The 144,179-nt window shown below is 36.1% G+C and overlaps 1 protein-coding gene and 1 long non-coding RNA gene across 4 annotated transcripts; both read left to right on the plus strand.

Annotated features, from left to right (window-relative positions):
* The first annotated feature begins 46,880 nt into the window (after positions 1 to 46,880).
* SYT10 (synaptotagmin 10) lies at positions 46,881 to 117,770 on the plus strand. 3 transcript variants are annotated; one of them, XR_009265788.1, is made up of 8 exons: positions 46,881 to 47,032; positions 65,447 to 65,804; positions 79,856 to 80,423; positions 101,634 to 101,754; positions 105,067 to 105,238; positions 107,986 to 108,115; positions 110,009 to 110,762; positions 111,132 to 111,241. XR_009265788.1 is itself a non-coding variant. In XM_058743125.1 (7 exons), exons 1-7 carry the CDS (start codon positions 46,882 to 46,884, stop codon positions 111,201 to 111,203), a joined length of 1,572 nt encoding a protein of 523 aa, XP_058599108.1. In that variant the 5' UTR covers position 46,881; the 3' UTR covers positions 111,204 to 117,770. The 3 variants fall into 3 exon arrangements, 2 of the variants coding, with proteins under 2 accessions (XP_058599108.1, XP_058599109.1); XM_058743125.1 differs by lacking the exon at positions 110,009 to 110,762 and having other exon boundaries at positions 111,132 to 117,770; XM_058743126.1 differs by lacking the exons at positions 107,986 to 108,115; positions 110,009 to 110,762 and having other exon boundaries at positions 111,132 to 117,770.
* On the plus strand, positions 47,439 to 48,567 carry LOC131519775 (uncharacterized). Its single transcript, XR_009265790.1, has 2 exons — positions 47,439 to 47,839; positions 48,382 to 48,567. It is a non-coding gene; the product is annotated as an uncharacterized LOC131519775 (long non-coding RNA).
* Positions 117,771 to 144,179: the final 26,409 nt, after the last annotated feature.

Here is a 144,179-nt window from a genome sequence, read left to right on the forward strand (position 1 = left end):
CAGTGCACAAATGTTCCCTATTGACTACATCATCGCCAACACTTATCTGTTATCTTTTTGATAATAGCCATTCTAACAGGTGTGAGGTCATATCTCATTGTGCTTTTCACTTGCTTTTCCCTGATAATTGAATGAAGTTGAGCACCTTTTCATGTACCTGTTGCTTATTTGTATGTCTTCTTTGGGAAACTGTCTATTCAGGTCCTCTGCCATTTTCTATTCAGATTGCTTTTTGCTGTTGAGTGTATGAGTTCTTTATATATTTTAGATACTAGTTACTTACCAAATATATGATTTGAAAATATTTCCTCCCTCAGGTAGGTTGCCTTGTCACTTTGTTGATGGTCTTTGCTGTGCAGGAACTTTTTAGTATAATGTAGTCATACCATTTATTTTTGTTTTCGTTGCTTTTGCTTTGGGCATCAAATCCAAAAAATTCATTAACAAAACTTATGTCAAGGAGTTTACTCTCTCTGTTTTCTTCTGGGGTTTTTATGGTTTCAGATGTTATGTTAAAGTCTTTAGTCCATTTCGAGTTGATTTTTGCTAGTGGCTTAAGATAAAGATCCAACTTCATTCTTTTGCACATGGCTGATCAGTTTTCCCAACACTATTTATTGAAGAGACTATCCTTTCCTCATTGTGTATTCTTGGCTCATTTGTTGTAAATTAGTTGACATAAATGCATGGTCTTATTTCTGGGCTCTTTATTTTGTCCCATTAATGTATGTATCTCTTTTTATGTCAATATTATACAGTTTGGTTACTAAGAACTGTAAAAAGCTTTGTAATATAGTTTGAAATCAGAAAGTGTAATACTTCCAGCTTTGCTCTCCTTTCTCAAGGTTACTTTGGTTATTTGGGGACTTTTCTGGTTCCACACAAATATTAGGATTGTTTTTTTTTTTCTATTTCTGTGAAAAATGCCATTGAAATTTTAATAGGCATTGTATTGACTCTCTAGATTGTTTTGGGTGGTATGGACATTTTAACATTATTAATTCTTCCAATCATAAACATGGAATATTTTTCCATTTATGATTATCTTCTTTATTTCATCAGCGTCATAGTTTTCAGAGTACAGGTCCATCACCTACATGACTAAATCCATTCCTAGGTATTTTATTCTTTTCAATGTGATTGTGAATAGGATTGTTTTATTAATTTCTCTTTCTTATACTCCATTGTTACTGTATAGAAATATAAAAAGAAAGAAAGAAATGCAGTTGATATTTGTACATTAATTTTGTATTCTGCAATTTTACTGAATTCATTTTTTAGTTCCAGTTTTTTTTTTTCATTTGTGGAGCCTTTAGGGTCATATCATCTGCAAATAGAGATAGTTTTCTTATTCCTTTCTGATTTTGATGGCTTTTCCTTCTTTTTCTTGCCAATTGCTGTGGCTAGGATTTCCACTATTATGTTGAATAAAAGTAGTAAGAATGGGCATCCTTGCCTTGTTCCTAATCTTAGAGGAAAAGCTTTCATCATTTTACTTTTGAGAATGATGTTAGTTGTGGATTTATTATAAATGGCTTTTATTATGTTGAGGTACTTTTTCTCCATACTCAGTTTTGTGAGAGTTTTTATTGTGCATGGATGTTGAATTTTATCAAATGCTTTTTCTGCACCTTAAAATGAATATGTGATTTTTATCCTTCATTTTGTTGATGTGGTGTATCACACTGATTGATTTGTAAGTGATGAATTATTCTTGCATACCTGGAATAAATCTCACAGCATATAATCCTTTTAATGCATTGTTGAATTTGGCTTCCTAATATCTTTTTGAAGATTTTTGCATCTATGCTTATCAGGGATATTGGTCTGCAGATTTTTTTTGTTTTGTTTTTTTATTTTTTTCTTACAATGTCTTTGTCTGGTTTTAGTACCAGTGTAACAGTGGTCTAGTAAAATGAATTTGGAAAAAATCAAAAGACAAATCAAAAATATCTTGAGATGAATGAAAATGAAAATACAAACACCAAAACTTACAAAATGCAGCAAAAGCAGTTCTAACAGGGAAGTTCATAGTGATAAACACTTATATTAAGAAAAAAAAAGTTCAAATTAAAAAAACTAACTTCACACATCAAGGAGTTAGAAGAAGAAGAACAAATGAAGATCAAAGTTAATAGAAAGGGGGAAATAATAAAAATCATAGTGAAAATAAATGAAATAGAGACTAAAAAGACAACAGAAAAAAAACAATGAAACTAAGAGCTAATTTTTTAAAAAGATAAACAAAATTGACAAACCTTTAAAAGCTAGACTTACCAAGAAAAAAAATAGAGGACTCAAACACATAAATTAGAAATGACAGAGGAGACATTACAACTGAAAACACACAAATAAAAGAAATCATGAGACTACTATGAACAAGTACAGTACCAACAAATTGGACAACCTATAAGAAATAAAAAATTCCTAAAAACATACCACCTATCAAGACTAAATCATGAAGAAATAGAAAATCTGATCAGATCAATTACCAGTAAGGAGATTGAATTAGTAATCAAAAACCTCATAACAAAGAATGTCCAGGAACAGATGGCTTTACTGGTAAATTCTACCACATCTAGGAAATAATTAACACCAATTAATCTGCAACTCTGAGTAAGATTATCTGATAAGGCAAGATCAGGAATAGATTCTTCAACCTCAAGAAAAGGTGGGCTTTAGTATTGGTGACCTCATGGAACAAAAGACGTAATTCAAAGCCCTTGCCTATGCCAGAAAAGGTGCTATTGCTTCCCAATTGGTTGAGCTTTTACACTCCATATTACAAAGCCAGAGTCCCTCACTGAATAGCCTAGCATACTGTGCAACTTTATCAGTTTGCACTGCTCCTGAGTGCAAGAGACAGAAAAAAAATCTGCATATTTGCTACCATTCTATTCTCTCTGAGCTTCTGCAAGTGAACACTGTTCTAGGCCTAATACGTGTGCTGCATTGATACTTGTCATATTTAATAAACATGTGACTCTGCTCAAAATTATGCAGTCCTCTCCCAAATTCTCCTGGGGTTGAAGAGAAGAATGTAAATTCTGATTTCAATTCTTATTATAGAGCTACAAATCAAGGTAAAGGGATAGATCAACAAAACACAATTGATATACAACAAAGTTTGAGTACATACAAAACGAAAGATGATATATGTATAGAAAACAAACACATGTAATAATGCTAAATATTATTAGACATTAGGGAAAGACAAATTAAAATCACAATGAGATACCACTACAAATCTATTAGAATAGTTAAAATGATACAGATGGTGAAAACCTGGAACTTTCATAAATTGTGATGATAATGCAAAATGGTATAGTCAAATGGAAGCATTTGGCAATATCCTATATAGTTAAGCATATCATTACAATATGATCTTACAATACCATACTTAGGTATTTATACAAGTATAATGAAATTTATGTACATGTTAAGAACCGTATATGAATGTTTATAGCTCTTATATTCATAATTGCCAAAAATTATGAACACCTCAAATGTACTTTGACTAGTGAATGGTTAAACAAACTGTGTACCTCATTCAATGTAATACTAATCAGCAATAAAAATGAATAAACCATATACAACATCATGGATGGGTCACAAATGCATTAAGATAGGCAAAACAGGACAAACTCAAAAGACCTACATACTATCATTCCAGAAAAGACAAAACTATAGGAACAGAAAACAGATTAGTGTTTTCCAGAGCCTGGAACTGAGAAAGGAACTGACTTAAAGTGACAAGAGGGAATTCTTGGGGGTGTTGGCAATGTTTCATATCTTAATATTGGTGGTGGTAACATGGCAGTATATGTGTATGAAAGGTCATAGAATTCTACACAAAAAAGGATGAATTTTACAATATAGTGATTATACCTCAAGAAAAATAAAGCCATAAGAGTTTGCCAACATAACCAATTTTCCACCGAAGGACTGACCAAAAGAAATTCTTAAAGGTTTACTTTAGGCAGAAACAAAGGGCTGATAGAAGAATCTGAGCTGCAAAAAAAAATAACTGATGTAGAAAGTTATATAACTACAATTAAATGAACAATGACTGTATAACACAATATATTTTGTGGGATTAAAGATATCTAATGAAGATGTATCCCAACAATAATAAAACATTTGAGAGGAGTTAGTGGAATAGTCAACATGATCTTCTAAGGGGAGGGTAAGGGAGAAAGTTTAGATTTTAACAAGTATTATGTTTTAATTTCTATTATACTTAAGAATAACAAGAAAACATGTAACTTCAAAACTTATTAAAGAATTAAAATGACAAGAAAAAAATTATACAATCTGTTCAAAAGGGGAAAAAAATAAAAAACAATCCATAGAAGTAGAGGTTTTACTTTTAGCAAAATATACGATAACACAAACCATTGTTCCTACTGTAGCAAAAAAACTAAAGAAATGGCGGGGCGTGGGGGGGGGGGGCAGGTAAGAAAAAAACAAAACTTAATGACTAGAATTTAGTAGCTATACCCTTCACTGTAGAGCAGAGAACTAATGTTCCTGCAAGCTGAATTACTCCACTGAATCAAGGAATTACTAGCCAGAGTTTTTAATGACAGTGTGAGTTGATAGGATGAACTGGAACTTGTAGAAACTGAAAATACACAGCCAATTCCACCATCCCACTGATTCTCCCCAATAGTACTTTTACTAAGAGTGTGGGAAAAGTTGAATGGAAACAAAGCATTAAATGGTTATAACAAATAAATATTAATTTCCTGATTTTATATGGATGCATTGTGTTTATAGGGGAATATCCTTTTATAGAAAATACATACTAAAGTATTGGGGCATGATAGGGCATCATGTGGGCAACATATTCTATAATGTCTTTCTGAAGTTCATTATTTTGTTCTTACCATTTTTTGTAAGCTTTGTATTGTATCAAAATAAAATTTAATATTTTTAATTCATTGGATGAGTTAAGAGCTGAATGACGACCAGAAAGCTCTAAGGTAGCTCAATAGAAATTATGCAAAAGGAAATACAAAGAGGAAAAAAGAACGAAAACTCAGAACACCAGAGATCAATAGAACAATATAGAATAGTGTGATAGAGAGACCCAGAAGGAAAAAAAAATGACAGAGAATAAAATAGAAGAAATATCAGAAGAAATAATGACTGAATATTTTCCAAAATTAATGAAAGATATCAAGCTCCAAACCTTCAAGAAATTCAGCAAATCTGCTACGGGATTAAAAAACACACATGTAGTCATCATCATAAAACTGCTGCTAAGCCAAAGATAAAGTGAAACAAGAAAAGACATTACATTAAGAAAAGCAAAATTAAGATTAACAGTAAAAATAGTGGAAGGCAAAAGACAAGATAACAGCATCATGAAAGTACTTGGGGGGGGGGGGGGGTGCGGGGAATGCCCAAGCCTAAATTCAATATCCAATAAAAAATATAATTTAGAGGGGCGCCTGGGTGGCGCAGTCGGTTAAGCGTCCGACTTCAGCCAGGTCACGATCTCAGGGTCCGTGAGTTCGAGCCCCGCGTCAGGCTCTGGGCTGATGGCTCGGAGCCTGGAGCCTGTTTCCGATTCTGTGTCTCCCTCTCTCTCTGCCCCTCCCCCGTTCATGCTCTGTCTCTCTCTGTCCCAAAAATAAATAAAAAACGTTGAAAAAAATTAAAAAAATATATATATAATTTAGAAATAAAGTGAAAAAACATAATGATGGTGATATGTCAAAGGGACATAGGAACCAAATGAAATAGTACCCTTTGGCTAAAGCTAGAATAATTTTAGCAAAAAAAATAATGTTTGGGTTATAACCAGAGTATAAAAAAGTCCCCATGATCCAGACTGATATAAATAAAAGATTAAATAGGTAAACAGAAGAGAAAAGACAAATCTTCCATATGGAAGTATTCTCCCATAAAGAAGATTCCAAATAATTCGGAAAATAGAAAATACTGTGACTTTGGTGAGGTAAGATAAAACTCCCTAATCCTTCATGTTCCTATGCAGCTTTCACCCTAATAGAAAACTTAGAAGAGGGAGGTTTTAAGAATGAACTTTGATTATTGGAGTTACTTCTGGAGATACAGTTCACACACACCCTCTCCTCCACTGCCATTCTAAATCTTCCTCCCCTTAATTATTACGTTAGCAGTTTCAGTTGACTTATCCAGAGGTATAAAGCAAGCCTTCATTCCTGCAGGGTCTGAACCCTTGTAATCACATGCTTCTCTGGTCTAGTTACATGTGTTTGGTCACAATGACAGTGGGCCAAGATAGTACCAAAAGGCACTCAAGTAGATCATGCAAGTAAATGCACATGGATTCCTCCCTGCCCACATTGTATAAAAACAATCCTACCAACCTCTGTTGATCAATTACTCAAATCAGAATGGTGCCTCTTCTTGTCTGCTGTTCAATAGATATTAAAAGTACAAAGTTCCCTGGGAAGCCATATCTTGTGGCTAAATGGTTACTTGCTCTTTCTGGGCAGTGTCCTCTTTAGGAACCAGTACGTTCAACCCTCAAGAGCCCAGAGTTGCAAGGATGAAAAACAAAAGGGGCCTGACCACTCTTATCTTTGAGAGTGTTGTTAAGTAGGGCCAGTCTTCCACCCCTTGTTTTGTAGCCCTATTTATTGAGACCATAGGATCATATTAGAAGCCTCTGATTCAATTCATGTACCACCTTCTAAAGGATAGCATCCCATTCTCTAAGAGTGTAGCCTTCAGGTGGTCCTTTAGGTGTGCCTTTAAAAGGCTTTTCCAGAATTCTATGAGGTCAGCTACTTCTGAATAGTATGGTATGCGATAATGACCAATGGAGCCCGTGGTCATGGATCCACTCTTACACCTCCTTCAGTATGAAGTGGGTCCCTGGTTGAGTGGTGTACTCTATGGGATTACATACTCATAGATTAAGCATTCCATACACCCTGGCTAACAATGTTGGCTAAGGCTTTGTGTAAGAAGAGCAAAAGTCATACCTGGCCTATGCATCTATCCCTGAAATGACAAACTGCTCACCTTTCTAAGATAGAAGGGTCCCATATAGCCAATTTGCTCCGAGTGCTTGGTTCAACTTCTCAAGGTATAGTGCTCTATCAAAGACAGCCCTCAGGTTGAACATTTAGAGGTTGAGTGGCCTTGGCAAATGAGAACCTATGCTGTTGAATTCATACATAATCTCTACCTTTTCCACTGTGGCCCCTATGTTCATGTGCCCATAATGCCAGATACAGGGTAACTTGCAATAAATACTGGCTAAACTCAACAAACTCCATCATTCTGTCTACTGGTTCATTAAGTATCTCTCCTAGAAGATGTATACCTTATTAGAACGATATTCAGAGAAATTAATTTATAAGTTAGATTTAGCTTATAAAAGAAATATCATAATTTTTGAATAGAGAAGTTACTTAAGTGTACATTAAATTTAATAACCTTACAGACAGAATTTTATATTATTTTTATTTTTTATAGTATCATAATCTTGTAAAAACAGGTAATACATGTATGATTCACAGGTTCATTATAGCTACATTCTGGAAAAAAGCATATTCTCTAAACTTACCTAAGATTTGCAAAATGTTTTGGGTTATTCAGTTAGTCTTATGCAGGGTATTAAAAGCAAAGATGAATGTGATAGTTATAGGCAGTATTCAATACTGATGAGATGTAGACACATGCCTCATCTTAGCTAGCTTTGCTACTTATCCTGTGGTCACTCACTTTAATACCAGTATTGTTCTATTTAACAAGCGATTTTGGGATCTGCTAAGATTAAAGCAATAGTGGCTAAGGATATGGTCTTATATCCAAATATTTATTTTGTTTATTAAAAAATTATACCTATCTGGCCAATTAATACACACAGATACATAAATCAAAGTGTGGCCATATGCTTTTGGGAATGCTACCATTCAGAATTTTTTCATTAAGAAACAGTATCTATAAAAGGTGATCACCTTGTTTTTGTTTGAATTGTGATTAAAACATATTGTATACAAACACACGCGCACACACACACACACACACACATATAACTTGAAATTTATCATTTTAACCATTTTAAGTGGGTAACTTTATTTTTCATTAACACTCTGTGTGATTTTTAAAATATGCAAAGAAATATAAGAAATAATGTAATAAATTACATGAACTCATTACATTATCTTAAAATAAAAAGGATTACAAATAAATTGAACCCTTGTATATTCTACTCTGATCTCATATTTTCTCAATATATATGGAACTTAATTTTTCTCATAACCTTGTATTACTTTATGATTTTACTACAATGCAAATATACTTAAGAATTTATTGTAATGTTTGACTGAATGTTACTATTACATAAATTATATCATTGTATGTAATCTTCAACTTGCTTTTTTTTTTTACTCTCTATATATTAGTGATACGGTTCATTCCTCTGCAATGTATTTTAATATTCAGTTAACCATATTGCAACATATTTGTTTTGCTCATCTGGTAGGCATTTATTTTATTTCCATTTGTTGAGATTACAAACACTGATACTTTAAACATTCTTAAAAATATCGATTTGAATAGTACTAGAGTCTGTGGTATATGTCAAAGACAGTTCTTCCCATGTCAAAGGGTATGTGAGCCTTCAAATTTATTAGTCTTTTCCAAATTTAGAGTTCAAATTTATACCAGGAGTGTATAAAAATTTTTTGTTGCTCCACGTTTTCACCACCACTTATATTGACAGATTTTTTAAACTATAGCTAACCTAATGAGTCTGAAATGTGAATTATTGTGGTTTAAATTTGCACTTCTCTGATTAGGATGGTGTAGGTCATTTTTTCATATTTTATGGCAATTTATGTATTTTCTTTAGTGACATCTGTTTAATAGTTATATTTTAATATTTTAATATTCTAATATTATATAAAATGTATAAAAATATTTGTCATATTTTTGTGTTGAAAACAATTTGCTTTCCAGTATAGTTATTTGTCTACTTCTTAACAATGTCTTTGATGAATGTGGGGGTTTTTAATTTTTATTTTAGAGAGACCGAGAGAGCATAAGTGGGTGAGGGGGGCAGAGAGAGAGAGAGAGAAAGAGAGAATCTTAAGCAGGCTCCATACTCAGCACAGAGACCAACACGGGGTTCAGTCCCATGACCCTGAAATCATGACCTGAGCCAAAATCAAGAGTATGACACCCAGATGACTGAGCCATCCAGGTACCCCAATGAATCTGTTTTTTAATCTAATAAGAGTTATCAAATATTTATTTAAGGTATTGTGCCTTTGTGTGATGTCCTTTCCCCATTCCAAGGCCAGGAAGATAATTTCTTATATTTTCTTACACAAGTCAAAAAGCTCTGTCACATTTAAACTTTAATCCATTAAGCACTGACTTATTTAATGTTTATTTCTTTTTGAGAGAGAGAGAAAGAATGGGAATGGGGAGGGGGGTACAGAGGATCTGCAGTGGGCTCTGTTCTGACAGCAGAGAGCCCAATGCAGGGCTCAGACTCACAATGAGATCATGACCTGAGATGAAGTCAGATGCTTAACCAACTGAGCCACCCAGGCATCCCAAGCACTGATTTTTTTTCACAAATAGTATCCCAGTGCTATTTATAGTAATATTCAACTTTTTTGTACCATGTGCAATGCTACCTCTGTTACATATTACATTTCCACATCTTCATAGGTCTTTTTCCAAGCTATCCTGTGTTATTGGATCATCTGTAACTGTATGAATAACACTCCTATATGTTTAAAACAAGTCTGAAATCTTTGGAACAAATCCCATTTTCTCTGACTCTCTATCTTGTTCTCTATTCTTCTACTAGAATCAGCATTAGAATAACCCATTAGAAATTTGACCACATGCACACACACACGCACGCACGCGCACACACACACACACACACACACACACACACTTGAATCAATTTTATATGAAATTGGTTAAATTTTTAGTTCCTTTCGGGCAAATTTGATATTTTAATGGGCTCCAAGTCCACAAACATGGTATGTTCTTACATTTAATTAAGTCTCCTTGATTATCTTCATTTTAAGATTAACTCATTAAATGTTTTACAAATTTTGGGGGCGCCTGGGTGGCTCAGTCGGTTAAGCGTCTGACTTCGGCTCAGGTCATGATCTCATGGTCTGTGAGTTCAAGCCCTGCGTTGGGCTCTGTGCTGACAGCTCAGAGCCTGGAGCCTGCTTCGGATTCTGTGTCTCCCTCTCTCTCTCTGCCCCTCCCCTGCTCATGGTCTGTCTCTCTCTGTCTCAAAAATAAATAAAAACATTAAAAAAAAATGTTTTACAAATTTTGTTAGGATTATTCCTAAATATATTTTCCATTCTTATTATTAATGGTATACTTAAAATTATACATTTTTGGTTCTTTACTTGTTTTATGTAGCAATGCCATGAATCTTTTACACTGTTTCTATAATAATAAAAACAGCTAACATTTATATAAAACCAACCACATGAAGGCACAATTTTAGATTCTTTACTCAAATTAAATCATTTAAGTCTTAGTAACATTTATATAATTATTATCTACCTTTTTTAAAAAGTAAGCTCTATGCCCAACATGAAGCTTGAACTCATGACCCCAAAATCAAGAATTGCATGCACTACTGACTGAGCCAGCCAGGTGCCCTTATCTACTTTTTTTTTTTTATTACAAAACTAACACGGAGAATTTAAATAATCTTCCCAAAGCCACGATTACACTTGTGTTGTCTTTCAGAATAAGTAATTTCAGTGAACTCCTTATTGACTCTAATAATTTGTTAGTCTCTTCTGGGTTTTCTTTCAGACAATTATATTATATATTCATAACATATTTTTCTTTTGCTCTTCATACCTTCTGTTTGTATTTTCTTGTCTTATGATATTGCCTAGCACCTCTACTACAAGGTTAAATAAAAGTGGGGAGTGCAGACTCCTTTGTCTCATTTTAAATGTAAGTTTAATTTTTCCATGAAAATTCATTTCTATTCCTAGTTTGCTAAAATTCTGTTTTTAATCATTAGGTTTTATTGATTTTTTTGTTTATTCAAAACGTATTTTTAGAGACAAATTAAAATGGAAATATGTTTCAAACTACATAGAATGCAGCAAAAGTGATTTTAAGAAGGAAGTTCATAACATTACAGGTGTACCTCAAGAAACAAGAAAAATATCAAATAAACTATTCAACTACACACCTAAATGAAGTAGGAAAAACAACAACAATAAACAAAGCCCAGAGTTAGCAGAAAGAATAAGATCAGAACAGAACTAAACAAAATAGAGATGAAAAATAGAAAGGATCAATGAAACTAAGAGTGGGTTCTTTGAAAAAATAAACAAAATTGACAAATTTTTAGCTAGACTCACCAAGAAAAGGAAGGGGAAGGGCTGAAATAAATAAAATTAAAAATGAAGGAGATGTTACAACTGATATCACAGATATACAAAGGATCATAAGAGACTACTAGGAACAATTACACACCAACAAACTGGACAAGCAAGAAATGGACAAATTCCCAGAAAAAGACACCTTCTAAGATTAAATCCTGAAAAAATAAGAAATTTGAATAGATCGATCAATTAATAGTAAGGAGGCTAATCCTCCAAAATCTTCCAACAAAGAAATTTCAGGATCAAATGGCTTCACTGGTGAATTCTACATATATAGAAATTCACATATATAGAACTCAAACATATAAAGAAAAATTAATTCCTATCCTTCTCAAACTCTTCTAAAAAACTGAAGAGAAGGAAATGCTTCCAAATTCATTTTACGAGGCCAGCATTACCCTGATACCAAAACCAGGCAAGAAATACCTAGAAATAAATTTTACCAAGGAGGTGAAAGACCTGTACACCGAAAACCGTAAGACACTGACAAAAGAAACTGAAGACACAAATAAATCGAACAATATTCCATGCTTATGAAGTGGAGGAGTTAATAATTCTGTAATTTCCATATTTCTCAAAACAATATACAGATTTAATGCAATCCCTATCAAAATGTCAATGGCATTTTTCACAGAAAAAGATTGAACAATCCTAAAATTTGTATGAAATCACAAAAGACCCTGAATAGCCAAAGCAATCTTAAGAAAGAAAAAAATCCTAAGACACCATGATCCCTTATTTCAAACTATATTACAAAGCTCTAGTAATCAAAATAGTATACTACTGGGACAGAAACAGCCACATAGATCAATAGAACAGAGAGCCCATAAAGAAACCCATACATATATATTCAATTAATTTGTGACAAAGGAGGCAAGAGTATACACTGAGGAAAGGTTATTCTCTTCCTTGGGAAAAATTGGCAGTATTTGGAAAACTGGAAAGCCACATGCTATATCACTATCTTACACCATAAACAAAAACTAACTCAAAATGAATTAGATTGAATCTAAGACCATAAAATTCCTAGAATAAAACAGGGGGTCAGGTCCTTGACATCAGCCTCGGCAATGATTTTTTTTTTATTCCAAAAGCAAAAGCAACTAATATAAAAACAAACAAGTAGGAACACATCTAATTAAAAAACTTCTATACAGAAAAGGAAACCATCAACAAAATGAAAAAGTCACCTACTGAATGAGAAGAAAATATTGCAAATCACATATAAGTGGCTAATGTCCAAAATATATTTTAAAAACTCACACAACTCAATAGCAAAAGAAAAAATCTGATTAAAAACTGAAAAGAAGCTGAATAAACATTTTTGCAAAGAAAATATACAGAAAGTCAATAAGGCACATGAAAAATGGCTCAACATCACTTATCATGAGATGATGCCTTTCTCTCCTGTCCTGCAACTCTCATTGTACACATGTTGGCATGTTAATGGTATCCCCCAGTCTCTTATGCTCTATTCAATTTTCTTTTCTTTTTCTACAAGCAGATTGGATAATTTCATTTGACCTATCTTCAAATTCACTTCTTCTACCTTTCTTCTATCTGTTCTTATCTGTTATTGACCCCGCTAGTGAATTTTTATTTCAGCTATTGTATTTTTTCAACTCCAGAATTTCTGATTCTTTTTTTAATATAATTTTTATGTCTTTATTGATATTCTTTATTGGTGAGACATCATTATCCTGATTTCATTTAGTTATTTTCCCATGGTTTTTTAGCTTTCTTAGCAAATTTAAGACAGTTGGTTTAAAGTATTTGTCTAATAAATGCAATGTCCATGCTTCCTCTGGGACGATTTCTGTTACTTTTTTCTGATGATGTGCCATATGTTATTTTTTCTTTGCAAACTTAAAAAAAAGCACGTTTGGTTGAAAAAAATGGGCATTTAAATATTATCATGTACAAAGAACGAATTTAATTAAAAAAGATAATCCATAGGTCATTGCAGATTGGCTCTGGGTTGGGGGCACTCTTTTAACACTTGGCCAAGCATTTGCAACTCTGTCTTAGGCTTCACTTCCCACATGTGCTGAAACTAAAAAGAAGCCAGCAGTCAGTCTGTGGTCTTTTTAAAGCATGCATCCTACCCTGGACATATGTATGGCTTTCTAATTTCCCTGGTATATTGAGAAAACCCTTAGTCCTTAAAGATTCTCACTCCCCCAATTGTTCTATAGCTTTCCGTGTTCCTTATTTTTTGCCCACATGACAGCAGCTTATTCATTTGACTTCCAACGTTTCCAGGGAACATCTGTGTAGTCATTCTATCTATTTGCCCCTGAAAAAGTTCCAAGTTAGTAAAAAACAAAGGAAGGTTATGCAGGTCCTTCAGGGAACCCACAGACAGGACAAAACAGACAAACATAATCCTTTGGGTATAATGTTTGCTCTGCTTCTTCAAGGATGAAATACCTACACTGAGAATGTGAACTGCCATTTTTTCCAATGTTTATTTATTTTGAAAGAGAGAAAGAGATCACGCAAGTAGAGGAGGGACAGAGAGAGAATCCCACATAGGCTCTGCTTTGTCAGCACAGAGCCCACTGCTGGGCTCAAACTCAAAAACTGCAAGTTCATGACTGAGCCAAAATCAAGAGTCAGATGTTTAACCAACTGAGCCACCCAGGCATCCTGCTGCCATTTTCAAGACGGCCACTGCTGTAGGGAAGAAAGTAAGTTAAAATACAAAAATTTATCCCACCTTAAGTGTCCCTTCTGGTTAAGCATTAACTGGATTGCTATAAATTTTTGTCTTCCAGAATTCTGATAGGGTTAAATCTCTACCAAAGTTTTTCAAATAGCATTTCTTCCTTTACTAGTAAAAATTACACTGCTTTTTTTCTTTAATCTATTAATGTGGGAATTACATTGCTATATTGTTTTTCCTAACGTTAAACCATTCTTGAATTACTAAGATAAATTCAATTTGGACCTGTCGAGTTTCCATTTTTACTTACTGCTGATTTGCTTATATATTCTTTTGCATAATGGGACCTATGTGAATGATTAATTGTGGACTACAATTCTTAATTCTCATGCTCTTTGTATATAGTTTGTGTAGCAAGGTAATACTGGGCTTGTAAAATAAATATGAGAGAGCTTCTACTTTTTAAATTCCGTGGAATTTATAGAAATTTTTGGATTACATGGCGTATTTTGAGTTTCTGGATTTTTAGATCTTCCTTTAACAATATTAAACTTTCTTAATCAGGCAGTTAACGAAAAGGCAATCTACTAAAAAGGAGAAGGTGTTTTAAGTTAAGTGTGATCCTTTCAAGATTATTTTTTTAGCATTGCTAGGAAGGGCGAAAATAGCTGCCTTTAGTTTTGGGCCAGTTTATCACTACTATAAATATTTGACCCTATGAAGGCCAAGGTTCAAAATGCACCTTCAGACAGAAACATAGGGTATTTTGCAGGGCTCATCTCTTGTTTCCCTTCTTTCAGGAAGAATGGTCTTTTGATGCCTATTGCCCAATATCTGAAAACAGTTATTTCATATATTTTGTGTGATTTTCTAGTTTTTCCTTTTTTTCCAATAGGAAGACAAATCTAGTAGCATTTACTCCAACATGCCAGAAGTAGAAATTCTCTGTTTCACTGCATTTTTATTCTTCTATTTTCTTCTTTCTTCTATTCACTGTATTTGTTGTGTTTTCTTTTTTTCTTTTGGTAGATACCCATCTTATAGGTTTTGAGTAATTTTTCCTATTTTTCATATGCATTTGAGATTAAGTATTTCCTTTGTTGTACTATTTTGGCTACATACAAGCATTTCAATAAGTGGTATTTTCAATATACTTTTTGTTTTGCCAATACATAACAGAAACTATTTTTTAAGTATTTTTTTAATTTCCAGTTAGTTAGCATACAGTATAATATTAGCTTCAGGTGTACAATATTAAGGGGTTTGACACTTCCATACAATACCTGGTGCTCATCACAAGTGCACTCCTTAATCCCCTTCACCTATTTAACCCATCCCCCAACCACCACCCCTCTGGTAACCATAAGTTTGTTCCCTATAGTTAAGAGCCTGTTTCTTGGCTTGCCTCTCTCTTCTCCCCACCCCATGTTCTCTTGTTGTTTTTTAAATTCCACATATGAGTGAAATCATATGATATTTGTCTTTCTCTGACTTATTTCACTTATTTAGCATTGTTGCAAATGGCAAGATTTCATTCTTTTTGAGGCTGAGTAATATTCCATTGTATATGTACACCACATCTTTATCCATTCATCAACCAATGGACAAATCCAATAATACATTTAAAAAATCATTCACCATGATGAAGTGGGATTTATTCCTGGGTTTCAGGTGTGGTTCAATATCTGCAAATCAATCAATGTGATACACCACATTAATAAAAGAAAGGGAAAGAACCATATGATCATTTCAATATTCTTCTGAATATGTTATCATGTGCATTAGAAATTCTTTGCAATGTAAGGCATTTGGATATATATTATCTTTAACATCGGAAGTTTCAATTAACTGAATTATAGTTGAATTACATCTGTATGGTTACCAGTTTTTGAAAATTTGAGGCTTCATTTATGGCATATTAATCATTCAATTTGGTAAATATTTCATGAATACTTAAGAAGGATATGAGCTGTTCAAATTTTAATTACATTATATCTACTTTATCAAGCTTATTAATTTTGTTCCATATCCTTATTAATGTGTGCTTCACATTAATACATAATGTGTGCATCAATTAGATAGGTATGTTGAAATCTCACATGATGATGGTTAATTAGCACACCAATGTTCATAGTTATTTGAATTTTTTCTCATATAACCTGAGATTATGCTATTATAATCTTAATGTTCAGAAGTAAATTATGTTCAGGGAGGCCTGAACCTGTTGAAATTATAGTTTGACCTTTCCTTAACAGTCTTTGCTATAAAACATATTTTATATTGACATAGCGATACAAATATAATTTTAGTGTTTAAAAACACCAAATATTAAGTAGTACTAATTTATTCTCACCTATTCACCAGGTCAAGCCTTGTGTAAAGCCTGATTAGGGGAGACTATGACTATGTTTTATTTAAGAGTAGAAAAGAGATTATTTTCCCACTATAAATATTATATCCTCAAATGTCAGACTCTTGTATCCTCCATCTTGGTATTGAACCAAAGAATATTTATCAGGCACTGACACAAATGCATACACATAGAGTAAGACACGCATAAAAACACCATTAAAAATATCTCAAAAAAGCAAAAGAGGATCTATTTGTATTTCAGTTAAATATCAGAAAATATGTCACATTTGTGGTCAAATATTCAGATTTGTATGTATTTGGTTATATTCAATAGTACCCATGATCTGTTGATTATCTGCCATACATCAGACATTAAACTATGCATTATACACGGATGACCTCAGTAAGTGTGTACACTTCGGTAGGTTATTTGGTTTTATCTCTGCCCCAATTTCCTCATCTTTAAAAGAACACAGTAATATCAATTTGTTTTCTGAGTTGCTTTTTGGTATTATAAATTTATTAGTAATACCCTTTTCAGTGAGTTTCCCTGAGGAGAAGAGAAGCCTGTGTAAGTTAAAACAAACAAACCCTAAGTCCTGTAATACTATACTAAAGGCATGTGAATCGATAAGGGGAAAAAGCAAGCATTCAATAGGTAGCTTTTCTTCTTTAAAAAAAAAAAAAACAGTGCACACACGGACACAAACATACACAAACACACAGAACTAACAATTTTATCTTTAAAAGTGTTTCCAAGTAATGAGCATACTGATAAAAGGGCAATTTAATAACAACAGTAACTGATGGGCTTCTAGCCAGAATTTTATTGATCTACTTGCCTACAAAAGTAAATCTCCCTTCACACTACTCATCTGTTTGTTTTATTACAGTACTTATAAAATTTTTCTCTTTTCTAAATGTTTTTATATATCAATAATTAAATGTTCTCCTTTACTTGGTCTTCAGATTTAAAATATCCATGCAACTCATAAGAGCACTTTATATTAGAAATAGAACATAGCCCCTATTAAATAAAAAATTAATTATTACGCTTACTGTTTTTCATTTTCTGTATCTTATGATTGTGCAAAGTATAGCCTTTGTCTGAGTTTCACTTTTAATTAAGCTTTGTATATTTTTCAGACTCATCAACAAAGAAAGAAAGAGCAATCATACCACTGGTAAGAGCCAGCATATATAGCACACCAGGCTTGAAATTAGTGGTGACAAAGATAATTAACAGATAATGTCAATGCAATGAAGTGTTGTCACAAGATAATGGCCTCCTGCTGCTATATAAATGTTGAAGTGGAGCCAATTTTTCAAAAACAAATGTCAAAGTTGAGACAGGAATTTTTATCTCATAAAATAATAACCTTTAAGCAATGTTGTATTGCAATAATTTATTTTGGATACATTATACCTTGCTCTAAAAATGCTAGAAAAAGTAATTATTTTATAATAGGGATGCTATAATTGTGTCCTGACAGTTATTTGTTATTATATTCAATGTTATGGTTATTCAAAATCTGGCATTTTGATTTTTAACAATTTAGAAGTGTTTATTTCAGTGTATTTCCCAGCACAACTACTTTACTTCTTACACAGTTAGCCTGTATAAGCTTTACTTGAAAAAAATGATTTACACCTGAGGGTCTAAGTAAAAAATAATGTACTAATTTATTATCAATAAGCATGCTGTACTGATAATGTTTTTAAATTCACTGTTACATTTTTATTTAATACCTTCAGTTGAATATTATAGTTTAATATGCCTATTTTTTAACTAACCTACATTTTTTTCTAAGGAATATATCTTTCCAGTTCTCATATGATTGGAAGTAATATCACAACCTCAAATGACAACTAAGTAATCATGTATGAATTATTATATGACTCATGAATTAATATCGGAAGCTATTGCCAAACTTAGAGAACTCTGTGTAAATTATTTGATCTAAACTTACTTTGTTAAAATAATTTTGTGCCAATTAACAATTTATTTTTTCTCAGCTGAAAACCCTTTTTAATAACTTCCTCTCATGCAATAGTGAAAACAATAATGTAACCTTGTAAACACTTTCCTTTGCCAGTTGGCACATATTAGGCTTTGTTAGTGCAGAGTGCTGCAGGGACCCAGCAGGAGTAAGGGTCTTTTCTTGGTTTCAGAATGCTCCTCTTGGTAAACTCCTGCAGTGCACAACAGCCAACAGCACTTCTTGGGCAGTGTCCCCCAGCAGGCAGTTTTCCAATTCACATCCTTGCAGGAGGATTACCAGTAAGTTCCATGGCCCAGGACCCTCAGAGAACATTTTCACCATTGTATGAGCTACTGCTACACCCTCTCCAACAAAGTAAAGGGCTCAGCCTTGGGAAGAAGGTTCTTCTATATTTGTTCCTTCTTTCAGGGCTGTCTCAGCCAAAAAGGTAGGGGCTCCTCCTTATGACTGCTCTTCTATTCTTCAGAGTTCACCTTTCCTATTAGTAGGTAGTCCACTATAATTCTTTACATTAAACCTTCCTTGCTAAAATTACTATATAGTTTCTATCTTTTTGACTGGACCCTAACTAGCACAACTTTCAGTTTTATCCCATCATTTAAAAAAAAAGAATGTACCAGAATATAGTGGATTTTTTATTTTCTTATTGAGGTACAATTTAATATGAAATTAACCATTTAAAAATATGTCATTCAGTGCATTTAATACATTCTCAATGTTGCTCAAACACCACATACCTCTATCTAGTTCCAAGATATTTTTATCACCCCAAAAGAAAACCTTTTCTCATTAAGTGGTCACTCTCCATTTTCCCTTTGCCTCCTTCCTAGAAATCACCAATCTGCTTTCTGTTGTTATATAGGTTTACCTATGTTGATTATTTCATATAAATGGAATATACATGACCTTTTGTGTCTAGCTTCATTCACATAATGTTTTCAAGCTTCAGCCACATAGAGACATGTATCAGTATTTCATTCCTTTTCAAGGTAACATTTCATTCTATGTGTACACATTTGCTTATCCATACATCTATTGAAAGACATTTGAGTTAGTTGTACCTTTTAGTTATTGTAAATAGTGCTGCTATGAATTTTAATATGCAAGAATTGGTATGAGTCTCTGTTTTTAATTCTTTGGGATATATACCTACAAGTATAAATATTAACCATACAGTAATCCTCTATTTAAACTTTTTGATGAATCACCAAACTGTTTTCCATTGTGGCTGCACCATTTTATATTCCCACCAGCAATGTACAATGGTTTCAGTTTCTCCACATTTTTGCCATTTGCTATTTTTCATTTATTTTTAAATTTTTTCACGTTTATTTATTTTTGAGAGAGAGACAGAAAGAGACAGAGACAGAGCATGAGTGGGGGAGGGGTAGAGAGCGAAGGAGACAAAGAATCCAAAGTAGGCTCCAGGCTCTGAGTTATCAGCACAGAGTCCAACACAGGACTCAGACTCAGGAACCTTGACATAATGACCTGAGCTGAAGTCAGACCCAGGCACCAATTTTTTTATTTTTATTTTTTTTTATTTATAGCCATCTTAGTGGGTGTAAAAGAGTATCTCATGGCTCCAATTTGGATTTCTCTAATGATGTTGATCATCTTTTGTGTTTCTTGGCCATTATATATCTGCTCTGGAGAAATCTCTATTCAAGTCTTTTGCTCATTTTTAAGTTGGTTGGAAGATTTCTTTTTATATTCTGGATAATAGACTTTTATAAGATAAATGATTTACAATATTTTCTCCTATTATGTAGGTTTTCTTCTTACTTTCTTGATAATGTCCTTTGATGCACACAAGTTTTAAATTCTTATGTAGTCCAGTTTATCTAGTTTTTCTTGTGTTGCTCATGCTTCAGTGTCATATTGAAGAATACATTGCCATATCCAATGTCATGATTTTTCCTTATGTTTTCTTGTAAGAGTCTTATAGCATTAGCTTTTATATTTACATAACTGACCCAGTTTGAGTTAACTTTTTGTGCACTGTGTGAAGTCAGCATTAACTTCATTCTTTTGTATGTGGATAACCAGTTGTGCCAGCACCATTTGTTGAAAAGACTACTTCCTCATTGAATGGATTTGCCATCCTTGTCAAAAATCAGTTGCACACAGGGGAGCCTGGTTAGCTCAGTTGGTACAGTCTGCAACTGTTGATATCAGGCACATGAGTTCAAGCCTCACGTTGGGCATAGAGCTTACTTTAAAAAATCAATTGCACACAAATGTATGGGTTTAATTCAGGACTTTCAATTGTATTCCATCTATCTGTCTATTCTAATACTGGTACCACACTGTTTTGATTAACTGCAGCTGTATACTAAGTTTTGAAATCAGAAAGTGTGAGCTCCAATTTTTTTTCCTTTTTCATTATTGTTTGGGCTAGTCAGAACTCTGCAATTCCAGATGAATTTGAGAACTGGCATTTCTAAATTCTGCAAAAAAAGATGTCAGAGTTTTTCTAGGGATTGCCTTCAATCTGTAGATCACTTTGAGTAATACTTCATAATACTTCATAATAACGTCCTCCAACCCATGAACCCAGAGTGCCTTTCCTTTTATTTAGGTGTTCCATAATTTCTTTCAGCAACATTTTATAATTGCTGTTATATAAGTCTCTTACCTCATTGGTTAGCTTTTTGTGTAGATATTTTATTCATTGGGTAATATTAAAAATAGGATCATTTTCATAAATTTCTTTTCAGATTGTTAATTGCTCTTGTATGGAAACACAACTGATTTTGTGTGTTGGTATGTTCCCCTGCAATTTTGCTAGATTCATTTGCCAATTCTATTAGTTATGGGGGATTTTCTATATATAGGATTATGTCATCTATAAATAGAGATAGTTTTACCTCTTTTCTAATTTGGATTCCTTTTATTTATTTTTGTCTATTTGTCCTGACATGAACATCCGGTACAATGTTGAGTTGCAGTATTGAAAGCAGACATACTGGTCTTATTTCTGATCTTAGGGGGAAAGCTTTCAGACTATCACCACTGAGTATGATGTCAGTTATAGGCTTTTCACAAATGCCTTTTATTATGTTGAGGAAGTTACCTTCTAATCTTAGTTTACTGAGTGTTTTTACTATAGAAGGGTGTTGAATTTTGTCATATGCTTTCTCTGAGCCAACTGAGATAATCATGTTTCTTTTTTCTTTTTGTTCTATTAATGTGGTTTTTCATTTTGATTTTCTCATGTTGAACCACCCTTGCATTCCTGGGATTAACTCCACTTGGTCATAGTGTATTGTCCTTTTTCACGTGCTTTTGGATTTGCTTTACTAGTATTCTGTTGGTGTTTTTGTATATTTATTCATAAGGGATATTAATCTGTGGTTTTCTCTTCTTGTGGTGTCTTTGGCTTTGATAATAAGGTAATGCTGGCCACATAGGTTATGAAATATTCCTCTCTCTTGTAGTTTTTGGAAGCAGTTGAGAAGGGTTGGTATTAACTCCTCTTTAAACGTTTAGCAGAATTCACCAGTAAAGGCATCTGGTCCTGGCAATTTTTTTTTTTTTTTTTTTTTGCAGGGAGGTTTTGACTACTGATTGAATCACTTGATATTTGTCCTGGATCTGTTCAGATTTGTTACTGCTTTCTCAGTCAGCTTTGATAATTTGTATGTTTCTGGGAATTTGTCAATTTCATCTTGTCTAATTTGTTGATGTACAGTTGTTTATAGTATTCTTATAATCCTTTTAATTTCTGTAAGGTCAGTAGTAATGTCCACTCTTTCATTTCTGATTTTAGTTACTTGCAGGTTCTCTGTTGTTTTTTTCCCCCTGTAATCAATCTAGCTAAAGTTTTGTCAGTCTTGTGAATCTTTCTCAAAGAACTTATTTTGTGTTTCATTGATTCTATTTTTTTTTTCTGTTTTGTTGACTTCAACTTTAATTTTTGTCCTTTCCATTTAATTTGCTCTTCTTTTTCTAATGCCTTATGGTGTAAAATTGGGTTAAAGATTTGAGATTTTTATTCTTTTTCAATGTACTCATTTAAATGTATAAATTTTCTACAGAACACAGCTTTCACTGAATGCTATAAGCTTTTGTATACTGTGTTTTTGCTTTCATTCACCTTTAATTATTTTCTAGTTTTTCTCATGATTTCTTCTTTGACTAATTAGTGAAGAGTGTGTTTCCAGATATTCACAAATTTTCTAGTTTTTCTTCTATTATTGGTTTCTAGTTTCATTCCATATGGTCAGAGAAGATACTTTACATGATTTCAATCTTTTAAATGTATTAAAACTTGTTTGGTAGCCTTTTATATCATGTTTCCTAGACAATGTTCTTCTACATTTGAGAAGAATGTGTATTCTGATGTTTTTAGATAAAGTGTTCTATATATGTCTGTTAAGGCTAGTTGTTTTATAGTGCTGTTTAAGTCCTCAACTTTCTTATTATTCTTCCATCCAAATGTTCTATCCATTACTAAAACAGGGGTTTTGAAATTTCCAATAATTATTGTACCACTCTCTATTTTTCCCTTCAATTCTGCCAGTGTTTGCTGCATATATTTTAAGGCTCTGTTGTTTGGATATGTTTATAAATTTTATATCGTCATTATTGATGTTGATGTAAACTTTCCTTTTCATAATAGCTACCTTGGCTCTCTTGTTCCCATTTGCATCCTTTTTTCCCATCCCTTCACTGTGAACTTATTTGTATCTTTGAAGCTAAAGTGAGTTTCCTGAATTGTGTGTTCATATTTATTTATTTAGAGATTGTTTTCATTTATTTTTTTAATTTTTTAAAAATTTATATCCAAATTAGTTAGCATATGGTGCAACAATGATTTCAGGAATAGATTCCTTAATGACCCTTACCCATTTAGCCCATCCGCCCTCCCACAACCCCTCTAGTAACCCTCTGTTTGTTCTCCATATTTATGAGTCTCTTATGCTTTGTCCCCCTCCCTATTTTTTTTTTTTTTTTAATTTTTTTTTCAACGTTTTTTTTTATTTATTTTTGGATAGAGAGAGACAGAGCATGAACGGGGGAGGGGCCGAGAGAGAGGGAGACACAGAATCGGAAACAGGCTCCAGGCTCCGAGCCATCAGCCCAGAGCCTGACGCGGGGCTCGAACTCACGGACCGCGAGATCGTGACCTGGCTGAAGTCGGACGCTTAACCGACTGCGCCACCCAGGCGCCCCTCCCCCTCCCTATTTTTATATTATTTTTGTTTCCCTTATCTTATGTTCATCTGTTTTGTCTCTTAAAGTCCTCATATGAGTGAAGTCATATGATATTTGTCTTTCTCTGACTGATTTCACTTAGCATAACACCCTCCAGTTCCATCCGTGTAGTTGCAAATGGCAAGATTTCATTCTTTTTGATTGCTGAGTAATACTCCGGTATATATATATATATATATATATATATATATATATATATATATATATACCACATCTTCTTTATCCATTCATCCATCAATGGACATTTGGGCTCTTTCCATACTTTGGCTATTGTTGATAGTACTGCCATAAACATTGGGGTGCATGTGTCCCTTCAAAACAGTACACCTGTATCCCTTGGATAAGTACCTAGTAGTGCAATTTCTGGGTCATAGGGTAGTTCTATTTTTAGTGTATTGAGGAACCTCCATATTGTTTTCCAGAATGGCTGCACCAGCTTGCATTCCCACCAGCAATGCAAAAGAGATCCTCTTTCTCCGCATCCTCGCCAACATCTGTTTTTGCCTGAGTTGTTAAGGTTAGCCATTCTGACAGGGGTGAGGTGGTATCTCATTGTGGTTTTGATTTGCGTTTCCCTGATGACAAGTGATGTTGAGCATTTTTTCATGTGTCAGTTGGCCATCTGGATGTCTTCTTTGGAGAAATGTCTATTCATGTCTTCTGCCCATTTCTTCACTGGATTATTTGTTTTTTGGGTGTTGAGTTTTATAAGTTCTTTATAGATTTTGGATACTAACCCTTTATCTGATATGTCGTTTGCAAATATCTTCTCCCATTCTGTCGGTTGCCTTTTAGTTTTTTTAATCTATTCTGTCAATGTCTATCTTGAATTGGTGAGTTTAATCCATTTAAAGTGATTACTGATTAGAACTTCTCTATTTTGAAATATGTTTTCTGTATGTCTTAACTTTTATTGTTTTACAATTTATCTAATACTGTTTTTTTCTGTTTGATGATTTCTGGTGTATCATTTTGATTTCGTCCTCATTTTCTTTTCTGTATACTTTTAGTAATTTTCTTAATGTTTTCCTTGGGAATTACTATTAGCAACATAAATTAGAAGAGTCTACTCTGAATTGATACTAACTTAGCTTCAATAGCATTCACAAACTCTGTTTCTTAGCTCCATGCCCCCTTTATGTTATTACTGTCAAAAGTTACATCTTTGTACATTGTGTGTCTCTGCTAATGATTATAATGATTGTTTTATGCATTCACCTTTCAAATCATATATGAAAAGAAAGAGGTGTTACAAACTAAGAATACCATAATACCTACTTTATATTAACCTGTGTAGTTACTTTTACTGGAGCACTTTATTTCTGTGTATGCCTTTAAGTTATTTTCTACTATCTTTTCATTTCACCATAAAGGACTCCCTTTGACATTACTTGTAGGGCAAGTCTACAGCTTTTGTTCCTCTATTAATACTTTTTTTCTCTGTAAGATAGTTTGCCCAGATATGAACTTCTTGGTTGACAGGGTTGGTTTTTTTTCCTTTTAGTAACTTAGATATGTCATCCACTATCTGCTGGTCTGTATGATTTCTAATGGTAATTCAGTTATTAATCATAGTCAGGATCACTTGTAGATGATGAGTCATGTCTCTCTTGCTGCTTACAAGATTCTTTGTTTTTGATTTTTTATAGTTTTATTATAATGTGTCTCACTGTTAACCTCTGAGTTCATTCTATTGAAGTTTGATGAACTTGTTGGATTTGTAGATTCACTTTTTTCATCAAATTTGTGAGGTTATCAGCCATTGTTTCTTTATACATTCTCTCTAACTCTCTCTTTTCCTGGGGGTCCCATAATGCTGTGCCAGTACACTTGATAGTGCCCAAAAGATTCCTTAGGCCCTGTTCATTTTACTTTTTTTTTTTCTCTTTTATTCCTCAGAGTGGATAATTTCAATTGTCCTATATTTGAGTTTAATGATTTTTTCTTCTGCCTACCCAAATATATTATTTTTTCCCTTTAGTGGATCTTTTATTTCAGATATTGTAATTTCTTCAGCTCCAAAATTTCTATCTGATCTCTTTCTTATAATTTGTATGTCCTTATTGATATTATCTATATCATGAGACATCAGCCTCCGGGGTTCATTTAATTCTTTAATGGCTTCTTTTAACTCTTTGAGAAAATTAAGACAGTTGACTTAAAGTACTGTCTTATAAGTCCAATGTTAAGGCTTGTTCAGTTATGGTTTTTGTCCCCCCCACTCCCCTTTATTCCAGGAAGGCCATACTCTCCTATTTCTTTGTTTGCTTTTAATTTTGTTTGCTGAAAAGTTGACATTTTGCATATTCTAATGTGTGAACTCCAGAAATCAGATTTTTCTCCTTTCTGCCTCCCCCCGCCCCGAAGGTTTGCTGTTGTTGCTTGTTGGGGGCTACACCTATCCATTCACTTAATGACTTTTCCAAACTATTTTAACAAAAATTGTTTTCTTTGTTGTATGTAGCCACTCATTCTCTGTTCCATTATCTCAAGACTTAGCCAGTGACCTGACAGAGATTTCTTTAAATGCTTAAATTTAGCATCATTTTTCTTCATCAAGCACTTCCCTGGTTGCTGTAAATTTTTCATAAGTTTCTAGGTTTCTAAAAAGTTTATTCTGTTTTTGCCAACTTAATGAGTTTCAGTGGAGTGAGCTCCCTACTCTTTTCCATACTGTCACTTTTATTAAAGCATATTTTTAAATGTTTTACCCAAAAAATGACAAACTATTAAGATAGAATTCATGAATTACAAATAGAAATGACTATCATACTTGAATTTATAACTTATTTATGAACATATTCCTAGATAATTGACAAGCTTTGTTAAATCTTTGAATCCTATAATGTGAATCAAGTTATTTTTCTATGCTTACCCTATTAACAGTAGCCATTATGTTTCTGAAGATCTTTTTAGTAGAATTTAAAAGTAGTAACATTTCTTGAGCAGGTGTATTTTAAAGAGATCTTATTCCAAGTATTGTTGTACATATTATCAGAATTCAAGGATACAGTATTACATAACATTTAAAAAATTATAATTATATAAAAATTGCAAGAATATTTTAAAGGAGGTTACCATTTTCTATGCTTTTAATATAATGATGAATATAAAATTTTACCTGGTATGACCAAGACCAAATATCTTAAAATTGGGGGCTGTAAGTGATTGTAAACACCTAAATTCTCCCCTAAAGAATCATACTGCATCCCAGATAGGAGAAATCCACCTAAGGAATAATAATGTCACACTGCTAAGACTAATATACCAGATTTTTTTTCCCTCTACACTTCATTTGACTTCAAATGAGAAATAAGCTCAAAAAGAGAATTCATTTTATAATAAATTTTTAACATCTTAATTCCATTTTAGTTTATACCGCTATTCAATTATTAATTAGAAAATTGCACATATATAGTAAACACAATTTTGTCCATTTACCAACATTCACATTACAAATTTAAAAAAAGAGAGACATGTTTGAATGTATTATACACAAAAAAATAAAAAGGCAATGCAAAAATAATTATATACATGTATAAAATGAGAATATTAGAATGGGTGTATTCTTGAATTTTATTCTGCACAGCTGATTTGTCAATGCTCTTCCAAAATTCAGCTAATGAAAAATAAGCCATTTGTATTTGTTCTCAAAACACTGTTTGCTTGTTTTTTTCCCCTCCAAGAAAGCAAGCAAATTAACTCAAGGAAAAAAAATCTAGATACTAACACATTTGAGTGTGTGTGTGTGTGTGTGTGTGTGTGTGTGTGTAGAATGAAAAGTCAATTTAAAAAATAAAAATATATCACCAAACCAGAACTGATATATGCCAGGGCTTTACAAAGTCCTGAAGCAAAGCAATCCTTTAAGAATCAAAGAAAATATTCCTGTCATCCTGGAAGAGATGAGTTATATAGAAAGTCCAAAACTAAATTGTTGGCAAAGTGAACCTAATAAAACTGAATAGGAATGTTATGTGTAGGGACACTTGAGGGTGGCTTAACTGGTTAAGCCTCCAACTTCAGTTTAGGTCATAATCTCACAGTTTGTGGGTTTGAGTCATGCATCAGGCTCTCTGCTGTCAGCACGGGAGTCCACTTCAGATCCTCTGTCCCCCTTTCTCTTTGCCCCTCACTGCTCCCATGTGCTCGCACTCACTCTCTCTCTCTCTTAAAAATAAATAAACATTAAGAAAAAAGGAATGTGTGTGTAGAATGAGAAGTTGGGCACGTAAAGTGGGAGCAGGGTAGAAAATCAGTTGACTTAGTTAAAAGATGCAAATTTTAAAGCTTCTCTTTTGTGACTTCTATATTTTTCAACACTGGCCATGGATCAAAGCTACCTGTAGCACTTTGTAAAAATTCAGGTTTCTGGAATCCCCCTCTGAGAATTTTATTCATGAGTCTGTGGTATAATCCAGGCATAAGTATTTTAGGAAGCCTTGCAGGGAACTCTGATGAATACCCAGAGGTGCATATTGCTAATTCATCCTCTATATGTTTAATGAAAAAAATATATATTTAATAGCTTTACTTTTATATATCTGTGCCCATTTTATTAGGCAAAATTCTAGTCTTTACTCTTTGAGACTCCATAATGGTAATATATGCATGTTAAGTAAATTTATTTTGTGGGCTACTTAAATTTTATTCAATGATCAAATAAAAACTAGGAACCGGTAGATATTTTATAGCCTTACAGAAGAGTAATTGCATCTCTTCAAGCCCTAAAATTCAGTAACTACTCAATGTAAACTACCAAGTTTGCCCTAACCTCAGAGTCTTTGCCTAGAAAGTCAAATAAAACCTAATGTATATTTAATTCGTTTCCTATTGTGTCTGACATGTAAGCAGAAATGTCTGTGTCCTGGGGTGCCCAGGTGGCTCAGTTGGTTGGGTGTCCGACTTTAGCTTAGCTCATGATCTCGTGGTTCTTGAGTTTGAGCCCTGCCTCAGGCCCAGTGCTGAGGGCTCAGAGCCTGAAGCCTGCTTTGGATTCTGTATTTGTCTCTCTCTGTCTCTGTGTCTGTCTGTCTCTCTCTGTCTCAAAAATAAATAAACATTAAAAAAAAACAAAAAACGAAATGTCTATGTCCCCTCTCATGGCCTGTTATGGCCACTTAGTACAATGTCATCACAAGCACCAGGATTTTTGCTTCTTCTTATAACAAATAAGATGATAAATGTGATGAAAAAATTGAGTTTTGACTCTGTTAACAGCTTGAGTGTAGCCACTGTGGATATAATAGGGCGACCTTAATTCTAGGTCTGAAAGGATAGTAGGGTGATAGTGAAGCCAGTCTCTCTTAGTACATTGTGACCGTAAGTCTTAGGCTTTCCCACCCAAGAACAGATTTCCAAGGAGATGTTACAAGTATCTATCGCTCTTAGAAGACTGAACTTTTGTTCATGGAGTGGAAACTTCACAGATTTTAGCATCTGAATAAACTACATTTAAATTCTAGCCCCACTAGGTCCTAGCTGGGTAAGCATTTGGAGTATCCAATGGCAATATTTTGCATTTCTATAGCCACTGAGTGCCAAGGGCTATCACGGTTCTCTTTACTTCTCAAGACACAGTCATTAATGCCTTCAAATCTAATGAGATTACAGAGTCAATTCCAGAACACTCAGAACCAATTTTAAAAATTCACCCTAAAATTCTCTTTTTCTAGAACCACTCTTGGTACCAAAATCTGTATTAATCAGGATTCCAACAAATAGTACTTGTAATATAGATAGATAGGTAGGTAGATAGATGATGATAGATAGATAGATATAGATAAATTAAGAAGGGAGAAGACAAAAAGATTTGTTTCAAAGAATTAGCTTACATAATTGTGGGGACTAGCAAGTCTAAATTAATTAATTAAATTAAATACAAAATAATTAATTTAATTTAAACCTGAGTACTACAGCCTAGTCATGTTGACATGTAAAACTAACCATAACAGAATCCTCTCCTTGGAAATGACAATAGCAACTTCTGGGTAAACCATAAATCAACCAGAATGTCTTCATGAAGCTCATATCTTCCTTACAATGTAATATTATGTAATTTGTTGCACATAATTATCATTCTGTTGAAATCATCTTTTATGTTACATCTATGTGTAATTAATATTTGTATCTTTGTTTCCACAGTTATATTTTATAAAATAAAAAAAAAAAACCTAGGGAAAATGTCATCAGCAGGTATATCGATATTTCAATAAGGATAGGCACAGAGTGATAGTAATTTTTGTCACTTTCCAAAATACTCTTCAATGAAATTCTGATGTAAAATTATAGGAGAATATGCTTCTACAAGTTCTTACATTATGTTAAGATTCATCCTAAATGTAAGAAGTATATTCCATCTCTGTAGTGACACCTTGTGCCATGCTACAATTCTTCACATAATATTATAGGAAGAAGAATCCTACTTCTACATAATAATATACTAACTATAACATCCAGTAGTAATTTCATTTAAACATTTTCAAACATAGAGCATTATCTTCCAATTTCAATAAGCATGTATTAAAAAAGTGGTTAACTCTGTGAATGCAGATTTATTCTTTTTGATACCTACAGTATCACCATATCCTCAGATATTACCTGGCATAAAGAAGATGCACAATTAATTTTTCATTTTTTAAATATAACAGCTTTATGAGAAATAATTCACACACCATAATATTCACCCTTTTAAAGGTGATAATTCAGTGTTTTTGAGTATAATCACATAGTTGTGCAAATGTCACCATTAAATAATTTTAGAACATTTTTAATCACACCAAAAAGAAACTCCATATCCATTAACAATCCTTTCCCATTCCCTCATTTTTGTCTCTTACAAGACTCTGAGAGTCAGTAATCTACTTTCTGTCTCTATGGGTTTGTGTACTCTGAACCTTTCATATAAATGGAATCATACAATATGTGGCTTTTTGTGACTAGCTTCTTTCACTTAGCGTAATATTACAAAGTTCATCCATATTGTGTTATGTTCCAATAATTCATTCATTTTTATTGCCCAATATATTCCAGTACAAGGATATACCACGTGAGTTTATCCATTCATGAGTTGATAGATGTTACCAGTTTTTGGCTATTAGAAATAATGATGCTATGAATATTAATGTACAAATTTTTGTGGGTGAACATGTTTTCAGTTGTTTTGGATTGATTCCTAGGAGTGGAATTTCTGGTCATATTGGTAAACCCTATGTTGAACATTTTGAGAAACTTCCAAACTGTTTTCCAAAATGGCTGTACCATTTACATTCCTTACTTATTTTGTTCATTGCTGTATCTCCAGCACTTAAGATTGCCTAGCAGGTCTCATACCTATATATATTGAATGAATGAATGAATGAATGAATGAACATAGTTTTCCTACTTATTCACAAGTTCTCACTATAACAAATTAGTGCCAATCACTTATTTAAAAGAAGTTGTAAACAGGCATTCCTAATCTCATTGTTATTAGTTAAGGCAGAAGGGAATCTCAGATAGTTACCTACAACTCAGGAGCACATTGTCTCAAGGATTAATCCTCCTGAACATTATTTTTCTCAAGAATATAGGAATTACACATTCAAAGTAATTTATAGATATATAACATGATTTATTCATAATTAAAACAGCAAATCAGCTCAGTTGGTTGGTATATATGCCAATAAAACCAAGTTGATAAGTTTGAACCCCATAAACGGTGGTTTTCTATTTGTTTAGGTCCTGGCCACATATCGCATTCCTTTCCCTTGGCAGCTTAACATTGCCAAAGAATATGTTGAATGCAACTACATCAGCAGAAAACATTAGCTTTATTAAAAAGGTGCTTTCAGTTTGTTGACAGTTTTAAGAGACCTAGCTGTAATCACACAAGATTCAGGTGTAAGTATTCAATATTCAAGGGTAATATATACCCTGTGTACTGTGGATACTTAAGTTAAAACAAATCAGATGTATGTTCTTATTTTAAATTCCTAGTAAGTTCATTGTGTGCCCTCATTTTGCTATTAACTGTACAAGGAGTTATGCATGTAGATCCACGAAGCATAGACTCCTTAATTATTAGACATTGATGTGTTGCTGTATTTTGAACACCAGGCTGGCACTTGTTTCAATTTGAAACAATCAGCATACTTAAATATTAAAATCACTTAAATATAAAGTACAATTTATTTTCTTAAGTAATGTCAAGTAACGTATAATCTCACATGGAGAAACAAGTTTCATTTAAGATTTTCATGATGTTACTTTCATCTAATTTAAATATGATTAGGACATTTATCTAAATTTATCTTGAGGTAGTATAATGAATATAGTGAAATGCAGTTCAAAGCAAAGCATTTAAGGAAGATATGCATGGATGTTCTTATGATCAAGATGGAAAATGTGAACTCTATGAAAGTTTACAGGAGACTACAGGCTACCATTTATCGAATTCCTATAAAATATTCAGCATTGGGATCTCAGCTTTACATACATTATCTTATTTAATCTTTACACCATAAATAAAGTGTTCTAATCCTCAGTTTATAGAGAATAATTCTGAGGTCTTAGAAGTGTTATTGCTTAAGAATGCTAAAGGAAGAAGCTGGGATTTAAGCCTATGATGTCTCCAGAGCCCAAACTTTTAACTACTAAACTATATACTTTCTTCCAAAAACTGTAATCTTAAGCCCCTTTGTACAAAACTTCAGATTTATCCTAAATAATAATATTGTTATATAAATCTTTTTTACATTACAATAGTAATATATAGTTGTTAAAAAGTTGCATAATACATATAAGCTAAAGAATGAAAATAAGGGGCACTCAGTTGGTTGAGCATTCAACTATTGATTTCACCTCAGTCACAATCTTGTGGTCATGAGATCGAGCCCCATGTCGGGCTCCATGCTAAGTGAGGAGCCTACTTAAGATTCATTTTCTCTCTCTCTCTCTCTCTCTCTCTCTCTGTCTCTCTCTCTCTCTCTCTCTCTCTCTCCTTCCCCCAGAGCCCCCTCTCTTTCAAAAAAAAAAATGCATGAAAATAATCCAATTGTATCTGTGTTCAAAGTCCAACTATAGAGAACAGAATCCTTTGTGCCAGTGTAAACCGAAAGAAATTTTACTCTTAAATGGATTACAGAATTATTGTAAAGTGGGCAGAAACAAATTCTAGGTTGTGCTTTCAGAAATGAATCCTACTGCCATACCATAGGTAACTATGGTCACTACTAATGCTTCAAGATTAGTAGTCATTATGCAAAATCATGATGTCCCTGCCAGGACTAGGTACTGCTCCACAATCTTGGTACCTGCTATACTACACAACAGCAAAATAGATGTCCCAAGAAAAGCTTCTTAGCAATCACATTACAAGTAGCCCAACAGTGGGACCCTTGATGATGCTGCAGCAAAAAAATCAAATGCTTCTCTGACTCTACTTAGAAAATGCCAAGAGTAGTAGAACTATAACTTCTGCCTCACCTATAACTTTGAGATATTCTGCAATGACATGGTCTTCATGGACATTAATAAGATACAGAACCCAAGCTACATTGGAGTTTAAGAAATGGAATTTCTAACTTTCTTGTCTTTACAAAGAAAGCCTCTGAGGCTTGGAAGGTTGGAAGAGATGTTGGGTGCCAGCCATCATAACCACTAAGCCTAACACTGGATGTAACCACTGTGAGCATTTTGTTACTTTTTCTTACTATTTATAAATCAATAAATTTGTACCTACTTCTCTATAATCTGATTTTTTTTAATTGAATACCTGGTGTTCAATTTTATGGATATACACAATCTAATAAAAGCTCCATTTTGAAAATGTAGATTGTTATAACAATGTAATGTGTTTTAATATTACAATGTTACAGTGTTTCAGTAAGTATTTTTGTGGCTACCAGCACCTGAGTGGCTTAGTTGGTTAAGAATCTGACTCTTGATTTCGCCTCAGGTCATGATCTCATGGTTGGTGAGATTGAGCCCCGCATCAGGCTCTGAACTGATGGCACGGAGCCTGTTTGGGATTCTCTTTCTCTCTCCTCTCTCTCTGCTTCTTCCCTCCACTTGTGCTTTCTCTCTCTGTCTCAAAATAAATAAATATTCAGAAATATTTTTGTGGCTGACTCAATTAACACATTTATGATATCTTCCTTAAGATACACTGTTAGAAGGGAATTTCTAAATAAAGTATACAAAACATTGTAATGCTGTTAAATAATTTAGAGAAATATGGTATCAATTTGTTTTCTTACCAGCAATGTACACAATTACCCAGTTTCCTCCAAAATCTTGCCTACACTGGACCTTATAATTTTTTATAAAGATTGTCATATTGTTAAGCTTTGCAGTTATTTGACTATTAATAAAGTTATTTTACATGTTAATTTGTCATATGTGTAGTTTTTTAAATTCGTATTTCCTACTTCATTAAAATTAAACTTTTGTTTTAACTGATTTATAAGAGATCTTTTTCTATTGAGATGTCATTATTACGGTTATTAGCCTTTTTCTTGCATATATACCACACACAATTTCCTCAGTTCAATTTTTATGGTGTTTTCTCAGTATACTTTTGCCCTGTATGTATGGTCTCAATTTTTATAGTTCAATTTTGAATTATAAAATTCTGTAACAGAAATTTTCATTTTTTATTATTTTTGAATTTTAAATATTTAAAATCAAATTAGGTCCATTGTGACAAATCAGCATTTTTACAAAATATAACAGCTTTGGTGAGATCTAATTCCCATACCAGAATAGTCATACTTTAAAGAATAGAATTCGGTGGGTTTTAGTATATTCATAGAACCATGCAAACACTACCACTATATAATTTTAAAACATTTTCAAGTGAAAATGGAGAAATCCCATCTCTGTTAGCAGCCACTCTCCATTCTCTAGTTGTCTCCACCCACCCACACCCTAGAAACCACTAATGTACTTTTTATTCTATGTATCTATATTCTAGACTTTCATGTGAGTGGTTATCATATATGTTCTCTTTCATGACAGGGTTCTTTAACACAATCTTTTTAGGGTTCATACATGCTATAGAACGTATCAATAATGCATTCCTTTCTACTGCCAAATAATATTCCACTGTATAAATATACCACCTTTATCAATTAATGGACATTACCATTTTCTGGCTACTAGAAATAATGCTGCTTAAACAGCAGAGTACAAGTTTTTGTGTGAACATTTGTTTTTAATTCTCTTGAGTAGATACTGAGTAGTGAATTAGTAGATACCTAATAGGAAGTTCCAAACTGTTTTCCCAAGTGACTGCACAAATTATATTCCTACCAGAAATGTATGAGAGTTCTTATTACTCCATTCTCTCCAATGCACGTTTGTCTTTTTGGTAATAATTATCTCACTTAATTTGAAGTGGTATATTATTGTGCTTTTAATTTTCATTTCCCTAATGGCTAATGATGTTATGCATCTTTTCATAGGCTTATTGACAATTTGTATATCTTCTCTGGAGAAATATCTATTCAAATCCTTTGCTTATTTTTTAATTGGGTTATCTTTTTATTGTTGACTTGTAAGAGTTCTTTATATTCTCTGGATAAAAATCCCTTTATATACATTGTACAATAATTTCAAACATGTCGGCTGCCTTTCACTCTCTTGATAATTTCCTTTGAAGCACAAGTTTTAATTTTCATTAAGTTCACTTTACCTATTTTTTTTCAGTTGTTGATTGCGCTTTTGGTGTCATTTAAAAAAAATCATTGTCAGGGTGCCTGGGTGGCTCAGTTGGTTAAGCGCCCAACTTCAGCTCAGGTCATGATCTCACAGTTTGTGATTTCAAGCCTCACGTTGGGCTCTGTGCTGACAGCTCAGAGCCCGGAGCCTGTTTCAGATTCTGTGTCTGCCTCTCTCTCTGCCTCTACCCGGCTCACACTCAGTCTCTCTTTCTCTCTCTCTCTCTCTCAAAAAAAAAAAAAAAAAAAAAAATCATTGTCTAACCTAAGGACACAAAAATTTACTCCTACATTTTCTTCTAAAAAGAAGAATATATATTTAGGCCTATGATCCACTATGAGTTAATTATTGTGTATGATGTGTGAAAGGGGTCCAACTTCATTCTTTCATATGTGGATACCAGTTATCCCAGCCCATTTATGGAAAAGACTATTCTTTCCTTTTTGGGGCTTTCAGTTCTATTCCATTAATCTATACAAGCATCTCATTGTCTGAATTGCTATAGAGCTTTTAGTTAATTTTGAAAATTGGAAGTGTGGGTCCCCTAATTTTCTTCTTTTTCAAGATTCTTGTGGTTATTCTGAGTATATTACATTTCCATATAAATTTTAAGATCATTCTATCAATTTTGCAAAAAAAGCAGCTGCGATTTTTATATGGATAACATTAAATCTGTAGGTCAAATCTTTTGACTCATAAACACAGGATATTTTTCATTTATTAAAGTCTTTAAATTCTTGAATAGCAATGTTTTGTAATTTTCAGGAGTCAAGTCTTATACTTCTCTTGTTAACTTTATTCTTAAATATTTTATTTTTTTGATGCTATTATAAATGAAACTGTTTATTTAGAGTGTTCATTGCTAGTGGATAGCAACACAATCTTTTAAATTATTGGTCTTGTATCCTGCAACTGTGAAGAATTCATTTATTAGCTGTGATAGTTTTGATATGGGTTCCTTAGGATTTTCTATATTTAAGATCATGTCCTCTGCAAATAGATATAGTTTTATTTCTCCCTTTTCAATCTGGATGCCTTTTACTTCATTTTCTTGCCTAATTTCCCTGGCTAGAACCTCTAGTACAATATTGAATAACATATGTCAAGAGTGGATATCCTTATCATTTGCTGATCTCAGGAGGAAAGCATTCAGACTTTCACCCTTAGCTGGGGTTTTTCATAGAGCTTTTTATCACCTTTTGGCAGTCCTCTTCTATCCCTAGTTTGTTGAATGTTTTTATCATAGAAGAATCTTGGATCTAATGTTTTTAAGTCGACATTAAACAGCCAGCATTCAACATTGATAAATAAAACATTTAATCAAATTACACAACTACAATTTAGGTTTAAAAAATGGCATTATCCTAAAGTTTTCTGGTTTTCTTGGTAGCATGTGAATTGATTTTGAAGTCAGTTCAAGAAAAGAAGTAATCCCAAAATATTGTGAGTAAATGTAACATTATGAAAATTAGTAATAATCCTATAAAAACAACTATTCAGAAAAACAGTATACTCCTTATTTTATAAGCAGATTCTATGTTCTAGGACTTACTCTTTAATGTTTACAGCCAAGAATGGTACAAATGCTTCTGCAGAAAACTTATTCCACAAGTTAAAATTGAAATATTATGAGAATAATCATCATCAGAAAGTTGTTTCTAATATTCAGCCAAAGTTGTGTTCCTGGAATTTACCCCATTTACCCTAGTTCTGCTTCCAAGAGTAGACCTACAATAACTTTATCATTTCTTCAGCTGGGAAAAGTGTACTTAACATTAGGACAATTGGTTCTAGTGTACCAGATTAGAATTGCTTTTTTTCTGGGTAAGCTTTCTTCCAAGAATATGTCTTGGAATAAAAAAAAAAAAAAAATTGCTAAAAAGTTACAAACCGTTAATTTTATCATTTATAAATTGCATGAGTATTTGTTCAATGAATGAATAAATTGTAATCATGGTGATTTACAAAACATTGAATCACTATATCCTCCCTCTGGAATTTCCCCAAATAACAAATAATGTTTCAACTTTCTGAAGCTTAGGAATTGGCATAGCACATTCTAAGTGACTATTTTAAACTCGTCAGTCACATAAACCTACTTATAGGCTTTTGTACAGTTTCATTCAGTCCCTAAAAACTAAATTATTTCATTGATACTCTGCCTATCATTGTGCTCAGTTCTGGGGATGTAGTGGGTGAAAAAGTCAGAGAGATCTAGTTCTCACGGAGTGTGTACTCTACTGAGTGGAAGATAGATTATAAACAAATAAGCAAGATAATTTCAGAGAGGGGCTATTGCTACAGAGATAATAGAATAATATGATTTGTAACAACTGGAACCTCCTCAATGCATAGAAATTGGAGGAGAATATTGTCTAAGGAGGACTTTTAGGGAGGTTAATGATGTGCTTGTGAGGTAAAACATCACTTATCTCTTAAGAAAGGTGCACTTTTTAAGGCTTTTGTGGGTCTCCTTGTTTTACTTATGAATGAGATGTCACATTAAGAAAAGCCTTGACAAGGCTTGTTTACATATCAAATAATCCGAATCCAAAGGATGACGATGATAACCTGTATTTGCACAGTGTTTGATAGCTTTTTTCATATTTTCACATTCCTTGCCTCTAATGTGTCTCAGGACAATCCTTTGATGAAAGTAAAACACAGTATTATTCTAAGGTTTAAAAAGAGAAACTAAGTTCAAAGAGATTGAGTAAACTATATATCACACAGCTGGCAAATGATGGAATTTAGACTAGAACTAAGGTTTTCTACCTAATGGAATACTCTGAATTTTTGTTATTTTAGATTGGTTATTTTGAATTGATCAGGTATGATTATTGGGGAAATTACTTTTGGTGTAAATTTTTAGGAATACTTCTTGATTTCAAACAGGCCACCAGAACAATGATTCCCAGTATGTGATCCCGGGGACAAGCAGCATTGTTGCATGGGAACTTATGGAAATGCAAATTCTCAGACTCCCCTCTCAAACCTCAAATTGGAAACTCTGAGAGTGGGGCCCAACTATTTGTGGTTTAGCAAACCTTCCAGATGATTCCGATACATGCTATGGTTTGAGATTACTAAATTAAAAGGTAAGAAATGGTTATCCCCAAGGCACCTGGGTAGGCTCAGTTGGTTTAGTGTCCGACTTCCACTCAGGTCATGATCTCACAGCTGGTGGGTCAAGCCAGGCAGTTGGGCTCTGTGCTGACAGCTCAGAGTCTGGAGCCTGTTTCACATTCTGTGTCTCCCTCTATCTCTGCCCTTCCCCCACTTGTGTTCTGTCTCAAAAATAATTTAACAAACAAAAAACCGTCTATCCCCATATTCTTGTGGTTTTTGTTTTTTTTTAATTGACAATACAGTAAAACTTTGGTTGCAGGCATTATTCATTCTGGAAACATGCTTGTGATCCAAAGCACTTCCATATCAAAGCAAATTTCCCCATAAGAAACAATGGAACCTCAGATAATTTGTTCCACAACCCAAAAATATTCATACAAAATGATTATAATACTGTAATATAATACAAAATAAAGAAAACACAAAATATAAAGAAATGTAAACAAATTAACTTGCACTTATCTTCGAAAACTTTCATGGCTGGTCAGGAGACAAGAGAAAGGAGGGTTATTGTGTAGGATGACTTTCACTATCACTAACAGAATCACTGCTATCTATTGGCTTAATGAAATCTCTTTCTTTTCATGAAATTTTATCAAGGAACCTATCCAATAACTTAGAATGAAGCAAAGCATTCTTTTTTTTTTTTTTTTTAATTTTTTTTTTTTCAACATTTTTTATTTATTTTTGGGACAGAGAGAGACAGAGCATGAACGGGGGAGGGGCAGAGAGAGAGGGAGACACAGAATCAGAAACAGGCTCCAGGCTCCGAGCCATCGGCCCAGAGCCCGACGCGGGGCTCGAACTCACGGACCGCGAGATCGTGACCTGGCTGAAGTCGGACGCTTAACCGACTGCGCCACCCAGGCGCCCCTGAAGCAAAGCATTCTTAAGCGTACTCTTGAATGGAAAAGCAAACGACTGTCCATAGGAGCTTTGAAGTGACAAAAAATACACTAGTGCTAGTGTGGGTACCTTCCAAAGTTCTGAAAAATCACTGATTTCTGCCAAACACCACAGCCGAGACAGAGCATCCAAGCATGGGAGACAATCACCCACAATCCCACAGCAAGAGAGACAGAGAGAAAGACAGAGAGAGAGAAGAACCATAGGCTCAGTTGTGATCATGTGATGTTTGGCATCACGTACTACTCGTATTGTAAGGCATCACTCATTTATCAAGTTAAAATTTATTACAAATGTTTGCTTGTCTTGTGGAACATTCATAGAACAAATTACTCGCAATCCAAGGTTTTACTGTAAATATGTTTAAACTTTAATTTTAACTTCATTTATATACATAGATAAAATTATTGTATTGATAAAAATATGACGGTTTAATTTCATGATTTTTAGTGAAATCTGAAAAATTTCACACAAAATAGCAAGAATTTGTAACATCTATCTTTGTAAGCAAGAGATCAAAAAATTATATTGTATATATTTCTGGTAGGAATGTGATTTCATACATCAGAATTCTCTTCCTTGGGAATCTAGATCAAATAAATAAAATCCTCGGTATGTAAGTAAATATTACAAGGAGGTTTACTGCAACATGTAGTATATACTACTCTGTACAGAGTACAGATCTCTGTACAGAGATCCACTGTAGTAAATAACTAGAAGCAAAGTGAATTCCTATCAGTTGGGAAATAGTTGAATAAATTATGGTATATATTGAATAATTTATAGCCATTTAAAATAATTAGTTAAGGCTACCCAAGTGAACTAGAGAGACTGTCATTACAGTTGGGTAAAAACTGCACCTTTTTGGAAAATAGACAATGACAGAACAGCACGTATGTATACACATGTCCATTCATGTGCTTATTTAATTATATGAGAGAGATGAAGAATATGACAAAATGCATTGTAAGTTCTTAAATGGCATAACTATTGGCACAGGGACTGATTGCTAATGTGAAGTAGATAAAGGTCATAATTTTATAATTATATGCTTTTATCAGTTAGAGAGCTGTCTGGACGAATAGCCCTTTAATCACATTCTGCCTACCCTACAACCATGTCATGATGATAGATAAGAAGCAGCATACTACAATAGTGAAGAAGCTAAATTCTGCAACCTTAAGGCCTTTAGTCCAAATCGGGCTTTACTACCAACAGCTATATAGCCTAAGAAAGGCTACTTAACCTCTCTGTGGCTCTTTTTTTCTTTCAAGTTTATTTATTTATCTTAGAAAGAGAGAGAGCGCAAGTAGGGGAAGGGCAATGAGAGAGGGAGAGAGAGAATCTCAAGCAGGCTCTGTACTGTGAGCACAGAGCCCAATGCAAGGCTCAAGCCCACAAACCTCTAGATCATGACCTAAGCCGAAATCAAGAGTCGGACACTTAACCAACTGAGACACCCAGGCACCCCTATGGCTCAGTTTTCTTACCTATTAAATGAGAACATAATTGTACCTATCTCATAAGTTTGTTGTAGGATTTAATAAGTTAATGTATCTACAAAGCTTAGTACGATACCTATCACTGTTCTAAATGAATTAACCTAAGAGTTACTATAACAATCAGCTTACAAAGTATTTAGTTTTATACAAGTTACACATCAAACAAAAACTATCACTGTAATTATTAAACCATATATATAATACATATAACAGACCTGTACAAAGTAGGTATTCAAGAGTTACTGTTTGTCCCTAAGGTACAAATGACCATCTTCTTCCTTCTCAAAGGACTACTACCACTCTTCCTTCTCTTCCCTCTTCTCCCAACTTCCTTGGAAATGGAAATTTATCAGTTTCTACTATACCCTGGTATTTCTTCAACAAGTAAATAAAGGCTTTTATTTCTGATAACTAGAGGGAAGAGGGTTAACAAAAGGCATACATTAATTTATTCAGCAAATGTTACTGAGTGACTATTACTGCTGACAGAGTGAAGGCTCTTGGAAAGGGCAGTGATGAGGGAGGACAGGTTCTCTACCTACCAATTTATATCAAATTAATTATTTAAATTATGTTATGTGACACAAAGGAGAAATAAAGAATGAAAAGAAAGCACAAGTCAATGAATTCAGAAATGAACAAAAAAACTAGGCAGAGGCCAGGACACATAGAGCTCTATAGGCTACATTCAAGGTATTCGATGTATCTAAAGCACAAGGGGAAGGGACACTGGAAGGGACACAAATGAGAATTGCCTTTTTAAACAGTTATACATGATGGAGACGCCTGGGTGGCTCAGTCAGTTAAGTGTCAGACTCTTGATTGCAGCTCAGGTAATAATCTCATAGTTTGTGGGATTGAATCCCGTGCTGGGCTCTGTGCTGATGGCATGGAACCTGCTTGGGATTCTCTCTGTCCCTCTCTCTCTGCCCTTCCTCTCTCTCTCTTTCTCTCTCTCAACATAAAAACAAAAAAGATTGAAGACAACCTTCAAACAGTTACACATGATGGATTGAAAATGTACATGTTTCCTGCCACTCCTGAAAAGACACTGAAATGATAATAGAGCAATAAAAAGGTAGAAGTGTAAAAGGACAGACAGAATAGGAAAGGACACAGGAGATGACGCAAGGACAGAAGATGTCAAACGGTTCACCAGATGGAAGCAGTGAAGGAGTAGTAACTGCCTTACTGAGCAGAGGGAGCTGAAACCTCCAGAGGCAGATAGCAATGAGAACCTGGCTTCTCACCTCACAGAGTCTCAGAAAAACTCAGAAACGGAGTTATCTTGTACTGATTCCACAGAAGATGGCATTAGGGAGAAAGGCTAAAAAAGGAGAACTGTCACTCTTTTTTTTTTTTAATGTTTATTTATTTTTGATGGAGAGAGACACACACACACACAGAGAGAGAGGCAGAGACAGAGAGAGAAAGAGAGAGAACAAGCAGGGGAGGGTCAGAGAGAGAGAGGGAGACACAGAATCCGAAGCAGGCTCCAGGCTCTGAGCTGTCAGCACAGAGTCCGATGTGGGGCTCAAACCCATGAACCATGAGATCATGACCTGAGCCGAAGTCAGATGCTTAATGAACTGAGCAACCCAGGTACCCTAAGAGTGTCACTCTTAAGATGTCTCAAGGCTCAAGTCTCCATCCACACAACTCTTGTGGTCTGGTGATTACCCTTACCCAAACTTGCAAATAGTTTTCCCCTGGAGATAGCAAAGGAAAATCTCCAGACCTAAGGCACCAGAAGTATAAGGCGGCAGAACCATGAGAGGCCCCAGATTGGAAAATAAAAGCAGGTTGGGGCACCTGGGTGGCTCAGTTAGCTAAGGGTCCAACTTTGGCTCAGGTCATGATCTCACAGTCTGTGAGTTTGAGCCCCACATCAGGCTCTGTGCTGACAGCTGCAGAGCCTGGAGCCTGCTTCGGATTCTGTGTCTCCCTCTCTCTCTACCCTTCCCACATTCACACTCTGTTTCTCTCTCAAAAATAAATAAACATTAAAAATTTAAAAAAAAAAAGAAAAGAAAAGTAGGTAGCCTTTAAATATTGCCCCACATCCCTAGTAAAAGATTAGATAGCCCTCTCTGATATTTGGGGGGGTGCTCCAATTCAAAATAACTTGAATCACCCTGCAGTGAACACCCTGTTTTTAAGCCTTACTAATATACCTAGAGCTTCAACTCCATATCTTACTGGTATTTATATTTGATTATTTGGATGAGCAAACATCTGAGAAATCTTACAACATGAAAAATGACAACAACAAAACAAGTTATTCAGAGAAAAAAGATACAAGACAGAAGCACAGATGGGGGAGTTAAAAAATATATAATACGGTCAGAAAGATAAGAAGAGATTATAGTATGCATGAAATAAGAAACAAGAACAACTACTAAGCAAAAAACTATGCATATCTTAAAACTACAACAGTTGAAATTGTGATTTGATAGAAGGCTCAGAAGAGAAAGCCTAGGAAATCTCCCAAAAATTAGAGCACAAGGAGTAGGAGGTGGTAGAGATGCAAAACTGAAGAGAAATGAAAATTAGAGATTCAATCTTAGCGGCCAAAAATTCAACATAAAAGAGTTCCAGAGAGGGACTACACAGAAAAACAGAAGGAAGAAAAGAAATAAATCAATACAATTTCTCAAGATTGCAGGATTCAAAAGTGAGTCTGTTTGAAGTGCTGAGTATCCATCAGGACGAATGAACAAAAGTGAGCACAGCCGATAGAGAAGACACCAAACCTTCCAGAGAGAGATGAATCAGGCTAATCAAAGGATCTGGAGTCAGAACAGAAATAGACTTCTCAGTAGCAATATGCATCCATGCAAATGAGAAGTTTGGGGTCATCTTTCCAGTTGAGAGTGAGTGGTGATGCCACTCTTCAACTTAAGGAATACAGGAGCAGGCCCAAGGTTGTACAGGCGATGAGAATTGGGCTCATAGGAATCTGAGCTGTAGAACACAGAAAAGTAAGGTAGGGGAGCTTTAAGTAAGTTACTCGTCTCTCACCTTCATTCAGACTGAGCTCAGCTGTTCTGAGATTTCCTCATTTACCCACCTTCTTAGTGCCTGTCACGGAGATCAAGTAGTATTTGAAATTCTAGTCACAGGAATGATTCCCAGATTCCCCTTACTTTAGGGAGATCTCTACCTGAGAAGATAACTCCCTCCCCTCCATATTTTGAAAGAGCCATAGGGAGGGGGAGAAGAAAGAAATGGAAAAGGATTGAATAAGCAGGGAATCACAGTATTGATCCTTCAGAATTACCCCTGAAAGAGGATGGCTTAGCTTATACGGATGGGAGCGCTGGGGGCCTGTTCACCTCTACACCAATTCCTCCTTGTCTTAATGCAGGGATCTTTCAGAAGGAAGCTGTGTCAGAGACCTGTCTGTATTTTTGGACTATTAATGCCTCATATATCACTTAGTATAGCAACTGGTGCTTAGTAAAATCAATCTCACCTGCTCTCCCCTCCTTTACTGTTCAGCAACTCCTTCAGAGTGTGGGTGGGGAAGTAAATGCAAATCTGTATTGCTTGGTTTACTTGATGGGTAGGCTCTTGTTAGTTCAAATAGTTGGCAAAAAATTTTTAAAGATTGTGAATTGAAATTCTTGTCATCTCATCCTTCAGCATTGAAAATAATGACCTTGAATGCAGTTTCTACATTCCCCACACTTCTTACCGGAGCTGTTAATAAGTGACAAGAAAAACTGGTTTGATTCATCTGCTAATGAGCTGTAGAGATGGTCTAAAGATCAAAGAAAAAAAGCAAAACCTTAGGAGATTTAGATGAAAGCAAAAATATTTCAGACAAATAAATTCAGAAAAATGAACATACAGGTGAACTGCTTATTGTGGAAACACGGGGAAGAGTAAGCAAGAGGCGAGGAACAGGATAAACAAATACGGGGAAAGTTATTTTCAGAATCTGTTTACCTAATAATATTGAGCACTGAAATCAAACAGTAGAGGGTCATGAGAGAGATCTGCATTACTCCACTTAAGCAATTAGAATCTAGGTAGAATAGAGCTAAATTACTCATTTGGACTCCCACGTAACAGTTTGCTCATACAGTAAATATGAAAGCACAGCATTGCATTGCAGGTGGTTCTACAGGAGGGTGTCCAGACTGTGGAGGACTGGGAGGCAAGGACAGCTGGAAACGGCCTTATTAAAGTGTGTTTACATTGCTACAAACATACAGTAGATATTCAATATTTTTTGACAGTGAAATTATTTTGAAATAGTCAATTTTATCTAAAAACCATCCAAAGCAATGTGCATAAAAACAAAAAGCAAATGAAACCTTCAGATTTTAGTTTGTCTTGATTCACAATAAAAGTACTCCTAGTTATACCAATTGTCCTATGAATCAGGTCAAAATGATTCAACTAGTGAATGCTTATCTACTGTGATTCTATGCCTAGTATTTACAGTAAGTTTACCACAGTGTCCTTACACAGGAAATGATTTATCATAAACTGTCTATATAAATATGCCCACAAGGTCAGGATATTCCACTTCGAAAATAAAGAATCCTCACCTAATAAAGGTTAAATCAATCTTCAGGTTATAAGCGAGTATCAAACTCTGCCCCAAAACAATTTAAAAACAATGAAACCCATTTATAGTAAATGTGAACCCATTTAATATACCGTGTGGCCCATACTTATTAACACTATTTTGTAGTTGTAGCTCCATGAGTAAGCCCGTTCGCCTTAGAGAAGTGTTGCAACAGAAGAGTCCCAAGGCTTCATTTTACAGATTGAAAGAAGGATGTAAAAGCAATTTCTTCAAGGTTAAGCACAGGTGTGTGTGACAGATATGAACTTAACCCTTCTCCCCTTTGAACCCAGGTCTTGTTGTTGTTGTTTTCAGTATTCCAGTGCAGAAGTGATAGGACAAGTTGTGCATTCTTAACTGCCAATTACGGATTAATCGACAGTGAATATTAATACAAATAAGATTTCGTTTTGTGAAATACGTAAGAGAATCAGAAAACAAAGTCAAAGGCAATAAATTAAAATCTGCCTATTCATAGTATTTATGCATCAAGAAAAACTGAATTGGATAGATAGGAAATGTATCTTACGGTGAATTTCAGTAATAGCAATAAAAAGAACTCTGGAATTAAATTTTGTCTCTAAACCATCATCGTTAGAAATCATTTTAAACGTGCTTTCCAGGCACACTTCTCTTTCTCTGTAGACGTCTGACTTGATTATTCGCCTATTCATTTTTAAAATTTAACTTTTTCAGTTTGTCTTCAGTTGTAACTTTTCAGAAAAGTAACACTAGACAGACCACGGAGAGCCACACACATGCAGTAAAGTTGGAGAGATAGGAAGCTGAGGGGCAGACGGAGGCTGGGAAAAAAGTACGGAGAAAACGAAGATTTTTCTATCCCCCTCCCCGCTGCATCGTGCACCTGCAGCCCAAGCTGGGGTCCCGGCAGGGACGAGGAGTCGCGCCTCTTGCAAGGCCACCTCGGGCCCCTGACTGAGCGCGGAGGGGGCGCTGCGGGTGCCTCAACCGGTCGGCCGGCCCGCGCCGGGCTGCGATTGGACGCGCCGCCGCCAGCCACCAGCCCAAACACTAAAGCGCTGGGAGGAGGCGGGGGGAGTTCTAGCGAGTCGAGGGCTTTGGCTTTTTCACGTCTCCCCCACCCCCTACCCTTCCTCTCCGCACTCCATGCCGGGTCTCTCTCTCCAGCTCGCCGCGTCTGGCTGGCTCCCGCCGCAGGAGACTTGGCGCAAACCTAACCGCCGCCGCCTCGCGCGCTTCCAGCCCCAGCCTCTCCGCCTTCCCCTGCGCCCCCAGCTCGCGCCATGGGGCCAACCTGCGGCTCCTAAGAGTTGCCGCTGGGAGCAGCGCGCTCTCCCGCCCATTTCCCCACGAGCGGGCGATGGCTTAGGGCGCCAGAGGGGCCAGCCCAGAGGTACCGGGAAGGGGAAATTCGGCCGGCCGACTGGGGAAAAAGAGGCCAACCATGAGTTTCCACAAGGAGGACGGAGTGAGCAGCCTGTGCCAGAAGGCGCTGCACATCGTCACCGAGCTGTGCTTCGCGGGCCAGGTGGAGTGGGAGAAGTGCTCGGGCATCTTCCCCCGGGACAGGGGCAGCCAGGGCGGAAGCAGCACAGGTAACCGGGGAGGGCTCCCCTGTGTCCGCGCGCTCCGCCGGGAACCCGCGCGGCGCCAGGGTGCCTGTGGGACGCCGCGCCTTCCTACCTCGCTCCTCTTTCCGCTCAGCTCCCGGACACCTGGAGCGTGGGTTCTTCGGCTTTTGTCGGCTCGACTCCGCCTGCCCGGCTTCTTCCACCTCCCCGGCGTGCTCCGAGCCCGCCGCGCCGTCCCTCGCTCGCCGCCGCTCTCCTACGCCTGCGGGCTCCCTTCCGGGGTGGCGAGGCGAGGCGAGGCGAGGCGAGCGAGGGCGGCGGCGCACAGCCTGTTACCCAGCGCTGCCTGCGAGAGCCGCTCGCCGGCGGGACTCCAGCTGCCCTCTCTCGTGTCGCGGGTCGCGAGCTTGGGGAAGGGGCCGGGCCGGAGAATCCCTGCTTGGACGCGAAAAACCGCCTTGCAAATAGGGTTGCCTTGGCCTCCGGGAGCGGAAAGGCTCCGGGGGCGGGGGAGGGGGGTGTGTGTGTAACTCGCGGCTACAACCTGTCGAGCTTTTGACAGTGTCCGAACCCCTTATTAAATGTGATCTTGGAGGGTTTCGTGACAGCGTTGGCAAAACAGGGATTCTTTTTTGAGGCGACAACAAAGGCTCGGGTCACATATAAAGTGGAGGAAAGAGAAAAGATTAGAAATTCTTTCTACACACATGCTGTCATGCACACCCCAACGCACGGGCATCCTCCCTCTCCCTTCACGAAACTTGGAAGAAATGGGGTGAGATGGAGAAGGACACCGACCGTCGGAAATCTGGAAGTGGAAAGAAGCCTCAGGTGACAGGTTTTTCTCGGAGGGTTGAGGGGAACCGTATCAGAACTAGTGTTTGGTCACTCCTGGGGAAAGGGTTTTAACCACCTGCGCAGTGCTTGGTTAGTGTAGCCTGTTGTCCGTTCACACGAGCGAGAGGGACTCCAGAGTTGCGGGCCGCGTGATTTCGAGAGTCCCTTGTGACGGTCGCTTGTGGCTTTGGGCGACCAACAAGCACTGCTTTCGGGATTTTCGGCAACGGGCTGGAAGATCGCCATCTCTTCTGTAGGTCTTGTTTCTTCCCCTTTGCTTTCTGTCATTTTTGTCCTCGTGGCGGGGCTTCGTGGCTTGAGGGCAGCCAGGGCAACAGGTGAGAGCTGGACCGCTCAACTCAAGCGGAGCGCGACTGCCCACAGCTCTGCGGACTGGGGAAGGGGGCCAGGAGGGCGCACTGAGTGAATCTCTCCCAGCCACCACCACCACCACCAAAGAAAAGGGAGAGGAAGGGGAGGTGGGAATAGATGTGGTTTAGCTTTTCCCTACCAGTATTTAAATGGACTGTCTGCAGGGTTTTCAAATTCTCTGATCGTGGCAACCGGAACCAAGAGAGGCTTCTTTTCTGTCTGCGGTTGGCAGAACCTGAGAGATGCTGCTACTTGAACCCTGGAGCGGAAGGGTACATGATTGGTGCTGTCCCCATGCTGGACACTTAGACGTTTTGTGCATATACAAATAAAACAGTCTTTTTTCACTTGTTCAGTAGGTGTTGAATTCCAACGAGTGTATCAAACAACTATTAGTGGAAGGAACTGGGTGAACACAGTGTATATGTGTGTCACGTGCATGGTTGCTAAGCATGAGATAAATACCCAAAATAGTGTGACCTTAAAAGTCCTCTGTGTTGATATTGGATAAACTCTTCTGAAACATCTTTAGCGATCGACATTCTAAAGATAAGACTCCGAGAAGGGGGTATAGTGGAAGAAATTAAAGCATTTAAATTTAAATACCTGTAATTTGGTCATTTAACGGTTGATGCTGTGATCATCTGTTTGTGATCATACAGCAAGAAGTAGTCTCCTGGTTCTCAGATTGGCTGCTAATGAGGAAAACTGTGCAGTCGGAAACCAATTACTAGCTTATAAATCTTTCTAAATATACAACCATATAAACTTAAGGTAAAACACAGTATATGAATTGCAGAAAGGGTGTTGAGCGTGTCCTAAGCCCACAAGAGGTAGTCGTAGTTCCCATTCCTTTTGGCCTTTCCCTTGGAAAGAAAAATTGGGGAAAAATGAGTCTAAAACAATTTCATGGATATTTTTCTTCTGTAAAGAGAAAATATATGCTATTCAGATGGAGTATTTGATTTAATATATGAATATATTTTTAGTGGCTACCACTAAAGAAGACATTCTGTAAGGTTGTATGAGATCTAAAGATGCACAAGATTACTTTACATTTTCCATTTGTAAATCTGTACAATTAGAAATAAAATACTTTAATCCATAAATAAACTCCCAATACCAATAGATATCTGCAAAATGGATTCACATATTACCTACTGAACCTTTATATTAGCCACTCAGCTTCACATTATTCTTTGTAGTCGATTTTCTTGTAACTTAGCACTTGTGCCCTTTATTCTAGGTCTCTAAATATATGTGCTGCCGAAGCGAGCACTAGGTCTCTAAATAAAAACACTTCCAGTAGGTGACCCTTCTACTCACTGTTTGTTGAATAGGAAACACATTATTGGTAGGAGGGCATCTACATTGAATGGCACAGTGGTTATTTACTTTGAATGTTAATCAGCACTGCCCATATGGTGTCAGTTATTCAAAGGGTGAAGTGACAATTACAGGCTTCCAGATTGTGTCTATTTTTAGATTCCTTCCCATAGGAGTAGAGGGGGAGAAATTCTGGTAATCCCAATTAAAGTCATTCTACATTAAAGAACTTATGAATCACACATATAAATAATATATTCTCCTACCAGTGTTTTAAGTGCCAATAAAGAGCGGGCTCCACCATCCTCTTTACTATAACAGCAGTAGCAGAAGCATCAGCAGTGTTATTGGCACTAAGGATCTACCAATCAAGTTGACTAATCCCATATTTTCATAAGATTTGTGACGAATTAGACTGCATCTGCCAACACCAATTAATTTACTTTTTTGGAATAGTTTATTGGAGACATTATTGATGTCAGCATTACTAGCACACTGGAAAGTTCATCATGTGTAATTTTTAGAAAATAAATTTTTGCCCTCTCTTTACCTCTGACCCCCACCCCCACCCCCAATAGACATGTCACCAACTAAATTCATCTTTGTGCACAATATGATTTAATACTTAGGGAACATACAAAACAATATATCAGCCAAAAATGTTATTTTTCAGATATACCATGACTAATACACATAATAGTTTTGGAACTGCATTTGGGTTCATTTCCGGTCAGTCTTTAATTGCTGCCCCATATCCAAATGCTTATGAGGTTTTAGGAAAGTATGTTGCTTAAAAGGCAGGCCTCATAAACCATAGCTAATCAAACCCCCTGAAGCACATAGTCACATCACAATTGTATAGACCTAACCTTAATTTAAATATTTTCAATAAACATTTAATTCATCATTGTTTTGATTTTGCATTTTAATACTTTTAATTTGGGACTAAAAATTCTAAAATAAAAGTTTAAACAATTTCTTTCTCAATTTCTATGTGTATTCCTGAATTTTGTAGATGTAGGGATCAGTAGGTATATGGCAAAGAATTTCTTTGAAGTTACTTGACTAATAAAGGAGATTGCTAAGTAAGATTTTTAAAATTACGCTGTGATTCTCTGAGATTGAGGCATTTTAAGTCTATGATAAGGGCTTAAAATGAGTAAGGGTGTTTCGTAGGTTTTTCTCTACAGACACAAAGCAAATGATTACTTAATCTATAATTCTGGTACAACTACACACTGAGTTTTACACATTCTAATGATTGTATAAAGAGTTACAATTTAGAAATATAGTGGAAATTTTTCCTCAAAACTTGTAAATATGAGACAGAGTAATTGAACCATAATAAATTCAGATACACCCATATATGAAGAAGGATGTAAGAAAGGATTTTTTTCCTTCTCCCACATTGTCACTCCAATGAAGAATGCCACTCCAATCAAGAAAGTCTCATTTTTACATGATCATCAATACATACTATGCTTGGTATCATTTGTTCCCAAGGGAAATGAACAACTGCTTTCAAAGGCCAAGCCAGTGTCCGCAAACACCTACTTTTCTTAATTCTGAGATATCAGTATTTTGACAATATTGACAGGATTTGTTTTGCTTTAATCTTTTTTCTTCTTGAGACAAATTAAGATCTATATTTCTTCTTTTTAAAAAAAAATTTTAAGTTTATTTATTTTGAGAGAGAGAGAGGCAGGGAGGGGCAGAGAGGGAGAGAAAATCCCAAGCAGGTTCAGCGCTACCAGCACAGAGCCCAATGTAGGGCTCAAACTCACCAACCAGGAGATCATGACCTGAGCTAAAATCAAGAGTCAGATGCTTAACCACCTGAGCCACCTAGGCACCCTTATATTTCCTCTTTATATGAGCTGTGAATCTCTGAAATCAGATCCTTACAAGAATGATTTTATATATAAGATCTATAGCTGTCCATTTCATTCAAATCCCATTGTCTTTAAAACTTAATCATTTTGTTTTATGGAAAAAATTAGTTATTATTTGGATACATCTACATTCATTTACAAGATTTTTTTACAAGATTCTGGCAGAAGATAAACATTATCACAAATGTTTATTGGAATCTCTATTGCCAATTAAAATTATCTATATTTTGAAAATACAATTGTGTTCTTCCTGATGTATACATTAAGTCAGTAGAACATAAGCTCTTTGAGAGCAGTGGTTTGTCTACTGTCTTATTCTCAGTGCCTAGAAAAATCTATGGCTCTTAGTCTCAATAAATATTTGTTGGATTAATGAAAGAATGAATGAATTAATAAATTCATCCTCAAGAAGCCACAGAACAAAAGGCTTGAAATATCAATGAACTAAATTATGAGTTTTGATTAATTACAAGAAATCGTATTTTGTTTATGATAATAGCAGAAATTAGAGCATTTTAGGTATTTAAAACCTAGAATACGAGCAAAATACTCACAAAAAAGCAACTGAACATCATATGGGTATCTGTTGACTTCCCACAGAGTGTGTTCAGGTAGAGCTATGATCCAGTGGCTAAATTTGTAAGTGTTGTGTAATAAATGTATTAAGTTTATGCAAGTTCTAGAAAAGTGGGAATATCTACTTAAAATATCAATTTATAATAGTAAAAGAAAGCCTGTTTGCTTAAGTAGAAACTAGCATGGGGAAGATAATCATCTTTTTTCAAATGCCTATTAGTCATTCCAGTTACAACTAGAAGTCATTATTTTGCAATGTTGAAAACGAAGGCAGGGAAAGTTAGCAACTTCCCCTCAAATCAAGCTAGTTAATGAAGCAGCAAGGATAAAAACCCAGGGTTCCTTAGGTTCCACAAAAAGTAAGCATAGGAAGATTTCCTAGGGGCATCCTTGGTGCCACAGGGCACTGGAACAAATGTTTGTAAAAAATAGGCTCTTACCTATCATTATACCGTTGGCTATAATTAGTGATGTATTGGAAGGTATTAAGATTTCTCAGTGTGTAATTATGACCCAAATTCCAAAATTTCCTTTTGTTAGATATACTGTCATACAAGCGTAAGACACAACATTCTTTATTTTTCTTACTTGAGTACAAGCATGCATATAATTAAGTGTACATGAGTGTTAATTCATGAATGCTTAGCTAAATATAATTGATTCATTTGAACAGTAAAATCATGTAAAAGATTTTAGTGTGTTTGAAATGCACAGCTTTGAATGCATATAATTATAAATATAGCTCCTTCTGTATGTCCATAAATAAGCCTATAATGAAAACAGATAATAAATTTCTGGTTAAATTATTTTTGTTACTTTGTCATTAGAAAAATAATACATTAAAATCAATTTTTGCTTTATTTTCCTACCATTTTTTGGGTATGTAAGTTTAGTAGTCAACCATCTATATATGTCATTAAAATTCAGTGCTATGATATCAAAGAAAACTAGGCCTCCTAATAGGAAGTGTTATTATTAAAGTTCAATAAATTATGTTGTTTGTTTCTAATTTGTACAATACTGATTTTCTCTGTTGGTGGAATATCCAGCACTGGCAAAGTTTAGAAACAGTCCCTGACTGAAGTGATGGCTTCTTGTTATTATATAATAGTTTTCTTTTTCCTTATTTTATTTTATTTTATTTTATTTTTATTTTTTAATGTTTATTTTTGAGAGAGAGAGAGAGAGAGAGAGAGACAGAGTGCGAATGGGGGAGGGGCAGAGAGGGAGAGGGAAACCCGGTATCTGAAACAGGCCCCAGCCTCTGAGCTGTCAGCACAGAGCCCACCATGGAGCTCCAACTCGGGACTGGTGAGATCATGACCTAGGCTGAAGTCGGACACTCAACTGACTGAGCCACCCATGTGCCTCTTTCTTTATCATTTTAAATATCCTAAACGACTACTGAAACTGTAAAAGCTGACATCAACATGACTTAGGTAGACTGTCTGAAAATAAAGCTGTATATCTATATCTATATCTATATCTATCTATAGATATAGATATATATACACACACACACAAATACTGTATATGTATACGTAAAATCATAAAACTGTTCTGTGATGCCTCAAAGCTAGAAGGGTAGAATGATGAAGGTGGGAGGGACTGATACTACCTTTTTTTCATCCGGGTGGATCCTGAAGTGTGTTAGGATCTGCTATTTAACATTCTGTTATGGAATAGAGAACATTACAGTCAATTTAAAAAACCTTGTAAATTTCAATGTGTTCATACTGCAGAATTATTTTAATCAAACAATGAGGACTATAGTTTACAGTCTTTATTATTCCCTTAATTCTGTTTCAATAGTCATAGATTTATAGGAATAATGGATAAAACAATATTAAGCTTATAATCATTTCTAATATGTTACAATATGAATTGTTACTATATCTGAGAAGTGGTTTTAGCATTATGCTTTTATTCAACAAATATTTATTGAACACTTAGGTAAAAGCCACTGTGCCAGACATAAAATGTACTTGTACTAGGCAGCCTGGGTGGCTCAGTCAGTAAAGTATCTCATCCTTGATTTCAGCTCAGGTCATGATCTCACAAACCATGATTCCTCCATCAGGGTTTGCACTGGTAGGGCAGAGCCTGTTTGGGTTCCTCTCTCTCTGCCTCTCCCCCGCTGGGTGCATGTGCACACGTGTGCCCTCTCTCTCTCAAAATAAATAAATAAACTTAAAAAAAATAAAATGTACTTGTACCATTAATTAAATGCTGTACATAGTTCAAGTTATTGTAAATGTAGAATTAATAGATAATCACAGATTATAAATTTTTTACTCAATTATGAACATGTGTAAAGATTTTTTTATAAGTTAGGATACTTTTATATCATATTGAATACCATATTTGATTGAATCTAAGATGCTATTGATTATAAGATGCACCATTATTTTATATGGTACCAAAAAGAAAAAGAAATGTCACTAAATAAATTATAACTTGATACTTTGTTATCACATAGTGTTTTTATTTCACAGTTATGTAGAGACTTCTTTTAAAACAGACATAAATTGTTGAAATCATATATCACTCTTGTACAAACATAAAAAGTAAAATAAAAGACATAAATGGGTTAAAATAAGTTTAAAGTTGACCATGATTCTTCTGAATGGCTTTTTGATTTCAGAATTGGTGACACCATTGTTTTTCCACTCATTATTAGGCTCTGTGCCATCAAGAGTGCTGTCAAGAGTGGTAATGGTGCATTTTTTCCCTTAAAAGAATTCATAAAAGATATAAAGGCCATTTGGTGTTGTGCTCTAAGCTACCTGTACAATTATGTGCAATGTTAGCAATGTTGGCAAACTCACTGACTCACTGCCTTCTCCACCTATCCCCCAAAAGTTTGTCTTGTAAGGTTTAGTGCTAGGCTTTACTGTTTTCTCCACTGTTGGCAAACTCACTGACTCACTGCCTTCTCCACCTATCCCCCAAAAGTTTGTCTTGTAAGGTTTAGTGCTAGGCTTTACTGTTTTCTCCACTGTTTTGGTTTTTTTTTTTGGTTGTTGTTTTTTTTTTAAGCCACTTGGACTCAATCTATGGCTTTTTATATTGATGCCTTTGTTTTGCACATACACAGAGAAAATTATGACATACTTACTTCCTGGCTATTAGTGATTGTAATAAGCCATTGATACTAAAATATATTCAGATTTCAGAAAATGTAAATGTTTTAAAATATGCATATTATAATCAACTCAATATAGTATTAATACAAAGTTTTTATCATTTATTGAAACTCAATAAAAAGGCAAATCAGTACTGTTAAAATGGAAATTATAAGAGGCATTGTTGCAAGGATAATATGTTGATTGATTATGTATTGGATATATAGATGAAAAAGAGACTGCTAGTTATTTCCAAGTATTCATTTCCCCCCTTTTATTTCACAGTATCAGAATCCTTTATTTTTATTTAGATACATAGCAGCATTAAAATAACTTATTTTTTTTTAATTTATAAATGACAACTTTTCTCAGCTTTCTTTCTGGTTTGCTGCAGCCACATGACTAAATCTGACCATCAGCATGTTAGTGGCAGTGATGTGTACTACTTCCAGGCTGTGCCCTTAGAATTAAAGGACAGACTCTCACCTTCCCTTTCCCCATGGTATTCTACCACCTAACTGCCTGGAACATGGGCATGGTACCTTGCCATCTTGGACATTAAGGAGAAGGCAAAAACCTTTGAATAGCAAAGCACAAATATAAAAAAAAAAAATTAGGACTCTAGACACCTTGAACCTGATGTGTATGCCCTGGCCTGCTTATGCTGGAATAGTTAATTACATGAGAGAGAAATAAACTTCTTCTACCTTGTTTAAGTCACTGTTAGTTTAGCCTCTTGTTATAGAAATCAGAATTATGCCCTATTATAATAGTAGAGTTGACCCTTGAACGACACAGGATCCAACTGTGTGGATCTACTTATATGCAGATTTTTTCCAGTACAGTACTCTAAATGTATTTTCTCTGTTTTATAATTTACTTAATAACATTTTATTTTTTCTGACTTTATTGTAAGAATACAGTATATAACATAACATATAAAATATATGTTAATCAAGTGTTTATGTTATTGGCAAGGCTTCTGGTCAACAGTAGGCTATCAATAGTTTTAGGGGAGTCAAAACTTATATGGCAGTTTTCAACTGGGTGGGACTTGGTGCCTCTAACCCCCTCATTGTTTAAGGGTCAACCACAACATCATCTGAATAGGATAAATAGGTTAACTTCAAAGATCATTCCAAATTTTTCTCTTAGAAACAGTTTCCCTCAGCTTTCTTTGAGTAAGAGTTGTTGATTTGGGGCACATGGGTGGCTCAGTCAGTTAAGCATCCGACTTCAGCTCAGGTCATGGTCTCATGGTTCATGGGTTCGAGCCCTGGATTGGGCTCTGTGCTGTGTGGAGCCTGCTTGGGATTCATTCTCTCTCTCTCTCTCTCTCTCTCTCCTCCCACCCCTACTCTGTTCCTCCTCTACTCATGCTTTCTCTCTCTCTCAAAATAAATTAAAACAAAAAAAGAGTTGGTGATTTGGGTTTTATTCCCCTTCTTTCTCTATGGAATGATGCCGTAAATATGGTCTATGTTCAGGCAATAATGGGAAGAGACCAAAGAACAAAAGGCTTGAAATATCAATGAACTAAATTATAAGTTTTGATCAATTATAAGAAATAATATTTTTGTACATTTTGAAAATTAAAGAACTAGAACTTTAAAATTTTTAAAAAAATGATATAGAAACCACAGATAAGAATATCAATTAACGCAGTGGTGATGGGAATGGAGAGCACACCAATTGGTCTGTGCTTTTCTGTGTGATCATATCCATCTGTGTAGGTAGTAGACAATTAGATCTAACACTTTTTACAAGCCTCAGTGAATAGGACCATGCAAATGTTATGGTCTGGTTACATAGACTTTAGCAAAGTTCTGCTTTACACAAGTTTCTGAGGAATTAGCATTTTTTGGCTTACTCTTCTCTCTCTTTTTTTTTTTTTCCTTTAACATTTATTTATAAGAGACAGAGCATGAGCAGGGGAGGGGCAGAGAGAGAGGGAGACACAGAATTCAAAGCAGGCTCCAGCCTCCAAACTATCAGCACAGAGCCCGACACAGGGCTCAAACTCACAAACTGTGAGATCATGACCTGAGCCGAAGTCGGACGCTTAACCGACTGAGCCACCCAGGTGCCCCATGGCTTAATCTTCTCTTACTGAGAGTTTTTCAGAACTGGGTCACTTTATTTTGAATTATTAAGACACAATGAAAGAATAAAATCTTTATACCAAAAGTGAGTCAGAGACATCTCGACAGACAGATAAGTAGACAGTGGTAAAGCAATGGTTATGCATATTTATGTAATCAAGCCAGGGTTTGAGCAATTTTAAACCTGATTATCTGGGCACCTAATCTAATATCTGTAAATTTAATTAACTCTTAATCTTCCCAAAATATAATAAGATGAATGTCATACAATGGATTCTTTTTAACTATTCAGAGACATTGAAAATTTGAGATAGGGTCTACTCATCAAGTTTGCCTATTGCAAGGGTAACTTCAAAGGCCCTGCAGAGAAGGCAAGCAAAGCCATTTATATTCATCACCCTGGCCTCCCCATGGTTGACCTTTTTCCTCCAGTGTTCTTTTCTCTACCTAACCTCCGCAGTCCCCAACCACAAGTTCCTATGCCTTCAATCTTTCTCACTTGGAAACTCCAGTCCTTTCACTTTTCTACTTCTCTGTGGATTCTCTGTCAATAGATATGGCACCATACTTAATGATGCATCATTTCATCATTGCAATCGCTTTCTCCTTTGAAATATATTACATCTTCCAGTGCTGTGAGGAAGGGAGACCTCATTCATGAATAAATTCATCTGCTTCTCTATCCCTACACCAGAGCAATCAACTATTTAGGAGGTTTTAAAACCAGGCAAGCTAGTATCCAATGTCAAAAGAACCCTCAATTCTGAACGGAAATCCTGTGTTTTCCTATTCAATTTTCTCCTGTTCTCTACAATTCCTATTTTCAAACTTCCCCCCACTATATCTACATAATCCAAGCTATTCCCAAATATCCCAAAGTAACTGGCAGTTGACCCCAACTCCTACTTTGGAGAGAAAATACTACTTATAAATAAGAATTCACTTGATTTTCTTTTTTTTTTTTTTTTTAATTTTTTTAATGTTCATTTATTTTTGAGACAGAGAGAGACAGAGCATGAATGGGGGAGGGGCAGAGAGAGAGGGAGACACAGAATCGGAAGCAGGCTCCAGGCTCTGAGCCATCAGCCCAGAGCCTGACGCGGGGCTCGAACTCACGGACCGTGAGATCGTGACCTGAGCTGAAGTCGGATGCTCAACCGACTGAGCCACCCAGGCGCCCCTCACTTGATTTTCTACCCAAGACCTAAAAACTTCCCTGATTGCAGAACCATCCTCTTTTACTTGTAAAGGAAAAAGTGAGGCAATCCTTTCACCTTTGCTTCGGACCCCATCCATCCATTTTCACCATTTATGGGACTTCATTTAATTATTCATTTGCTTAACTTTCTATGTCTTCTTGTCTGCTGATTCCTTCCCTTAAGTTTTAAAACATGCTTGAGTATTGCACATCCTAATAAAACGCCTCCATCACCTCCACGTGCTACTCTTTCCTCCTTTCTCTTTCCTCCTTTCCAACATCCAGTTTCCTGAAGGAATGGTCTACTCTCAGAGAATCCACTTCCTCACTCCTATTCATTTATTTAACCACATTAATGTACTTAATATAGCCTCTCCTTCACTAACCTCATTGAATTCACTAAAACCTACTTGTTAGTGTTAATAGTTACTTATTCTAATTGAACTTACTTTAACGTTTTTATGTTGATTACTTCTTAGGATATTCTCCTCCAGGGATGTCTTGGTAGCTGAGTCAGTTAAGTGTCTGACTCTTGATTTTGGCTCAAGTCAAGATCTGACAGTTGTAAGATGGTGCCCCCAGCCAGGCTCCTTGCTGAGCGTAGAGCCTGCTTAAGATTCTCTGTCCCTTTGTCCCTCCCCGCTTCTTAGGCTTTCTCTTGCTCGCTCCTTCTCTCTCAAATATATATATGAAAACACATTGACCTGAGTTTGTTTTTTCATACTTTCTCAGGTTTCTATGCACACAGGCTCTTTGTTCCTTTAAGTTCTTTTTCTTTAAATATTGATGTACTCAGGTTTCTATCAAATTTTGTCTTCTCTTTCCTGGATTCAGATTCCACTATTAAAGGAAGTCCTTCAATTTCATCTTTAGTTGCAGTCATGCATTACCAATAACTTCCTCAAAATTTCTACTTGCATGAGCACAAGTACTTCAGACTTAGTATGACCAAAGCTGAAGGCATGGTCTTCCTTACTTCATCATCCTGTTTGTCTCCCACTAACTCACATTCTTATCCTTCAGTCTTCACACTCCTTAACTGCAACTTTAACTTCCAGTTATCTCCTGAATCTGCTTTTCTCCTCATTTCAGCAGCCCTCATTCAGAACCACTATAATCCTTCAATGAATGACTATTATCATATGTTAACTAGTTTCTCTTCTTCTAGTCTGACCTCCACTCTTATCTTCTCCTTAGCCAGAGTGTTATTTCTGAAATGCATTTCTGACCATTTCAATATCTTTATTTAAAAATGTTTCTGAGGTTACTTATTTTTCTTCGAACTAAGTCCAGACTCATAACATTTTTCATACCATGGTTAAATGTGAGTCACAATCATAAAAAAAAATCATTTAAAACATTTTGATGACTTTATAAATTCTCCCAGATTCTTCGTTATTCTTTTGATAGTCAGATACTTTTATTTTGCTAAACAAATTTTGTTGAAAAAATTTATGTCATAAAGACCTAAGTATTAAACAGTTCATTTTGTTTTTAATACCTTTACTGGTTAGCCATAATTACAATAGCAAGCAATACAAAATATATAAAATACAATAAGCTTATTTTTATAAATTTAGTTTTATTGTTTCAGGATAAAATTCTAATTATCCCAACTTCTTTCACTTTTTGCTGTTGAGAAGAAGGAAATCTCTTTTTCCCTTTGCTGTATGCTTTTGAATGAAAGGAGCTGCAAGATAGGAATCTTGGCCCACCCTCATCTCTGAGAAATGACTTATCAGTTTCCCCCTTCTTTGATGTATGAGCTTCATATCCTCAGGAAACAAATATTCTCTACTCCTCCATGTAGTAAATTTTATGGGGTCCAGTCCTCTTGGGGAATACCAGTGGTGGTGCAGCCAGGCTTGTGACTGTATGGTCAAGTCTAATTCAATTCAAGGTGGCATATTAGCAAGTCCACTTTCTGATAGACCTAAGCTGATGGCTGCCTGTATTTTAATTGCTGCCTGTTTGAACATGTGTTTGCCTCTCAGTTGTTTTGAGCACATATGGACAGGAAAATGGAATGTTACTTGTTAGCTTCCTGAAACATTAATATTTACTTAGAAATGCTGGTGTTCATTTTAAACAAATTCACTCCTTTCAGTACCAGTTGTCATCAGATGAGTCTCTCCTCTTGTTACTAATCTGTGAATCACCATTCAGTCCATACTCAATCCATAACTATGCCTCTTTTCTCCTCAGTACTCTTGTTTAAAGAAAAATAAAGAGTTGATAATGACAGCAAATCATCACTGCACTTACTATCCAAATTAACTTTATATACCTTTATATACTTTATATACCTTTATTTAAACCTCACAACATCCTATGAAATAAATATAAATACTTCTATTTTTACGAGACTCTTAAAACCTAAACAACTTGCCCAAAGTCCCTGTGGTGGAGCTGACATTTGAACCCAGATCTAAACTGTGCCAGGGTACTAGCTATATTATATTATCTTCCTGGTAGAAGGATTTCTGCATATTCCTTCTAAATCACTCAGTTTTTAGTCATCTAGCCACCTCAAAATCTATAGCCTTTTAAGTTCTTTTTCAGGTAATTCCCAAAATGTGGATTCAATAGCTCCATAAACATTTTTTTTGACCATTTGATAAATACCAGACATTACAATAGGTGAATAAATTTGGTTTCTGCTCTGAAGGATCAAGGAATGAGTTTATGTGTAGGATGGGAGCATTTGGAGAAGCAAAATAAGTACAGATGTGCAATCTCTTATCCACAATCACAAAACCTCAAAATCCCGAAAACTGACAATTATTTTGTAAATTGTAGCATTTTGGTATCAACACCCTATCTGAAGTGGCATTAAGCTACTTATAATCTTCAGTGATCCCACTCAGTGTGACTAATTCATACATTTCATTTTAGATGTATCGATGTGTTTGGTTACTCAGTGTTATCCCAGATAATGTGTACTATATTGCCTTTCTAATATTCAAAAGAAAATAATAATTTTTGAAACACATTGTGTCCCAGGAGTTTTGGGTAAGAGAGTGTCAAAAAAGAAGTACTATTTGGATCTGATTGTTGAATACAAATTTGCCAGGAAGCCAAATGGAGGAAGGTAAATGCAGTGGAACTACACGCAACAGCCTGAACAAAATCACGAGAGAGTAATGAGTGGTCAGGGGAAGGTGTACAGGTAGGAAAGTGACAGAAGAATAAAGCTGACCAGTTCCCAGGGGTAAAATCACAAAGGTGCTGTGGAATGCCTTACAAAGTTTGGATTTGTCCCAGATGGCTAAGAGGTGATATAGAAGAATGTTAGTCTAAGAGAGGTAAGGTGACCATACATCTCAGTTGCCAGGACATGACTCGGTTTCTTCCTGCTACCCAAACATTGATAACACAATTTTTCACTTTCACAAGTAATTTAGTTTGGGTGAAATAGTTTATGGGCCCCTAAATGGTAGAACCAGATACTGATTTTAGAAGGAAAATTGTCAGTAGGGTCAGAGATCTCCACAGGACTTTTTCCTAAAATGAGAATAACCTTATGAATGCCAAAACCTAGCATGTAGGAAAAATGGCATAAAAGAATGTCATCACATTTTTGTGGGTGAGTAAAAGTTTTCTAATGCCTATAAGTAAGAAGGGAGGCATTTTCAGTTGTGGACTGAAAACAAACTCCATCCTTTCTTCTACCTCACATTGTCCTGCGGTTTCCTTATATCTTGGCTTTTGGCTCCAGCTGAGTTGAAGAAGTTAACTGAGTTAAAATACCCAGAAAAATATAACATAAATGGAGCTGAAAATACATAAATATTATGAATCCATAATTGTAGTATCTATGGCTCCATTTAAAATAATTAGGAAGCAAGGGGCACCTGGGTGGCTCAGTCGGTTAAGCGTCTGACTGGCTCAGGTCATGATCAGTTCATGGGTTTGGGCTCCACGTCATCAGGCTCTGTGCTGACAGCTCAGAGCCCGGACCCTGCTTTGGATTCTGTGTCTCCCTCTCTCTTTCTGCCCTTCCGCCACTTGTGCACATGCACATGTTTTCTCTCTCTCTCTCTCTCTCTCTCTCAAAATAAACATTAAAAAAAGTAGGAAGTATATTGATGTGTTTTTCTTTTTTTCAAGTTACGGGGCTAATGAACAAATTAATAAGTAAAAGTAAATTACAAAATATAAAATATGATCACACATTCTTCACCAATTGAATATAAATGGGAAATATATTTAATGGTTGCTTTAATAAGCAAGTAGAAAATGAAGGAAAATATTAATATCTATGTATCACAGTATGTCAAATTAATTTTTATCTTATAATTAGGTAGCATTAAAAATTTGGAATTATTTCAATTTCTGAATAGATTTCCATTAGGTACAAATTGGGAGTTTCAACAGAACCATTTTATCTTACTAATCAGGAAAATGTAAATTAAAACAAGGTATCATTTTCCCATCATATCAGTGAAAATTAAAGTATAACAGCTTTTCTCTGAGATTACAGGAACTAGTATACTCTTAGGATGTTTTTGTTATAGACACTCTGGGATTCTTTTGGAAATAGCTAATAAAATTAAATATGTGCATAACCTATGACCTTGCAATTCTATTTCTAGACATTTACCTTAGAGAAACACTCACAAATATGTACAAGAAGAAGGGGCAAAGGTGCTCATTATAGCTATGTGGTAATAGCAAAACACTGGGTATAATCTATCCCATAATATCCATCATGGGGAAGTATTATGGAATGCTATGTGAGATGAAGTTAGACCCCAAGGGTCATTGAATTAAAAAGTAAAGCAAATTGAAGAAATAAATATGCAGTAAGCCATTTAAGGTTTTTTTAAAAAGTTTTGTATGGGTTTTTAAGAAGTATCTTTATTAGTGCTTGGGCTGGACAGATACACCCCAAACTGGGATCAGTGGTTGCTTCTAGGGAGGGGTAGGAAATCTTGAATTTCCAGTAGTGGTTAAAGGAAATTAGATTTATTCTTTATTAGTTTTTAGGCCTTTCATAGCAAAGTACCACAGACTGGTAGCTTAAACAATAGAAACTTATTTCCTCACAGTTGTGAAAACTTGATGTCTGAGATCAAGGTATCAGGAGGGTTGATTTTTTTTCCGAGGCCTCTCCCCTTGCTTATAGGTGGCCACCTTCTCCCTTTGTTTTCACATGGTCTTTCCTCTGTGAGCACCTTTGTCCTAATCTCCTCTTCTTACAAGGACACCAGTCATACTGGAATAGTGCCTATTCATAATGACCTCATTTTGCCTTTATGACTAATTTAAAGGCCCTATCTCCAAATACAGTCACATTCTGAGGCACTAGGGGGTGAGGATTTCAACATAAGAAAATGGAAAGGATTAAGGGACAGACAGAATTCAGCCTATAACATATTCCTAACATTTTTATTTTAAACAAAAGAAATTGGATTCATATTTATATTGAGGCTAAGCAAAGTTGTAAAAGAAAATGACAAGATTATTTACATCTAGACAAATTTCCCTTTACAGGAAATCTTTTTAGTTTTTAAGGGTGCTGTAACACCAGATTGCCAACATTGGTTATCCTAGGAAGGTGAAAATGGAAGTAGGTAGGGGGATATCCTTAACTTTTTAAAAAACAGACTTGACTGTTTAGAGCAGCTTTAGATTTACATAAAAATTGGGAAGATAGTACAGAGTTCCCATATACCCCACACCCAGTTTCTCCTGTTATTAATATTTTACATTAATATGGGTTATTTGTTGTAATTAATGAAGCAGTATTGATGCACTGTTACTTAAAGTCCATACTTTATTCACATTTCCTTAGTTTTTACCTAATATCCTTTTCCTATCTCAGGACTCCATCTAGGATACCACATTACATTTGGTTGTCATTGTCTCCATAATCTCCTCTTGGCTATGATAGTTTTTCAGACTTTTTATTTGACAACCTTGGCAGTGTTGAAGAGTGCTGGTAAGATATTTTGTAGAATGCCCTCCTACTGGAATTTGTCTTATAGATTTCTAATGATTAGTCTTGGGTTATGGGTTTGGGAAAGAAGACCACAAAGGTAGAGTGCCATTTTCATCACATCATATTAAGGGTGTGTACTATCAACATGATTCATTATTGCCAACAGTCACCTTGATCACCTGGTGAGGTCTCTCCAACTATAGTCACCCTTTTTTACCCCTTTCCATACTGTCTTCTCTGGAAGGAAGTCACTATGTGCAGTATGTGCACTATGTCCACACTTGAGGAGTGGGAGCTGTGGTCCACCTTCTTTAGAACAGAGTATCTACGTATATTGCTTGGAATTCTTCTGCACAGAAGATTTGTTTCTTTTCTCTCATTCATTTATTTACTCAATCTTACTAACTTTTTTTTTTACTATATTTCTTTGGATCATTTTACGTAATGAGCATATATTAATTTTGTGGTTATTTTGAAATAAGGATATTTTAGAGATACTTACATCATTAATTTGGGACGTTAGAAAGTAGGAACATGCAAGGTTATCAGAAAGGACCTAGGGAGGTTAAAAATATAACTACCAGTGTACCTCTTCTCTGTTAGTAACGTATTATTCTTATTTAGACTACAGAAAGTGATTTATACAAATATTTGATACAATTCCCTGCTTAGAAAGTGAGAAGTTTACATCTTTAGATAAAAGATGAAACAAACAGAAGCCTTCTTATTGTGTGCATTTTCTGAGTTTCTTAAGTTTCATAACTTCATGGCAGGTTATAAGTTGCCACCTTTCATTTTGCAAACTCTTGGACCCCTTGTACTGTTCTTTGAAATAATGTGCATATATCATGCCTTTTCTATACACAATTGGGATTTTTCATATATCTCCTTTGAGAAATTCCAGGCTTAATTATTAATCTTTCCTCCCTAACTTAAAAGTAAATTTTGAAACTCTAAAAAAGAAATCTGTTGATAATAACCATAATGTAAATTATCTCACTGTTTCTGCTCTTTTATGTACACTATCAGTGGATTAATATTTCTTTACATTGTGATTTTTTTCCAGATATTTCGGTCAGCTTGTTAGCGGTGGTTGTCAGCTTCTGTGGCCTGGCCTTGTTGGTTGTCTCACTTTTTGTCTTCTGGAAGTTGTGCTGGCCTTGTTGGAAAAGCAAACCTGTGACTTCCAACGTCAGTACCCTTCCACAGAGCATTTCAAGTGCTCCTACTGAAGTCTTTGAGACCGAAGAGAAAAAAGAAGTTAAAGAAAATGAAAAGCCAGCTCTAAAAGCTGTTGAGCCTGCTATAAAAATCAGCCACACTTCCCCTGATATCCCAGCAGAAGTCCAAAATGCTTTAAAAGAACATTTAATTAAACATGCACGTGTGCAAAGACAAATTACTGAACCTACATCCTCATCCCGGTAAGAAAAGATCAAATATATAAAACTGTGCGTGCGTGCGTGTGTGTGTGTGTGTGTGTGTGTGTGTGTGTTTGTGTGTGTGTGTGTGTGTGACTTTGTAAGGGGAGAAAAATGGAGATGAGAAAGGAGAAAAGAAAAACAGGAGAAATGAGAATGACATAAGAAACAGATCACTGAATAAAGAGGAAAAGGGCAGGACAGTTAAGCATCCAACTCTTGATTTCAACTCAGGTCATAATCTTGTGGTTCATGAGTTCGAGGCCTACATCAGGCTCTGAGCTGACAACATGGAGCTTGCTTGGGATTCTCTGTCTCTCTCTCTCTCTCTCTCTCTGCCCCTCCTCTTCTCATGCTAGCTCTCTGGGTGTCTCTGGCTCTCAAAAATAAATAAATAGGGGCACCTGGGTGGTTCAGTCGGGTAAGGTCCAACTTGGTTTCTGCTCAGGTAATGATCCCACAGTTCTTGAGATCAAGCCCTGAGTCGGGCTTCATGCTGACAGCACAGAGTCTGCTTGAGATTCTCTCCCTTCCTCTCTGCCTCTCCCCCATTCACTCATGCACACATGTTGTCTCTTTCAAAATGAAGAAGCATTACAAAATTAAATAAATAAACTTTAAAAAAAAAGAGGAAAAGGGTAGGACAGAGGAAGTAAGGATGAGGGAAACCGAGGACAAAGGAGCCAGACAGGGAGCAGTACCATGAAGGGGTTTTAGTAGAATTTAAGGTCTCAGTAAGATAACATAACTACTGACTATTATTTGTTAACTCTTTCCCTTGAAACATCATTGCTTGATAGTTGCTACTTGCAGTCTCAGTGTAGTTTAAGTCAACCAATAAATATCAAGAAAACAGCTACTTGCAATGTCTGTCATGAAATCATCTGGAAGTTCACAATCAAAATTGAGTAACAGAGATTAATATTGAGTCTCCAGTTGTTTAGTAACTGCATTGTCCACATGGAACCACTGGAAAATGCTATTTGAACACATATAGGCCAAGCCATATTGGGCAGAGTGTGGTAAATGCCACAGGAGTTTTGGTGAATATCCTGAGCACACTAAAGAGTGTATACAAAAGGAGGGAAATGAGAGCCTCTTCATGGAGATATATTTTAACTCTGCTTGGAAAAATCAGTAAAAGATTGCTTGAATGAAAATAATTTGCTATAATGTATTTCAAATTGTGTTAACTGTAAAGGAAACATAGATTCTTTTTTTTTTAATTTTTTAATGTTTATTTAAAGAGACAGAGCATGAACAGGGAGGGGCAGAGAGAGAAGGAGACACAGAATCCCAAACGGGCTCCAGGCTCTGAGCTGTCAGCACAGAGCCCGACGCGGGGCTCGAACCCGGGAACTGCGAGATCGTGACCTGAGCCAAAGTCAGATGCCCAACCAACTGAGCCACCCAGGCGTCCCAAGGAAAAACACATTCTTGTGAAGAGTCATTTTTTTTCTATTAAGGATGGTCTTCAGTCCTTAAAATGAATGACAAAGTAGTGGTACTGGTTTTTCTCTGCTTCTCAGAAGTAACAACTAGTTTTACCCGAGGGCAGAGGAAAATCAGTGGTTTGGAAAGGCAAGTATGGTTTCCTGCTAAGTAACTGACTTCCTAATCCTCCCTTTCTACCTCTCTAAATCTAAGTAACATCTACGCTTTCTGACATGACATACTTTTGTAGGTTTAAAAATCTGTGAAATTGAAACACTGTGCATGGATCATGTTTGCCACTAGGATTGAAAGAATATTCAGTATATCTTTTGTGAAATAGAAAAGAATTGTATCAGAGGGGCCTGGGTGGCTCCGTCGATTAAGTGTCTGACTTTGGCTCAGGTCATGACCTCACACTCCGTGGGTCTGAGCCCTGCATCAGGCTCTATGCTTACAGCTCAGACCCTGGAGCCTGCTTCGGATTCTGTGTCTCCCTCGCTCTCTGCCCTTCCCCTGCTCGTGCTCTGTCTCTCTCTGTCTCAAAAATAAAAACATTAAAAAAAATTTTTTTTAAAGAAAAGAAGAGAATTGTATCAATAAATAAATCCACCTCTTTCTGAAATACATTCCAGACAAACAAGTAAGAAAAACTGTTACTTTGGGGATGAGGAACTTTGGAATAAGGAGGATGGATGGAGGTGTCTTTTCCACGTTATGCTTTTCTGTGCTCTTTAAAATTTATAACCAATGTATGTCTCATAGTTAGTTTTTCTGAGCAGTGGCATTTAGGGTCATTTTTAATTTTTATGATTTCTATGTAATATGAATATATGTTAACTTAAACTTATCTATTATGGTTATTTAACTGAAATAATTATCCCCTATGCCACTTTTAAAAACATTTATAAGAGGGGCACCTGGGTGGCTCAGTGAGTTAAGCATCCTACTTTGGCTCAGGTCATGATCTCATGGTTTGTGAATTCAAGCCCCACATCAGGCTCTGTGCTGACAGCTCGGAGCCTGGTACCTGCTTCAGATTCTATGTCTCCCCCTCTCTCTGCCCCTCCCATGCTCATGCTCTGTCTGTATCTCTCAATAATAAATAAATGTTAAGAAAAATTAAAAATAAAAAAATATTTTTAAGAAAAACTGCTTTAAAACTATCTGATTACTTGATTATCACTACTCTCATCACTGGCAACAGTGGCCAAATACAGTATTTAGTAAAGCCTTAAAGACACTCAGAAGTTTTAGAGTAAAAATGTTCAATTAATTTACAAAACATTTTTATTTATTTTTTATAAAACATATTTTAAATATTGACAGCAGTATGTACATCAATCAGCTTAGCACTCAGAATCATTAAGCTCTTTTAGTTGATAAGTGCACTTTGTCCCCCAATCTTAAAAAAACATAAAGATTAATTTTTTTTTTTTTAATTTTTTTTTAACGTTTATTTATTTTTGGGACAGAGAGAGACAGAGCATGAACGGGGGAGGGGCAGAGAGAGAGGGAGACACAGAATCGGAAGCAAGCTCCAGGCTCCGAGCCATCAGCCCAGAGCCCGACGCGGGGCTCGAACTCACGGACCGCGAGATCGTGACCGGAGCTGAAGTCGGACGCTTAACCGACGGAGCCACCAGGCGCCCCAAAAAACATAAAGATTAAATTACACATATATTGTATTTTCTAAGAGAAAAAGTAGAATACAAATTCATAGTTTTGCTAGAACTTTGATATTTCATCTACCTCTTTGAATTTCCTTGTTTATATGAGTGGCTGGGGAAGGAAGAAAGATTTATTTTTGAGCACTTGCAATTTGGTCACTATGCCAGGCACCCTTCCTGCTAATCCTGCTGACCTGCATGAAGTAAGTGTTATTAATTATTCCCATTACTTGTGAGTTAACTCAAGGCCCAGGGAAATTTATAATTTTGCCTAAAGTCATGCAGCTGGTGAAAGTTAGAATTCAAATTTATCCAGATTGATGGTTTCACATTTTAAGCATTAAAGCCAAGGGAATGTATAGTTTTTTACAATCAAAGATGTTGGTTACAGTCTGCTGAGGACAGAGAGTTTGGGGGTTGAAGAATGAGGGCATCTTCCTTCTCATTCTACTCAGAAATCTAAGATTGTACGTGGTTATTGTGAATGACTAGAGTCACGATTTTAATCTCTTTGGCCTTGAGATGAATTCCTTGCATAACACTTGATTATACTTAGTTCTCAAAACCCCTCATCTACATTAATTCCTTCATCATACTAGAAATTACCTTTATATGGAAGGAGGAGGAAATTGCTGAGTTCATTATGCAGCCCACTTGGACACAGATTGAGGGCACATTATCATAAATCTGATTATTCTGCTCAAATCTTAACTTTTCACTGAAATGTAGCAAACTCAAACCACACACATACACACACATGCACATGCACACAATGAATTGTTTTTGTCACCTTATTAGGCTATGCCAGTTCCAGTCTGCCATTGGGACTCCCTTTTACTCGGCTCAGACAGTAGCTGACAAACATCTTACCCTTTCAAGTCTTATTTGTCTCTATATCTTAATAACATTTTGATTGGTTCAGAAATTAACAGCATTGCTGGAAACTGAAACATTTTCCAAGTTCTTATCTTCCTTTTCAAGTGCCTAGACACTTGGCCACATCAGCTTGCCAGCAGCCAAATGACTCAGGAGGCATCTCTGTATTTCTTAGTTATTAACATTATTCTAGCATGTATCTTGATTGATTGTTCATTCATTCAATAGTCTCATTCAGTAGATATTTACTAATGGGTATCATCAGTGTCTTATACACACCCTGTCCACTCTGCAAACTTAAGGGAGCAGGAAAAAAATTTACAACATAATGCAAAGATAAGACATGAAAGACCAACTTCAGTATCAGGAATTACAAGTATAGACTGTGGTGGAGAATGTGGAATTCTGAGAACAGAAAAATTATTCCTAGTATGAGGCTTGGAAAAGGGCCAATAGGCAAAGGCTAAAGGAAATGAAGAATTCACATAAATGGCAATTGGGAGAAAGTTTGCATCCCAGATGGAAACGTTTTATGTGAAAAGACCTAGAATAGGAAATGTTGCCATGAAAGTGGAATTTACTTGATCAGAAAACAGAGTTCAGTGGAGGAGTAAAATAGAAGAGAAAGTTGGCTGGACTCAAACTATATAAGGAGGCCTTGAAACCATGGGCAGGATACTCAAGGTCTGCCCTGTCAAAAATATTTGCAGCAGAAGAGTCCCTTGGATAAAGAGCTGTGTTCTAGGAAAATTAATTTGGCAACAGCTTATAGGACAGACTAAAGAAAAAGACATCTATTTGGAAACTAATATAGTAGTTCAGGCATGATAAAAATCAAGAAATAGCAAACATTAACCGAAAGACAAAAACCTGAAGGAAGTTGTAAAGGAAGAATCTAAGATCCCTTATAAAAAACACTGTGACATTTTAGTCATTATGAGTGTAGCCTATACCTTTTAAAAGCCTGCCATTCAGGGTCGCCTAGGTGGTTCAATAGGTTGAGCGTCCGACTTTGGCTCAGGTCATGATCTTGCCATTCGTGGGTTTGAGCCCCATATCAGGCTCTGTGCTGACTGCTTGCTCAGAGCCTGGAGACTGCTTCGGATTCTGTGTCTCCCTCTCTCTCTGCCCCTCCCCCACTCGAACTCGCTCTCTCTCTCTCTCTCTCTCTCTGTCTCAAAAATAAATAAACATTTAAAAAATAAATAAATAAATAAAAGCCTGCCATTCAAACAATTACAATTTGATGATACCAAGCTACCATTCAAGCATTATGGTTCCATATTCCCCCACACATAGAGCTCTATGCTGCTTTCTTAGGCAGAAAATGCCAAATTCACTTGTGTATTGCTCTTGACACCTAGACAAAGTACTGTAGGAACTCAGGTTATATTTGTTGGTCTAAAAAAAAATCATTAAATGAATTTGATGACCTCATCCTATTGATCCAAATGGATACTTCATGATTGTCCACCAGAGGAGTGCTTGATCTTTTGACTGTCCCCACCTCTCTGCATCTGCATTTTGGCTTTTGTGCTTCCTTCATCTGGGATGGTGACCTCTTTTTTATCTACTGTAAGATGTTTAAGGAAAATGCATCTCAGAGTCTACCTTCTCTGCCCAGTTATGAGCTATTACCCTTTATCATTTGAAGCCATAGTTACAATCTAGCAATTATCTATTGTCCTAATATTTAGCTCTAGCTATTTGCCAAACTCCATGCTAAGTTCTCAGGAGAACAAGGCTGTGTAGCCTACTTTTATGCGCTCCTAATTTGTATCACTGTGTAGATACAGAGTAAGTGTCAAGTGACGCTTCTAACTGATTGGGGTCGTCTCCACTTCTCTGTGCTCTTTTAACAACAGCATCAGGTGGTGAGATAAACTGCCCATATTAGAAAGAGGTTAATGATGGTATACTCCCAGGGATGAGTTTGAGGGCCAATTTTCTGTGCATTCATTAATGGTATAGAGAAGAGGTGAATAGTAAGTGGAAAGTAATTTGTTGAGGATGAGGAATTATATAGGTTAGCCACTGTTAGGATTCTAAATACCTACTGAAAAATAATTGGGAAACCTAATGGCAGAGCCAACTGAACATTAACAAAAGCAGGAAAATGTGCATAGGAAGAAACTGTCTTATATGTGTTCATGGACTTACAATCAGCTATGTATGGTTGCTTACAAAAGTAATTTTTAAAATCATTATATAAGAGAAATGAAAGAATTATATAAAAATACATAAAACTGGATTGTATAGTTTTCTTTAAGAGATTTTTTTTTTTCAATTAAATTCCTCCTAAAAGCAGAAATTGCAATTATCCATTCCAGGGCACTGTAAGTAATGGAAAGCAAGATGTTATACAAAGGGAGAGTATAAAAGATATAAACCTAGCTAGGATGTCAAGAAGCAGTATTTACCCAAAACTGAGAGAACTGAGAACTATCTCTTTGAAATAAAATTTCATGAAACATGCTGTACATGAAACCATTTCATGGTTTAACCATTTAACCATGAAATGGTTAAATAACCCTTTTCATGAAACATGTATTTGATAAATACACTAACTTCTTTTCTGAAGTGGGATGGCTCTTTGAACCAAGGTCAAAGACAAAACCTTATAAAATAAATTCAAACTTGGAGAGTTTGTTTTCTGGCACTGACAAATACCATCTCCTCTTTATAAGCACTAATTATGAATTGATTGGACTCTTCTTTATAATACAGAATATTCTTGGGAAGTTTGATTTCATGAGTCACAGGAATATTAGGGTAAATTGTTTTAAAATTTTTTTAACGTTTATTTATTATTGAGAGACAGAGACAGAGCATGAGCAGGGGAGGGGAAGAGAGGGGAGGAGACACAGAATCCAAAGCAGGCTCCAGGCTCCAAGCTGTCAACACAGAGCCTGATGCAGGACTCGAACTCACAAACTGCGAGATCATGACCTGAGCCGAAGTTGGATGCTTAACTGACTGAGCCACCCAGGCGCCCCTAGGGTAAATTGTTTTAATACAAACTCCAATTAACATTTCCTGAGTCTCAGCATATGTTATTATGAAATTCATGAAAAGGTGAATAATACTTAGTCTCTGCTGTTATGAAGACTACAGTCTAGCACACGGGTTGAGGAATGGAAGACAGATGTGGAAACATAATTTCAATACACTGTTTGCAGACATCAGGAAGAGCATAACAGACTGAGAAATGGAGACTTGTAAAGCAGGAGAAAAGCCAAGAGGTATAACTTGGAAGCCAAGTGAACAGAGTATGTAAATAACCAGGAATGATTAATTGTTAAGTGACCCTAATAAGGTCAGTTGGGATGAAGACCATGAATTGCCCTGGGAGCTTAGCAAAGTGGGGAAGACATTGTTCACATTTCTAAGAGTGGTTATGGTGGAGTTGGGCATATGTAAAGCTAATTAGAATATGTTTAAATAGAAGGAAATCAATTAGACAGTAAACAGACTGTCCTCAACTCTTTCAAGGAGTTTTGCTACAAATGTGACAGAGAAACAGTGTAGTACAGAGAGAGGAAGTGGTGTAAAGAAGTTTCCTTTAAGTTGGGAGAAACAATAGTGTGCTTTTATACTGATAGGCAGTGATTCAACAGAGAGGGAGGATTAATGCATTAAGCAGAGGGAATAGTCTTCAAGGTAACATGAGAAAAAATGGGATTTAGTATATAAGTGGAGGGACTGGCTTCAAGGCAAAACATATAGGTACAAATGCTGATAAGAGGGTTGATGATAGTGGGAGTCTGCGGAAGGTTTCTGCTCTTTGCTTCAATTTTTTCTGAGTGCAGTGGAAAGTTTGGTCCTTAATGTAGACTAAGAATGAAGAAGGTGGTGATGGAGGTTTGTAGAAAAATGAGAAGGTATGATATAGTCGTCTTGTGAATCCAGGAGGTTGAGAGGGAGAAGGGATTGCTATGCTACATTAGAGTTTGCATGAGGAATGTGGTCACAAATTTAAAGTGGAGCAGTGAGGGGCACCTGGGTGGCTCAGGTGGTTAAGCATCCAACTCTTGATCTCTCGTGAGATCAAACCCCATGACAGGCTCCATGCTAATAGCATGGAGCCTGTTGGGGATTCTCTCTTCCCCTCTCTCTCTGCCCCTCCTCCACTCAAGTGCATGCATTCACACACGTGTGCTCTCTTTCTCTCTCTCTCTCTAAGTAAAAAATAAAGTAGACCAGTGAGAGTTGTTTTATGTATTTCTCCAATTGCATTCACTTGCACTTGTGCAGGTGTAGAAATGATGGAGACTTGAATTCAACCAGAGCCACAGTTTTGTCCTGCTACTAAGAAGGTAAGGAGCAACAGGGAATAGGGGATGTGTTAATGAGAGTGACTACTGATTAGCCATGAAATTAAAACTGGGTAAAGAGAGGGAAATGACATCAGGGAAGTAGGGATTATGAAATGGTGGTATAGACAATGGATTGGAGGTTCTGGTGAATTGGAAAGGTTGTCTGAGTTGGAGTGTTAAGAGGGTCTGAGCTAGAAGGATAATGGGTGTTGATCAGAGAGAGGCATGCATGACACTGGGATTCTGGAGAGTTTGCAGCTAATGATGACAAAATCTATGTACATGGTAGTAGCTTGAGTAAGTAAAGAGCATCATGGTAGAAGGGGAGTTCAGGGAGCCTAGAGGCCACAAGGTGGGAAGAGACATGTGCATTGCTAGCAGTTAGAACAAAAACATTGTCAAAGGCAGTATTTTAGTGGAGCAGGAGATGAAATAATGACGACTTAAATGAGAGTGATGTAGTAATCAACAGACTACTAACAATAAGTAGTAAGGGGGATATGACTTGCTGACTTGAGCTCCAGCACTGGGAGAGGTGGATGAAGGGAGAATGGTGTCAAAGAGGCAATGGAGAACAAGAGGAACGTACGACTGCCTGGCCTCCAGGCCAGTGGAACAGGATTGCAGGGAAAACATCAGCCACCACATGAGAGGGGCACACAGGAAACATGTCCTTGGAGAAAACTCATGTTTCTACTGAGCAATAATGTGAGAACATTCAAGGAAGAGATTAAGGATATAGAGGATTTTGCTGATGTCCAATTTTTATTTATTTACTTAAGTTTTATTCATTTATTTTGAGAGACCGTATGTGAGCAGGGGAGGGGCAGAGAGAGCGGGGGAGAGAGGGAATCCCAAGCAGGCTCCACACTGTCAGTGCAGAGCCCAACGCAGGGCTCGAAGTCACAAACCACAAGATCATGACCTGACACGAAATCAAAACTTGGATGCTGGTGGACTGAGCCACCCAGGCTCCCTTCCAATATTTATTTTAAAAATTCATTGTGACATATTATACAACTTAGTCTGCCTTCGTATATGTGGTGCTCTGCCTGTTATTTTTGTGCCTGTATTGAGTGAATCCTTGTTTCGAATTGAATAGAATAGGAAACAAATAAAGATGAAAACTTACTTTACCAGAAACTTGATTTAGTCTTACTTTTCAAGACTTCTTAACTATGAAATGGGGCTATAACCTTTAATATATGCTGACAGTCTCTGATACAAACTTTGATACCAACAAAAAACAAGGAAAGATGAATTCCATATAAACATATTAAAATAAATCATTAAAGTGCTGCTAAATATATTTTTGTTGTTCCTCTCTGATTTCTCAAGCAATATCTAAGGTAAACTGAACAGATGGTAAAGGCACTACAGTTAAGAGTAGGAGGATAAAGGTTTTCCACTTAAGGAGAAGAGAACTGGTAGGTGCTGAGAAGTGAGTTAATCAGAGTCTGTGTTGTCCAGGGCGGTGGCTGCAGGACATACTCCCACAGGAGTGACTTTGTGCCATCTGTGCACCCCCAAACAGCAACCCTAGACTTGAGATTATCAGAACCAGAGAGTTCAGTATGGCATTTGCACCTTAGCTCCTTGTATCCTGAATTGTAATGATATTATCAGATGAGAAATTACAGTTTTCAGTCATCTAATATCTCACTGGGTCTTCACAATGTGAAAGGACTGTTTTATAGGTAAGGAGCGGAAAGCCCAAACAAGTTAAGTGACTTGCCCCAAGTTGCTCTTATTTTATAGGGAAGCTGGGAGCAAACTGTCTGATTGTAGTCCAGCACTTTGCCTACCTCATCTCAGTGTTAGGATCTTCAAGCACTTTCTTCTGGGTACTAGGGAAAAGTTGGCTTGGTTTCCAGTGAAATTCCAGGACTCTACCCACACGTCAACCAGAGCAGTGCTGTCTTTACATATTCAACTTCTGGCTTCTGATTTCGTTGAAGGAAGGGATCTGTTGGTAATAAATATTTGAAAATCACCATGGTAATGCATGCTATTCCTATGGCATTAAGTTAAGTTTGATCTATCTAGCTGCTGTCAGATATTCTAGGCAAGGTAGGGAAAGTTTTTCCTTCTCTATTGGAGAAATAGTTGGGTGGTGCCATCCTAGGTTTGAAGGGTAAGAATGGGATCAGTAATAGTAAAATGTCCTATACTTTGATTGGCTGGATATTTGTGAGACTAGCCACTTATCATATCATTCCAAAAGAGAAAAAGGAAAGGGGGTGGGGGTGGGGGGAAGGGGAAGCAAAAAGAAAAAGGTCTGTTTTGTCATGGCAATAGTTTAACATTGTAATAATTAAAGCTTCTCTTAACTGACTAGCTAAACTATGACTTAGAATATGCACTATTTACCCTATAATTAGGGCACTGGCTTACTAGAACAAAAACATTACTAATCTTTGATTCTTGCCAGAGGGGCTTTACAGCTGTACAATTATATTCACAGACATAAAGAAAGTGCTGATTTTTAGGGAGAGGTTAGAAGATTAAAATTTTGTTATATCAAAAAGTATGAGGGTAAAATTATGGAATCAATTTATAAGAAATAAGGAATTAACTTTTGAGGGAATTTTGCTTACAAAAATTTTCTTTAAATATCACTACAGGGGCTCCTCGGTGGCTCAGGTGATTGAGCCTCTGGCTCTTGATTTTGGTGAAGGTCATGATCTCATGGTTCATGAGATGGAGCCCTGCATCAGGCTCCATGCTAGCAGCACAGGGCCTACTTAGAATTCTCTCTCTCTCTCCCTCTGCTCCTCCCCCCCGTTCATGCACATGCTCTATAAATAAATAAGTAAAGGGGCGCCTGGGTGGCTCGGTCGGTTAAGCGTCCGACTTCGGCTCAGGTCACGATCTCACGGTCCGTGAGTTCGAGCCCCGCGTCGGGCTCTGTGCTGACAGCTTGGAGCCTGGAGCCTGCTTCCAATTCTGTGTCTCCCTCTCTCTCTGCTCCTCCCCTGTTCATGCTCTGTCTCTCTGTCTCAAAAATAAATAAACGTTAAAAATAAATAAATAAGTAAATAAATATTTTAAAAATGAAAATCATTACATAAGGGAAAGTGATTTAGGCAGAAATATTTATTCAACAATATATTCTAAATTGCTTAAGAACACTGAATATATAACTAAATTATATTAGACCCCTTTAATAATTCAGAACATATACTACTTGTATTCTTTTTAAAATTATTCTTATTTTCACAAATACTCTCCAATGGTGGCCTGACCCCAATTTAAGCCCCTGATTCTATATAAGGAATAGATATAGAAGCTTAAGGAAAAAATGATATTCCAATACCAAGTTAGCACTAAAGAATATCAAGAATTAGAATGGGATTAGCTATACCATTTTTATGGTATTTAAATAGTTGTTTAATATTTCCATCCTGAGAATAGAAAATAAGCTAATTAAACGTAAGAGAGTAAATTTGGAACACCTCAGATTATAATTCTTATTTTACATAACATAATTTACATAATAAAATTCCATTTTATTAATATACATAATGATATCATGAATAAAATTATTAAAGAATCATAGAATGATAGAGAATCGTAGAAATTGTGTTAGAAAACAGAAGTCTAACATCTCAACCTGAGGCATAAACCTTTTTGTTCAACATCTAACTTTGGTTTCTATACTTCATGTACACCATTTTGGACAGCTGTAGATATTTTTATTTATTTTTTTTTTATTTTTAAAAAAATTTTTTTAACGTTTATTTATTTTTGAGACAGAGACAGAGCACGAACGGGGGAGGGGCAGAGAGAGAGGGAGACACAGAATCGGAAGCAGGCTCCAGGCTCTGAGCCATCAGCCCAAAGCCCGACGCGGGGCTCGAACTCACGGACCGCGAGATCATGACCTGAGCTGAAGTCGGACGCTCAACCAACTAAGCCACCCAGGCACCCCTGGACAACTGTAGATATTTTTAAATGCTCCCTTATATTAAGCCAAAGTCCATCTTTACTTGTAACTTCCATAGATTCTTATTAATTCTGCCATGACAGCCCTTTAGAAATTAGAAGACAGATTCCTCTCCTTTCTAGGTTCAACATCCTCAGCTCCTCAAATTACTGCTCAAATGGTAACATGGCTAGGTATCTTACTTCTGGATATTCACTCATTTTTTTTATCCCTCTTAAATCAGTCCTTATGTGTGCATCAGTGAATCAAGTATTCGTTAAACCAATGTCCTCAGTATTACTTAGTGTTTACTGTAAAAAATGTAGATCTGATGTAACAGACAACAGAAGTGAATACAGGATTTTAAAGTAAGTGCTAGATAGATATTAAGTGTAAGAGAGAGCTGAAAGGAGAGTCAGGCAAAGACTAGTATAGAAAGCAAAACAGAAGTTGATGAGGATCTGGACTGAGTAGCAATAGTAATGGAACAGAATGGACGAGTATATGGAATGTTTCAAAGCAAACATCAACTGGATTTCGAAAATTGAGTAAATCTCATGAATGAAGGAAATGTGATTCAGAGCATACTGCAGATTCCCAAGCACAAGTGGCTGATAAATATGTTAGAGCTATTGTCTGAGATTGTGGAAGGGAGAACTAGTTTGAGAGCAAAAGGCAGAAAATGATTTTGCTTGAGTTTGGGGAAAAATTAAGATATCCATTTAGAAATCTCCCTTAGAGATGTGTAAATATGGGACTAGAAGTTTACATATCTGAGATATATGCAGGGAACCACCAGATTTAAGATGACAGTTATAGTTCAAGAATTGATGATTAGTCTACTGGAGAGACTAAGGAGAATAAAGAACTAAAGACCTGGGACTAAGCCTTGAGGAGACACATAGGTTGACACGGCTCATACCAGAAATCACAGATGAAGTAGAAGAGAAGCAGATTTTAATGCAAGTCACATTTACAAGACAATGGTAAGTTGATATAGCTAATGTTCCAGAAATGTTGACTAGATGAATAGTAACAGTGATAAAGGAAAGTCAGTTTGAATTCTAAAAAACTCTATTAGGTTGGACCCAAATTCTAAAAGTGTATATTTTTAATCCTTAGAATTTCTGAAGCCCACTCCATGTTGAAAAAAGGAAAATGTACTAATTTTGGCTGTCACCACTATATATTCTTTTCACAAGTAAATATTCATTTAGTTATCTTAAGTATTAGGAATAATTCCTTAAGTATTAGGAATAATTAAATAGTATTAGAATAGGTGGACTTATGTTTTTTATTGTAATGGGGCAGTCACTTTTAAAAACACAAAATTCATGAGATGCAAAAAATCTAGATATAAAGAAAACAGTCATCAACATGATTTGTCTACACAAAAATTACAACAAGATATAACCAGATGATTTATGATTTGTGGTATTTTGTGGAATACTAAACTTTGTAACTGTGTTTCTTCACAATTGTTTTTAATTATGTCCTTATGATTGAGAGTAAAAAATTCCAAAAGTTCATAAAAATGTACATTTGAGTGTTTCAGATGTTTCTATAATTTTAGAAGTCTTTTCCTTTGACTATTGCATTTCTGGTTTTTCGAAAGTAGCTCTGTGTGTGTGTGTGTGTGTGTGTGTGTGTGTGTGTGTGTGAGTGTGTGTGTGCGCGCGCGCGCGCGCATGCATGTGTGTCCATCCGTTTTTCTATTTATACAAATGCAATGCTTTCATTATCCTGGGGTGGGGGAGAGTTTATATGCCGCTGTATAATGTTGTCATCAAAATGATCTACCTAAATTATCTTGTGTGTACATGTGTGTATATACAGCCACAATTCCTTCAGGAGACACCTACCAAGGCAAATGCAGGTTTCCAGTGTTGATTTTAGCATGGGCACAGAACCAGTTTTACAAAGAGGAGAAACAACAACCAGCATTGGGAGGATAAAACCAGAGCTCTACAAACAGAAATCCGTTGACTCTGAGGGCAACAGGGAAGAAGATGTCAAAACCTGTGGGAAACTTAACTTCACCCTCCAGTATGACTATGAAAATGAACTTCTGATTGTTAAAATTATCAAAGCCTTAGATCTCCCTGCTAAAGACTTCACAGGCACTTCTGACCCTTATGTGAAGATGTATCTTCTTCCAGATAGGAAAAAGAAATTTCAGACCCGTGTGCACAGAAAGACTTTAAATCCTCTATTTGATGAAACTTTTCAGTTTCCTGTAGCATATGATCAACTAAGCAACCGAAAACTACATTTCAGTGTATATGATTTTGACAGATTTTCTAGACATGACATGATTGGGGAAGTGATTCTTGATAATTTGTTTGAAGTCTCTGATCTCTCCAGGGAAGCCACAGTGTGGAAAGATATTCATTGTGCTACCACAGTAAGTAATAATTCCACCAAACTATTTTTTTTCACCTGTAGTAGTATATAAAACTAATTATCATTCAACTTATTGGAATGAGTTTACAAAGTTACGGAATTTATGTATTAAGAACGTGCAAAGGTAGGATTTGATTACGTATGTAATAATTTAGGCACTTACATGATATTAGTGACTATGTAAATAAAAAAACCCAGCTCTTGTAAGTTAACAAAAATAGTAGTTCTTTTCTTTTGTAAAATGTTTATTTTATAACCTATTCCCAGCACTCAGTTTCCTCATAGTTAGTTAATATTGAGTGACTTTCATTATTTCAGATATTGTTCCTCAGATCAAACCTAAAATGTACTTTGATGATATTTGGAAAAGCCCTTGGTTTAGTCTAAAACAGCCCATTTCTTCAGAAGGTTTCATGGAATAGACACAATTACAGAATTTGAAATGTTGAATGAGCAGAAGTGATTGTTTATATTAGAATTTTTGTTTTACAATACAAAACTCTTTCTCTTAATATAAAATAATAACTTTAATATTGAAAATTTGGAAAACAGTAAAAAACATAATACAAAATAAAATACTCCATAATGCTACCAATTACATATAATATAATGGTATATTGCTTTGTAAATTTTTTCCATACATGTTTTGAAATTATTGTTCAAACTAAGTTTCAGGGTACCTGGGTGGCCCACTTGGTTAAGCATCCAACTCTTGATTTAGGCTCAGGTCATGATCTCATGGTTTGTGGATTCGAGCCATGTGTTGGGTTCTGTGCTGGTGGCACTGAACCTACTTGGGATTTTCTCTCTCTCTTTCTCTCTCTCTCTCTCTGTCCCTCCACTCTCTCTCTAAATAAATAAATAAGTAAATAAATAAATAAATAGTTCAAACCACGTTTAAATTTTTTCCCACTGATTTTATGTTACATTTGTTTTATTGTATAATGTTTAAATATATGATCTATTTACTAACCATTCTCTTACTGTTGGACATTTGAGTTAGGCATAAATTTTGGTATACTAAAAATTGTTATGTTCTTATTTACACAAATCTGTTTTATTCAAGCTTATGTATCTAGGATAGAATTATGGAATTGGAATTAGAAAACTGGTCACTTAGGTTAGATTGCAGAATTGTATTGATTTGTTGGTTTTTAAATGGGTACATTTAATTTTTTACCACCAGGTTGTCTTTAAGTATTTACCATCTTTTGTCGAAATTTTACCAAAATTTATAAGCTTAAAATGTAGAAGTCCTTACTAGAGATAAGGGATAATTTTAAAAATAAGATAATTTTTTTAAAATATATTAAAAAATAAAAATAGGAAATTATATCTTAATACAGAGTAGCTCCTGTTTTTTAATTTTTTAGAGAGAGTATGTCAACAGGGGAAAGGGCAAAGGGAGAGAAAGAGAAGGAAAGAATCTTAAGCATGCTCCGTGCTCAGTGCGAAGCCCAACTCAGGGCTCAATCCTACTACCCTGGGATCATGACCTGAGCCGAAATCCAGAGTCGGATGCTCAACTGACTGAGCCGCTTAGGTGCCCCAAGAGTACTCCTTTTACTTTTTCCCCCATCAATGTTTTACTAATGAAAACCAGAATTTGGGGTCATTATATTTTCACTAAGAATGATATAGATAAGATCATTTAAAATTTTATACTTCCAGTTTGCTGAATTGCATCATCATAACATTCTCACTTGTTGGGTCTTTATTTCTTGGTTTCCACTGTGAAATTTATTAGGGAACAAAGAAGAAATTTTGAAACCGGATCATATTTCAAAGATACATTGGAGCTCTTTTAATTTCATGTTGTTTTTTACTTTATTACTTATATTCCTATAGTGGAAAATCTGCAAATGCAGATAATAGTTAATTGTTAGGTTATTTCTTTCTTGATGCCCCAATCTTAAACTATCCCTTCTTTTTTATTCATTCAATAAATATTTGCTAAGTGCCTAGTATGGGTTTAGCATGTTCTAAATATTTAAGGATGCAAAAAATTGTTTTAAAGCATGTTCTTGGGCCCATATGGAAAATCTAGGATAATTTCCCCATCTCAAGATTCATAATCTTAATCATATCTGCAAAGTCCTTTTGCCATGTAGGTAACATATTCATAGGTCCCAGAAATTAGGATGTGGCCATCTTTGGGGGTACCTTTATTCTGATTACCACATCTATACACATTTTCGCTTCAATATTCTGGATACAAAAATAAGTGGGTAATAATAAAATATATTATTAAATTATTCTAGCCAAATGACATTTCTCTGTAACTGGAACATTGAGGTACATATTGTTCTAGATACTATTTACGGGTTTTCTTTTAGGAAGATCGTAATGAAACCTACATTTCTTGACTATGGGACCCAAGTTCACAATATATGCTAGTATCATCTTTATGCGTAGCATAGTGTTTAATTAAAGCTTCTCGTCAGCTTTTGAAAAATCATTAAGCAATTTTATATTTCAGATTAATGAAAACAATATGGGTTGAAATTGCTTAAGTGACTATCTTTTCTTACACACTTTTAACTTCAAGTAATTTCATACAGAAATACAGAGCTTCCTACAAAGAAGGAGAAAAAAGGAAAGAGATAGAAAGAAATGTAGTCATATGCCCTCACTCACCCAAGTTTTGTAGAAACCTGCAAAGGTGATCCAACTATGTGAACAGAGATATAAAAGAATTTAAGTAACAGATAAAACATATTTGAATTAAAATATTAGCTATCTTTATGAGACACTAATGATAAATATAGATAAATACCTAGTTAAGTAAACACAGATCTAGAAAAACCATTCTTATAATTTAAGGTTCTCATACTGAGATAATCATGTGTATTTTTTTTCTATTTATTATTTTTTTTTTTTTGAAAGAGAGAGAGTGTGAGCGCAGGAGGGGCAGAGAGAGAGAGAAAGACACAGAATCTGAAGAAGCTCTAGGCTCTGAGCTGTCAGCAGATAGCCCAACACAGGGCTCAAACTCACAAGCCGTGAGATCACGACCTGAGCCGAAGTCGGACACTTAACCGACTGAGCCACCCAGGTGCCCCAATCATGTGTATTTTAGAGAGTGCCTTTATATACTACAAACGTCCAAGTTAAAAATTCTAAAATTTAGTAAAAAAAATTTTTGTCACCAACTTGAAATAGTTGATATATCTTTAATGTTTAATGAATCTCCTGCTTTACTAACATCAATTGATGTAAATGCCATGGACCTCTTTTTCTTCTTCAGGCCAATGACATAATTATTAATATAGAACTCTATGGAAATAAGAGTTGCTGCTTTTTTGTGATTGTTGTTTTTAATTATTTTATGTGTCTTATTCCAAAAAATTTTCATCTTAGAGTATCTGTCACAATTTTTTTTCCATATATCCAGATGCCTGTCCAAGGCCCTGTTCAAAAAAATCTTCCTAGGCCGGTTCATTAAATGAAATTGACTTTTTTCCTATGGCATTAGATTCAAACAACTTCAATTTGATTACATAAGAATTCACTGAATATCACCTATGTACAAAGTTTATACTTTAGTTAAATACAAATTTAATAAAATTTAATAAATTTGTATTTGATCAAGAACTTTAATAGAAGAAACAAAGAAATAAAGTATATGTTAATGTATAGATAATACTATATAATTTTCCTGAAAACCTCCACAAATACGGTCTTGTTCACACATACATTCTCTCTCTCTCCTCTCATGCAGACTATGTCTAATATGAAAATGGTTTATAAGACCACCATATGAGGATGATAGAATTCTGAATAAAGGAAAGGGATGTTCCTTGACAAGGAAACAGCATGAGGAAAAGGAAATAAACAAGACTAGCACGTTTTCAGGGAGAAAATAGTAGACTTGTGTGGAATATGAGATGAAGAGGGACTAAAGGGAACCAAAAGTAGAATGTTCTGTTTAAACTACAATCAGTAAGCCCTTTAATGCTGTGGGAATTTATATTTGTTTTTATCAGGAGAATAAAACTAGTGGAGCTATCATCCTATATGGCTTCAGTGTGTACAGTGGGTAGGAGTAAAGGATCATGAAATGTAGGGGTCCAGGTAGGAGTCTAGATTAAATGAAATAGAGACTGGAGTAGGCTGGTAGCCATGGAAATGGAAAGAAGCGCTGTCTGTAGCACATATTTATACCTTGTCTGAGTAGATGTCTCATGTCTTCCCCTTCCCTCTGAGCTGGAAGACAGAAATCACCTTGTATACCTCTTATATTCTTCTCAGCATATATGAGCACTTAGTGATTAGTCAATAAATACCCGTTGAATAAATTAACATAGCAAATTTTCACACAAGGTCAAGTGTGAGAATGTTTGTAAGTATAAATCTGCCACTACCAGAGGGAAAAAACAATGCAGTATTGTACCCTATTGATTACAAATTAATAAATATTTTCTTAGTTCTATTTGTTAACATCAACTACCTTCTGTAAGAAAAAATGAAAAACTTTGTGGCATAAATTCTTATGTAAAATAAAGCAGGAATATTTTATTGTCAAAACTCCATCAGGTTGAAACATATTTTGTACTCATAATTTAATTACTAATTATGTCTATACAAGAATTAACATTTTTATCAGGAATCAGGGTTTTTTAAAATTTAAGATTGAATGGCAAAGGATATAAAAAAAAAGGTATGCCTTAATTCTTTACAAAAAATTAATTTTCACTTTAGGGATCATCCTACTACATATCAGAAATATGGCAAGCCAGTCATCTCTTGCACTAATATAGAAAGTTGGCAAAAATGGTAGAATACGTTTGCAATGTATGCTTTATACACATTTACTTTTTAAGCTATGTAAAAGTGTATTTGTCAAATTTTTAATTCACTTATTTTCAAAAAGTCAATCAGTATAAAGACTGATGTATTTTGAATATTTAAATATAGTGATCTCATGCACACTCAAGAAGCCACTGAAAGTATAGCTAGATAAAGAAAAGCTTGTCTTTATTTTTTTACTAGAACTAACTTTATCTTACATATTTATTTACTCATCTATTCAATGAACATTTTTTTTCAGCACCAACGATGTTCTAGACAATTCTCACAGGAAAAAAGGGTATATGCACATAACCACACTGACCTAGTTTACAGCTATAAAGTACTTGAATCTATTATCTTTTAACTAAGGATCTGTCAAGTTTGAAAGAAAGAAACTGTTATGTTCATTGTACCAACCAGAGTACTAAATGTACTAGCTGAGCTTGAGTTTGAAGTAATGTATTTTAATGTCCGTGACTAAAATTTCTTTAAATGTTTAAAAAATTGTTTTTAATTTGTTTTCTTATTTCTAGTGATATATTTTTAATTTTTCTGAGCATCCTGGGTCTATCCCAGGATCAAAATAATGCTGGTTTTTGTTTTGTTTTACTTTGTTTGCATTTAGCTATCAATTCACTTTTAAAGTTTGCTAATTATGGAATAATGGGTTAGCCAGTAACATTTTAAAGAATGGCAAAATTCCAACCTTCTTCTAAAGAAAAAAGTGTGAAAGGCAAGGTGGGAGAGAGAAGACCTTTTTGGTCAGGGGCTGTCCCGCTACATCTCCGGAGGGCAGCAGGCAGGATTATAGTCATAGGCCTGCAGACTGGGACAGTGAACCCATATCTGCTCCTCCTTAAGCATTCCTAATTTTCTATTTCATCTCTGGAGTGTCACAGATACCACATCTGTTAATGGGCCACCATTAATTTATTATTAACTTACATGATGCAAATAAATCCTATAAACCTATCAGATCTTTTAGTCTGATATCAGATCATTTTGCAAGAATATATAGGAAGTATCTTTGCTGCAATATAAAATCAAATTAAAATTAAATTCAAAATAATAGAGTCTATCATAGACTATCAAAAGATTATGTGAGTTCCCAAACCTTGGCTCTTCTTGGCCTTAACACCTGCTCAACTCCAAAAGATTGTTAAAGGACTCTAACGCAATCAAGGAAACAAACAAAGCAGGAACAGACCCATAAAAACACAACAAACTGGTGGTTGCCACAGGGGAAGAGAGTGGAGAGATGGGCAAAATGGAGGAAAAGGAAATAAAAATAAGGAAATTTGTCTCATGAATATTTGGAGTTCAATAAATCACCATAGTTGTTTATATTACTTTGACAGTTAAGTCACATCTGTGTACATTTAGAAAGCAAGGCTTTAGTGTTTGGTCTGTTTTGACTACCTTTGCATTTTACATAAAATACCTCAGGCAAATTGGCTTTAAAATAGCTCATAACAATTACGTTAGCCTTTTATTATCAGTTTAAGCAGTAGATTCCTATAATATTGATTATAGTATTTTGTTTCACACAGCAAAAAAAGTTAATGCATATCCAATACTTAAATTTATGCCACCAGTTTTAGTCTTAATTCAAAACTGAACCCACACTTTCTAAATAAATACAGCATTGTTGGGTGAGCACAGTAAGACATTTTGAGTAATTAAAAGAATATCACAGATTGGTAGCCAAAGCTGACCATATTTTAGTCATAACATTTGGGGTTGCTCAAAAGGCAAGATAATTTTTTTTTGCCTAAATTCACTGCATCCACTTAATTTCCAATTTAAATTCCTACCTTGCTCAACTTGTAAAGATTATAATGCTATCTAACTTCTCTATCATCCTTGGCTCTCTTCCTCTCCCTCTCCCCCATTCCCCTCCTCTTCCCCTTTTCCTGGCCTCCCCTTCCCACCCCACCCCCTTCTTTCCCTCACCCTCTCTGGCTGTTATTGGAAGGAGAGTAGCCCAATCACTGAAGAATTTAGGCTCTGGGACAAACTAACAACCTTTGCATCCCTGCTGTGTCACTTATGACTTTGAATGAATCTATGGCTTTGAGCAAGTTACAAAGTCTCTCTAAGCCTCAATTACCTTATTTATAAAATGGGAATTATGAGAAGGCAAACCACAGTTTGTTGAATAGAGTAAATAAAATAAGTGCTTAGCACAGAGTCAGGCATTTGTAAATGCTCACTGTATGTTAGCTGCCAAAAAGTTATTACAGAATGATACAGGATATGGTTTTGGTTGTTGATGTCACTTACATATTAAATAGGAATAGAGATCTTGGTGCAAAAAATGGTTATGTCTTAATCTTATGGTAGGAGATAGTTTTAGGTGGTACGCTTTTCTATTTAGGGTGGAAAGTTTTGTGTAAGAGTTAATTTAAATCTTTTTAGTTACTGTATGGTGTGATTCAGTGAGTATATGATTTTTAAATGAAGTATACACTTATAATGTTACATCACACACCTCTCGTCTGCACCCTGACTTGACTCTTCCTTTTACACTGGGCACTTCTCCTCTTTGTTCCTTCACCAACCTGTACATGTGCTTATTAAAAAGTGCATCTTGTAAAACTTCAGGAGCTAAAGATGCTAGATGTAGTCCATGTGTCCCTTTAGGTTCACTCTCTACTATTCTCCACCCGTCTGGTACCTCAGGGGGCTGGCCTATTAGGGCTACCGACACTGTTGACACTGTTCTCGGAGTTCTGGCAAGAGAGATTAGGGCAGGAGGAGAATGTCATTTGGATGTGTATTCTCTCATCTTTCTCTTGAGAGGATGCCTCAGGCTGGCCGTGTCCTTCACCTGAGGGCACAATTTCTCTCAAAGCAGCCTTTGCTTTTCACCATTTTTTCCTTCCAAGTCCAGGTAATGGTTCTCCCTCCCTTGTCCTTTCAGACTTAGAAGTAGGTCATCATGGCCTCCCCTCTTCCCAGCAGCCGGGTGCAGTACCATCTCTGGTGGTTTTCTACCCCTGCTCACATCTCTGTAGATAGTCTATTCAGTAAGCCCTCTGGAAATAGTCTAATTTGTGTGTGCCACCTGTTTCCTCCTGGATCCCTGACTGATAACCTAAAGAAAAAAAAAAAAGATTCCTGATTACAAACAGGTTAATTTCTTGTAACCTTGGACTTTGCCTTGTGTCTGAGCTATTCTGTGTGTTCATTGCCTTTAGTCCTTCACAAGCTTGATAGTTAGACAAGGCCTTCAACTGCAGAAAGTGAGAAAGAACTATGGCCATGCTAACATCCTCTCATCTTTATACACAGAGAATTGCAAAGGAGCTCCTTAAAATGGAATTTCACATTTCATCACAATTGAGAAAGTCAGAATTTCTGCTTCTTAAAAATCAAGATTTCAGACAAATAACACATTATTTACTAAGAATAGTCTGAATGGGGCGCCTGGGTGGCTCAGTCGGTTAAGCAGCCGACTTCAGCTCAGGTCACGATCTCACAGTCTGTGAGTTCAAGCCCCGCGTCGGGTTCTGTGCTGACAGCTCAGAGCCTGGAGCCTGTTTCGGATTCTGTGTCTCCCTCTCTCTGACCCTCCCCCGTTCATGCTCTGTCTCTCTCTGTCTCAAAAATAAATAAACGTTAAAAAAAAATTTTTTTTTTAAAAAGAATAGTCTGAAAAAAACTCTATGTTAATAAGTTTCAAAACATATTTATGTGCCTAATTTCCTACTTAAAAAATTTTAAATAGAAACACTTATCAAATATTATGCATGTCCCTAGTTTTTTAAGTAAAATCTACTGAATAATTTAACCTTTTCTTAATAGTGGTGATCTTTATGACCATCAGTTGTTATAATAAATTTAAAAAGCAAATTTTTATTTCTGTCCATTACTCTTCCATTATAAGTACACATGCTTCCTGCAATCCTTACCTTTCCAATTTGTTGCTTTTAGGTTTCTAAAAGAATATTTACACTGAGAGAATTGTGTACAAATAAAATCAATGTCTTAAATAATGACCTGAGATCTTTTTCTCAGAGTAAAATGCTTGAACTTACAGTGGGTCAGAAGACTTTTCATATTAACTTAAAAATTCTGGTGTGTGTTTGGAGTAGAATTTTGAGAACACTCATGTCTAGATCATGTGATCATATTTTAGAATTGCTAGAAAGTTCAATTTAATCCTTTAATTTTATCATCTAGAAAATGAAGGCCAAGGAATGTTAAAAAAAATCACTTATGTCCATCCAGCTGGTTAATAGGAGATCCAGAACTATATTTTAAATCTTTAATCAACTCTTAGTCCAGTGTTCCTTGTCTTGAATTATGTTGGAGTGTTACTGTTCTTGGAATATACTAAAAAGAAATAAAGAGAATTTCTTTTCAATATGGGAGTTCAACTTTTGGCTTACAGAATTGAAATCTCAAAATATTTACGTAGTTGAATTAAAGAAATTTTTAATATGATACTTCTGAAAAAAATATGCTTAAGGCTTTTAAAATTTATAATCTTGTCAAATCTGTCTTGTTAACTTTTATTAAAATGCATGGAGAGCTAAACAATGACTCTCTTGGCCTTATTCAAAAGGAACAGTTGCAATCAATGTTATTTCAGGAAATTTCTAGGCCATTTTTCTCCTCTTAGATGGAACTAGTGAAAAAAATCCATATTTGGGGTATAATTGAATTTTACCACTTGTGTCTTACTGTATTTTAATGTTTGGAAGTTGCAAAAGATAAGGAGAAACTTTTCAGGGAGCTTCTGGGTGGCTTGGTCAGTTGAGCTTCCAACTCTCGATTTCAGCTCAGGTCATAATCTCATAGTTCCTGAGTTTAAGCCCCGCATTAGGCTCTGTGCTGACAGTTCAGAGCCTGGAGCCTGCTCAGGATTCTCTTTCTCCCTCTCTCTGCCCCTCCCCTCAAAAAAAATTTTTAAAAATGAATAAAAAAGGAGGTTTTCAGCCCCATGACATTCTAGCAATATACCTGCATCTGTTGTAAGTTTTAGGAATTCATTATAGTTCTAAAGGTACCATTGAGTTAAATGTATTCCTTTTTGCACTTTACTAATTTAATTATTATTAACATGCTCTTATATAGTGAAGAGAATATGCAGTTGACTTTTAAATGTGAATGTTTAAAATATTCTCCTCCTTCCCTATAGTAGACTGCATTGAACAGTTTCCTATAAATCAGGTAACTGATTTCCTAATTTCTAAAAAATTTTTTCAAGGAAATATAGTTACTCATCTCTTGGCTTTGAAATCTAAGGCCATGAAAACAATTTAAAGTTTTTTGTCCTGGCTAGTAAAATTTGAAGCATTGTTTCTGCTGGGGAAGGTTAAGAGGGAAAGAAAAGTCTACAGGAACTTGTAGTTTCATTAGAAGCCTGGCTCTGCTGCCTTCTGGCTCCATTACTTTGGGTAAGTTTCTTAACATTTCTGAACTCGTTTCTTTGTCCATATAAAAAAAGGTGTCTAATAATATCAACCCAACAGGAATATTTTGACAATAAAATGAGATAATAAATGTGAACTTCTTGTACAATTTAAAGTTGCCAAGTGTCATTTATCCCAGCATGCTGTATTCTTGCACACAAGCAGCTGTTTGTTATCCACTTGATTGCTAAGAACCCAGTTTCTTCCATGTTTTAAATTTCTTACCCTAATAATTAAATTTCCTAAGTGAATCACCTTCATGTTTTTTTTAAAAAAATGAATGAGATAGTTTTCCTTTACTCTTTTCTTCAATCTTGAACTTGAATAAAATAGGATAGTATCATAAAAGACTATACCATGGCATATGTCAAATTCAGTCTTTCTATAAATTTAATTCACTAAACCAGAGATTTTACTGAGTATCAGTTTTACTCATGTCTTTAGAGTGCCTTTAAATTTTTAAATACTCTATGCACAGTCCCACACCCCATGGTAAGTAAAGGATGCTTTACAAGTACAGGCACTTATCAAATACCAATCTACAAAAGAGTCTATAATCAGAAGCAGAAAATTATGCCCAGTCAGGCTTTTGTCAGAGCAGGTCAGATGTTTAACTTATAGTCTATCTACAGAGTAGCAGGTATGTATGATATATTGCACATCCAGAGAAAAATAATGAATAAAAGAACATTTTGTGATGGAAGTCGTTACCTACCCCATCCACTCATAGAACAGGAATCTTAAATCCACCATTTCATCTAACTCTATTGAATTCTCCTTTTTACCAGGCACTCTTCTGGATGTTTTAGAGCATAATCTGTCCCCACCATATAGGGCTACTTTGTAGAAAAGGGAGGCAGGTAATAATGGAAATATGTAATATGTCCAATGAATGAAATGCTTTGTGAAACAGAGGCAGAATAAAGGACAGTAAGTGGCAGTGGGGCAGAGTTGCTGTACAAGGGTGGTCAGAAAGGGCCTCTCTGATGAGAGTGTTAGAAGATGAGGGCCGGATCTTCTAGAGCCCTCAGGCCATGGAAAGAGCTTTTAGTTTTACTCGGATTGACTTGTGAAACCATTGATGGCTTTTGGTCAGAAGTGAGCTATGGTGTCACTTAGCCTCAGTAAGATTTCTGACTACTATATGAAGAACAGACATGGGGGAGCTAAGGTTGTTTTGTTTATAGCGGATTATGCTGAGAGACTAAGATTGTCTTTGCCAGTAATTTGCTTAACATAGGTTCACTGTGGGAATTATAATTTACAATAATAGTTCACAAACCAATAGCATACCAGATAACATCTTTTAATATGCCAGTAAAGAGATACCAAATCAATGATAGAATAATTACAATATTGCTCCAGGCAAAGAGGAGATGAATGAAATAAAATCCACATTTAGCTGAGGTATTCCTTTCTACAAGTTTGTTCTTGGTAGTCAACCCTTCCAACTAAAATCTGGGTATCAGTTGCTGGCCTAGTAGGAGCTAGGACCATGTACCTAGCAGGAGGCAGCACCAATATTGCAGACAAGATGGGCTTCTACGAAGGTTATTACTCAAGGGACACAGCTTATACCACTGCCTATGACAAGTAGCCTTGCCAAGTCAGAAACACCTGTCCCTTCCTGACACTGCTGCACAGTTTAATGGCACTGCCAACCAAGAGTAGCCTGGCCATGGCAGGAGGAGGTGTCTCAAAATCTACAGACAGCTATTTAGATTAGCCAAGAGTAGCCCAAACCAAACACTCTCGAGTTACTGGTCAAACCTTGGTTTTTAAAGTTTGAAAGTCCATCACGTGATGGACACCCTTGCCATTACTCCACTATCAGTGATATAATGGTTCTCTACTCCATGTGCAAGAGTTTGGCAAGAAAGTCTTAATATCTAACTGCAGAACAATTTCGTTGAAACAAGTTATTCAAAACAAATTCAAACTACAAAGAGTGCTGTCCAAAACAAGCTTTCAGGGGTGCCTGGGTGGTTTGGTTGAATGTCCAACTCTTGATCTCAACTCAGGTCTTGACCTCAGGCTGGTGATTTCAAACCCCACAGTGGGCTCCACGCTGGGCATGTAGCCTACTTAAAAAAAAAAAAAAAAAAAAACAAAAACAAGCTTTCAAAACATTGGTTTGAAATCACAACAAGTCAATACACAACGGGGGGTGAAACCATGTAAAGTAAGGTAGTTTCTTAAATAGAGAAGCCAAGTTCCTCCAGTCCAAGTGTCTATGTACAACGATACTGAGAGGGATGTCCTTAATTAGGGATTTTAGGAAGGTATTTAAAAGCTTCAAACACTCTAAGGAGAGCTGCATAGTTTATTACACACAAGTTTCTATGCCACTATCTATAAACAGTCATCAAGGTTTGAAAATAAGTCACCAGTTCCTCTCAGCAAAAAGTTTAAGGTATCTCTTAACCAGTATTATAAAGGGAAGAGTTCTTATTAGATTTGTATTCTCTTCTTATGCCCCAGGTTGCTCTTGTCCCAGTGTCTACAACGGACTATCCCCTCTTTGTTTCAGGCAGCGTATTATACCCGTAGATATGAAATTTGATTTGTTAAATCCAGGAAAGGCTGTTTTAAGGTCTCAGCTCTTTTCTACAACCTGAGCACTTTGTGGCTTCTAGTAGCTAAATCCAAGGTTGTGTTGGATAGGATAAAAGCTAAACCATTTTGGCAGGCAGAGTTACTTCCCACCAAGATTGGGAGCTGACAGTGGTTCCCCACTGAGTAGAAACATGGCACTATTAAATTGCATCCCTGGCAATAGTAGCTCTGCATGGTGACTATTGATCACTAATGCTCATTGGGGTTTGTAATCATTCCATCTCTAACACTGCCATGTTCTCTGCCCCTTTCTGCCCTGACTTCAGCAAAGTTTCACCTGGACTTTGTGCTATGGCCAAGCACAATGCTTAATATGATATTGTATTACTGAAAATATATTATTGAAAAGTGTATTCCTTCCTTCCTGCAGAAATATGAGCAGGTCCTGCTAAAGGGCACCTGGTAAGCATTTTCTCTGTCTTCCAGTGGAGATGGTGGAAAATAATCAATAATGAAAATGTATGTAAAAATCCAGTTCAACCAGGTGCTGTGGCAGAACCTTCCTTTGCCTGTTCCTTCCTCCACCCTCATTCAACATGGTGAAATTTGGTTTAATCACATCACTGGGAAAAGGAGGCAGGGCAGGAAGGAAGTGTGTGAAAATTGTGGTTCTTTGAAAGAAAAGGAGAGAAGTGGAATAGAAACTGGAGAAGATTTACAATGTTAATTACATTTCCTAATTGTATTCTATCAAACAGCTTCCTCCTCCTCCTTTGCCTCCCAGAGTCACGAGCCTGCTTGTGCTGGCAGGTTGGAGGAGATGGCCAGATGTGCAAGGAAAAAACACAATTTATACACCTTAAAGATACATTTGATTCTCAAATTCCAATGCATGATAGAATTATAGCAAACATAATCCCAGATCACTCCAGAGTAGAAGGATCTTTGAAGAAATAAAGTTCTTTTTTGAAAATGTTTTTATTTATTTTAAAGAGAGAGAGTGCAAGCAGGGGAGGGGCAGAGAGGGATGGGGGATAGAGGGTCTGAAGCAGGCTCGGCTGACAGCAGAGAGCCCAATGCAGGGCTCAAACTCACAAACCATGAGATGATGCCCTGAGCCAAAGTCAGATGCTTAACCGACTAAACCACTCAAGCACCCCAAGAAATAAAGTTCAATAAAACCAATAGATAAGTATCCTCTAGCTTTAGCTCCCCAAGCCCTTAGTGTATCTTTAGATGGCTCAAAACTATTAGGACTATTTATTGTACCTCCAGGGCCACCGTATGAACATACCCTACAGTTCCTGGGGGCCCCACGCACAGAGTCCACAACACCCATAAACTGTGTCTTTGCTCACTTGTTCTCTGATTATGGAGTAGCCTTCACTCCTTCAAATGGTAGGTGTCCCTACTATCACTGAAGTCATGACCCAGCCTGATGCTCTTATGATTTATTCATTCAATAAGTTTTTTACTGAGCATCAACCTTATTCCAGTCACTGACCCCAGAAACATTGTTATAAACAAGAAAAGAAATGGTATTTTTTTCCAACATCTACTATGTGTCAGACTACAAACTGGACCCATAATATATCCCTTTAAAATTTGAATGCAACCCTTCCAGGTAATTGTTATTGGCCATGACAATGGATCTCATCTTGACTGCAGAAAAAAATCAGGGTTGATCTAAGTATTCCTGAGGAGAGGTCATTTAGAATAAGGCCAGTGTGTTGCCATTTAAATTATCCTGTGGCCTTCCAGAGCCAGTGGTCTCTGTTCACCTTTGGTCATGGCTGGACACTTCACTTCTCACCTCATGGCCTCTTTTTGTGCTGCTCCCTCTGTTTTTAATTCTCTTTACCTTTGGTCATTCTTCAAAATTCAGATCAAAAGTCACCTACCTCTGAAGTTCTCCTAATTCTCATGAGAAGAGTCAGATACATTCATTATCCAGTATGGTCTTTCCTCATGAATCCCCAACCAGATCAGCCCTGATCTTGTTCTTGAGCTTGAAATGGAGCTGGTAGCACTAGTTGATCCTTTGTGGTCTTTCTAATGAGGTTCTGTTGGGACTGTAGCACACAGGGGCTAAAAGGGCCTATTCATACATTCCTCAACATGCCTGAATTATATATTCTATTTAGCCCTCATTTTACCAGTGCTTAAAATTACAAAATTTTAGAGCTGGAAAATAAACTAGTTTATCTCTTGGAACACCCTCATGCTATACCGAAGAAACTGAGGTTAAGTGAGCTTAAGTGGATTGCCCAAGGTTGGATTCCATGATTTTCTCAGGTGCATGGATTGTGTGGGTCAGAAAGAAATAAAGATTTTATAGTAGTTTGAATGCAGCAGACCCACTTTGGGTCTGCACTGCACCGTAGCTTCATTTTGTGAGCAGGTGGATGAAACACTGGTAATTTAATGAAGAAGCTCATTTTGATCTAGTAACACATCGTTTAACAGTGTGAGGAAAACCATCCGTTTTCTTACCAACCAGGAAATGTGAAAGGCAGGCTGCATTTAGGGTGTTAAGTGGATGTGAGGACTGCTGTCACCATGGCAACCAACTGTTTGTTTAAAATTTTCTTTTCAATAAGTCCTAATGATTCTTACTTCCTAATAGATCTCTGAATCCAGATCTTTCTTCAGCCAACACCTTCACACACCTGTTTACTTCAATGGCCCCTCTCTTTTTTTCATCCTAACCTAGCCTAATCACAACAAAGAAATGTTTTTCAAATATTATTTACATTACTGTCCTTATTTTTTGAGTGTCTGTTTATGCCAGGCGCTTTACATGCATGATACCTACCTTGTGAGGCAGATGTTATTATCCCCATGTTGTGATTGATCCGAAGTTCAAGGAGGCCATGTATTTTTGACACGTAGGAATTAGTACACGGAAGATGTAGGATTTTAACTCTGGTTTTTCTAATCTGGAAACTTATACGCCCTTTTCATTCTGCCAAGCTCCTACTCTTTCTTGTTACCGGTACCATAGGAGCCACAGAATAAGCTACCTATAGCCTTACATGACCTCCAACATGTTACCAAATTCCTTATTTCTCAACATAAGCTGCTCATTCTTATTTGTAAATATCAATCATAGTACTCACATACAACACTATTTCTCTTGTTCTCTGTCAAATCCCACCTCTTTAGACTCTCAAACCCCAACATGATGTTCACCTCCCTCCAGGAGTGCTTCCCTTGGTTATGACATACTGTAGTTACCAAGCCTTGAATCTGCCTCCTCTCCATCTCTGTACTCAGTTGCTACAGTTTGACCTTACTATTAGCTCCGTCCTGGAAAAGGATTGCCAATGACTTTTATTTTTATCTTGGAGAGTGGTACGTGGAAAGAAACTTTATAACTGTGACTATGTTTATGAGGTTAACTATAGCCAGTTATTAGAAAAGGATCTTTATCTACCCAGCCCTATGTCTGTGGAACCAGGATAAAGAAATCAAACATACGGTCCCTGACTCAGCCTCAGTGTCAGACTTTTTCATAAGCCCTTCTCCCAAGTATGCAGTTAAAAGATTGTCACTGTGAATGTTCCACCAACTACATTAGTGTGTATGAGAATGGTCTTCTTACCCGTAAGAAATTTTATGGAACACTATCCTAGACTTAAAGCAGGTTTTCAAATGATTATTTTCCCAAAGATACAATAGTTTCTCAAAGATTAATATGGGAAGTTCATGCTTATGTAGAATTGGAATAAGTGAGGTTACCCACAAATAAAATTTTCAGAAACTCAAAGCCTTTCTCATTTTAAGAAACTAAAACCCCAAATTACCACTTCAAACATTTTAAGGAATTTCGATAAAGATAACTCTAAAAATTAGGATATACTTCTCTACCTTCTTAAACAGAACATATGGAATATTTTTTTCTTAGCTTAATGACTCAAGAGTCATCATTTTGAATACTAATTATTGTTGAAGTTTATAATAAAATGCTGTTTTTAAGTTTCTAAGACATTATTAGTGTTAGTTCCCCTTGATACAAGATGATTCCAGATTGTCATCGTTTTTAGAATGTTTCCTTCTTTCTTGTATGAATATTGTCTCTCTAGCCATCATTTATTGCTGCCTTCACCAGATCAACTCTGTTTCCCCATCTCCACATTTCACGTGTGAGTTTTGACCTGCTATTGATTGATATGCCAAGTAAACATTGTTAGAATTTTGTCTAAAATAATAGTAAATGGGTGTTGAATAAAAAATGAAGTAGAATCCTTTTTTAAGAGAATTTCATCAGATAACTGTGTTATATTTATGCCATATGTTCAGAGACCTTCCAACTTATTTCCTGATTCTTTGCTGGACACTGAAGGGTTCAGATTGTTGGGGCTGAGTGTGGCCTTATAAACTGCAGTGATCTGGGGCAGAGAAGAGGCAGGAATTAAAATACACTCAGCTCCCTGGAGTGAGGCCATCAACACGGGGACAAACTCTGTCAGGGTACTGAGCATTAGTGCATGCTAGTTCACAGGACTATAGCCAAAATCCGGAGTTCTGCTGTTACATTTGTTAGAGGACCTTTTTAAAGGTTATATGGCCATTTACCTTCATTAAGTTCATTTTTCATACTTATCTCTTAGATCACTTCCAGATGTAAAAAGTTCTAGAATATTGGTATTTATCTTAGAGAGTATTCTGCCCTTTACAGTATATGAGCAGTTTCAGTTCTTTTACATTCATACTTCCTGAAGGAAAAATCTAGTCTAATGAAGACTAACTTTTGTGCACTTGTTATGCATGCATATTATACATTAAGCATTACCACCCAGTCCATTCCAGTTTCCTTAAAACCCCTGACCTCATGGAATTTAAATGCTTCAGGTGATTTCTTACTACTACAGTAGGCAAAAAGCCTGCTAGCTTGTTGTACAGAGCTGCCTGGAGATGTTCTTTAATCATGCTCTTCGCTTTCAGTTGATTTAGGCTAGTACTTTGGTCAACTCCTCAGTTTAACCTCTATGTTTACCAATACCCGTTAATAACAGATAGTCAAAATTATGTTGCAGCTGGATCCATAGAAAGGACCTTTGAGAGATGGGACCAAATATGGTAAAACTTTCTTTGTTCCAACCAGTAAGCATGTGATATATCTAGAAAAGTAGACAAATTACTTCCACAGATTGTTTAATGTGTAAAAGGAAAACCATATCAATCACCACACATGAAAGTGTTTCGTTAATCCCTTTGATTTCTCTGTTTGTGTACCTTTGTCTGTTTGTGGTACATTCCCTATTGGACTCTAAGCATTTCATCTATGAGACCATGTCTCCTGTTACCTTCCAGCTTCTCCATCACCATCCCCAACTGATAATTCCTGGAAGGAGATATACACAGTGAGAGAAAGGGGGATGGCTGTCAGGTAGAAAACTTTAGAGAAAACTCTACCAACTCAGGCAGGTGGTGGGGAGGGGGGGTGCTCCTGGGTGGCTCAGTCAATTAAGCTCCTGACTCTTGATCTCAGCTCACTCAGGTCTTGATCTCAGGGTTGTGAGTTCAAGACCCATGTTGGGCTACATGCTGGGCATGAAGCCTACTTAGGAAGGAAGAAAGAAAGAGAGAAAGAGAGAGAGGAAGGAAGGAAGGAAGGAAGGAAGGAAGGAAGGAAGGAAGGAAGGAAGGAAGGAAGGAAGGAAGGAAGGAAGGAAAAGAAATACTTGGAAAAAGAGACAGAAAGAGAAACAGGAAGAAAATAATCAGATAGAATAGGATCAGACTTAATTTCTCAGCCTTTCAGAGCCTACTGCTTTCCTTCTCAACTGACATCTCCAAGGACAGAATCATGCCACATCTACTTGGCATCTACGGCACCTACCAGTGCACCTAGCAAATAATATTCATTAACTGCTTGGTGGTGAAAAGAATGAATCCTTTGTAAGAGATTATATTCTTCCTGTTTTTCATCAGGCCTCTCCTATTGGATCTTACTCACTATTTGGGGTCTGTAGCAATCCAACAGCCCAGAGGAGACCCAGTTGGATATATCTTTGTTTTAAAACACATATTTTTTACTAATGTTCTTAAAAAATAATAGCTGCTTTCCTTCAGTATTTTTTTTTTCATTTATCTAGTACTTACTGAGCTTCTCGTATGTGTAAGGCACTGCTCCATGTGATAGCAATACAGCCATGAACAAAACAGCATCCTTTATCATATGCCAGACACTATGTTGAATGCTCTGGACTCTATTTACATTATCTCATTTAATGATTAACACCACTGTTGAGTGGGTATTTTTCCCAATTTAAAAATGAAGCTTCAGAGATTCAAAGTTGAATTAAATTTCCTGGATCTCACAGCTAGGAAGTAGAAAACAGGAGTGAAACACAAGGTTAACTGGCTGTAAAGTTTATGCTCTTAACTACCAAGCTCCACTACTTCTAGAGCCTGGATAAAGAAATCAGAATTATAGAAGTCAGAACCTAAGCTGGAAGAATAAGTCCAGGAAATGTGAATAGTTTGTCATGAAGAATTTTTTGGAACCTGTTTCTATGGGCCTGGGTACATAAGCAACTTATTTCCCACCAAATTAAATCTACCATATATTGTCTCACCAGGGATGATTTGATCAAATCCTGTAAACAGCTCTTTTGGAAGCATCTTAAATGTGCATTGTTCACACTCATTTTCATTTGTCCACCATCTACGCAGCCATGGAGAGGAAATATATCTGTATCAGGGTACTGGACACAGTTCAAATTCATATTTGATACAAAGCAGATCAATTTTTGTCCATATTAACTAATAATCTTTTCATTCCTTCCAAAAAATGTACTGAGAGCCAGCTATGTACCATGTACCTCAGAAGGAAGTAGCAATAAGACAGACAAGAACTCTGATGTCCTAACCTTAAATATGGGAATCAGAGAAACAAAAAATGAATTTAAAAGATTATTTCTGATGATAAGTGCTGTGAAAAAATGTAAAGGGTCTGTGAATAGTTGAGCATAGGATAAGAAGATGGAAGGAGATGCTATTTGAGCCGAGTCCTGCATGGTGAGAAGGAGTCATCCACAAAAAAGACATAAGAGAAAAAAAGAAAATGCAATTGGCAAAAGCAGGAACAAACTTCATTTGTTTGAATAACAGAAAAGAAAAAAGGCTTTTGAGTCTGCATCAGAGTAAGCTGAGAAGAGAGGCAAGAAATAAAATTAGAAAGATAGGTAGGATCCCTATCACCCAGGGCCTTATATGTGTCACCTTGTAATGCATTGTCCAAACCAAAGACATATTTAGTAATTGAAAGGGATGAAAGGGGCTCCTGGGTGGCTCAGTCAAGTAAGCGGACTCGATCTCAGCTCAGGTCATGATCTCACAGTTTGGGAGTTCAAGCCCCATGTCAGGCTCTGCTCTGGTGGCGCAGAGCCTGCTTGTGATTCTGTCTCTCCCTCTCTCTGCCCCTCCCCCAGTTCATGTGCTCATGCGCGCTCTCTCTGAAATTAAAAAAGGGAAAAAAAATTAAAGGGGATGTTCTTTTTTAAAAATTTTTAATGTTTTTATTTATATTTGAGACAGAGAGAGACAGAGCATGAGCATGGGAGGGGCAGAGGGACAGCGAGACACAGAATCTGAAGCAGGCTCCAGGCTCTGAGCTGTCAGCACAGAGCCCAACGCTGGGCTTGAACTCACAGACTGTGAGATCACGACCTGAGCTGAAGTCGGACGCTTAACCGACTGAGCCACCCAGGCGCCCCGAAGGGGATATTCTTAATAATTACACCAGGAAAGTAGGTACAAACCCAGAATTTCCCAGATATACCAAGATTTATAGTTACCCCACTTATATACCAGGAGTTTGAAGTTTCCAGTATAGTTGTGAACCCTTAGATGGTTTTAATCAGAAGAGTAAAATAATTTGATTTGCATTTCATAAGTGATAATTTTGGCTCCTTCTGAGATTGATCAATTTTAGAGACTGATAAAGTAATCCTGATACTCCTAGAGCTAAAAAGAAAGTCACTAATTTGGATATACTTTGTAGACTTTGTTGACAAGACATGGATTGGATGTGTAAGGGCAAGGGAAAGAAGGAAGAAAAGTGACTGCTGGACTTTTGGCTCCAGCCTCTGGTTGAATTATGACATCATGTGCTGATTTGGGGGAGACTGACAGAGGAATTGGTTTCAGAAAGTGAATGGCAATGAATGGAATCAGCAGTCTGGTTTTGACTATAATAAGTTTGAGATTCCTGTTAAAAACACAAGTGGAGAGGTCAAAGAAGCGACTGGACTATACTCCCTTTTTTTACTCTGTTTAGAACAGCTTTTGGCAATGTCATATGTATCCTTAATAAGACAATTTGGAATGACATTCAGATATTCTATTAAAGTGATTTTTTACTCAACATCTTCAATTATATTTGGTTTTCACTATCTGGTGCTTGAAATTACTAACATTACCAATTGCCTTTCTAGGAAAGTATAGATCTTGGTGAAATCATGTTCTCCCTTTGTTATTTGCCAACTGCTGGACGTATGACATTGACAGTCATCAAGTGCAGAAATCTGAAGGCTATGGATATCACTGGGTCATCAGGTATGTACACAATTGGCCACTAGGTCAAGGGTACATTCTCAAATTCCAAATAAAATATTTCATATATACAGAACTATATGGCTGTTGAATTACTGAGTTCATTTGTCTATAGTTCATTTGGACAAAGTACTCCAAATCACCTGTTTTATTTATATTATCATTTCACAATTTTTAAAAGATGTTATCAAATAGATTGACTATGAACTTGGATTTTTATTTTTTCTTTCTCTGCTGATCTAGTTCTTTCTCAAAAATTCATAATTTACCAATCACTGCCCTACTTCTAACCAGTCAGTTGGCTTATAAAAGAAGATTCTTGGACTTCAAGCTTGCATTACCCTACAAGTATGAAAACACATTTAGACTTAATTTATCTCCCTCACCTGATCTATAGAGAAATAACAAGTTTCCAGGACCATCATGTGCATTTATTCTTACCACCTTTCTAAATAAGAATTGGGGCAACAGTAGGGACTGAAAGAAATAATAAAGTAACGAAATGCTTCTTGAAGTTTCTTAAGGATGTTCTTGGAGGAAATTTCTCTTATGCTAATTTTGATAAAGAGGTAAAGCCACACCATTCTTTTTTATCCCTTTGTTTATTTATATATATATTTTTTAAGTTTTTTTTTATTTTTGAAAGAGAGAGACAGAGCACGAGCAGGGGAGGAGCAGAGAGAGACAGAGGCACAGAATCTGAAACAGGCTTCAGAATCTGAAACGCAGGGCTCGAACTCACAAACCGTGAGATCATGACCTGAGCCAAAGCCAGACGCTCAACCGACTGAGCCACCCAAGCGCCCCTATCCCTTTGTTTAAATCACAACAGTCTGGAGGGTTATATGTTAACTAAATATGTGAACTCTGGCACAGGTCTATGAAGGGAAAAATGGTAAGGATAGAAGAGGGAGGTCAGTAAGCATGTGTTGAATTAAACAAATAAAAAATGGTAGTGGAGATACAGGAAAGGATGACCTAAGGAAACGAATCTATAACTTTATGGTTCTACAGAACAAAAAAAATAAACTAAATTTGCAACAAGCTTAAGGGATAGAGCTCCAGGATATACTAAGTGAATAATAATAACAATAATAAAAATAAAAAGTGAGGTGCAAAAATAAATACAAAAATCATGTTCCTTTCTGTGTAAGAATGGGGAACACTACAATATATATTTATGTTGTTAATATTTGCAAAAGAAATACCAAAGTGATACACAAAAACTAAACGGTGGAGAGAGAGGTATGGGAACAGATGGGAGGGAGACTTCCAATTGTAAATTTTTCTCTATCATCTTCACTTTTAAACTATTTTGTGAATTATGTTTTCATCTTTTTTAATTTGCAACACATAATTGATATATAAAGGTAGAAATAAAGTAAGTAAATTTCACATTTATTTTGGTGAAAAAGTCTTGGGACAGTAAATGTTGAAGAACTCTGCAAATTATTGTTTATTCTACTCTTTCCACCATGTATCAAAAGAGATCAAATTTTGAGACAAGCAGACAGCATCAAAGTTATAATTAACTACAAGAGTACTTTTTGTTTATATGAAGCTTTTCATCAGAGGAGTGCATGCTCGGAGAACACCACCTCATTAATTCTCACAGGAGGCTTGTGAATCAACTAAGGAGCCAGTAAATTATCCTTGTCACTAGTAGAGAAATGTGGTCAGAGACATGATGGGGGTGGTGGAGGATAAATCATGCCTTGTCCCCATTGTTAATGAGAGGCCTAGGCCTGGGGGCTCATAGACCAAAGAGTATCAGAGAAGTGAGTTTCTTCCTTAGAACATACTTCCTATTAAAAAACTGAAAAATAAATGGGAAGCAGTCACTGAACATTACCATTTTACTTTGTTTTCCTTTGCATAGTCTATTTCTAGTCAGAACATATATTTTACCCCTTGATGGAAATGCTTATGAAATATACACATACATTTTTCTAGCGCTTAAAAGGTGTTCATTTGCTCAAATAAATTTATACTGCCATGATTTTGGCTTATTCTAAGGAAATGAGACGTGTTACTCCATAGATGGAAAGGAGAAAAAACAAGAATGAATGTAGAGCAGTCACGGATTTTCACCAGATAGCATTCTCACCCCAAGGCCAACACCCCCTCCCAAAACCACACCTGCTTCTCATAAAAAGGTACAAAAGTAAGGCTTTTACAGAAACGTTCATATGATTCTGCATAATTTTCTATAATACTGGACCAGTTTTTCTACTTAAGGTGGCAGAAGACTGGAGATGAGTCAGTGGGGGCAGAACTTGTTAACATTTATTTGACCCCTTTGGCCTATAAAAATATACTCCAACTAAATTTTTCTCTTCCAAGTCGGCATCATATAGGCAATGTCATATCAATAGGTTTCCTTAAGAACATCTTTAAACCAAATATTGCCTTTTTTTTATTGTATACTATTGTATAATACCAAATACAATGTAAATAAATATAAATACAATGTATTTAATATATTTGTAGTGACCTCTTCTTCAATCTGAGCTCCTTAATCAAGCACCAACATGCTGACTGTAAAATTAAACTTCTAATTTTAGTACCTTTCCAACAATTGAGGAAATTCTAACTAATGTAGTTTTTGCTTTCTAATTTCTACTTATTGTATCATATATATACATATATATATATACACATATATGATACAATATTGCTCTTCACAAATTTTACTCTTATCCTAAATCATTTGAAGGAAATTAACTTTAATGCAATTATTCTTACTTGTTAGGATTATATTCCCTAGAAATCACTTTTAACAAAATATGTCCTCAAATAGCTGTGACTAAAAGACACATTATAGTTCTGGACTTGCTCTTGATAAACTAGTAGGTTTTCTCTGTTGTATTAAAAATGAAATTAATTCTTTTCTGATTCTTTCAGGATAAATTCTTACATTTAAAGTAAGAAGTCATGGGGCGCCTGGGTGGCTCGGTTGAGTGTCCGACTTCCGCTCAGGTCATGATCTCACAGTTCGTGGGTTCGAGTCCCGCATTGGGCTCTGTGCTGACAGCTCAGAGCCTGGAGCCTGCTCCGGATTCTATGTCTCCCTCTCTCTCTGCCCCTCCACTGCTTATGCTCTGTCTCTCTCTGTCTCAAAAATAAATAAAACATTAAAAAAAAATTTAAAGTAAGAAGTCTTAGTCTATTGCCCAAAATAAGTCATTCGAATTTAAAACATAATACTACAAGGCTTACTATACTACTTTCCTTATTTAGTTACAGTTACCTACAGTTTGATTTATGTCTTGTACTATTACTTTCATTTTAATGAAATTACCTCACTACTCCTAGATCCTTATGTCAAAGTGTCTCTGATGTGTGAAGGTCGGAGATTAAAAAAGAGGAAAACAACGACGAAGAAAAACACTCTAAACCCTGTGTACAATGAGGCTATTATTTTCGATATCCCTCCAGAGAATGTGGACCAGGTCAGCCTCTCCATTGCAGTCATGGATTATGATAGGTATGTGTATTTCTCTCACTGAAGAACAGCCCTGTGTGGTCATATGTAGAGCAAATATAGTTTTTCTGGTTATTTACTGCTACAACAACGGTTTTAATTTAAACTGGAAGAGGGAAAATTTATTCATTCAAAATTTATTTTTCCCATGTTATAATATTTCTTTTTTCTTTTCCAAAAGAAGTCATTCTTAAGTTGAAAGACAGGACACCTGGGGCTGGTGTAAGGGTGGTGCAGAAGTAGTATGGAACCCATTACACAAAACACTATTGTGATGTCCTTTTACAGTAACAACAGAAATTACAACCAATCAAGTTTGTTTTCCCAACGGGGCTGGAATATGAATTTAGTAATTCTTTTTTTTTTTTAATTTTTTTTAACGTTTATTTATTTTTGAGACAGAGAGAGACAGAGCATGAACAGGGGAGGGGCAGAGAGAGAGGGAGACACAGAATCTGAAACAGGCTCCAGGCTCTGAGCGGTCAGCACAGAGCCTGACGCGGGGCTCGAACCCACGGACTGTGAGATCATGACCTGAGCCAAAGTCGGACGCCCAACCGACCAAGCCACCCAGGCGCCCCTGAATTTAGTAATTCTTAACCAGGCTCTATCATTAACTGGCTGTGTGAAAGGGCAAATTATGTAATCTCTTTGGGATTCACTTTTCCCATTTGAAAGACATTAGCATATTACAGGACCATTAACAGTGAGTATTAAGAGTGGAAGGTGAATAACGGCCATAGGAAGACAGCCATGATACCTTCATGTCACTCTTAAAACATGCTTTGTGGATAATTCTTCCAGCTCACACACTTTGAGTCACTTCTTTCACAAAATCAATGGCAAACTCCCAAGTGCACATCTGAAGTTTCTTCCTGCTTTAGCTCCTACTTTATTATCCCATTCTTGCCTGGTCTGAAATGTTACCTAGCTCTATGTACCCTATCCCACCCATGCTTCACAGCTTCACACACACACACACACACACACACACACACACACACCCCTTTTAGAAAAGAATACTGTATGTTTAACCTACAAAATTATCAGCACACAGACAGTGTCTTACTACATTTATTTTGTTCTAATATATTCAAAAAGAGTGCTCCATTTTATGGTATGATGAAAATAGTAGTAACCAGAACCCTGTAACCTAGAGAAATTGATATGCTATCCTCTGGCTCAGAGGAAATGAAGCACTAAAAAAATAAAATGTTTTATACCATCTAGCTGCAATTAGTTTATATCACAGCTTATGGGGAAAAAATTTACTATTTATAGAGAGAGAAATCTTGAATTGGTTAAAATTTCAAACTCTAAAAATGTTGCAGTGTTTTCATTAGAAGCCCGTGTTCTGTTTTACCAAAAAATTACTCCTATTGATTTAGCACAGCAGTGACTGCAGGTAGATACAAGTGAGTGTTTGTCATGCAGACAGTTTTAGGGAAATGGATGCTAACAGTATATAAAACAGAAAGATTTGAAAAATTATTCCTAAAAATACGCTTGTTTGCGAAACTTTATATGAAAGAACCACGATACTAAGCATTCATATCTACATCAATGACAGGAAGAAAGTAACGAAAAGATCTTAAAATTATCTCAAAAGTCTCCTTAGAGATGTCTGTCAAAATAACCCTATAGAAATGCCCTTAAATTACATTCCATTCTAGGAGCACCTGGGTGGCTCAGTCGGTTAAGCATCTGACTCTTGATTTGGGCTCAGGTCATGATCTCACAGTTAGTGGGTTTGAGCCCTGCATCGGGGTCTGTGCTGACAGTGCAGAACCTGCTTGGGATCCTCTCTGTCCCATCCTCTCTGCCCACCCCCTCAAATAAGTGAGCGCGTAAATAAATAAATAAATAAATAATAAATAAATAACATTTCATTCTTGCGCAACTTAGCACATGCACACTTGAGTCAACTGTCTTGATTCATACCCTGCCTCTGCCTCTTACTAAGTGAGTAGGGGTGGGTCCCTTAACTTCTCTGGGTGTTTACTTTCTTTATTTGTAAAATGAGATGACGATAATGATACTCATGGTCATGGTGTGAGAATTAAGTGAGTTAGTACATTTAAATTACTTACAACAGTGTCTGGCACATAATAAGCTCTCAGACATATTAGCTATCATTGTTATTTTGATTTGTTGCTGTGAAAACAGGACAGGAATAGAAAATAGGAATGTTGTGCAGTGTGCTCTGGTGCCATGCAATAATAAATCAAATGCTGTAGTAGCCCTGCCCTGTTTAATTGTAGTATAAGCAGTAACATACGCTGACATATCACTTAGAGTCAATTAAATATGGTCATTTATACAAGAAAGTGGGTACTGACCTTTTGATAAGAAATCTAAGCATCATTATAAAACATTAAGCCTTGTGGAGAAAAAATGAGAGCTGATTTATGTCACTTAAAGTTGATAGTACTGCTTCCAAATTCAACAGTACAGGTAAGGAGCAGTGTTTCTCATTCTAGTTTATTGTGACATGTGCTCAAGTTACAGAGAACTAAAATGGTTTATGTGTGCTCCTTTTACAAATTCATATTTGAATGCTGATCTTGTGTAGTAAATTTTGTGTCCTTAAGATTTTTAATTTGACCTAAAGTAGTTTAATCTGCAGAATCATTTAGAGCCCGTTACAAAATCCAGTGTTTAAATCATATGCTTGAAATTCTGCTAAGATGTATGAAACTCCATTTATCTTTGAATGTTGGAATGAAAGTGTGATATCCTCCGAATTGTAGGGTAGGACACAATGAGGTCATAGGAGTGTGTAGAACAGGACTGGACGCTGAGGGTCTTGGGCGAGACCACTGGAATGAAATGCTGGCCTATCACCGAAAACCAATAACACATTGGCACCCCTTGCTGGAGGTATGCTGTGATTCCCCGACATCTCTCTCTCTCTCTCTCTCTCTCTCTCTCTCTCTCTCTCTCTCTCTCTCTCTCTCTTTTAATCTCTTTTGCTTAAATATTATTTATCTGCCAACATTTGTCTGAAATTTTATATATTCATCTATTTTTTTAAACAGAGACTGCTCTTACTTCTGTCCCACATATTCTATCATCCAGTATTCAGAGTTCTGTGTGCCTTGTTGTATTTTAGAAACCACTAAACTTTCTGCGTTTGATATTCCTTTGGACAGTAAGCTCATGAAAATTGCAAGACTGTCATTATCTTTACATAGCCTGGAAACTTCTATCAATGAGTAATAGAGCAAGCAAGTAAATTTATTGCTAACTGGAAACCGAATTTTGCTGCTTCTCTTTTGTGACAACAGCCACCTCACCTAAACATCCCAAGAATCCTTAAATAGAAGTAATATCTTCTAATACATCTGTGTAAAGGGACAGGTATATCTCCCAATACTCTGGTCAGGAAGTGAAAGTGCTCACAAGTATTTAGAATGTTGAGACATCAGCATGCCTGAGTTCAAAGCCTGGCTCTGCTTTTTGACTGTCTATTAGAGAACTTTGGACATGTTACTGTAACCTCTCTACATTTCTGCTGTTACTCTGTAACAGTAGTAAACTCAAAGAGTAAAACTAAATAAAATGCCAAATAGTAAGTGCTTAGCAGTCTGACATAATGTTAGCTCTGATTACAACTAACATTAATAGTTATATTAACCAGAAGTATCAATACCAGTTTCTATCAGGATTTTTAGGCTTTAAGTTACTTGTCAGTACTTGATACACTGAATGTTGCTAGATGAAATGACTTTCTTTCTCAAAGATGATTGCTGGAGCCTCTTGAAGAGTCACAAAGTAAGTCTTTTATGTGACCTGAGAGATAATGCAGGTTGACAAAACGTTGTGTGGTAGATGATGGAATTTATGCAATTCGATAAAAATAGTTATGACAGCCACATAGTAAATGAAAAATACTCTTCCCTATGTTCACCAGTAAGATTCTGCTTCTTATCTGGCACTAAGCCCTGGGTTGAATGAGAAAGGCAGCACAGTGTAATTAACTAAATGTCAGAGGGTCCAGGTTCCTTTCATCTTAGTCACAAAACTGTGACCTTGGCTGTTACTCAGGACATTATAGGGAAAATCTGATGAACCCTATATGAACAGTGCATGTTCAGGCAACAGAGGTGAACTGTTATCATAGATATCTGCTTATATATATTAATGCTCTTAATCTTTACCACATTTCATTTCATATAAATCATAAAAGATACACATATACAAACAAAAATGCACATTCATGCAGCACTTTCCCTCAAAGTACAGACATGTGCATTCTCTAATTCAGCAAGTCTTGGGAAAGTTGTGTTTCATGTCAACAGTGTGTACTGTCTAAAGTATACTATACTTTTTATTATTTGATCACTATCCATTTTCCTGCTTCTCATCTTGTTTTTACTTAAAATTTGAAAAGTGAATATTAATTCTAAGAATCTAGACATGAAAGTAAAGTTTGCTGGGCAGAGAACCACACTGGAAAGTGATGTGGGTTCTAATCCTTGCTTCTCTGGCTGTCTAATCCTGAGCAAATCACTTATTCTATCTACAGCCGCATTCCTGCATATTTAATGAAAATAGAAATGCATGCCCCTCCAGACTTCACAAGAATTATGTAAGGAGAAAAGAGATAATATGAGCAAAAACTTTTCACTAATAACAGGATAGGGTTTGTGTGACCCAAGGTATATTATAATTACTTGTAAGTGTTTAATAAGCAGCTCTACATTTATCTGGTGAAGGGGAGCTATGGAATAGGCATCTGTTTGTGTCTCAGGACATGTGAACACTTTTCAGTCATTGTAGGACATACAGGAAGAACAAGCTACAATCTGGGCATCAGAAGAAGATCCCTGATATTTTTCTAGCAGCTGAGTATCAGAGGACAAATGGGACTAAAGACTATGTAAATATACTTTCTCCAGCAAGTAGCTCCTTTTTTCCAACTCCTGCACCTACATTCATTGGTCAAACAGAACATATGGACTAGAGACCTAAGAACTGGCTGGATTTTGCATTTTGGGAAAGTGGTGAGTGTATAACTATGTCTTTTGTTGACAGAGGAGGGATTAAAATAATAAAGGAACAATTACTCGAAAACAGGGTAAGTTGGCGGGACAGAGACTAAAGCATCATTTAGAAAATCTGGCTACTTCTACCTAAATAATCAAAAGTTTATCCTATTGTAATTGAACTTTTTAAATACATGTAATATTTAAGAACCATGAGAAATTATTCTTCAACCCCCATGGCTCCCATTTGCCAAAGTCAGTCCCTGTTGTTTCGTTAATGACCCTGATAAAAATCACCTCCTGCCTTAGAACAAGTGCAATGCGGTCTCTTGTGCCTTGAGCCTTCTTGCGCTTACCTAGCAAGTGTCCTCCACTATCACAAACCATTAATTATTTTGCAGTGAGAACATTCATAGAATGTGAAATGAATCTCTAGTCATGAATAATTGTGTGTACAGTGTTGGTCTGCATGCCATTTTGTACCATGCTGTGTCTACATCTCCGTGAGATGTCTGTGCCCCATCGTGCTGCCTGAGAAGGTGAGTTCTGGAGGGTGGGGGTATTTATGTATATCTTCTCCTCAGAGACTGCATATCATGGGTGAAAATTCACTATTAAAAGGTAACAACAGGGGCACCCTGGTGGCTCAGTTGGTTGAGCATCTGATTCTTGGTTTCAGCTCAGGTCATGATTCTCACAGTTCGTGGGTTTGAGCCTTGCATCAGGTTCTGTGCTGACAGTGCAGAGCCTTTTTGGGATTCTCGGTCTCCCTCTCTCTCTGGCCCCTCCCTGCTCATGCTTTCTCTCACTCAAAAAATAAATATACATTTTTTTAAGAGACAGCAACAACTACCCACTCTGTTATTTTTTTGCACTAGATCATGCATTATGAAATTATTGTCTTTCAGTTACCTGGCCGGGCAACCAGTTTTGATAGTCAAGGATCCTGTCCATCTCCCAAACCACCTTCCACACCATAATGCCTCCAGAATAAAGACCATTTTAATAAGGACCCAGGACCATGTGCTCATCAGATCAGAAAAAGAGTGGAAGGTTTGATTTCCTCATTTAAAATATATCCTGATAATGAACAAACTTGATGTACAATTTTTCATTTGCTTTTTTTTTTTGTCCCTTCTTTAACTTTGGACATCTTAATATGTTTTACTTGAATACAAACAGTCCTTACTTTCATAAGGCATTTTATTCTTCATTTCATATACCTATTAGCACAAAGGTGTTTTAATAAGTTGCAATTCTTTGCATAAGAAATACATTCTTTTAAAAGAATCCATACTTATCTAAAATTAAATATAGTTTATGCTGCTATTGTATAAAGTAGCACATGTCACTTATGTATGGTTTTGATTTTGTTACAATGTTCATCTCTAGTCGCACAGATGGTTCCATATAGACTTTAATGGAAATTTTGAGCTTAAACAGCATTAAATCCTTAAACAATCAAATTAATGTTACTTATCTGATCATATATTCTTTCATTCTCAGAAAATTAGGTCCTTAGTGAGGTTTGGCTCTGCTAAACTCAAAATTTTGTCTCTCAAGCTCATTCTTTGAAGCATACACGTAAAGCTGTAATTTAAAGAACAATTTTGAATTAAACTTAAGGAGTAATATTTAGTAGCTGGAAAATGGAGGTTGAGCCATTTGGGCTACCATTTTATACTGTCTTAATGTTACAGTGGTTCAAACATCTGTTGAACTGTTTAACTGATATTTTCAAAATTCTAATAATCTTTATCTCAAATGTAGCGTTAGTATTCCTAAGTCAATAGAATGAGAAGTCATTTATTTTTTAAGTGTTTGTAAAGTTCTCAAGTACTGTGACCTGTATATTTTATGACATAAAGGTATTACACAGATCCTGTATTTCTGATAGAACATACTACACCAAAGGTACAATAAAATGTCTGTGCTTATTGTCAATTAGATTGTACATAGTAATGGTGACTTTTAAACCCAATCAGAAACTAATCACTAGAATTGGGTATTTTCCTAAAGAATGGATGACTTATTTTTCAGAAAATTCTATACATATACCATAAATAACATAACTTCCACATTTAATAGAAATAAAAATAATTCTAAAGGCCCAGACCCACAATCCTTTCATGAAAGGTATTTGCCTTCATAAGGATCAAGGATCAGGCCAGGAGTTGTAAAAACTATGCAAATGTTTTTACATGACAGAACTTTCTTTTAAATCAGGTCAACTTTTTATTGTCTCATTTCTGGACCCTATCTGAAGGTATCCATATTGAATGACCTCAACCGTATTTTTGAGATATATGCAATGGATAGTGCATATTTCAAAACTATCTCAAGATAGGAGGTTAAAAGAACAAAAAAGGCAAGAAAAATCTGTATTTAGAATGTAAAAACACATTATCAGAATGAGAAAATTTTATCAGTAGTTATAAAATTTTGATTTTAGTAGAATCCCTTATTTCTACATGTTAAAAAAAAAATTTAAGCTGTGAAATTTTGATCATGGCATCTCTCATCTGATGGCATTACTGTTAATCAAGATGTAAATATTTTACACATTAACATTTTAAAGGCAAACACAATTCCCTAAAACTTTTCAAAAATGCCTGTATCTTCCTAACAAAAGAAATTATTTCTAGCTAATATTAGCTGATAAAAAATAACAGAAGGAACTTGTTTGAAAATAATTGTCTACCTTATGAAGTTTAGAAGAACCATTTGCTATAGCAATGACTATATACAGAATGACTGAAGATGATCCTTCAATTTTGGAAATCTTTGTTTCACTAGGAAATAAAAATTGTCAAATGGGAAGACAAGCGATACTCAATAAAATAACATTTTTGCTGACAGATGTTTTATTAGTAGATATAGCTGCAGCCTATAACTAATTAGCGACTGTATTTCCTTATATCTCCTATAATAATTATTTTCATCTGAAAACATATTTTAAAGGACTTTTTATGCATTCTTAGGAGCTCCTGCTTTTCTTTGCCTCCTATGGAGAAAAAGCCAATGCTTGTGATGAAAACAACACAAACCAGCCAAACAGGAGACTTTACTATGGGGATTATAGATAAAATCTGTTTTTAGGGTAGTTTTTAAAAACTGTTTCCTAGGGATTAGAATAAACCCATCATGCCAAGTATTTGTTAATCCTGTGAGACAGATGAAAAGAAACTTTACCACAGCTCATCTTTCATGCAACGCATGAGGGACGTTTACCCTCCTATTCATAAAGCGTGATCATTGAAAATAATACGTCTTGTTGCAAAAACATAATCCTACCACTTTCAACACAACACACCCTCATTCTACACAGCCACACACCGATTCAAACTGATCCTCCTTCTGCTTGTAATTGAAGATGGAATGTTTTGAATTTCAGTATTTAAAATTAACATTTTAATGACAACGCTGACCCATTATGAAGTTGCAATTTGGGTATATAATGAACACCTAATTTCAGGGACTTATTCAGGGACTTGTCCAATATAAGTCTAGGAAAAGGGAGCAAGTGTTGATTCATTTTGTAACACTGATCTTCTTTTTGGTTTTTAATTTAATTTATTTTATTTTATTTACTTGTGTGTTTTACCTGATTCTCTAAATAATCAGGGGAATGAGGAAATTGAATATGAAAGAACATTAATGTTTGTGGAGTCTACAGTCCTCTCACCAAAATCTGAACGGACAATGCTTTTTACACTAGTTTCTTAATATTTTTCATGACAATTTTAATCTTCTTTGTAAGGCTAGCCCTGTTTCTGATACTTTGTTTTACATGTAAAAACTCATGATACGAATGCATTCACAGTTCAGTAAAAACTATCATTACGACTATGTCAGGGAACCAGAGATGGAACGCAGAGCCAAGCATCCACTTTCTCATGCAGTTTTGGCGAATGTGCGTGTGTTCTAGTTACTGCAGGGAGATCACAGTTGATCAAAACTGACTCAGGTTTTAGATAAAAGCAAATATATTTGAACCTATTTGGTTATGATACTTGTCATTTCCACCTTGTTTATTCTCCTATAATTTTCATTATTTTAAGATTTTGCAGACTCAATAAAGAACAATCTCGTAAGACGTTACCTTAATGATGAGTTCCTTTAAAAATGAAAAAAGCTAAACTTTCACTCCCTTCTCAACTTCTGCTGTCCATAAAACAAAATATAACTTATTTCAGAATGGGTTATCCAAAGAGCTGAAGGCTATTGCAAACAAAGGGATACAAAATCTTAACTTTGAACACATAGTCATTTCTTTACCTCTTTAAGGAGCACTTGATGTCATCTAAGTGCAGTACGTATAGTTTCATGGAATGGCATTCCATTTTTGCAACCTTAATTGTGATTATTACCAGGTAACTTGACTACCTGAGAATTAAGACAAAAAACAAAATAGACTTGATAAGGATTTCAGGAAGTCATTCAGCCTCCACTAAATCTAAAGACAATGTGGAGATCTGTTTTAGTCACAACTTGTTCTTGCAGCAGCTCTGGTTATCCTGATGTACTTCAGTTGATCTAAACTTTCATAGATTTTAGGCTAAGAATTTATTGCTGCCAATAAGAGATGATGCAGAAGTATGCAAAGTAAAGTAATTTAAAGTTAAAATCTACATGGGGCACCTGGGTGGCTCAGTCAGTTAAGCATCTGACTTCAGCTCAGGTCATGATCTCGTGGTTTGTGGGTTCAAGCCCCGTGTCGGGCTCTGTGCTGACAGCTCAGAGCCTGGTGCCTGCTTCGGATTCTTTGTCTCCCTCTCTTTCTGCCCTTCTCCCACTCCTCTGTCTCTCAAAAATAAATAAATGTTAAAAAAAAGTTTTAAGTTAAAATCTATGTAACTAAATGGTAGTTAAACACAGATGTTAAAGCACATGGAAATAAAGATTTTGAATGCAAAATCAAAATATTCTTTGTACTTTTAACTTTTGGTGGAATACAAATCTTCTAATACTGTCCAAAAAAATTCATGACACAGAATTTTAATAGTTCCTCAGTGACATGGCTCAGGATATGATTCATCTGAACCTACTAAGACCCATTCTTCAAAAGAAAATAGTGAGTTTATACTTTACATAGGAAACAGAGCTGATTAAACTAAATTCTGTTTCCAATGTATTAGTGATGCTCTTTAACGTAAGAATTTTCTATTTCATTAAAATGCTTTTCCTATATTAACTCAATTTTATGTTAATTACAGTGAATAATAATTTAATAAAAGACGCATTGATAATACTTGTCATCCACCATTAACAGTTAACCAAAAAGATGTGTATTTGAACAGTGGCAGTAAAGTAATACTCAGCTCAAGTGTTTTCTCATCAGAGTAAAAAGGTGTTTTTTTCATTTTCACCCTGCTCATCATGAAGGTGGGTAACCAGGGTTTGATTTGATGGCATGACAATACCATGGTATAGAAACTTCAAAAAGAAAGAACTAAATTAAGGACTGCAATGAGGCTTAAGTTATTGCATGCAAACATTTTGAATACCAGAAATGGTGTTTGAAAAAATAAGTAGGTGTTTAAGAGAAAAGATAGGCTTCTTTATGCTTGAGATGATTTAAATACCCTCCTACAAGGAGGAATTGATTAGAGTAATTCTATTTTTATCTATATTGAAATACTGGAAATGACTAACTATTGATAGATCTATTGATAGATACAGATGGCACTTGATGTGGAATTGTTTTCATCTCCAACTGACAATAATTGCTTCTAAGCTCACCTGGGTATAAGAACTCTCTCCGAATAACAAACTATGCCTGATCTTATGAAAGCGTAAAAAAATATGTCATTTTCTTTAGCAATTTTGTTGTGATTTACATCAACTGTGCACAGAATCCCTATTTACTGTACAGGGTGGTGGATTTCAATTATTCAACTTCATATTTTTGTTCCCTCAAAAACAATTTAATGGATAATGAGGCATATTATAAAAATGAATGAAAAATTCTTAGAGAAGTAAGTCTCAATGTTGGAAGGTTAATACAGATTTTTGTTTTTGTTATATATTTCAAAAATTTTTTTTTTATTTTTTTTATTTTCCCAGTCCAAACATCAATACAGAGTTTGGCTATGATTTTGCTATAGAATAAAATTTGTGAACCAAAAACAACAGAACACTATAATCACTAAGGCTAGCTAAAGAATCGTTCTTTATAAAAATTGAATGATTTATTCTATTTATATCTATATAGATCATTTTGTGGGTTTATTCTTTTCCTTAAAAAGACATTTTAAGCCTTCCACTTATTTTTTTAGATTTATATTCAAGTTAGTTAACATACAGTGTAGTCTTAGCTTCAGGAGTAGAACCCAATGGGGCACCTGGGTGGTTCAGTGGGTTAAGCATCCAACTTTGGCTCAGGTCATGATCTCACAGTCTGGTCCGTGAGTTCAAGCCCTGCGTCAGGCTCTCTGCTGACAGCTCGGAGCCTGAAACCTGCTTTGGATTTTGTGTCTCCCTCTCTCTCTACCCCTCCCTCCCCTTCTCTCTCTCCCAAAAATAAATAAACATTAAAAAAAAAAGGTATTTAAAAAAAGGAGTAAAACTCAGCAATTCATCTCTTACCTAACACCCAATGCCCATCCCGAAAAGTACCATCCTTAAGGCCCGTTGCCCATTTAACCCACCCTCCCCACCCACCCCTTAAGCTGCCCATTTAAAAGACACAGGAATCTCCATTAGGAATAGCTTCATTAATTCTATCCCTATATAAGAAAGAAGCAGATAAACCAACTTTAATATACAACACATTTGCATTTATAGTTTTTTTTATAAACAAAAAGTCCAACACAGTTCATGTCATTTGCATCAACTTTTTACTGACCCTTCCACCTGAGAGAAGTGATGGGGTTCATCTGCAAAATATGGGTAAGTTATGGAACACAGTGAGTGAGACTGTCTTTCAAAATGAAGAATTGAGAGGTCAAAATAGAAAAGAACCAACTCACATTTTAAATGTGATGATTCCACTAATGAATAGTCCAAGATATTTGCCAATTATTCTCAACTGCCAGAAAACATAATTTCTTTTCAATGCACACATGATATTGAATAATTTAGATCCATCATATTTGATCTTTTTTTGGTATCCTTCAGTCATTGTTCATAAGGTGACTTTTTAACTGAAGTTTGTGATGTAATACGTAGCCATTGTTCAAATCAATATCTTTGACTTCTGCATTATAGAACAGAAATTTTAAAATCTTTTGAAATTCGTGTTTCGGGTTTTTGTACATGGTAACCAGCCAATTGTGAAACTTGACTGCACATAATTGTATTACTTAGAACAAATGTTTTGCAACCACCTTTAAAAGATGTTACACATTTCAGTATTTTTACAATGTCTTCTTTAGAATGTGTGAATATTTGTCAGGTTCAGATGAATTATGTAACAATGAAACCTCAAGCTGTTATGAAGTGTACAGTTTATGATTACTTTTGTAAAAGAAAATGGAAAAGCACTTGAAATATAATTTTACTGTTTCCTATGTATTTTGAAAAATAAATAAAGTGATTATAAATTATTTTTGTTTGTCCTCAAAGAAAATACCTTTTTCAGATTTCATTGTGAGACCTTTCCTTTGATAAAATTTTCTTTAGCAGTCATTATTTTTGGCACTCCAAAGAAAGCAGTGTAATTTATTTATCAATAATTCACTAACTCAAGCAACTGAATATACCTTAAAAATCTCAATACGCACAAATTTTTCTTTCACAAAACTATTAATGTACGGTCCTAGATTATTTCCATTGAGGAGTAAGGAAATAATCATTACCTGAGTGTTAAAGAGGTAAATACTAACACATATTAGCTACGTTTGTTTCATATGCAAAAAAAAAAAAAAATCCCCATAAATAGAAAGTGATCTAGCTGCTGGAGTATACCCATTATTTTGTTCATTTGTTCATTTTGTTTTTCCTCAGATTTTCAAAAATATTTTCATAAGGAACAACATAGGTGTTGCATCTAGTTTTAGGTGGTCAACAGAGCACTTGACTCAAAAGGAAATCATGATCAATGATAAACTGGATGTTCTATACTAGAATCATTGTTCAAAAAAAGAACCAGCTCATAAGAAACAGCAAGTAAATCAATCTATGCCTCTGGATAGAATGTAGGATAAAGAGTTAGTGATGTGACCTGTCTGGCCTTGCTTAAGTTTCTACACCCAAAAGTGTGTGGAGCCCAAATGAAATCTAAGTTGCTTCTGAAAAGAACAAATGGCTTTTTCTTTGTTAGTATTTCCAAATATCTCCCCAACAAATGTTTAGATTTCTATTCACATTGATTTAAAATTTAATTTCCACTAACAATATACGATAGTTTCTAAGTACTTTAGTCAGTACTTGTGGTGTTATTAGAATCTTTGCCAATTTTTTTTTAATCTTTGCCAATTTGAACATGACAAAAATGATATCTCTTCAAAGTTTTCTTATTTCTTTTTTTTCTAGTGGTATTGATCACTTTTCATAGGTATTATTTGAAAATCTGGATTTCATTAAGATTTTCCCCATACTCTTCTTTATTGATTTTCAGATATTGTTATCCCATTTTTAAAAATTTTAATTTTATTTATTTGTGAGAGAGAGAGAGGGTATGAGTGAGCAAGGTGAAGAGAGAGAGAGAGAGAGAGGGAGAGAGAATCCCACGCAGGCTCTGCACTGTCAGCGTGGAGCCAGAAGAGGGGCTGGAGCTCACCCAATGCGAGGCTCAAACTCATGAACCATGACATCGTGACCCGAGCCGAAGTCGGACACTTAACTGACTGAGCCACCCAGGTGGCTATTATCCCTATTATCCCATTTTTTTAAATGCAGGCAAATTTTTCATTTGATCACATCTTAAACATACCCCATTCTGCTAACCACAAGGTATAATAATTAGGTTATAATCAGAAAAGCAATTTATATAATATATATGATTAAAAATAATATACATTAAAAAATACATGTGAGAAACATAAAGCAAAGTGCAATCAAAAGCTATCCTCTCTGAAAAGCATGAGTTGTTATTTGACAATTTGGGCTGTCACCACCTGTGTATCTGAAAGAATTTAAAAGCATTCAATTCATTAATAAGCAATTAAAAATTCATTTATGTGCTAGATTTGAACAGTTTTGATTCTATCCACTCTCAGAAAATATACAACAGGACTATATACCCATCAATATCTACAGAGAATAAAGCCAAAAATCTGAACAGTAACCACAAATAGGACACCTGACAGTTTCTGGTTTTTTAACCCACTTTTCCTCCAAATGGAAAAATCACCAAAAGTTCCAAATAGGAGTATAAATTACGTGAACAGAATCAGTTCCCACTGTGAATGCACTTAGTGAATCTAATTGTCAGCTTGTATGCACTTTCATGAGCAATTTTTTTTTTTTAAATTTCAGGACAAATATGACAGAAAATTTTATCCTAAATGGGAAGCTATGCCTGAGTGAGCGGCAGGAAATCAAACCAGAAAGTAAAGGAACTAATACATAAAAATCATACCGAGAACACAAAACACAAACAAGCCACCCAACTGCACAGCTCCTGAGGGCATTGATCATACCGTAGTCTATGAAAGTGGTGCCTCTAGGAGTACAAAAATCTAACCAACTCAGTGAACAACAATGGAGAAGCAGTGCTAAAAGCTATAGAGTTACTTCAACCAGAAACTGTAATTGAAAGCGAGGGTCAAGGATTAAGAGAGAGTTTTTTGGTTTTGTCTTGTTTTAAATTGGGCATATTGCCTAAAACATACAGCTTATGTATGATGCACCAAGCAGTGTGCTCTATCTTAGCCCTAATCTACACAAAATCCCTATGAAGTATTACTGTGACCATTTTTGAATGGAGAAATTGAGGTTCACATCAATTATGTAGACATACATACATTGAATGGTAGAACTACAGCTATGAACACATGGTTAAATCATTCCGAAGTCTGGGCTTTTATTCTCTATGTGTCATGAAATATAAAAACTAACATTTATGCAAATTAAAAAATGTTTAACATACGCTGTTTCTTTTCTTTCTTTTTTTTTTTCACTTATGCTGTTTCTTGATCATTACCACAAGGCGTGTGGGTTTTATCACTCCCATTTTACAGAGATGGTGACTGATTGAGAGAGGTTAAATGAAAGCTCAAGTTCACATAGTAGGTGGTGGGACTGGGCCACAAATCTAGGTCTTTGGCCCTCAAACTTCATGCACAATTTATTACCTGATGCTTTTTCAGCAGAACACAACACTAAACATGCTATGAAACAAAAGAGTACTTATTGGGTTTTTGCCTCTGTAGATAAATCACCAAGATGAAAGATGTATAAACTTCATTGACTTTTACTTTACTCATCTATAAACTGAGATGAGTTGTGTCTGTCCGATCTACCAATTAGTTAATGTATGTGTCATTTTTATAATATGTAAACCACTATGCAAACAGTAGGTACTAGTTTTTGTCACCAGTACCATTCATATCATTAATGCCTAATACCTATGGATTGGACAAATATTTCTAAGAGCCGTAAGCTGGGTGTATGCACAGATCAAGTTGCTAAAAAGGAGGGAGGAGATACCAAATTGACCCTGACCTTGCAAAAAAGGGCAAAGAAGGTAAGAGAAGGAGCATGATACATAGGCTCATGTCCTAGAGTCTTGCTATTCTTATCTCATTTCTAAATTATTTTTCCATTGCCACTATTTTAGTTCAGGCCATGAAACCTGTTATTTGAATTATGCAAATCTTGCTAATTGGTTTAAAAACTTTCAGATTCTCACCAAACCATTCTCTACTACCCACTGCTATTAGGTCCACCTCTAGAAAACGCAACTCTGTACATCCCATATCCTTACACAAAACCTTAAATGAATCTTAAAGGGGAAAAGAATGGTTTCAGAACAACTAGAAATTCATTTTAAAAAGAATAATTTGAAAACCTACTTCATATCCTACATAAAAAGTAATTTCAGACATGTCACACCTAATTGTAAACCTTAAGCCTATACAGCTTCTGAAAGACCAAGCAGGATATCTTTATGACCTTGGGGTAGGCACCCCTGGCTAAGACTTTCCAGTTTCTTAGAAATAGCCCAAGGCAATTAGAGAAAATCTTAAAATGGAAAGATTTAAATTTCCTCCAAATTGATCTAAAGCAACTCAAAGTTTCAAAGCCAGTCTAATCAGAACCCAAATGAGTTTTTTTTTTTAATTTTGTTTTAATAGAACATGATGAGGTGATTCCTAAATGTGTATAGAAAAGTAAAGGTCTATGAACAGCCAGACTGCTGAAATAGAAGAAGGAAGAGGAAGAGGTGAGACTTACTCTGAAAATATCATGGCTTATTCTGAAGCTATAGTGGTTAAAACAGTGTGACACTAGTGCAAGGTTAGACAAATAAACAAAACAAATGGAGCAAAAACTTGTCAAACAGATATGGAAATTAGATGTGTGACAGAGAGGACATACTAGATCGTGGAAAAATGGAACTATTTATTAGTAATTGCACTTGGAAGAATGGTTATTCATAGGGAAAAATACAGTCCACATACTAAATTCAACTTCCAGTAGCATTAAATGTCAAAAACTTTCAAAATTCTATGGTAGAGTATAAATTTTTTAGAGACAGAGAATGACAGAGCATAAAATATGCTTGGTATTTTTTAAAAGACCAATGAATTCTATTACATCAAATAATTTAGCACCAAAAACAAAAGCAACAAAAGACTAAACAAGTAGGACTACACTAACTAAAAGCTTCTGCACAGCAAGAGAAGCCATCAACAAAATGAAAAGGCAACCTACTGAATGGGAGAAAATATTTGCAGATCATAAATCTAATAAGGGGTTCATACCCAAAATATATAAAGAATTCATCTGACTCAATAGCAGTAAAGCCAGTCAACCCAATTAATTGGTAAACAACCCAATTAAAAAATGGGCAGATGAACTGAACAGACATTTTTCCAAAGAGGACATCAAAATAACCAATAGGTACCTGAAAAGATGGTCAACATCACTAATCATCAGGGAATTGCAAATCAAAACCATAATGAGATATCACCTCACATTGTTAGAATGGCTATTATAAAAAGATAAGAATTAACAGGTATTGGTAAGCATATGGAGAAAAGGGAACTCTCCAGCACCATTGGTGGGAATGTAAATTGGCGCAGCAACTATGGAAAACAGTGTGGAGTTTCCTCAAAAATTAAAAATAGAATTACCATATGATCCAGCATTTGCATTTCTGGGAATTTATCCAAACAAAAGGAAAACACTAACTTGCAAAGGTATCTGTACTCACCTCCTGCCATGTTCATTTCAGCATTATTTACAATAGCCAAGATATGAAAACAACCTAAATGTCTGTCATCAACAGATGAATGGATAAAGAACATGTAAAATATATATGCAATGGAATAGTACTCAGTCATTAAAAAAATGAAAACTTCCCATTTATAACAACATGAATGGACCTTGGGGGCATTATGTGAAGTGAAATAAGTCAGACAGAGCAAGACAAATACCATATGATCTCATTTTATGTGGAATCTTATACATATATATCATTAAGCATATTGTATCATTATACACACACACACACACACACACACACACACACACACACACTAAGTTCATAGATACAGAGAAGAGATGGGTGGCTGCCAGAGGCGATGGGATGAGGGTAGGGAAGGTGAAATTGTTGAAGAGAGGCAAAAGGCACAAACTTCTAGTTATAAAATAAATAAATCATGAGAATGTAATGTACAACATGTCAACTATAATTAATAATATTGTATTGAGTATTTGAAAGTTCTTAAGAAAGTAGATCTTAAAAGTTCTCATCACAAGAGCAAAATATGTTGTAACAATGTATGGTGAAAGATGTTAACCAGACGTAGTGTGATGATTATCTTACAAATATCAAGTCATTATGTTGCACACCTAAAACTAATATAATGTATGTCAATTATACCTCAAAACTTAAATAACTTGTCATCGTCAAAAAAAAAACAAAAAAAAACCCAACTTCCAAAAGTGAAAAGGAAGGTCAAATTGGGGATAAGATATTTATAACACATATGACTAGCAAACGGTTAGCAGCAAGTTATATTTTAAAAAATCTTGGGGCGCCTGGGTGGCTCAGTCGGTTAAGCGTCCGACTTCGGCTCGGGTCACGATCTCCCGGTCCGTGAGTTCGAGCCCCGCCTCAGGTTCTGTGCTGACAGCTCAGAGCCTGGAGCCTGTTTCAGATTCTGTGTCTCCCTCTCTCTGACCCTCCCCCGTTCATGCTCTGTCTCTCTCTGTCTCAAAAATAAATAAACGTTAAAAAAAATTTTTTATAAAAAAAAATCTTGGGGCGCCTGGGTGGCGCAGTCGGTTAAGCGTCCGACTTCAGCCAGGTCACGATCTCGCGGTCCGTGAGTTCTAGCCCCGCGTCAGGCTCTGGGCTGACGGCTCGGAGCCTGGAGCCTGTTTCCGATTCTGTGTCTCCCTCTCTCTCTGCCCCTCCCCCGTTCATGCTCTGTCTCTCTCTGTCCCAAAAATAAAAAAAAAAAAAAAAAAAAAAAAGTTGAAAAAAATTTAAAAAAAAAAAAAAAAAAAAAAATCTTAAATCAATAAGAGCTTATATAATCTAATTTAAACTAGGCAGAAACATGAAAACCATGAAACGTGTTTTAATGAGGAATAAATGCATATGGGCAATGAACATATAAAAAGATCCTCCACCTTATTAGTCAAGGAAATACAAATCAATCCTGTAATGAGATAGTGATATATTATATAGTATTAATTGACAAACTCACAAAGTCTAACAACACCAACTGTGAAGAGGTGGTGACTAATGGGATTCCTAATATATTTCTGATAGGAGACTAATAGTAAGAAAACTGTTTGGAAATATCTATGAAACACCTACCTACCGAGGATGGAGCAATCCCACCCTTGAGTATACACCCAGAGAAACCTTCCTTCATGTGCATTTAGTAAATAGGACAAGAATCTTTATAGAAACACTGTACAAAACAGGGGTCATAAAAGCAGGAAATGATCCACATGCCTATAGAAAGGGTGCTAGATAAAGAAAGTATGGCATATTCAACAACAAATTATGACATATCAGTGAAATAACTGAATTATTTCTACCTACAGCATGGATAAATTTTAGTAATAAAACACTGACTAAAAACACTAAGCCTCTGAAGAATTTACATATACAATATTATATATATTTTTAATCTCTAAAGTATATTGTATCATTACAAACAGAAACTATGCACAAACTAACTTAGAGCAATAGAATAAAAACTGATAATTGAATAAGAATATACTATATACCAATGGCATAGAATTTAGAGTTTAGAAATGAGCCCTCATATTTATGATCAGCCAATTTTTGACAATTTTGCCAAAATAATTCAAAGAGAAAACAACAGTTTTCTTAACAAATAGTGCTGGGACAATTTGATATCCACATCCAAACAAAGTTGGGCCCCTCCCTCATGCAATATACAAAAACTAACTCAAAGTGGACCAAATAACTACATGTAAGAGCAAAAATGATAAAATTCTTAAGAGAAAACATAGACATAAATTTCTATGACCTTGGAATTAGCAACAGTTTCTCAAGTGTGAAAACAAAAGCACTAGCAATTAAAGAAATAAGTAAATTGAACTTCATCAAGATTAAAAACTTTTATGCTTCAAAGGATACCATCAAGAAAGTGAAAAGACAGACTACTGAATGGAAGAAAATATATGCAACTTATATATCTTATAAAAGCCTTGTGTGTCTAGATATATAAAGAACTCTTAAAACTCAATAATAAAAAGATAAAGAACTCAATTTTAAAATGGGCAAGGGACCTTAAAAGAATTTCTCCAAAAAGATATACATATGGCTAATAAGCACTGAAAAAGAGGTTCAGCATCATCAGTTATCAGGGAAATGGAAATCAAAACTACAATGAGAGACCACTGCACACCCATTAAAATGTCTCTAGCTTAAAGTTTATTTATTTATTTTGAGAGAAAAAGAGTGTGAACAGAGAGAGAGAGAGAGAGAGAGAGCATGCGCTAGTGGGGGGAGGGGCAGAGAGAGAGGGAGAGAGAGAATCTCATAAACTGTGAGATCCTGACCTGAGTCAAAATCAAAAGTCGAACACTTAACCAACTGAACCACCCAGGTGCCCCTAAAATGCCTATAATTTAAAAGGTAGACAATAACTGGGGCACCTGGGTGGCTCAGTCAGTTGAGCGTCCGACTTCAGCTCAGGTCATGATCTCACGGTTCGTAATTTCAGGCCCCACATCAGGCTTTGTGCTGACAGCTCGGAGCCTGGAGCCTGCTTCAGATTCTGTGTCTCCCTCTCTCTCTGCCCCTCCCCCCACTCACGCATGCTCATGCGCTCTCTCTCTCTCTGAAAAATAAATAGAAAAACATTAAAAAATTAAAAACAAGATAAATACTAACAAGTATTGCAAAAATTATAAAAAATTAAATGGAACCCTAACTGATGATTAATAGAAATACAAAATGGTGCAGCCACTTTGGAAAACTGTCTAGCAGTTCCTCAAACTTGTACACAAAAAGTTATCACGTGACCCAGAAATTCTACTCCTAAATATACCTCTAAGAAATATAAAAACATATGTCTGCAAAAAAAACCTGCACATGGATGTTCAGAGCAATATCACTCATATTAGCACAAAAAAGAGGAAACAATCCAGATGCCCACCAACTGATGAACAGAAAGATAAAATGTGGTGCATCCACCTCATGGAATATTATTTGGCAATAAATAAGAATGAAACACCAGTACACACTACAACATGGTGAACCTTGGAACGTTATGCTAAGCGAAAGAAGCCAGTCACGAAAGATACCAATCGGTACGATGATTCCATTTAAATGAAATGTCTAGCATAGGCAAATACACAGAGGCAGAAATTAGATTAGTGGATGCCTGAGGCTGCAGTGGATGTGGAGGCAGGGAAGACGGCAAAAGGGAGCAGGGTTACTTTGAGGAAGATGAAAATGTTCTAAAATTGATTGTACTGATGAACGCGCCACTAGGTGAATACACTAAAACAATGAATTATACACTTTAAATGATGGATTTGGTATATGAATTAGATCCCAATAGAGCTGTTGCTATAAAAAGAAAGAAAGGGAGAGTGAATGACAAAAAAAAATCAAGGATAGTGTTTATTTGGAAGTGGGAGCTAGAGGAATAGATTAAGGACAAATAAATGTACAGGTATAAATAACTAGAAAGAGTCTAAGTCTTGATTGAGAGTTCATGGATGCTCTTTATGTGAATAATACACATATGCACCATACCTACAACCATAAAATAAAAGTCGGCTTTGCATGGAAAAATGAAGATAATTTGTCTACAAACGAAGCACTATGATTAACAGCATTCTGTGCAACTAAGGTCCATTTAAAAATTAATTTATTAACATTTATCCTGCTATATTCTATAAATCACATCCCCAGTTCAGAAAACTGGATTAGTGGATCAAATGTGATTGCTTGAATCTGTTACACAGAGATAAAAATGTAATTTTATAACCTAATAAATGCCAGAATGAACAGGCACTGATCTCTTTCAATCTCTCTTCTACCAGGATCAATAATTAACATCTGTTCATTCCCCCATGGTCCCCATTTCCCTCATGCTGATACTCCCTTTGGAATAAATTTGTTTCATTCTATTTACCACCACAGTCTCATTCATTTTACAGACTACAAAGAAGTGAAAGCAAGAGTATAGATAGTAGCAGTGTTGGTAGAAGGGCCGACATAGCCGACATATGAAACTGACAATGTAGTAGGGCTGGAGTAGAGTGCTCTTACAGTATAAAATGTGGTTTCTAAGTAGTCTCAAAACATGTGCAATCTAAAAATGCGTGTCTTCTTATTCACAACTGTGAAATACCAATTTTGATGTTTGCTTTTTTGTTTGCTTGATTTGGGGATTTTTGCTTTTGCATAATTCTTTATTAGCCTCCTCCAGGGTTATGTTTCTCTTTAATGCTTCTGCTTTTGAAAAGGAAGCTGGGAATAGCTGTTCTCTTACTTGGCACCCTTAGAGCAAAAGCCCCAGCTCTAAACATGTGAGACAGGTTAGAGGAAAACATCAAATGTGAATCTGGGGGCACCTGGGTGGCTCAGTCGGTTAAGCGTCCGACTTCGGCTCGGGTCACGATCTCCCGGTCCATGAGTTCGAGCCCCGCGTCGGGCTCTGGGCTGATGGTTCAGAGCCTGGAGCCTGCTTCCGATTGTGTCTCCCTCTCTCTCTCTCTGCCCCTCCCCCATTCATGCTCTGTCTCTCTCTGTCTCAAAAATAAATAAACGTTAAAAAAAAATTTTTTTTTTAAATGTGAATCTGGAAGCCAGTTTCAGCAAATCCCTCCAATTATTAGCCAAGTTACATTTTTGAAACACTGTTTCACGTAACCCATGATGAGATACAATTCAGTGTGTTTTCAACAAACAATATCATTTATTACATGCTACCCCTTTGCATTCTTCATACAAATTTTTGGAAATTTCATATTTCATATGAATATGAAATGTTGCATATTTGAGATACATAGTGTCATATAAATGTTTTTGTTAATTCAGAGCACTTTGGAATTCTCTTATTCTATACAAAGCCTCATCATTGTTCAATCTAAAAGGTAAAATTTTCTACATCACTGAAATTCAAATTTATGTAGATACTATAAATATTAGCACTGCCAAAGCATAAGAGACTGTTAAAAACTGAGAACAAACTGAGGGTTGATGGGGGGTGGGAGGGAGGGGAGGGTGGGTGATGGGTATTGAGGAGGGCACCTTTTGGGATGAGCACTGGGTGTTGTATGGAAACCAATTTGACAATAAATTTCATATATTAATAAAAAAATGATTGTTAACAGATAAAAAAATATTAGCACTGATCTTATTTAAATTAACTTTGACTTATTTAACATTCATTAAAATAACCTCTTCCAGTTTTTCCAGCTGTCTCTTCAATAATAATCTCTTTTTAAACAAATTTTTATATTGAAGCCAGCTATCTTACATGAACTGACAGCTGTCATTTATTTGTATATCAATATTTCCATCAGAAATGACTAAGCCCAAAAGAATCTAGCTACCAATGTCATACAGCCTTCCAGTCCTTATGATTCTATTTTAAATTTGCACAATTTTGTAGGAATATTATCTTATGAACTACAACATTAGAATAATTCTCCTTCTATAGATTATATCCACAATGAAATAGACTATCTTTCTTAAATATAGGCATAGTTGTCCAAGTAAATATACTAGCTAGTTGTGCACTCTAGTTGTTTAACCTGTTGGGAGTGATTAGGTAATTTAATTATAATTACATAATTATAATTCTCAGCAATAGTTTTACCATGAAATTGGCATTCATCCTCTACTGCATTATTTTCTGAAATTTTTCAATGCTGTTGTTCATTGTTGTCATTGTCCTTGTGTTGTTAAATTAGAATCTTTTGTATCATAAATAGCTATTTTTCATGGGTCCATTTTTATTGTTAAAACAAATGACACATTCAAGGGAATTCAATCTCCTATATATAAAATGGTAAGAAAAATCTGAACCAAGATGTTTTAAGATTTCAAATCTTGATTTAAACTTTCCCTGCTTTAATGATAACTTGGTTGATACTATTTCTCCTTTGTTTTCAACCTTATATTAGAACCTCAATCTATTCTCATTATATTGGCACCATATGGAAACTTCTTTATAATATTCGCTTCACATCTTAACTTAGTACCTGAGTGCATAGAAATTGTTATGAAAATGTTAGTATAGGCTTTTGCATTGTTTAAAAGTCCTTAAAAGGTATCAAGAAAGAATTTTACCCAACCACAGCCGAGATTTAGGGAATTTTATGTGTCATACATGAAAACATTGTACAGTATCTTCAAAAACAAGCAAGTATACTTAAACAGGCATGTAGGCAGGACATAAGCAGGACAGAGATGGTGAGATAGAAATACCACAATCAGTTGTGTTATTTCCATTTGCTTTCTGTCTGAAAATAGTCCAGTGTTCACTTTGGCACACAGCAGACAGAAACATGATTTATCTTCTACGTTACCTTTTACCTACACTTTTGAACATTTTACCACATTTTAACAGTGGCACATTCTTCCCCTTTAAATTGTGGGTATGATACAGGACATATGTATTCCCAAATATCATTGAACTTATTCCTGACATCAGAAAGTAGATCAATATTCTCTGAGTTTTGCAGAGAAAAAAAGTGATAACATCATCTGTACAAGATGAAATTTGCATTCAATTACAAGGACAAGAAAAGGTATTTCTAGATGTTCTAGCAACCAGAAAGTATAGTATACACACATCTTAATACAAAATATTTGAAGAATTCAACAAAATGAGAAAAGAACAAAAATCTTAAGAACAGAGAAATCACAGTATAAAGGAATTGTCTGTAAGAAGTAAAACTATGTAAATAAAACATAATATTAAATCATTGTAAAACTTAATATACTATAAAAATGTCTTGAAAAAGAAGACATGATATAAAAAATATGAATTAATGGCAGACTTAAAATTCAGTTTAATGAACAAAAGTTACAATGAGGAAAGGATGGAAGAAGAAAGCCAAGTTGAATTTATTATAATATATGGAGGTTTTTAATACATGCTTAGATGCAAATATTCAAGGAAAATAACCATTATATTATAGTATCTAAAAACAGATGTTCCCAAAATAAAAACAAAGCATATGCCTTCATATTGAGAGAAGAAAACAGAGTGGTCAATATAGCAAAAGAAGAAGGAAAACAATCAGAAACCATTAAAAACAATAAATTTTATGACAAGATAACATAAGGTCAAATATTAGTTGAGATAAAGCCAATAGGAAACCTCACCTATTTGTATCAAACACTGTCAGATTAAGTAAATAGTATATATGTCCCGACAATAGGACTTCGGCAAAATAAATTCTATCACATACTGCATTAAGAAATATCACACTCCAGGGGTGCGTGGGTGGCTCATTTAAGCATCAGGCTCTTGGACTTGGCTCAGGTCATGATCTCAAGGTTCATGGTTTGAGCCCCATTCGGGCTCCTCACTGACAACATGGAGCCTGTTTGGGATTCTGTCTCTCCCTCTCTCTGCCCCTCCCCTGCTCTCTCGTGCTCTCTCAAAATAAATGAACTTAAAAAAATAACTTTCTTACAAAAAATCACACTTCAGAAGAATACTTGATATCAGAAAATTATTTTTATAAATTTTAAAGAGAAATTGCAAGCAAAAGATTTCATACACAAAACCAGTGGCTTCTGAAGAGAATAACACATAGCAGTACAGGAGAGGATGGCTGGGAGGTACTCTTAGCCACCATCTGTTACATTGGATGCATAGAAAGAAGTTTAAAAGTAGATCAATTGTGGGGTGCCTGGGTGGCTCATTCGGTTAAATGGCGGTCTTTGGCTCAGGTCATGATCTTGTGGCCTATAGATTTGAGCCCCGCATTGGGCTCTGTGCCAACAGCTCAGAGCCTGAAGCCTGCTTTGGATTCTGTGTCTCACTCTCTCTCTGCCTCCTGCGCTTGCACTCTCTCTCTCTCTCTCTCTTAAAAATAAACATTTAAAAAAACCAAAAAATAGAAAAAGTAGATGAGTTGTGACTCTTTCAGGACAGTGTTTTTTGCTATGATTGTTTTTTCATTTTAATGACAGTGTTGCTAATCTTTTCCTCGATTTTGATACATTAATTTCAACATAAAGAATGAGACAGAGCTAAACTGTTTTCGCAAGATTAAGGAAAGAAGAATTTGAATTTAACCAGAGGCAAGTGATAGATTGGAGCCAACAAGACTGGGAACTATAGGAAAGTGTCATAGAGAAACTTCTGGTGATAGCAAGGCCTAGAAGGAGCATCAGAGAACAGACATGTCTAACGAGATTTTAAGGTTCTGCTATGACCCCCTTAACATTACTCCATCTGTAAAGCCCTCATTGTTCACACTGACATCTGTGTGAGCAGATGTTTGAGTGGGTTTGTACAGGTGCTGAGTTGCGTGCCAGAGCGATGTGAGAATGAGGGGAAAGAAAGCACATAGCAGCCCAGGGGAGCAGGGGTAGTGTGCTCCTGGCTGCCATCTCAGTTACATCTGGATGCATAGAAAGAAAATTGAAAGTAGATAAAACAGGGGCTCCTGGGGGGCTCAGTCTATTGGTCCTCTGACTTTGGCTCAGGTCATGATCTCACAGTTCATGGGTTTGAGCTCTGCATCGGGCTCTCTGCTATCAGCATGGAGCACCCTCTGGGTCCTCTGTCTCCTCATCTCTGCCCCTCCCTCACTCGCACGTGTGTGCTCTCTCTTAAAAATTAAACATTTTTTTAAAAAGTAGATAAAACTGTGACTGTTTCAGGACAATGCATTTTGCTGTGATTGGTTTTTTTTCCTTATATATATTGTAATATATTTCAAATAAAGGGAACACATTTTACTATAAATGCCAATGATTTTCTAACATTGAAAAAAATCCTTTCGACATTACAGTTCATTCAGTCAGTATCTATTGCGCAGCTACTCTATGTCAGCCATTCTTCTGGAGACTTAAAATTCATCAGTGATCAAAAATACAAAATAATCTAATTCCATGATCTGATGGTGATTAAATTCCACTCAGAGAGTCAGACCATAAACTATACATAGTAAATGGATGATACATGTATGGCAGAATTGGATAATGGTATTAAATAAAGAGAACAGATTAAGAGGAATCACTGGTGCTAGGAAGGGTAGGTTGTCATTTTAAACAGGGTGGTAGAATAAAATAAATAAATAGGGTAAGCCTTTGGGAGGTCTTTCCTTTAAGCAAAGACTTGAAGCAAGGAAAGCATTAAACATAAAGCTCTCTGGAAAGAAGAATGTCCCAGGCAAAGGGAATAGCCAAGCCAGTGAAAGACCCTAAAATAGATAATCCTTAGAAATTCAAAGAAAAGCAAGCTGGCCACTAGGCAGCACTGCAGGAAGTGAGGAGCAGAATAGTCAGAGATGAATAAGTCAGAGTATAAGTGCATGTAGAACATGTAGGACTTTGGGGGCTATTGTAAGGAATTTGGCTTTCTTCTAACTTAGGAAGCCATTACAGGGATTTCAGAGGATGAGTGACAAAATCCAATTGTTTCACCAAAAATCAGCCTAGCTAGTATGTCAGGTAGGTTCTAACTGTATTATTGGGAGGCAGAGAGACCAATGAAAACACTACAGCAACAATCTAGGTGAAATATAAATGGCCACTCAGCAGCGTAATCATAGTTAAAAATGGAGAGAATTGATTCGTTTTTAATATTTTTAATGTTTGAATCAAGATTTCCTGGCAGATTAAAAAATGACTAAAAGTCTGTTGGCATAAACAGCTAGAAGGACTAAGCTTCCCTCAAGTGAAATGGAAACACATAGAGAAAGAGTAGATTTGGAAGCAGAACAGAAGCTTCATTTTGGAGAAGTTTAGGTTTGAAACTGTGTAGCCAGGGAGTGGGCAGTTGTATGTATGAGAGAAGTCCAGACTGATGACATGAATTTGAAAGTAAACTGTATATACTTGGAATTTAAAGCCACAGTGTCATCAAGGGTGAATATAGGCATAAAAGAAACAAAAGGACTGAGCCCCAGGGCATTGATTCCCACACAGAGGCATGGATCCAGTATAGGAAGCAGTAAAGTAGACTAAGAAGGCACAGCAGAGGTGTTGGAGGAAAGTCAGGAGTGTGCAGATTTCTGCAAGTCAGGCAAAGAAAGTGTATTAAAGAGAAGGATGTAATCAACTGAGTCAAATGTTTCAAAAAGATCAAGTACGATGAGGGCTGAGAAGGGGCCAATAGACGTGTGACTTAGGACCTTAATACACACTGTTCCAATGGAAGAATGAGGCCAGAGTCTGGCTGGGAGAAGGAGAGCAAGGGGTTAAGACACAACTGGAAGAGAAGAATTTGAAATAGTGAACAGGACGGCTGCAAAGAGAAACAGAAGAATCGGACTGTATTTGGTGGAGACAATAGGGTCAAGAAAAGTTTTATTTTTTTTAAGATGGAGAAATAATATCATGCTTGTATACTGTTAGGAATAGTGATATAAACAAGGAAAACATAATAACACAAGAGAGGGAAGCAGAATCTCTGGAGCAATTTCTTTCTGTGAGAGGAGCTGAGGTCCAATGCAGCCATGAAAGGATTGGCTTGAATCAGGTGCACAGGCAGTTCAAGTATCAATCGCTGCCAGAGCTTTTAGCTGCTGGTGTTGGTAGGTTGGTCAATGTGATGCAAGGATCTAAGGAAGTTTTCCTGTGAATACTTCAGGGCTCTCTTGGAGAAGGAAGCAAGCGTGTCCGCTGAAAAGGGAGGCCGGGGTGGGGACATATACTCAAAGTCTGAGAGAGGAAGAGGAGAGAAAATCTTATAGGAGAGCAGAGGGAAAGCAGCCCAGGGAAATGTACTATGATTGCAGAGCAGAATTAAGGGTCTACTTTCAGGTTCATGGCCCTGAATTTGAGGTAGGAGTGGTCAATGTAGTCACACGTTTTTTTCCAGTCATGTTAAGTTTCAGGGATATAGGCAAAAATTTTTGGTGGAATAGAAATAATTGAGAGAATGAGCTGGAAAGATAGAAGATAGTGATACAAGAAAAGAGTGCATGGAACTGTGTAGTTATTTGTCTCCTATAAGGAAGGAAAATCTTACCACTGTAAGTCACAACAAATACTTACTAAAAATATAGTAAATAGATTGATTTAAAGTCATTTATTCACATTTTTGCAGGGCTGTTACTGAGAATCTCTATGAGTGAACAAAATGGACGAAGCCCCTACCTTAATGGAGCTTAATTTGAGGGTAGGAAAGATGTATTAATCAATAATTCTAATTAAGACATGCAACTCTTATATACTGTGTAGCAAGAAGACCTAACCTAGTCTATTAGAGAACTTGTGGTTGATGGAAACTTCACCGGAAGAAGGGATACTTCAGTGGTGACATGAAGAATGGACAGTTGTGAGTGTGATGGAAAACAGAGAAAACTGCCTATGCCAAGATCCTTAATACATTAGAAGAAATGAAAGATGCTGATTACTGGCAGAGTGAGGAGCAGTACAAGGCGACACTAGGTAGGAGCCAGCCCATGCAGTAGCATGACTACTATTCATTTGAACTTTCTAATAGTGGAATGGTTGCCCATAGATAGTAAAGTTTCGGGTTTACGTTTCTTTTTAATATTGAAAGAATAAATTGGAGGTGTGCAAGAGTGAAATAAAGATAAAGAACACTGAAGGCAGGGCATTTCTGATGGAGTAGGAGGATTCAAAAATATTTTTCCACATACTGAACTTGAGGCAACTGAAATGTCTAAATGTCTATGTCAAGTAATCCCAATCATTTGCTGAGGGTAAGAAGGAAGCAAGGTCTTTAAGGATAGAGAGGAAAATTCTGAAAGAGTTACTGAACAGCAAGAGAAAGCTACATGAGTTAATGTTGATGCTGAAGGGCTGAAGCATCAAAATAAAACAATAATGCCACAAAATACCTTGAGGGCATTATGCTAAGTGAAATAAATCAGACAGAGAAAGACAAATACTGTATGATCTCACTTATATGTAGGATGTAAAAACAATGAACTCACAGAACAGATAGTAGATTGGTGGTTGCCAGGGGCAGAGGGCTGGGGAAGATGGGGAGATGTAGGTCAAAATGTACAAATTTCCAGTGATAAGATGACTAATTTCCAGGGATCTAATGTGCAGCATGGTGACTAGAGTTAATAGTACTATACTGTATACTTGAAATTTGCTATAAGAGTAGAGCTTTAGGGGTGCCTGGGTGACTCAGTCAGTTAAGTGTCCAACTATTGATTTCGGCTCAGGTCATAATCTCACAGTTCGTGAGTTTGAGCCCCACATCAGGCTCCATGTTGACAATGCGGAGCCTGCTTAGGATTCTTTCTCTCCGCTTCTCTCTCCCCCTCCCTGGTGCAAGCTCATACTCTCTCTCTCTCAAGATAAATAAATAAAATTAATAAACTAAAAAAGAGTAGAGCTTCAGTGTTCTCAACATAACAACAACAAAATGATAATTAAGTGAGGTAAATGATGTGTTAACTAACCTTATTGTGATAACCATTTTGCAATATATACATATATCAAATCATCACATTGTACACCTTAAATTTACACAATGTTGTATGTCATTTATATCTTAATTAAGCAGAAATAACCTCAGTTAAGCCAAAGGTTATATAAACTGACAAGGGTATAAGAGGTTGTGGCCTTAGAGTGGGATGTCTGAATTGGTGACTGTAAGTGGGGCAGTTTGGGGTAGCCAGAGGTACAGGATGCACACATAGAATCTCAGAAGGTTGGGAAAACATCATATCAGGCAGGTGGACAAGGTATTAGTAGTCAGATGGTCTGACCCAGAGATGAGTGGGGTGTGAGCACATGAACAACTGCTGCTTGAGAAATGCTGCAGGAGGAAGTTAGGTTAAGGCAAACATGTGAAAGACACTGAGATATCTAAGAGTTTGCACATCATGGATCAGGAATGGCAAATGGTGCAGTTAGAAGGCATAGAGGAATCTAAAGAGGTGAGAGACCAGATCAATGGAGAGGGACCCCAGAAGCATTAGGAGAATCTGAACTTGGGAGTAGTGGGATGATCAGAGTGTCTGAGGGCAGCAGGAATGCCAAACAGCAGATTTCACTTCAGCAGTCCCTGGAGAATGCTGGATGCTCTGTTTCCAAGGGCTGCCGAAATCTGGAAAAGATGTCCCTTGTCTTGTGATGGGGTGGAGAGCAAGCTCTCTTGATCTCTTTGGGTAACAGCTCCTAGAGAATGCTTCTTTTACTAAATTGCATTATTCAATACCTCAAGTTTATTTTAATTTTCTGAAAAAGTTAACAGTTTTCCCAAAAAGAAGAAAGATTAATAGCTTTTGGTAAGGTTGGGAGCATGAGTCACTCAGTCCCCAAGGACCACCCCCATGCCCTGTGGGCTGATCTAGAAAGCAAGCTCTCTAATGTAAAGTATGTATTCTCATCTTCTGCTGTTTGATGACACCTGGCTTTGGATGAAGTGGTCTGTATTTCTACCATAAATGGAGACTCTGCAGCTGAGGTATCACACAGTCTTCAATTAGCTGATTCTCTTATTCTAAGTTGTTTTTGACAAAAGTCAACTTACGCAACCCATTTTGGCTAAATGAATCATTCGCGTACTCTTATAAATTGCATCTATATCATGAAAGCAATGACTAAAGCACTTCAAAATCTCTTTACATAATGTGATTTGTTCTCTCTGGGTAAGAAAAGTTTTATGAGTTCAGGCTGCTCACTAACTGCCATGTGTGTGGAGGGTGCCCTACATAGGCTCTATGCTGAGCTACTCAAGGGAAGCAGCACCAAAAGAAAGTTTCAATCAAATGTTTATCATTTAGGCTGCTATCTTGAATCTCTGCCTCATTAGTACCTTAGTGAGTAGTTAAGGACAATTTAGGAATAAAAAAGAGGTTTGCTTTAAGCTGTCTTGTTTTAAATCAAAAGTAACAGAGATAAATGATACTTCTCTATCATTGTTTCTGATTCCCTAGACTTCAACTCTTCTCAAATAGCAAGTATTCCCTTCATTGAGAGAAAGACTAAGAGCAAGAGCCCACCAAAAGGTACCACGTCTAAAATTTCAAATGACCATGAATCTTCCTTTGCTCTCTGAATTTGGTAGTCCCATTTCTGTTCTTAGGAAAGCTATTAATTTAGGGATTCCTTTTTTTTCTAATTTTTTTTAACATTTATTTATTTTTGAGAGACAGAGCATGAGCAGGGGAGGGGCAGAGAGGGAGGGAGACACAGAATCCGAAGCAGGCTCCAGGCTCTGAGTTGTCAGCACAGAGCCTGACGCGGGGCTCGAACTCACAAATCACAAGAACATGACCTAGGCCAAAGTTGGATGCTTAACTGACTGACCCACCCAGATGCCCCTATTATTAATAATTCTAAAAGACATTGAGTGTTTACTCAGAACCATTTATCAGTAACTGGTTATGTTCTTGGTAGGTACAATTACAACTCTAATTTTTTTTTTATGTTTATTTTTGAGAGAGGGACACAGAGCGTGAGCTGAAAAGGGGCAGAGAGAGAGGGAGACAACAGAATCCAAAGCAGACTCCAGGCTCTGAGCTGTCAGCACAGAGCCCATCGTGGGGCTCAAACCCACGAACCATGAGATCATGACCTGAGCTGAAGTCTGGTGCTTAACCAACTGAGCCAGCCAGGTGCCCCACAGCTCTACTTTACTGACAAATGAAGAAACAGAGTCATGGAAACTTTCAATAGCCTCCCCTGAACCACACAGTTTGTAAGTAATAGGGCCAGGTTTTTATTCAAGAAGTTTAACTCAAAGACTTTTATCTCAAAAATTGTACTCTTCCACCTTAATGAGGCTGAGAGGGGGGTAGATGGAAAGGGCAGTCAGCTACCTTTCCATCCAGAGTGTTAAGAGTTTATTCTGTCACCTCTCAATCTCTATGTTCAATACAGTGATTCTAAACCCTAGCAGATCCAATGTTTCTTTTTTAACAAAAGTTTTGTAATACTTCCTTCATGTTCTGAAATAAAATTCATAGCATGAAATGAAGAATTAACTGAATTGGCTTGGGTTGTCCAAACCCTGTTTATTCAAAAATTTGGCCCTTGACCAGCTTCTGGAAGGTAATCTCTAAGCTTTTAAAATACCTTGCCTGAAAAGAGTGTCTTTGTGTACCTGGGGTTTGGGGCCACAACAAGTAGTTTATGCTAATAAAGTAACTTATGGTCGGGGCTTTGGGCCAAAAAGTATCAATCTGATCTCAGAGGAACTAGAGACAGAGTAAGGTCAGCCATGTAGGCACTCCACAGTTACATGACTGCCCCCCTAATTAAAACCCTGACAACATGGCCTAAGTAAACTTTCCTAGTTGGCAATACTTTATACATGCTGTGACATATCGTTGCTGGGAGAATGAAGCATTGTCCACATGACTCCCCGGGGGAAGACAACAGAGAGCTTATACCTGATCACTTCCAGTGCTGCCCTATGCATACAGTTACTGTAATATAAAAGAATACATGGAAGGAAAATTATTTGCAATAAAACAATAGGTATTTAAATATGAAATTGTTTGCACATGACTATAATATGCAATGTCGGATGCTTAAACTTAGGTCTAAAACCAACTGGCAGCATGTATCTTTGGAGGCACAATTTTTTCAAATGGTTAAAAACTCTTGGTAAATTCCCAAAATATAACGTTCCCTCAATAGCACTATTCCTGGAAGATTAAATATATTTCAACACTATGCAAAAAATACTGTCTGTTTACATGTAAAACAGAGGTAAGTTTAGGTTCAGATAATTATGGGTAGATTTTCATCTACCTGGATGTTCTGTGCAGACCAATAAAAAGTCACGTAGGATGCTAGACAATTCTTTCTTTTGGAAAGCTGTCCTGAATATCACAGGACTTCCAGCCTCATTAAATGAGACAGAATGGTGACACCCAAAAACACCTCCCTGGGAGCAGTGTCAATCCTATTGAAAACCACTGATCTAACAATATTCTTTCTTTCTCCATGGTATTAGTCTCTGTGACATTCCTCAACTCATTCCTATTGGTTACTGATTCCCTGAATTCCTTCTTAAGGCCCTAGGGAGTGAGGGACTCACAGCAGTTTATATGCATACGTGCATAGAGCATAACAAGCACAGCAGGATAATATCTTTAGGTATTTACCACTGTTGTTACTTTTTATTTTTTCCTCCTTGGAGCTTCTTTCCACATCTTTCTTCTGCTTTCCACAGTCCTTCTCAGGGGAGAAATATGATAAAGGGGGGGAAAAGAGTTTCTTCCTGGCTTTTTTGTGTCAAAAGCCTCATTGGAGCATGGAGAAGACTTAGTCAAACTGAGGCAGAGTTTTCCTCCACTTCAACTCTTATGAGACTAGAACAAGTTTCTACAGACTGGGTGGTGGGAAGCTGAGCCAGGATGAGAAGGCCCGACCTGAGCGAATCATAGGGACAGGAATGAAGGATTTTAAAGCAAAGGATCACTCTGAGGTAGCATTTAATTCAAGGACCTGGTGGCTGGGGGAAAGCTGACCTTACTCAGTTCCACTGGAGGGAGTACTGCTCATCACGCATACCCAGTGGTTAAGCTTCCTACTGGTGAGGGCCTTCCCTTGGAGCACAGTCCCCTCCAATCTGAATGCCACCTAGCAGGGGGTGATATCTACCTATGAGATAATGCTTTGGACACTTTCTGATAAATTCCAACTACCACTGACTCACTTGGATCTGTTGGCAATGTCTCAGTATGGAAGAAGGGGTAGAAATTTGATTTGTTATAGAATTGGATTTAGGAAAAGTCACTGTAATTGTTTTTGGGTGGGGTTGCAGCTCAAGATCTTCCTGAGCTGATGTATGGCCTAATACATATCCATTATGCTAGCAGAACTGGAGCCAACTCAAGTGCGGCATCACCTCAAACTCAGATAAAAACAAAGACGTCACCTCGTTTCTCTTTATAGCAGAGAGATGGTGTGGCTATTCAAGGACAAAAGTTTGTTTGTTTCTTTGTTCATTTGGTATGAGAAGGAAAGGGGTATGAATGGGAAGAAGTACTAATTGGGTTTTTGTTTTAATTTTGTATTTATTATTTAGTTTGGCTCAGGAAGCACATCAATATTGACAGCAGATGAGTCAGCTTATTTCTATAGCTGTGGGTACTTTGTGGAGACCTCCCTGAATGTGGAAGCGTGTACAAAATTGACCACTGGTCCACTGTCTTTTAAAGGACAACAGACTGGTGGAGCGCCTGGGTGGCTCAATCGGTTAAGCCTCCGACTTTGGCTCAGGTCATGATCTCACAGTTGGTGAGTTCGAGTCCCTCATCAGGCTCTGTGCTGACAGCTCGGAGCCTGGAGCCTGCATCAGATTCTGTGTTTCCTTCTATCTCTGCCCCTCCCCTACTTGTGCTCTGTCTCTCTCTGTCTCTCAAAAATAAATAAATGTTAAAAAAAAAAAATTAAAGGACAACAGACTGGTTATGGGCAGAGAGTGCTGTTTGTTCCACTTGGTCCAGATTGCCCTTCACTCCCTTTCACTCTCCCTGCCTCTCCTGTTTCCTAGTCTTCATCTTTAAGAATTTTTTTGACATTTGAAAAAAAGCACAAGATTAGAAGTCCTGCGCCACATGGAACTTGTTTTGATGTAACTTTGCCATTAGAGACCCACCCTGGACACATTAGTATGGGTGCCTCTCTGGGTCCTCAAAGACTCCATGTCAGAACACATGGGACATATGATGAGTGAGCCACTGCGGATAACCACATAAAGAGATCCTGAAACCAACCCCATAAGCATTACATTGGGCAACTGGATTACATGGGTGTAACAGAAGATTGGAATTAATATATATTGGGGTAACTTTTTACTAATAATATGTTTGAGATTTTAAAATTCTTCTAAGGCTCAGTCATACTGATCTGTCTGATGCAATGAAGGTATCACATTAAGGAAAACAAACAAGGGGTGACTGGGTGGCTCAGTCAGTTAGGTGTCCAACTTTGGCTCAGGTCATGATCTTACAGTTAGTGAGTTCGAGCCCCACCCAGGCTCTGTGCTGACAGCTGGGAGCCTGAAGCCTATTTCAGATTCTGTGTCTCCCTCTATCTCTGCCCCTCCCCCATTTGCACTCTGTCTCTCTGTCTCAAAACTAAATAAACATTAAAACAAAATTTTTTTAAGGAAAACAAACAAGATTTTTATAGGATATATCAACAGTTGGAAGTTAGCAAGTCTGGCTGCTGGCCCAATGCTGCCTAGTGCCCCACCCCAGCTAGATGCTGATGCTGTCCAGATCTCACAGATCAGTAAATTATTCTCTGGGTTGTCCAGCCCCATGACTCAGACAGGGTAGACCCAGGTAACCTGGGATTCAAAATTATGTGTGCATGTTCATGCAGAGTTTTTGGTTTGGGGGTTTTCTTTTGAGAAGAGAGGCAATTGGTCATGTTTTATATTCAAATTTTTATGCTCATCCAGCGGCAGAAGCAAAAGTATACACATGTAATAGAGGAGACACCTCCAGCTGTTTCTGGGTTTTGCTCCCCAGACTGAAATTGAGGTGTATCTGCTGAGAATTATATAGAGAACAAAAAAGGGGTACAGCTGCCAATCTCCAGGCTATGCCCCCATCCTCTCTTCCTAACTAATGTTTGTCCCCTTTGTGCCCCTCATAGGTATTGTTTCTCATTATGGACACTGCTTCCAGTTCTACTTAGCACACTGCTTCTCTACTGGCATACTGAGTGTATTAGTCTGCTCAGGCTACCATAATAAAATACAGTGGACTGTGTGGCTTAAACAATAAACATTTATTTTCTCATAGTTCTGGAGGCTGGAAGTCTAAGATTAAGATGCCAGCGGGGTTGGTTTCCGGTTAGGATCTCTTCCTGGTTTGAAGATGGAAGGCCACTTTCTCAGGGTATCCCAACACAGCCTTTGTGCAGGCACTGAGACAGAGAAAGAGAGATTTCTGGTGTCTCTTCCTTATAAGGACACCAGTCCTCTTGGATTAGGGTCCCTTGCTATGACCTCACTTAACCTTAATTACCTCCATAAAGGCCCTATCTCCAAATACAGGTATACTGAGAATTAGGGCTTCAACATAAGAATTTTGGAGGGACTCGGTTCAGTTTATAACACTGAGTATTAGGTTAAAGGAGGGAGCTGATAACCCATGTTCTATTCATTATCTAGTCCTTGTCTTTTGGCCTTATTATCTCTCGGTTTCTCTGTCTCTGTCTCTCTCTATCGCAGTATTCTCTTTGTACTTCTCCATTTCTGTTTTTCCATTTATTTCACATCTGCACTCTAACCCTGGAAAGGATCTATATCTCCTGAATTTTGGTAAAAAGAGAACAAATTCCAAGTTGCATAAAGTCTGAAATCAGTTTTCCTAACTGCCTTGAAGTTACTGAATTTTTAATATTTCCACTCAATATTAAGGATCTCCTCCTCTTTGCAGCTACTTGAAGTCTGATGCCTGTCATATGCAGATAACATCAGTAACACATGTTAATTATTGTCTGTGACATCTTTCATCAAATTATTTTGTTCTTTTTCTCCAACATAAAAATATGTTCCAGATTCCAGTAACTGAGAACAATCTTGGTCACATGTCCAACTGTATTTTATTATCTGGTTCAGAACATTTTGTCTTTCTCTTCTGAATCACAAAGTGACCTTATCAGTTAACCTCTTGTTATTAAAATAAAATCTAAATAATTTTCAGAGCAATGGCTGTCTCTAAACACATGTGGCAAAACTGAACAACACTGAACTTGTTCTAATTCACCTGGTGTAAACTACTTCAACAAGCCCATCCATCTCTGTGAACAGCTAGAAATCTGGAAATCCTGCAGTCCTAAAGAAAACACTGCACATACTGCAGACACTTAGTCGAATGAAATTTGAGGTTAGACAAAAATTTAGTGCCCTGCAGCAAGATTACACATCCTTTGATGGAAACTGACCTCTTTCCTCCGCACCCATCCATGAATTTAATTCTTACACTCTGTTTAACAGCAATCAAAATTCCACACCCTTCAATTAGTATCTTCTTAAGATCCCAACATGCAGATTTTTTTTTAGCCTCTCAGCTTTCATGCTATAAAACTAGAAATTGATTAACATAACTATTACATTTCTCCTTCTACTTCTTTCCTCATCAAAATTATAAAATTTGTAGCAACAAAAGCCATGTATTCCTTTACAGTGCGTAACATAGAACTAGGCACATAACAGGATCTTAAGAAATGCTTTTTGCTTTGATTTGGTATGGTCAATTTGTAATTCAATTAAGAATACCCCTCTGATTTCTTAATTACACAAACAATCCTTGGCTTATTAAAAAATTTAAAAAAAAACATGCAGAGGAACATGATCATATTAGCACAATCAATACACCATATAATTTATTCTTCTTTTAACTGTCTGAATCGTTGTATTTTCTATTTAGTCTTGAAAATAAAAACCCAGACAAAAATATCATCCTGTATGTATCCAAGATATTAATTTTATTATTATAAATATGAATTGTCAAACTGGATTCTTGCTCTGTAGCTTACTACCATTACTCTATTTCTCCTGGAGAGAGCTAATGAAAGGACATTCCCTTGAATTTATAATGGTAAATTTCTGCAACAACAAAAAATGTTATGCTGTTTATTTTCTTTCCTCCAGAGAATATTCAATGTTCTCTCTAGCAAAAAATTTAGATGTAAGAAACCATGAAATTTTAATCACAGAAATAACCCTCTCAGCTTGATGTCAGCACTTTCATAGGGAATACAGATTTGCTAAAACTAGAAATCAAAAGTAACCAGTAATGAAGTGAAAGTAGATAGTTTGATATAAGACACCACTGGTGTTTGGTCTGATTTTAGATGAGATCCCCTATGGAACTTGTATTGTACAATACTGTGAGTATAAATAAGTATAGTACTGACATTTCTGTGGACCTAAGAAAATTAGAACCAAGAGGGCTAAGTTAATAGGAGGTGAGATAACTATAGTATAAATCACCAAAAGAACCATTATCAAAATAAGGATACTTGAAAACTTCAATGCTTGATTTCTAAATGAGACTCAAAATTCAAAGTGAATTATATAAACATAATGACATCTAGTATTTCTCATCTGGAGTTATTTGTAAGAGAAATTCAACACATGATATAGTGACTTAAAACATGTGAATCACAATAAAAGTGGACCAATATAGAAAACCAGTCTTTCTTATATACCTGGCTGCATGTCCAAACAGGGATATAAATTAAA

The sequence above is a fragment of the Neofelis nebulosa genome, chromosome 8 (assembly GCF_028018385.1).
Source record: "Neofelis nebulosa isolate mNeoNeb1 chromosome 8, mNeoNeb1.pri, whole genome shotgun sequence".
NCBI classification, from domain to species: domain Eukaryota; kingdom Metazoa; phylum Chordata; class Mammalia; order Carnivora; family Felidae; genus Neofelis; species Neofelis nebulosa.

Coding starts and splice junctions, on each gene's coding strand:
- SYT10 (XM_058743125.1), top strand. CDS start 46,882: ATGAGTTTCCACAAGGAGGACGGAGTGAGCAGCCTGTGCCAGAAGGCG. Junction 105,239..107,985: donor GCAGTCATGGATTATGATAG/GTATGTGTATTT, acceptor TCCGAATTGTAG/GGTAGGACACAATGAGGTCA. Junction 108,116..111,131: donor ATTGGCACCCCTTGCTGGAG/GTATGCTGTGAT, acceptor ATTGTCTTTCAG/TTACCTGGCCGGGCAACCAG.